Below are 119,090 nucleotides of genomic sequence, written 5' to 3' on the forward strand. Positions count from 1 at the left end.
TTGGCCCTACTTCGAAGAAATTTAGACCATACAGACGAGTAACATCCGTCAAAGTAGCGCGCACAGCTTTCTTCTCGAAATATTATGGTCCGAGGCAGGGTGCTGAGTTGTACAAATGACAAAGTAGCGTGCGCCGCTACTTTGACATTACTATACAGTTTCCAACTTGGATGCATTATGCAATCAAACCACAACACATGTTCGAGAATACAAGTGAAACATCGAGAATAGTGTTCCAAATAAATTGAGATTACTGATCAGATTAAGATTAAAATATCCGACTCAATAAACGATTTGCCTTTAGAATTTAAGTTAAATAGGGTAAACAGGTCCAAGGTCGAAGAACTTCATTCAAAGAACTTAATTCAGTATTCAAAATGTCAATTATAAAATAAAATCATCAAATTATGTATCAGTACATTATAATTATTACATTAATGTCGGTAAAGATGATTTCGCTATCACTTTTATAAAAATTTGCTAAAATGTTAGCAAAAAACACCAGGTGCTTAAATGGCATAGGAATCTTGACCTTCCTGAAATCATCCTCTCAGTCTCTTCCAAAAAATTAAAAACAGCATTCGGTGGTGATCAAGATACAAACCTGGATAAAAACAAAATGAGCCAATAGTTAGTTCAAAAATGAACTAATAATCAATGTCTTTATATTACACAAAGTATAAATTACAATATGCAGTAGATAACAGTAGGTAACCGACGGCGCCGGCAAACATCACTCCAAATACATCACACGGAGCTTGGCTATCACATTATCGGCAGATCTAAGATATTAGGACGACTAAATAACGACAAATATCATGTGATCAGTCGTCGTTGTCGGTGGTGACAGGAGTTCCACAAGGAGCTAGGTTCCGTGCTAGTCGTTCCGGACGGGAGGTCGAGAACCCCACTGAAAACTCGGACTGATAATTGTCTGATAAACAGTTCTGATCGTAATCTGACACACTGAGGAAAATGAAATTTAGATACGTTAGTTATTCATAAAATTAAATGGGGACCAACATAATAATTATATCGATTTTGAGAACAATAGAAAATGTGGAGATAAAATATCAAATATGATAATTAGTACGAATAAATGTTACCTGTTGATATGATCGTCCCAGATGACGTTGTTGTTAACGTGGTACTGGTAACTGACGGGGACACGTGACCGGGCTGAAGTAGCACGTGATCGCGCGGAGTGCGCGTGAGATCTGGCAGAAGGTGCACGTGAAGGTGCGCGCGAGGAGGCCCCGGGACCAGAGGAGTAGCCCCCGCTAGCTATTGAGGGTGGAGGTCCGTCTGCGATGCTGACATCTGTAGTGCTCTGCACTGGAGCAATACCGAACCTTTCGTATGGGTTTTGTCTGAAAAGATGCTCGTCAAAACTGTGTTACAACTTACACTTACAGAACACATCATCATATTATGGTCAAAATATATATTCACTACAGTTGCTGAGCTGCAAGCTGGTAATGAAAGGTTACAGTCCAGCTAATTGTCGAATGTTATTTTGTGGCCTCGTACTATTAGCAATAACACAAACACAACTGTTTGTGTTAGTAATTACTCGCTGAGTAAATAACAAACCACCTCTGATTATGATTAATAATTCAACGGAAGATTGGAATATTCAGTATTCGCCCTCTCGTGACCGCATACTTAATCACTCAATCTCCCCTGTTTACTAACGTGTTAATAGGTTTAAGACTGGACCCTATAGAACTGTTAGTGATAGTCTCATAGTGATCTAGAGACTTGTTGTTCCTCCGTTGCCAGGCACCATCCGAACTACACACTGTTGTCTCCAGTTCCGAGTAGGTGTTTGTAGTGACACATACGTTCGTCTCCACCTGTACAGGAGGAGTTTTAGACATTTAGAGACGAGGAAATGAGAGAGCAAATTATCATTAGGTTCCGTTCTAAAATCAGAAAACTGTTCTTGTTCTTCAGAATGAAGACACGATATGAACAGGAAAGTTGAAAGGGAAATACTTACTGTTTTGTTGCTGGACTGAGTGAGCTGCTTGTACGTAGATCTGACTCGAGGTAGAATGTTGAACTTGTAGAGAAGCCCAACTCCCACCACAGTCATGAAGAGGGCCGCGAATATTATTATCAGAGTGGGGGCTATGTGGTTCTGAAACAGCGACGAGAACTTTAAAACAAGTACAGTCAGTCGGATAAATTTAACGGCACACTCATAACAATGTCTGTCAATCAAAATTTCCCCGAAGTTGTACGAATTAAGCCACAAATGTGGCTACACACTTTCAACATGGTTCACACGCGGAGCCCCCAGTTTGACAGACCTGATTCCCATCAGTTCGGGGATCTACCATAGTGTAGGTACAGTTCCACTCGTCTGACCGGTCAGAACAGTCCGGGGTCCGGTCGCACCACCGGTTAGTGGCCCTGCACTGGCCATTCTTACACTGTTTCTGTCCCTTTTTACATGCTGAAGTGGGATTATTTTCGGAATTTTTTTTTCTGAATCTTGTAGTTGAACTCTATCACAATTAGTAAAGTACAATAAAAATAGTGCATTACTAATTGTGAGATAGTTAAACTACAAGATTGAGGAAAAAAATAAACCTAAAAATAATGCTTATAAATCAAGAGGCTTGCATATAATGAACATATTGACACGGGTGCAGAGTTGAGTCTGTACGGAACCTAGTAGTTATGCCAGTTATGAAATTTGAAGTGAGTAAAAACTGCTATAAAAATCGTAGCGTATATCGATTAATGGATACAAATTCGAGTAAGTTACCTTGGCAGTTAGCCTCGTCCCTTCCATCCTGTTTACAGTGAATAAAACCATCACACACATCAGTGACACTAATACAGCGGTCTCCACAGTCGAACTGTAATACGGGATCACATGCTGCGCATTCCTGAAATAGTTGAAATTTAAATTGAGTTTTATAACTGGACAGTTGCACTTTGGAAGTTTATAATTTCCAGGTCACAGTAAATTTTCCACCGAAGCCATTCCTGCATGATTTTTTAATGTACTCGATCGTAAACGAGGCGATAATTAATAATGATAATTAGTGTTTGTTTTGACTGTCAAGGTTGTAAAATTGGAACCTTGAACTCTTGTAGCTGTGAGTACTTTACCTTTGTTAAATTTAATCAAAGTTAGTATGTATCTTGCATTATCTTCGTTAAACCACTTTACTGTATTCTTTAACTTTATTACATTCCACTTTTTTCATGTTTTGCGAGGAGTTAATTTTAATTCTGTTTAGTCAATAAAATTTAACGAAATTAACTCTAGCAGTCATAAACATCAAACATGGCACTTATTGATCCTGCAATGGACGACGACTCTATGACAGAACCTCAAACCGTAGAAAAACCTTTTAAATGTAACCTCTGTGACTATCGAGGCAGGCAGAAACTTTATCTTCAGTCACACATGCGCACTCACACTGGAGAAAGACCCTATAAATGTGAAAAGTGTGATTACTCGGCGACCACTAACGGTAACCTGACAGTTCACATGCGCACTCACACTGGCGAGCGGCCCTTTATCTGTAGTTTGTGTGATTACTCAGCAAAAACTAACAGCTGCATTGCAGTTCACATGCGCACCCACACTGGGGAGAAACCTTATCAGTGTAAAAAGTGTGATTATTCAACATCCAGACAGGGAAGGTTGAAAATTCATGATCGTACTCACACCGGAGAGAAACCTTTCGAGTGTAAAAAGTGTGATTTTTCAGCTACCAACAGATCAGCGCTGAAATCACACGAACGTACTCACACTATGGAAAAGCCGTTTGTATGTACTCAGTGTGATTATAAAGCCAGGCAGAGCGGTGCTCTTAAATCACACATGCGCACTCACACTGGCGAGCGACCCTATAAATGTGAAAAGTGTGATTACTCAGCAGCCGTTAGATGCAGCTTGAAAATTCACATGCGCTCACACACCGCAGAGACACCATACAAGTGTGATCGGTGTGATTATCAGTGTAAGCATAAATGTTCTCTTGTGACACACATCCGTACTCACACTGGCGAGAGACCCTTTCAGTGTGATAAGTGTGACTTTTCGTGTTGTCAGAGAGGAGGTCTGACAATCCACAAGCGCACTCACACATTGGACAGACCATACAAATGTGAAGAGTGTGATTACCAGGCAGCACAGAAAGGCTCTCTGGCTACTCATATGCGTACTCACACTGGCGAGAGACCTTACCAGTGCGAAATATGTAACCACTCATTTACCACTAAAGGCAACCTGAAGGTTCATTTGCGCCGACACAACGCAGAAAGACCGTACAAATGTGATCGGTGTGAGTATAAAGCGAAACAGAAAGGGAATCTTAACAGTCACATGCTTACTCACACAGGAGAGAAACCATTTCGGTGTAAAACTGAAAAGTGTGATTATTCAGCAGCTACTGCATCAGCGATAAAATCACACGAACGCACTCACTCCGGAGAGAAACCGTTCACATGTACTTTGTGCGATTATAAGGCTAAGCAAAGTAGTGCCCTTCGATCACACATGAGTACTCACACCAGTGAACGACCTTATAAGTGTGATATCTGTGACCTTTCAACTAAATCTAAGAATTCTCTAAAAGAACATCGTAAAATACACACGGGGGAGAGGCCGTACCCTTGTGATCAATGTAGCTTCTCTGCAAGAGGTAGGTGGAAGTTAATGGTTCATAAACGCACGCACACTAAAGAAAAACCTTTCAAGTGTGATGAGTGTGATTACAGAGGGAGTACTCTAAGTAGAGTAAAGTCACACCAACTCACACATACCAGTCTGCGACCCTACAAGTGTGATAAGTGTGGGTATCAGACCAAGCTAAAATGCTATCTGAATGAGCATATGTTTATTCACTCTGGGAAAAGACCTCACCACTGTGATAAATGTTCCTACAGTGCCATTACTAAAAGCAGATTGAAGATGCATGCACGGTCTCACAGCGGGGTCCGTCCCCACAAGTGTAATCAGTGCGATTACCGATCCAAAACTAGATCTGATATGATAATCCACAAGCGATCTCATAGCGGGGAGAAGCCGTATACTTGTGACACGTGTAACTACGCAGCATCAACCAATGGGAGCTTGACACGTCACAAACGTACACACACCGGAGAGAGACCTTACCCATGTTCTCAGTGTAACTACAGAGGGATTGATACGGGGGCGTTGCGAATTCATATGGCCCATACACATTCGGACGAGAGGCCGTTTGGATGCGAACATTGTGATTACAGAGCCAAAGTGAAGAAGAAGTTAAACCATCACGTTAGAAGAGTTCACATAAGATCACGTGATACAAATTTTTCTCGTGGTAAGTTCGAAGCGTGTTTTTTAGTCTACCTATAGTTTGATTTATATTAGAGTCAAAAGTCTTCAGCTATCTTTCTTTCTTTTTTAATCAAGAATTTACAGTAAGGATTGCAAGTTTCACAAACACTATTCAAAAATATCCTTCCATTCTCCCTCGCTCTATAATACACTAACTATTATTTGACGGAATATACCCAGCAGGAGGAGCGAAGACAGAGAAGAACAAGTAAAACGTAAGATAAAGTAGAGATAAAGATACTCTGGTAGTTTGCTTCTGAACTGCATCTCACAGATTACTTTTTAAGTTAGCGTTTGAAAACTTGGGATTGAACTGTAGGTCACTTCAGTTCAACATACATTTAAATTGTTTTAATTGGATTCGCCTCTTCTGATAAATTCTGATACTTTTGGGCCCCCCACTTTTTAATTATACCTTAATTTTAACCCGTATGTTTAATTTTATCTATAATTGTTTCCATTGACAGTTTCACTTTGACTTAGTTTGCAGTTTGCATGATATCAACATAATAATTGACAAAAACAAAAGAGTTTAAAGAAAAATACAACTAATAATGAGACACCCCAAGAAACACACAACAAAAGTAAATTTGTTAGAATTATAAATATGTTATAAATATGTTATAAATATGTCATAAATATGTCATAAATATGTTATAAATATGTTATAAATATGTTATAAATATGTTATAAATGTGTTATAAATATGTTATAAATATGTTATAAATATGTTATAAATATGTTATAATTATAAACCTGTTCGTCCTCTCCCTCGGCACAGTCAGGATGTCTATCACAGAGCCAAGTTTTACTGATACAAGTACCGTCATTACACTTCCACTCTAACTGATTGCACTTAGCAGCCTGAAGGGGGAGGTGTTACAGAGGTGTTACAGAGGTGTTACAGAGGTGTTATAGAGGTGTTACAGAGGTGTTAAATAGAGGTGTTATAGAGGTGTTACAGATGTGTTACAGATGTGTTACAGAGGTGTTACAGAGGTGTTACAGAGGTGTTACAAAGGTGTTACAGAGGTGTTATAGAGGTGTTACAGAGGTGTTATAGAGGTGTTATAGAGGTGTTACAGAGGTGTTACATATGTGTTACAGATGTGTTACAGAGGTGTTACAGAGGGAAGTGTAGGTATTTCAGTACAAAACACGGCAGAAGTAAGAAAGTAGGAGTCAGGGTTTCAACAATGATAAAACTTATTCGATACTAATGATGGCACCAATAAATCCTGCTACTTCTTTTATTGGTGATGTAACGAGTGACATAAGTGTCAACAATTGCAGAATAAAAATAGACTTTCCTGGATAATAAACTCAATGCCAGGAAAATCATCATCACTTATTAAAACAAGGTACACGTTTCCCTCAGGACGTTTTAACACGTAGTTAGTTTGTTACTCACCACTCTGGGACACGTTTTAACACGTAGTTAGTTTGTTACTCACCACTCTGGGACACGTTTTAACACGTAGTTAGTTTGTTACTCACCACTCTGGGACACGTTTTAACACGTAGTTAGTTTGTTACACACCACTCTGGGGCACGTTTTAACACGTAGTTAGTTTGTTACTCACCACTCTGGGACACTTCTTCTCGTCGTCCCCCAACTCACACTCCCTGTACCCGTTACACTTCATCCTAGCTGGGAGACACACTCCTGTTCCTTTACACTTGTACCTGTTGTCAGGGGAGATCAGGGCGTGGTAATTATTATATTATGTGTGAGAGTAATAGCTGGAGCAGTAGAGAAGAGAACATAACTGAAGACAGAATTTTAAAGGCTGATAAGCATTCAACAAAACAATCGGATGATGTCGATTAACCAAGTAGTTTTAACAAAAATTAGGTATCACAACGTGATACCTAATATTACGGGGCGCTATTATGGATTAGATTTGGACCTATCCGCGTAGTTTCATAAACGTAACTTCAAGTAAAGTAGGTTATAAGTAAGTTAAAGTAACTAACGTACCCATTACAATCATTAGAGGAGCTGCAAACACTCTCATCCTCCATATCAAGACAGTCGAGTCTGCCATCACAGAGTGAGGTACTGTCAATACACTTCACTCCGCAAGAGAACTGGGAACTGGAGCACCAGCCGCAGTCAGCCTGGTTAGAAAACAGTCGTCAAATATTGTGATAAGATAGCGGCTATAAGTATAGGTAGGTAAATTAGGTAATTTTAGAGGACACACCAGCAAAATCTCTAAAAAATGTGTTTCTAGATCAAAACGCGCAATCAAAAGAAGCTATATGGGCGAAACGTCGGCAATAACTTGTGTTACTCAGAGAAGATTAAAGCCAATCTCAATTGTACTTCAAATGGATAAACCCTCTGATAAGGGCAAAGTTTGTCATACGTTGTAGTACAAAGACCCAGGAAAAATGTAATTAGTTATATTGGATATGTTTTCCAATACTTTCAATTGCCCTATTATATACGATAATAAAACACTTTTTAATTTTAGCAACATAAGTGATAAGAATTTGACGTAAAATATTAGTCTAGGACAAGATAAAAATCCGATCGATGATATTTTGACGAAAGGAGTTAGTTAGCTTTAGTTAGTGAATATATTCAAATTGCAAATCGAAGTACGTAACAACATAACAATTTCATTGACTGATTTTACTCGTCTAAATTTCTTCGAAGTAGCGCGCGCCGCTTTCTTCTCGAATATGGCAAGTGCTACGAAGTAGCGCGCGCCGAGCCAGACCATTAATAATGGTCAACAATTTTATGAAAGGAGGAGAGTTGAAACCTATGTTTAAAACTGAAAAATTGAAGCTTGTCATACGTTGTTTGCTCTAACCAGAGCCCTCTCGCTTGCAGTAGCGCGCGACCGCCGAAGCGCGTCACAAGCGCGTCACGCAGTACGCGTATACACATGGCTATGTGAAATACGTTGTATGACCCGCCGCGCACGAGTGCGCGGCTCCCCTAGCCTGTATCGTAAAAACGATACCATAGTGAAACAACCGTGGGGGTCACGACGTGATACTGAATACAAGGTTATAGGTAATAGTTAATTGACGATGACAATTCTTCGCAGCTCGGCGAGGCGCACCCAGTAGCGCATCGCGATCGCAATACAAAGGTACAAATAGTTGTATCACGTTGTGACCCCCACGGTTGTTTCACTATGGTGGAGTTTCTACGATACAGGAAGAGCCGCGTACTCGTGCGCAGCGGGTCATAAACGTATGACAAATAAATTAACGGGTGATACTCGTAAAATATTTGTTCCAATTATTAGGACCGTCGACGAGTCCAAATCGGCCGGCACGCGTCCTGGTAGGTTTTAAACTTGACCATTGTTAATGATCTGGCCCGGCGCGCGCTACTTCGTAGCACTTGCCATCGGGCCAACATTTCGAGAAGAAAGCGGCGCGCGCTACTTCGAAAAAATTTAGACGAGCTAGTAACATCCGTCAAGCTGTAAACATACAACAAATAAGTAGCAAATATATTCACATAGCCATGATGCATGAGCCTACGCGCGCGGCGGTCGCACGCTACTGCATTACAGCAAGCGAAAGGGCTTTGGTTAGAGCATGCAAGGTTATATAAATAGATCGCAAACAAAAATGCAAAATATTCAATTTTGGTGATTGACCTACTGATATAACTTTGATTGACGATGTCAATCCGTCGAGATCGTTGCTCTGCGAAGCGAAGCAAGAATGCGGCGCGTCGAAGTCCTCCAAATATAACTTGATTCACGAGGTCAATCTTTCCCAGCTCGGCGAGGCCCAGTGGTGCCAAGTGCATTTTGCCGATCTAAGTTGTATCACGTGGTGACCCCCACTGTCGCTTCACCCCTGTAGAGTTTCAACGATACAGGGGGAGCCGCGCACTCGTGCGCGGCGGGTCATACAACGTATGACCAATGACAAGATCTACGGTTGCGAGAAAAATTATTTGATCATGTTTACTTTTAAATGTTGGGGAATCCCGATTTCCGGGATTTAAAAATGAGATCGGGAATGACTTTACTACTAGGGTCCCCAGGTAAGCCTCGGGCAGATAATATTTCGAGAAGAAAGTTGTAGGTTTACAACCTACCAGTGACCAGTACGCGCGCCGAGTTGGACTCGTCGACGGTCCTGGAACAGATATTTTACGAGTATCACGTACCCGTTAAGAAGAAAGCGGCGCGCTCTTGGCCCTACTTCGAAGAAATTTATACCATACAGACGAGTAACATCCGTCAAAGTAGCGCGCACAGCTTTCTTCTCGAAATATTATGGTCCGAGGCAGGGTGCTGAGTTTTACAAATGACAAAGTAGCGTGCGCCGCTACTTTGACATTACTATACAGTTTCCAACTTGGATGCAACTTATGCAATGCAATCAAACCACAACACATGTTCGAGAATACAAGTGAAACATCGAGAATAGTGTTCCAAATAAATTGAGATTACTGATCAGATTAAGATTAAAATATCCGACTCAATAAACGATTTGCCTTTAGAATTTAAGTTAAATAGGGTAAACAGGTCCAAGGTCGAAGAACTTCATTCAAAGAACTTAATTCAGTATTCAAAATGTCAATTATAAAATAAAATCATCAAATTATGTATCAGTACATTATAATTATTACATTAATGTCGGTAAAGATGATTTCGCTATCACTTTTATAAAAATTTGCTAAAATGTTAGCAAAAAACACCAGGTACTTAAATGGCATAGGAATCTTGACCTTCCTGAAATCATCCTCTCAGTCTCTTCCAAAAAATTAAAAACAGCATTCGGTGGTGATCAAGATACAAACCTGGATAAAAACAAAATGAGCCAATAGTTAGTTCAAAAATGAACTAATAATCAATGTCTTTATATTACACAAAGTATAAATTACAATATGCAGTAGATAACAGTAGGTAACCGACGGTGCCGGCAAACATCACTCCAAATACATCACACGGAGCTTGGCTATCACATTATCAGCAGATCTAAGATATTAGTGATTAGGACGACTAAATGACGACAAATATCATGTGATCAGTCGTCGTTGTCGGTGGTGACAGGAGTTCCACAAGGAGCTAGGTTCCGTGCTAGTCGCTCCGGACGGGAGGTTGAGAACCCCACTGAAAACTCGGACTGATAATTGTCTGATAAACAGTTCTGATCGTAATCTGACACACTGAGGAAAATGAAATTTAGATACGTTAGTTATTCATAAAATTAAATGGGGACCAACATAATAATTATATCGATTTTGAGAACAATAGAAAATGTGGAGATAAAATATCAAATATGATAATTAGTACGAATAAATGTTACCTGTTGATATGATCGTCCCAGATGACGTTGTTGTTAACGTGGTACTGGTAACTGACGGGGACACGTGACCGGGCTGAAGTAGCACGTGATCGCGCGGAGTGCGCGTGAGATCTGGCAGAAGGTGCACGTGAAGGTGCGCGCGAGGAGGCCCCGGGACCAGAGGAGTAGCCCCCGCTAGCTATTGAGGGTGGAGGTCCGTCTGCGATGCTGACATCTGTAGTGCTCTGCACTGGAGCAATACCGAACCTTTCGTATGGGTTTTGTCTGAAAAGATGCTCGTCAAAACTGTGTTACAACTTACACTTACAGAACACATCATCATATTATGGTCAAAATATATATTCACTACAGTTGCTGAGCTGCAAGCTGGTAATGAAAGGTTACAGTCCAGCTAATTGTCGAATGTTATTTTGTGGCCTCGTACTATTAGCAATAACACAAACACAACTGTTTGTGTTAGTAATTACTCGCTGAGTAAATAACTAACCACCTCTGATTATGATTAATAATTCAACGGAAGATTGGAAGATTGGGTATTGTGCCCCTATTCGCCTTCTCGTGACTGCATACTTAATCACTCAATCTTCCCTGTTTACTAACGTGTTAATAGGTTTAAGACTGGACCCTATAGAACTGTTAGTGATAGTCTCATAGTGATCTAGAGACTTGTTGTTCCTCCGTTGCCAGGCACCATCAGAACTACACACTGTTGTCTCCAGTTCCGAGTAGGTGTTTGTAGTGACACATACGTTCGTCTCCACCTGTACAGGAGGAGTTTTAGACATATAGAGAGGAGGAAATGAGAGAGCAAATTATCATTAGGTTCCGTTCTAAAATCAGAAAACTGTTCTTGTTCTTCAGAATGAAGACACGATATGAAAAGGAAAGTTGAAAGGGAAATACTTACTGTTTTGTTGCTGGACTGAGTGAGCTGCTTGTACGTAGATCTGACTCGAGGTAGAATGTTGAACTTGTAGAGAAGCCCAACTCCCACCACAGTCATGAAGAGGGCCGCGAATATTATTATCAGAGTGGGGGCTATGTGGTTCTGAAACAGCGACGAGAACTTTAAAACAAGTACAGTCAGTCGGATAAATTTAACGGCACACTCATAACAATGTCTGTCAATCAAAATTTCCCCGAAGTTGTACGAATTAAGCCACAAATGTGGCTACACACTTTCAACATGGTTCACACGCGGAGCCTCCAGTTTGACAGACCTGATTCCCATCAGTTCGGGGATCTACCATAGTGTAGGTACAGTTCCACTCGTCTGACCGGTCAGAACAGTCCGGGGTCCGGTCGCACCACCGGTTAGTGGCCCTGCACTGGCCATTCTTACACTGCTTCTGTCCCTTTTTACATGCTGAAGTGGGATTATTTTCGGAATTTTTTTTTCTGAATCTTGTAGTTGAACTCTATCACAATTAGTAATGTACAATAAAAATAGTGCATTACTAATTTTGAGAGAGTTCAACTACAAGATTGAGGAAAAAAATAAACCTAAAAATAATGCTTATTATGCCAGTTATGAAATTTGAAGTGAGTAAAAAATGCTATAAAAATCGTAGCGTATATCGATTAATGTAATGGATACAAATTCGAGTAAGTTACCTTGGCAGTTAGCCTCGTCCCTTCCATCCTGTTTACAGTGAATAAAACCATCACACACATCAGTCACACTGATACAGCGGTCTCCACAGTCGAACTGTAGTACGGGATCACATGCTGCGCATTCCTGGAATAGTTGAAATTTATATTGAGTTTTATAACTGGACAGTTGCACTTTGGAAGTTTATAATTTCCAGGTCACAGTAAATTTTCCACCGAAGCCATTCCTGCATGATTTTTTAATGTACTCGATCGTAAACGAGGCGATAATTAATAATGATAATTAGTGTTTGTTTTGACTGTCAAGGTTGCAAAATTGGAACCATGAACTCTTGTAGCTGTGGGTACATTACCTTTGTTAAATTTAATCAAAGTTAGTATGTATCTTGCATTATCTTCGTTAAACCACTTTACTGTATTCTTTTACTTTATTACAATCACTATTTTCATGTTTTGCAAGGCGTTAATTTTAATTCTGTTTCGTCAATAAAATTTAACGAAATTAACTCTAGCAGTCATAAACATCAAACGACTATGTAACATGGCACTTATTGATCCTGCAATGGACGACGACTCTATGACAGAACCTCAAACCGTAGAAAAACCTTTTAAATGTAACCTCTGTGACTATCGAGGCAGGCAGAAATTTTATCTTCAGTCACACATGCGCACTCACACTGGAGAAAGACCCTATAAATGTGAAAAGTGTGATTACTCGGCGACCACTAACGGTAACCTGACAGTTCACATGCGCACTCACACTGGGGAGCGGCCCTTTATCTGTAGTTTGTGTGATTACTCAGCCAAAACAAACAGCTGTATTGCAGTTCACATGCGCACCCACACTGGGGAGAAACCTTATCAGTGTAAAAAGTGTGATTATTCAACAGCCAGACAAGGAAGGTTGAAAATTCACGATCGTACTCACACCGGAGAGAAACCTTTCGAGTGTAAAAAGTGTGATTTTTCAGCTACCAACAGATCAGCGCTGAAATCACACGAACGTACTCACACTATGGAAAAGCCGTTTGTATGTACTCAGTGTGATTATAAAGCCAGGCAGAGCGGTGCTCTTAAATCACACATGCGCACTCACACTGGCGAGCGACCCTATAAATGTGAAAAGTGTGATTACTCAGCAGCCGTTAGATGCAGCTTGAAAATTCACATGCGCTCACACACCGCAGAGACACCATACAAGTGTGATCGGTGTGATTATCAGTGTAAGCATAAATGTTCTCTTGTGACACACATCCGTACTCACACTGGCGAGAGACCCTTTCAGTGTGATAAGTGTGACTTTTCGTGTTGTCAGAGAGGAGGTCTGACAATCCACAAGCGCACTCACACATTGGACAGACCATACAAATGTGAAGAGTGTGATTACCAGGCAGCACAGAAAGGGTCTCTGGCTACTCATATTGCGTACTCCACTGGCGAGGAGACTTACCGTGCGAAATATTGTAACCACTCATTACCACTAAAGGACCTGAAGGTTCATTTGCGCCGACACACGCAGAAAGACCGTACAATGTGATCGGTGTGAGTATAAGCGAGAAACAGAACGGGAATCTAACAGACATGCTTACTCCACAGGAGAGAAACCATTTTCGGTGTTAAAAAACTGAAAAGTGTGATTATTCAGCAGCTACTGCATCAGCGATAAAATCACACGAAGCCACTCACTCCGGAGAGGAAACCGTTCAAGTACTATTGTGCGATTATACGGCTCTAAGCAAGTAGTGCCTTGATTCACACATGAGTAATCACACCAGTGAACGAACTTATGTGGGATTTATCTGTGACTTGTCAACTAAATCTAAGAATTAACTAAAAGAACATCGTAACTAACACACGGGGTGAGGGCCGTACCCTTGAGATCAATGTAGCTTCTCTGCAAGAGGTAGGTGGAAGGTTCATGGTTCATAACGCACGCACACTAAAGAAAAAACCTTTCAAGTGTGATGAGTGTGATTACAGAGGGAGTACTCTAAGTAGAGTAAAGTACACAACTCACACATACCATCTTGCGGACCCTACAAGTGTGATAAGTGTGGGTATCCGACCAAGCTAAAATGCTATCTGAATGAGCATATGTTTATTCCACTCTGGGAAAAGGACCCACCACTGTGATAAAGTTCCTGACAGTGCCTTACTAAAAGCAGATTGAAGATGAAGCACGGTCTCACAGCGGGGGTCCGTCCACAAGTGTAATCAGTGGATTACCGATTCCAAAAACTAGATCTGATATGCTAATCACAGAGATTCTCATCGCGGGGAGCAGCGGTATACTTGTGACACGTTGTAACTCGCAAGCATCAACCAATGGGAGCTTGACACGTCACAAACGTACACAACACCGGAGAGAGACCTTTAACCTCAAGTTCTCAGTGTAACTACCAGAGGGAGTGATACGGGGGCAGTTAGCGAATTCATATGCCCATAACACATTCGGACGAGAGGCCGTTTGGATCGCGAACATTGTGATGTACAGCGCCAAAGTGAGAGAAGTTAAACATCATCAGTCGAGAGTTTACATCAGATCACGTGATACAAATTTTTCTCGTGGTAAGTTCGAAGCGTGTTTTTAGTTTCTTACTATAGTTTGATTTTATATTAGTAGTCAAAAGTTTCAGCTATCTTTCTTTCTTTTTTAATCAAGAATTTACAGTAAGGATTGCAAGTTTCACAAACACTATTCAAAAATATCCTTCCATTCTCCCCGCTCTATATACACTAACTATTATTTGACGGAATATACCAGCAGGAGGAGCGAAGACAGAGAAGAACAGTAAAACGTAAGGATAAAGTAGAGATAAAGATATCTGGTAGTTTGCTTTCGAATGCATTCTCAAAGATTACTTTTAAGTTAGCGTTTGAAAACTTGGGATTGAACTGTAGGTCACTTCAGTCAACATACATTTAAATTGTTTTAATTGGATTCGCTCTTCTGTAAAATCTGAATTTTGGGCCCCTCCCACTTTTTACTTATACCTTTATTTTAACCCGTATGTTTAATTTTATCTATAATTGTTTCATTGACAGTTTCCCTTTGACTTAGTTTGGCAGTTTGCATGATATTCAACATAATAATTGCCAAAACAAAAGAGTTTAAAGAAAAAATAAACTAATAATGAGACACCCCAAGAAACCACACAACAAAAGTAAATTTGTTTAGATTATAAAATTGTTATAAATAAGTTATAATATGTCATAAATATGTCATAAATATGTTAAAAATTACTGTTATAACTTGTTATAAAAATATGTTATAAATGTGTTATTAAATGTGTTATAAATATGTTATAAAATATGTTATAAAATATGTTATAATTATAAACCTGTTCGTCCTCTCCTCGGCACAAGCGGCTGTCTATCACAGAGCCAAGTTTTACTGATACAAGTACCGTCATTACACTTCCACTCTAACAGATTGCATTAGCAAGGCCTGAAGGGGAGGTGTTACAGAGGTGTACAGAGGTGTTACAGAGGTGTTATAGAGGTGTTACAGAGGTGTAACTAAGAAGGTGTTATAGAGGTGTTACAGAGTGTGACAGATGTGTTACAGAGGTGTTACAGGGTGTTACAGAGGTGTTACAAAGTGTTACAGAGGTGTTATAGAGGTGTTACAGAGGTGTTATAGAGGTGATATAGAGGTGTTAAGAGGTGTTACAATGTGTTACAGATGTGTTACGAGGTGTTACAGATGGGAAGTGTAGTATGTCAGTTACAAAACACGGGCAGAAGTAAGAAAAGTAGGAGTCAGGCAAGGTTTTCAACATGATAAAACTTATTCGATTTTCTACTGATGGCACCATAAATCCTTCTACTTCTTTTATTGGTGATGTAACGAGTGACATAACTGTCAAACAATTGCAGAATAAAAATAGACTTTCCTGGGATAATAAACTCAATGCCAGGAAAATCATCAATCACTTATAAATAAGTTCACGTTTCCCTCAGGACTTTTAACACTTAGTTAGTTTGTTACTCACCCACTCTGGGACACGTTTTCACACCGTAGTTAGTTTGTTACTCACCACTCTGGGAAACGGTTTTAACACGTAGTTAGTTTGATACCTCACCACTTCTGGTGGGACACGTTTTAACACGTTAGCTCTTTTTGTTAAACACCACTTGGGGCAGTTTTAACACGTAGTTGTTTGTATCACCACTCTGGGACACTTCTTTCGTCGTCCCCCAACTCACACTCCTGTACCGTTACTTCAGCCTAGCTGGGAGACACACTCCTGTTCTGTACACTTGTACCTGTTGTTCAGGGGAGATCAGGGCTGGTAATATTTATATTACTGTGAGAGTAATAGCTGGAGCAGTAGAGAAGAGACTTAACTGAAGACAAGAATTTAAAGGCTGATAAGCCTTCACAAACAATCGGATGATGTCGATTAAACCAAGTAGTATTAAACAAAAATTAGGTATCTCAACGTGATACCTAATATTCGGGGGCGCTATTATGGATTAGATTCGCGACCTTCCGCGTAGTATCATAAACGTAACTTCAAGTAAAGCTAGGTTATAATGTAGTTAAAGTAACTAAACGTACCCATTTACAAATCATTAGAGGAGCTGCAACACTCTCAGCCTCCTATCAAGACAGTTCGGTTGCCATCACAGAGTGAGGTACTGTCAATACCACTCACTCCGAAGAGAACTGGGAACTGGAGCACCAGGCCGCAGTCAGCCTGGTTAGAAAAACAGTCGTCAAATATTGTGATAGATAGCGGCTATAAGTATAGGTAGGTAAATAAAATTAGGTAATTTTAGCGGACACGCCAGCAAAATCTCTAAAAATATGTGTTTCTAGATCCAAAACGCGCTATCGAAAGAAGCTATAATAGGCGAAACGTCAGCAATAACTTGTGTTATCAGAGACGATTTTAAAGCTCAATCTCAATTGTACCTTCAAATGGATAACCCTTGATAAGGGCAAGTTTGTCATACGTTGTAGTACATAAGACCCAAGTAAAATGTAAATAGTTATATTGGAATGTTTTCCATACTTTCAATTTGCCCTATATATCTATCGATATAAAAACTTTTTAAATTTTAGCAACATAAGTGATAGAATTGACGTAAAATAATAGTCTAGGACAGATAAAACTCCGATCGATGATATTTTGACGAAAGGGAGTAAGTTAGCTTTAGTTAGTGAATGATTATTCAAATTGCAAATCGAAAAGTACGTAACAACATACAATTTCATTGACTGATTTTACTCGTCTAAAATTTCTTCGAAGTAGCGCGCGCGCTTCTTCTCGAATATGGCAAGTGCTACGAAGTAGCGCGCGCCCAGCCAGACCATTAATAATTGTCAACAATTTATGAAAGGAGGAGAGTTGAAACTTATGTTTAAAACTGAAAAAAATGAAGCTTGACATACGTTGTAGGACCGCCGGCGCACGAGTGTGCGGCTCCCCTAGCCTGTATCGTTAAAACGATACCATAGTGAACCGACCGTGTGGGTCAGGACGTTTGATATGAATACATGGTTGTAGGTAAATATTAATTGACGATGTCAATTCTTCGCAGCCGACGAGGCGCACCAGTAGCGCATCGCGATCGCAAATACCAAAGGCCGTATGGGAATAGTTTGTATCACGTTGGACCCCCACGGTTGTTTCACTATGGTGGGTTTCTACGATTAAGGAGGAGCGCGTACTTGTGCGCCAGCGGGTCATAAACGTATGACAAATAAATTAACGGGTGATACTCGTAAAAATATTTGTTCCAATTATAGGACCGTCGACGGTCCAAATCGGCGGCACGCGTCTGGTAGGTTTTAAACTTGACCATTGTTAATGATCTGGCCCGGGCGCGGCGGCTACTTCGTTAGCACTTGCCATCGGGCCAACATTTCGACGAAGAAAGCGGCGTCGCTACTTCGGAAAAAAATTTAGACGGTAAGTAAATCCGTCAGCTGTAAACATACAACAATAAGTAGCCAAATATATTCCACATAGCCATGGAAGCATGAGGCCTACGCGCGCGGCGGGGGACGCAGCTACTGCAGTACAGTCAAGCGAAAGGGCTTTGGTTAGAGAGCATGCAAGATTATATAAACAATAAATAGATCAAACAAAAATGCAAAATATTCAATTTTGGTGATTGACCTACTGATATAACTTTGATTGACGATGTCAATCCGTCGAGATCGTTGCTCTGCGAAGCGAAGCAAGAATGCGGCGCGTTGAAGTCCTCCAAATATAACTTGATTCACGATGTCAATCTTTCCCAGCTCGGCGAGGCCCAGTGGTGCCAAGTGCATTTTGCCGATCTAAGTTGTATCACGTGGTGACCCCACTGTCGCTTCACCCCTGTAGAGTTTCAACGATACAGGCGGGTCATACAACGTATGACTTAATTGACGATGTCAATTCATGGCAGCTCGGCGCGGCACAGTAGCGCATCTCGCCGATCTAGCCAGGAATTGATGAATTCCAGCAAGATACGCGCCAAAAGACGCGCAGTTGCGGAGTGATGTCAACGATTACTTTACACACTAATATCATTATAATTTGGCGTGACCGGGAAGAAAAACACGTGTAATAGTAGAAATTACTAAGCAAGAAGTATACTTTTACAGGATTGACTTCGTGTAAACTTTCAAGACGCTAATCACATTCGACTAAAAGAATGTGTTAAAGATTCATGATATTTTTGAAATAGACCATTGATAACTGTTTTTTAATCACAAAGTTAGTGCAATTTCAAGTGGAAAAAGGTGGTAGACATATCACAAAATGTATATGTATGTTAACTTTCATATTCTAATAACTTGATTACATACTTTAAAGAGAACAAACAGTACATGATGGAGTCATTCGTAAATTATTGACAAATAGATTTACGAGAAATACACAAATCGCTCACCATGTTTCTAGCTTTGAATTAACCCGGCGACCCTAGGCTTTGTGTTCTCAAACAAAGTCGTTATATTAATATGAGACTTCAGTTAATTTTAATAATATTCAATTAATACGTGTATGAAAACCTAAAACGGGGTCCCAGGTAATACGACTCAATCAATTAGATATTTCAAAGATTTCGATACAAGAGATACATCTCTTACTAGCTATGTATTTTCGTATAATACAGAATGACATTAACTGCGGAGCACCGTACTAAGTTTCACAACAAGGTCTATACTAAACATGCGAAGATGATTTATCTTCGCATATATATACTAACACATAACATACTTTAACACGTACTCTAAGTTGTCCTTAGTGACTATTTAAAATCCAAACCCAAACTAGAGTGTAGAGCGTATGTTGAAAACCCTAATCCGTACGAGAAATTAGACCAACATCCTTATTTGGTCATACCACCTGGCTATTATAAAGAGGTTCATAAAACCAAAATATATCCAAATAAATGTTGATCAATTAGGCTTAATAATAATATAATTGACGTTCATAAGGCTCAATAACAACCAAACAATTTTTCAAGTTCCAACTTGAATTGCTCCAAGAGTTTGTTGTCCTATTCTTGCTACAAAGAGACTTCTTCGCTCTAGAGGTAGGTCTTCATCAAACAAGGATAGTGGGACAAGCTCTCCAGTCAGGTACCATGTGTGCCTGTTGAGGACTATCGTGGTGATGGCTGATACTCTGTCCACACTCTTGTACTTCTGAAGACTCTGTAAGAAACGGATGTCGTCGGAGGCTGCAGATTCAAGGAAAGAAGCGCTGAACCAAGCTCTCAAGTAAACGAAGACAACAAAGTGAAAACATTTCTCTTCTTCGTCCAGTGAAATGGTATCTATCATAATGTAGAAGCTGGAGCTGAACACCGTCCACCATGCCATCTACATTGTAGATGGCATGGTGGACGGTGGTCAGCTCCAGGTCTTTGTATCTGGAAGACGTATCCTTTCTTCATATCTATGCTTTCTCCATGGATTAGTTAAGCAAGCTCTAGGAATTCCTTGTAATTTCCTGGGCTGGTTGTTGAGTTGGTGGATGTGATTAATAAAGGATAGAAGGTCTCCTACTATATATACACGTCGTTCCTGTAGCAAGTAAGGATATCGGTAAGGACGATGTTCTGCAGATCGAAATCTTCCCAGGAGGTCTTCTTGATCTTCAAAAGGGTTATTTCGAGTGATGTTGTGTCACCGAACAGTTGCTTGTAGGGAGATCCTCTTACAAGCTCCGCCTCCAGGACCTGATGTCTGCAGGCCATCCAGAGGATCTGTCGATGAGGAATTGCTGAAGAATAGTACATGCTTTTTTGTGAACTCCAATATTGGATGATGTCGTATCAAATCCAACGGCTATTATTTTATCTGCTAGGCTCTGGTCGTCGAGCATCTTCTCCACTTTGTCTGCTTCGTCCTAGTCCCTCGTCTTACAGATTGCGAGTATCTTGTTCTCTTCATCTTGTACTAAGGCCACAGCCAGTCTGTTCACTTTCCTAAATCCTTCGAGGTCTGCTAGGAGTTTTCCGTCGAAATTTATCTGTCTGACATTGGACGTAAAGTCTTTTTTGATCTTTGCTGCTTGCTTTGATTGGACTGAGGCTCTGTGACGACGTGCAGTGGACTCTGTGAGAGATAACAGCCTCATATTATATCCCCGTGTCGTCACCGAGCAGTGAAATGCAGTGTCTCCTCGAACCGTCACTGAGGGAAAGAAAATAAGGTACTACGTATGAAAATGAGAGAAAATTCTATCAGTATCATGAGATTACCAAGGATATGACAGTAAATTATTCACAAATCTGATTTATTTTTAATTAACGATGAACAGCAAGAAGGCTTTTAGTTTTAATAACCAGGGTTTTAGCCAGGCAGGATAGTAATATAGTGAATACCTGATTTTGAGAGATACAATTACAGCCAAGACTGATGGCAAAACGAAAGAACTCCGCAAATTTCTGACCAAAAATATATCGTCTCCTGAAAATTAAGTGTGCGTTTAGAATTTAATTTTATATAAAACCCATTCATTAAGGCTTCTAGCATAGCCGTTCTGTTTAGCGTAAAAATCGATTGGGATTTTAATAGCTAAGTCTAATAATATCCCAGTTACGTGGGATGAATTGCATGGATAAAAATTGTCCTATTTACTCTTATTACAATCTAGCGATTGTAAAAGTGTGTGGCTATATAAATATTGATATTGATTGATCCATGTCACGTGTCATTTGCACATAATATGATCTCTTAAAACTATTAATACTACCGTCTGCACTTGACAATTCACGTGACGTGCCTAAAAAATACCAAAGTCCCCCCCCCCCCCCCCCCCCCGGTTTTAGACTAATTTAACCAACTCGTAACTTAAAGAACAGTGCACGCCAGTTAAGTAAACGATATCCCTCACCCTCTTTCTGTGTCTGTTGCGACGAGGAAGAGCAGTGGGTTTTGAAATGGTTAACGTTTTTACCGTAGAAGCTTGCTAAAAAATCGCTGGATAGAATGCTATCATGTCATAAACAGTTTGCAGTTAGTGATCAGCTATAATAATTAATAGTATGGTTCATTTTACAAGTCAAGTAAGTGGGTCCGGAACTATTTGGTGGCAAACTCTACGGTGGCGTCGTACAAAAACAGTCACTGATCATTAAACTTATCGGCTGGTTAAGTATAAAGTGTAACATATTTTACCAGCGCCTATCAGCACGCCAGTGATAACAGCCGGAATTAATAGAAGCGCGGACAGACTTACAAAAAATGCCGACGGAAGTGTATTTTATATCAAACTTGTATATAATTCTGTCCGTGACTGCAGAGATCAGAGAACGTGATCTGAGCCGCGCGCACGTGCTAGTAGTATTAAATATTTAAACTTAACGGTAATTACATTGGAGTGTGTAATGTTAAATGTGTGTAGGGAGTTGGCTCAGCTCCGAGGTGAGTGTACAGATTACAGATCTGAGTGACATACTAACTACCTTACAAGACATATTTATGGCGGCCTAATTTGCGACGACCGAAATTTTGGCGGTCCGAAAATATGGCGAAATTGAACAAAAACCGTCAAATTTCGGACGTCACAGAAAATAAGGGTATTTTTCATCATTTTTTGTGACAGTAAGCAGTAAGGAAATTTCTGAATTTCGGTAAAATCATGTTCAAACTTAGTCTGTATTAAGACTGTAAGACTTTCATGTTAGCACATACATGTATTTTAATGCAAATTTAAACTATTGCTTGACATTCAATTCGTCATTGGTGTGGTGATAATTTGTATAATAAGATGCCAGAATTTATTTATTTATTTTACTTGATATTACTTTTTAGAAACAAAATAAAGCAGTGAAGGCACAGTCATTGAAATAAGCTAAAAGATAATGCGACGGATTCTATTACGACGACCGAAATTTTGGCGGTCCGAAAATATGGCGAAATTTTCGGAAAACCGCCACATTTCGTACGTTATAAATATGTCTTGTAAGGTATTCAATTTTAACTGTCATTTTCAAAGAATGTTCCATGGTTCCTCGAATTCACATGGTTTATGGGCCCAGTACTGAGCTTTCACAGTTCGTGTGGTAAGAATGTGGTAAAAAGTGGTAAAAAGTGGTGTTGCCTTGAGATCTAAGATGAGAAGTACGGACTCGTTTCGGGGGAAAAGTACGTACTTGTACGCAACTTTAAAAAGTCCGACTCATACGACGTACGGTTCAGATAGAATTTTTTGTTTTTGAATTACGCATATATTAGTTCAAAGCAGAACAAAAAGCACTGCCGTGAAGAAAATGACAAGTTATGCGGGATAATATTACACTGCCTACAAGAAAACTAAAGCTCGTAGCTATCACATCATGTGATTTTGCTCTGATCCAGGCTAACTTCACTGTTGTGACATTTTATCTCTGTAGTATTTCGATCATGTGATAATCTGCACATGATCGAAATACTACGTAAGAATGTAAGTCGCTGTCGGCCAGATCCTATTTACTATCATAATTGCATAGAAACCTGCTACACAACATGAAGGCTTTGATTTGCTTCTAATTTAAGAGCTATAATGTGTATGAGAAAAATCAACAAATTACTATGATAACAAATTTACGTGTTTACCTGAGTTATCTATATCGTTCGATATATCTCTGTTGTACTTCTTTACGCACGACTTGGTCACTGAAATTACTCTCGTCACCACAAGTCAGTTCAATCAGAATCACTTCTCTCTACAATGTCAGGTCTCTCGGATGTGTTGTAGATGTGTTGTAGAACTGGGCAGGTATCGTGTCTTCGTCCCAGATCAGCATCCAGTCTTTCGCCCTCTCGAACGGCATCTCCTTCCTCAACTTCAGCTTATCATAGCTCCCATCCTCCAACTTGAACCGTAACGATTATTTGTCGAAGGGCGTGGAAAATGCGGAATTGTACGTCTTGAGTTGGTCTAGCAAGGCTCCAGCTATGACACGCAGAACGTTGTCATGCCCCCAGTTGTATCTCTTGGAGTTTCTTGCTACACTACAGACACTAGACAGCCAGGATCTGGTTGATGTTACACGTCTTCCAAAAGTTTCCTGTGCTCGAATAGTTTCACAGCTTCATATATTAGCAGGGGTATTAGCCACATCCTTTTGTCGAGTTTAGATGGAATTTAAGGAGAGCTGGGCTCATCTTGTAGTTGTAGATGAGGTTGTTCCAATAAAGTCTAATTGCGTTGTGTCTCCCATGTCAAGAACCTGCCCTGTACTACCTTGTTCACCGAGGAGGACTCATGTTTACATCTGAGTCCTCCTCGGTCTTTAGTTATTACTCCAAACAGCTCCTGGAAGTAGAGATCTCGCTCCCTAGCAGTCAGCTCCGTCGTATACGACCATTTTGAGCTGTTATTGTAGGCTTGTTATATAAGGCTTCTATACATTTAGTGTTATCACTGTTCTTTAAGGCGTGTCCCTTTGATACCTGAAGAGACTTGTATTAAACTAAATTGATAATTCATTGCGATTATAATCATGATAGAAACTTTGATGAACCTATTAATTATATTATAGTATTATAATTATTATATAGTGCAATAAGAGTTTCTACCTTTTTAACCCTTCACTAAGCTAAAATGTATTAATTTAATCTGAAAATCACTTAAAATCTTACCTAAAAATTGCAGTCTAGCCTGATTGCGACATCATTAGAAGAGAGAAATAATTGAAATCCAATTCAGCAACAGACAAGAAACCATACTTCCTGCAAATTTGGTAGTTATTTTTTATTTGAAAATTCAATTAATCATTATATATATAAATCAAGCGTTACATTTCAGCCATGCAAAATTACAATGACATATTTTGATATACTAAATGATAAATGGTACTGCAATATAAGTTGCTTAATGTTTGGCCGGATGACAACTTACGAGAAAAATAAACTTGATTAAATATAATAATTAATTCGGCTGAACCAACACATAGCAAGAGCCACATTAACGTTGGGGCCGTCGTAAAAGTCATGTCAACCTAGGAAATTGTTTCAGAGTATTTCTCTGATTCTGTCGTGTTGATCATCATTTCACAATGCCTCAGCCGTACTAAAACACAACCTACGATTTGAAAGGGCTCCCGTATGTTTGTTTTATGTGGGCAACATCGTAGAATACACACGCTATACACTATGGTTTCAGAGCGGATACTAATCTCATGCTGCAGTGTTAATAAGCATGAAAGTACAAAAGGTAACAAAATCTTATCGACTACACAAATTCAGGTTATTAAATGATAAAACAACTTCTTATCTACTTCAGCCATAATGTCATAACTGATCACATATTATCTCACCACCTCCCTATATTTACAATATTTGACTGGGAAATTAGCAAGACCAAAAATATTCACAAGCACACTCAATATTATGACTATTATAAATCAAATACTGATAAATTTGCTGAAGTCTTGGGTAACAAACTAGACAAGAGGAAGTGTGTCAAACAGTATATATTCATTCAATTAAATCAAGTGATGCAATACAAACTAGACAATGAACCAATTATAGATTTTACTAACTTTCATGATATCTTTAAAAACAGCATTGACGAAACCTGCAAACTAGCTGTACCCAAAACCACTAAGCGCACTATCCAGAACAACCCCTAGATTACTGGCGGGATTATAGCCTCAGTAAACCACTGCCATGGACTGTATGATGACTGGGCGAAAGTCAGGAAAGTTAAGTGTAAACAAGGCGAAACTGACACAAAAGGGGGCACATGCCTGTGTTCTATCTGCTGTAATAAAAGATACCGTTATGATGACTACATAATATAGAAATGAGGGACCACATGCAAAACTGGTATATCTGAACATATACCAATTTTGCGCAGGTAGCTCATAGTCTTCAGGGTGAAAAGGTGCATCTTTGGAATTTTTTTTGAACAATTTTGAAGAAATTTTTGAAAAAAAGTGAAATTTTATTTTTCCAAAACTGGTATATGTTACAATATACCATTTTAGCTTTTAACAATCATGAAAACAAAATGGTATATCTGCAGATAGACCACCTTCAAGAAACTTATCTTCAATAAAACCGGTATATCTATACACATTTTATAGACTTTAGCCAGCCCAAATAGTATATCTTCAGATATACCATTCTCAGTTAAATTATTTTATTGTTTATAGTATAGAAAAAATGGTATATCGTGAGATATACCAGTTTTAGTACAATTCTAGTTTTAAAAATGGTATATAGACAGATATACCATTTTTTAGAAGTGTTTTTTACACATGATATAGAATCTTTAAATCAGCAAAAATGCATTTATCTCAAAACTATCAAAAACAGATATACCGGTTTTGCATGTGGTCCCTCAAATATAGAAAGGCTCTAAAAAAGGTTCGTAAAAAGGCTGTATCTGAATATTATTCTGACAAGTTTCTTGAAACTCAGGGAAACTCCAAGAAAACCTGGGAACTGATAAATAAAATTCGTGGCAAACAGAAACGTGATATCAGACCTATATTTACCATAGACAATGAAAATATAACTGATCGCAGAGTTATAGCTAATGAATTCAATATAAGTATTTTGTATCCCTAGCATCTAACCTTAATGCAGCCTACACAGAACTAGGAGAGATACAAATAAATCAGCTTCAAAGTTTCTGTGACTTCTTACCTAAATCGTATACAGCTAATATATATCTACATGACTGCTCACCTGAGGAGGCTAATATAATGTAACTTGCCCAAGCGATAATCATGTTATTGTATGACTCCTACATTTAGGCTGTGATTAAGAGGTAAATAGGGGTGTGATAACCTAAGACTAGGAGGGTACAAAATTACGGCCACGGTCCTTTTAAGTTTCGATTGTTTAATATTTAGCTGAAAATACGACACCGATAATAGGTAAATACCGATTAAACGATTGGTATTAGTCAATATACTCACCATGTATAATTAATCTCAGCAATAATGGATACTAATCCGAACAGCCGGCCTGGTAACATAGTAATGTATCTCTTGACATATATTAATGATATTGAAATACGATATTTTGGGGAAATATGTTATGATCGGCCTATGCTGCTCAGAAGTAGAACCTAAATAGTCGAACAAGCCTATTAAACCAATTTCAACATTCAACAACCATGCTACTTCATAAATCAATGATTGAAAATTGAAATATCAAAATTGGACAGTGATCTTGACTTACCCTTATTATAAGGGCCTTATACAATATATATATATATATGTACACATATTAAATCAGTTTCTGTATAAAAGCATTTAAACCGGCGTTGACAGTTTTGAAGTTACTGTAAAAGAGGACATTAGTTTCTAGTAACTGAACTAACTTACACAAACTCAAACAAGTCAGTCGAGTTTCTGTATTTGCTTAATAAGCTGGTAATCGTACCGTTCCCAATGTAAATGAAAAGATTCCTGACCTTCAATTTGCTGAGTAATAGATCATACGGAATTAATGAATTAAATGGTTTCGGCCCAAGAATGCTTAATTACTACAAAACACAACAGGTTCTTAGTTCTAAAACGACAACTGTTCCATGTTCTATCAAAATTGAGAAGAAACGTAACTAAAGCTCAAAAGATAGATTCTTGATATCTCTTCCGTTACGAAAATCAGCTGGTTCATAAGATTAATGAAGAAGATTCGCATACACGATTTAAAATAAAAGTAGGAACGTAGCCGAAAGACAAACTGAACAAATGAGGATTTCGACTTGAAACGAGCTATATATAGCAGTATAACGTAGCGCTCGACTCCAAATAGAATTCAAATAAAAATGCGCTCCGGTAGTTTCAACTCCCAGCAGCTGGGAGTTGGAAACCTGGAATTCACGTTACTGTCGCTGTGAGAAGCCTTATTGAGTGCGCGGCGCGGCACAGTAACGCATCGCGCTACAACGTATGACCAATGACAAGATCTACGGTTGCGAGAAAAATTATTTGATCATGTTTACTTTTAAATGTTGGGGAATCCCGATTTCCAGGATTTATTTCGGTCGGGATTCCCGGGATTTAAAAATGAGATCGGGAATGACTTCACTACTAGGGTCCCCAGGTAAGCCTCGGGCAGATAATATTTCGAGAAGAAAGTTGTAGGTTTACAACCTACCAGTACGCGCGCCGAGTTGGACTCGTCGACGGTCCTGGAACAGATATTTTACGAGTATCACGTACCCGTTAAGAAGAAAGCGGCGCGCTCTTGGCCCTACTTCGAAGAAATTTAGACCATACAGACGAGTAACATCCGTCAAAGTAGCGCGCACAGCTTTCTTCTCGAAATATTATGGTCCGAGGCAGGGTGCTGAGTTGTACAAATGACAAAGTAGCGTGCGCCGCTACTTTGACATTACTATACAGTTTCCAACTTGGATGCATTATGCAATCAAACCACAACTCATGTTCGAGAATACAAGTGAAACATCGAGAATAGTGTTCCAAATAAATTGAGATTACTGATCAGATTAAGATTAAAATATCCGACTCAATAAACGATTTGCCTTTAGAATTTAAGTTAAATAGGGTAAACAGGTCCAAGGTCGAAGAACTTCATTCAAAGAACTTAATTCAGTATTCAAAATGTCAATTATAAAATAAAATCATCAAATTATGTATCAGTACATTATAATTATTACATTAATGTCGGTAAAGATGATTTCGCTATCACTTTTATAAAAATTTGCTAAAATGTTAGCAAAAAACACCAGGTACTTAAATGGCATAGGAATCTTGACCTTCCTGAAATCATCCTCTCAGTCTCTTCCAAAAAATTAAAAACAGCATTCGGTGGTGATCAAGATACAAACCTGGATAAAAACAAAATGAGCCAATAGTTAGTTCAAAAATGAACTAATAATCAATGTCTTTATATTACACAAAGTATAAATTACAATATGCAGTAGATAACAGTAGGTAACCGACGGCGCCGGCAAACATCACTCCAAATACATCACACGGAGCTTGGCTATCACATTATCAGCAGATCTAAGATATTAGTGATTAGGACGACTAAATGACGACAAATATCATGTGATCAGTCGTCGTTGTCGGTGGTGACAGGAGTTCCACAAGGAGCTAGGTTCCGTGCTAGTCGCTCCGGACGGGAGGTTGAGAACCCCACTGAAAACTCGGACTGATAATTGTCTGATAAACAGTTCTGATCGTAATCTGACACACTGAGGAAAATGAAATTTAGATACGTTAGTTATTCATAAAATTAAATGGGGACCAACATAATAATTATATCGATTTTGAGAACAATAGAAAATGTGGAGATAAAATATCAAATATGATAATTAGTACGAATAAATGTTACCTGTTGATATGATCGTCCCAGATGACGTTGTTGTTAACGTGGTACTGGTAACTGACGGGGACACGTGACCGGGCTGAAGTAGCACGTGATCGCGCGGAGTGCGCGTGAGATCTGGCAGAAGGTGCACGTGAAGGTGCGCGCGAGGAGGCCCCGGGACCAGAGGAGTAGCCCCCGCTAGCTATTGAGGGTGGAGGTCCGTCTGCGATGCTGACATCTGTAGTGCTCTGCACTGGAGCAATACCGAACCTTTCGTATGGGTTTTGTCTGAAAAGATGCTCGTCAAAACTGTGTTACAACTTTGAACTTACACTTACAGAACACATCATCAAGGTCAAAATATATATTCATTACAGTTGCTGAGCTGCAAGCTGGTAATAAAAGGTTAGTCCAGCTGGTTGTCGAATGTTATTTTGTGGCCTCGTACTATTAGCAATAACACAAACACAACTGTTTGTGTTAGTATTTACTCGCTGAGTTAATAACTAACCACCTCTGATTATGATTAATAATTCAACGGAAGATTGGAATATTCAGTATTCGCCCTCTCGTGACCGCATACTTAATCACTCAATCTCCCCTGTTTACTAACGTGTTAATAGGTTTAAGACTGGACCCTATAGAACTGTTAGTGATAGTCTCATAGTGATCTAGAGACTTGTTGTTCCTCCGTTGCCAGGCACCATCCGAACTACATACTGTTGTCTCCAGTTCCGAGTAGGTGTTTGTAGTGACACATACGTTCGTCTCCACCTGTACAGGAGGAGTTTTAGACATTTAGAGACGAGGAAATGAGAGAGCAAATTATCATTAGGTTCCGTTCTAAAATACTTACTGTTTTGTTGCTGGACTGAGTGAGCTGCTTGTAGGTAGATCTGACTCGAGGTAGAATGTTGAACTTGTAGAGAAGCCCAACTCCCACCACAGTCATGAAGAGGGCAGCGAATATTATTATCAGAGTGGGGGCTATGTGGTTCTGAAACAGCGAGGAGAACTTTAAAATAAGTAAGTCAGTCGGATAAATTTAACGGCACACTCATAACAATGTCTGTCAATCAAAATTTGCCCGAAGTTGTACGATTTAAGCCCCAAATGTGGCTACACGCTTTCAACATGGTTCACACGCGGAGCCCCCAGTTTGACAGACCTGATTCCCATCAGTTCGGGGATCTACCATAGTGTAGGTACAGTTCCACTCGTCTGACCGGTCGGAACAGTCCGGGGTCCGGTCGCACCACCGGTTAGTGGCCCTGCACTGGCCATTCTTACACTGTTTCTGTCCCTTTTTACATGCTGAAGTGGGATTATTTTCGGAATTTTTTTTTCTGAATCTTGTAGTTGAACTCTATCACAATTAGTAATGTACAATAAAAATAGTGCATTACTAATTTTGAGAGAGTTCAACTACAAGATTGAGGAAAAAAATAAACCTAAAAATAATGCTTATTATGCCAGTTATGAAATTTGAAGTGAGTAAAAAATGCTATAAAAATCGTAGCGTATATCGATTAATATAATGGATACAAATTCTAGTAAGTTACCTTGGCAGTTAGCCTCGTCCCTTCCATCCTGTTTACAGTGAATAAAACCATCACACACATCAGTGACACTGATACAGCGGTCTCCGCAGTCGAACTGTAGTACGGGATCACATGCTGCGCATTCCTGGAATAGTTGAAATTTATATTGAGTTTTATAACTGGACAGTTGCACTTTGGAAGTTTATAATTTCCAGGTCACAGTAAATTTTCCACCGAAGCCATTCCTGCATGATTTTTTAATGTACTCGATCGTAAACGAGGCGATAATTAATAATGATAATTAGTGTTTGTTTTGACTGTCAAGGTTGCAAAATTGGAACCATGAACTCTTGTAGCTGTGGGTACATTACCTTTGTTAAATTTAATCAAAGTTAGTATGTATCTTGCATTATCGTCGTTAAACCACTTTACTGTATTCTTTTACTTTATTACAATCACTATTTTCATGTTTTGCAAGGCGTTAATTTTAATTCTGTTTCGTCAATAAAATTTAACGAAATTAACTCTAGCAGTCATAAACATCAAACGACTATGTAACATGGCACTTATTGATCCTGCAATGGACGACGACTCTATGACAGAACCTCAAACCGTAGAAAAACCTTTTAAATGTAACCTCTGTGACTATCGAGGCAGGCAGAAATTTTATCTTCAGTCACACATGCGCACTCACACTGGAGAAAGACCCTATAAATGTGAAAAGTGTGATTACTCGGCGACCACTAACGGTAACCTGACAGTTCACATGCGCACCCACACTGGGGAGCGGCCCTTTATCTGTAGTTTGTGTGATTACTCAGCCAAAACAAAGAGCTGCATTGCAGTTCACATGCGCACCCACACTGGGGAGAAACCTTATCAGTGTAAAAAGTGTGATTATTCAACAGCCAGACAAGGAAGGTTGAAAATTCACGATCGTACTCACACCGGAGAGAAACCTTTCGAGTGTAAAAAGTGTGATTTTTCAGCTACCAACAGATCAGCGCTGAAATCACACGAACGTACTCACACTATGGAAAAGCCGTTTGTATGTACTCAGTGTGATTATAAAGCCAGGCAGAGCGGTGCTCTTAAATCACACATGCGCACTCACACTGGCGAGCGACCCTATAAATGTGAAAAGTGTGATTACTCAGCAGCCGTTAGATGCAGCTTGAAAATTCACATGCGCTCACACACCGCAGAGACACCATACAAGTGTGATCGGTGTGATTATCAGTGTAAGCATAAATGTTCTCTTGTGACACACATCCGCACTCACACTGGCGAGAGACCCTTTCAGTGTGATAAGTGTGACTTTTCGTGTTGTCAGAGAGGAGGTCTGACAATCCACAAGCGCACTCACACATTGGACAGACCATACAAATGTGAAGAGTGTGATTACCAGGCAGCACAGAAAGGCTCTCTGGCTACTCATATGCGTACTCACACTGGCGAGAGACCTTACCAGTGCGAAATATGTAACCACTCATTTACCACTAAAGGCAACCTGAAGGTTCATTTGCGCCGACACAACGCAGAAAGACCGTACAAATGTGATCGGTGTGAGTATAAAGCGAAACAGAAAGGGAATCTTAACAGTCACATGCTTACTCACACAGGAGAGAAACCATTTCGGTGTAAAACTGAAAAGTGTGATTATTCAGCAGCTACTGCATCAGCGATAAAATCACACGAACGCACTCACTCCGGAGAGAAACCTTTCACATGTACTTTGTGCGATTATAAGGCTAAGCAAAGTAGTGCCCTTCGATCACACATGAGTACTCACACCAGTGAACGACCTTATAAGTGTGATATCTGTGACCTTTCAACTAAATCTAAGAATTCTCTAAAAGAACACCGTAAAATACACACGGGGGAGAGGCCGTACCCTTGTGATCAATGTAGCTTCTCTGCAAGAGGTAGGTGGAAGTTAATGGTTCATAAACGCACGCACACTAAAGAAAAACCTTTCAAGTGTGATGAGTGTGATTACAGAGGGAGTACTCTAAGTAGAGTAAAGTCACACCAACTCACACATACCAGTCTGCGACCCTACAAGTGTGATAAATGTGGATATCAGACCAAGCTAAAATGCTATCTGAATGAGCATATGTTTATTCACTCTGGGAAAAGACCTCACCACTGTGATAAATGTTCCTACAGTGCCATTACTAAAAGCAGATTGAAGATGCATGCACGGTCTCACAGCGAGGTCCGTCCCCACAAGTGTAATCAGTGCGATTACCGATCCAAAACTAGATCTGATATGATAATCCACAAGCGATCTCATAGCGGGGAGAAGCCGTATACTTGTGACACGTGTAACTACGCAGCATCAACCAATGGGAGCTTGACACGTCACAAACGTACTCACACTGGAGAGAGACCTTACCCATGTTCTCAGTGTAACTACAGAGGGATTGATACGGGGGCGTTACGAATTCATGTGGCCCATACACATTCGGACGAGAGGCCGTTTGGATGCGAACATTGTGATTACAGAGCCAAGGTGAAGAAGAAGTTAAACCATCACGTTAGAAGAGTTCACATAAGATCACGTGATACAAATTTTTCTCGTGGTAAGTTCGAAGCGTGTTTTTTAGTCTACCAATAGTTTGATTTATCTTAGAGTAAAAAGTCTTCAGCTATCTTTCTTTCTTTTTTAATCAAGAATTTACAGTAAGGATTGCAAGTTTCACAAACACTATTCAAAAATCTCCTTCCATTCTCCCTCGCTCTATAATACACTAACTATTGTTTGACGGAACATACCCAGCAGGAGGAGAGAAGACAGAGAAGAACAAGTAAAACGAAAGATAAAGTAGAGATAAAGATACTCTGGTAGTTTGCTTCTGAACTGCATCTCACAGATTACTTTTTAATTTAGCGTTTGAAAACTTGGGATTGAACTGTAGGGCACTTCAGTTCAACATACATTTAAATTGTTTTAATTGGATTCGCCTCTTCTGATAAATTCTGATACTTTTGGGCCCCCCACTTTTTAATTATACCTTAATTTTAACCCGTATGTTTAATTTTATCTATAATTGTTTCCATTGACAGTTTCACTTTGACTTAGTTTGCAGTTTGCATGATATCAACATAATAATTGACAAAAACAAAAGAGTTTAAAGAAAAATACAACTAATAATGAGACACCCCAAGAAACACGCAACAAAAGTAAATTTGTTAGAATTATAAATATGTTATAAATATGTTATAAATATATTATAAATATGTCATAAATATGTCATAAATATGTCATAAATATGTTATAAATATGTTATAAATATGTTATAAATATGTTATAAATGTGTTATAAATATGTTATAAATATGTTATAAATATGTTATAATTATAAACCTGTTCGTCTTCTCCCTCGGCACAGTCAGGATGTCTATCACAGAGCCAAGTTTTACTGATACAAGTACCGTCATTACACTTCCACTCTAACTGATTGCACTTAGCAGCCTGAAGGGGGAGGTGTTACAGAGGTGTTACAGAGGTGTCACAGAGGTGTTACAGAGGTGTTACAGAGGTGTTACAGAGGGAGGTGTAGGTATTTCAGTACAAAACACGGCAGAAGTAAGAAAGTAGGAGTCAGGGTTTCAACAATGATATAACTTATTCGATACTAATGATGGCACCAATAAATCCTGCTACTTCTTTTATTGGTGATGTAACGAGTGACATAAGTGTCAACAATTGCAGAACAAAAAATAAACTTTCCTGGATAATAAACTCAATGCCAGGAAAATCATCACCACTTATTAAAACAAGGTACACGTTTCCCTCAGGACGTTTTAACACGTAGTTAGTTTGTTACTCACCACTCTGGGACACGTTTTAACACTAACAGTAGTTAGTTTGTTACTCACCACTCTGGGACACGTTTTAACACGTAGTTAGTTTGTTACTCACCACTCTGGGACACTTCTTCTCGTCGTCCCCCAACTCACACTCCCTGTACCCGTTACACTTCATCCTAGCTGGGAGACACACTCCTGTTCCTTTACACTTGTACCTGTTGTCAGGGGAGATCAGCAGGGACGTAGCCAGGATTTTTCTTTGAGGGGGGCTGTCGGCGAGCGAAGCGAGCCGACGCATCCAATCAAGCTGCGCAGCGAGCGAAGCGAGCAAGCTGTGGCAGGGGTCTGGGGGCGCAGCCCCCAGCGGGGTCCAGGGGCGGAGCCCCTTGGCGGGGGCTAGGGGGGCGCAGCCCCCGGAAATTTTTTGCGAAACAGGGTGTTTTAGACGACATTTGGCATTAAAGAAATTTGTAGGACAGCAATAAACTGGGATTGAAAAGAATCAAGTACTCACGTAAATTTGGTAACTTCACAACAGCAATCTGCATTCTCCAATCAGAATTTACGACTTACTCAGGCCTCATCGTCTTAAGATTTTTACATTTCCTACGGTCTAGGGGACACTATTGACTATAATTATAGAAGTCTTCTAGAATGTTTGCTTGGATTTAATGACATATATTTACTAATCCACAGTTCAAATCTTTGACTGACTGCAGTCATAAACACAGCCCAGTTACCAGGCGACCATGGGGACTAGGGGGCTTATCTTTTTTCTGGGGTTCGATTTTTTCCGGGGGGGGGGGGGGCTGCCGCCCCCCTAGCCCCCCCCCCCTGGCTACGTGCCTGGAGATCAGGACGTGGTGGTTATTATAATATATGTGTGAGAGTAATAGCTGGAGCAGTAGAAAAGAGAACATAACTGAAGGCAGAGTTTTAAATGCTGATAAGCATTCAACAAAACAATCGGATGATGTCGAATAACCAAGTAGTTTTCTGTTTAAAAACAAAAATTAGGTATCACAACGTGAAATAAAATATATTACGGGGCGCTATTATGGATTAGATTTAAACCTCTCCGCGTAGTTTCATAAACGTTACTTCAAGTAAAGTACGTTATAAGTAAGTTAAAGTAACTAACGTACCCATTACAATCATTAGAAGAGCTGCAAACACTCTCGTCCTCCATATCAAGACAGTCGAGTCTGCCATCACAGAGTGAGGTACTGTCAATACACTTCACTCCGCAAGAGAACTGGGAACTGGAGCACCAGCCGCAGTCAGCCTGGTTAGAAAACAGTCGTCAAATATTGTGATAAGATTGCGGCTATGACTATAGATAGCGGTTTTGCTTTATAATAACTGAAAAGGGCCACTTCATTGCTGAGAGCGTCGAGCAGTCGATAATATATATCAATAACGGAGACGAAGATACCCAACATTTTGGTGTAAATTTAATTAAAATATTCAGACAAGTAAAACTTCCAACCTCATCACTTTGATCAATACACTCAGCGTGGGAGGAACAGACAAATTCACGTGATATACACTCCCCTGAACCACACTGGTACTCGCTCTCCTCGTCACACTTCACACCCAATCTGGGGGACGGGGATTTAGAGTTACTATATTGCTGCCGTAGTGAAGACGTGGCTATCTTCACATTTGTAAGATGATTTGAGAATAAAAGAAGGGCATAAAATCATAATAAATTCCTAAGTATACATAAGTAAAACATGTCTTTGGCCTTAAAAGTAAAACTCATTAAATAAAGCTCAGCATACTTGGTGCAAGTGCTGTTATTTGGGTGTAGGGAGTGCTGTGCAGGGCAATCGCACTTTACACCTGACTCTTCTTTGAAGCAGAAGTGAGTGCAGCCACCATTGTTTATTTGACACTCCGAGTACCCTGGGATTTAGTGGGAATTAGTGGGAATTAGTGGGAATTAGTGGGAATTAGTGGGAATTAGTGGGAATTAGTGGGAATTAGTGGGATTTAGTGGGAATTAGTGGGGATCAAACAGAGACCATGGGTCAGGTATCCTGGTAATGCTGGAAATTGTGGTGCAACAAAAATAACAAAATACCGCATGTGAAATGATATTAATTTATTTAAAAGATTAATTAAATATCCGATGATTTGCAACAAACCTGCATCATGAGGAGAGAAAGCGACGAAACAGGAAGTGTTTCCCACATCTATTACAGTCTCAAACGGCATATCAATCCCGAACATTTGTCTCTCCGCCCCCTCCTGCTCCCGAAGCAGGAACAAAGTCTCCTCCACCCATACCAGAGTGGAGGTGGCGAAGTAGAGGTCCCTCGTTTCAACTTCCTAGTAGGAGAAATATTCTCACAAAAAGTTTTTATTTGTGTGCGCAATGTGTGAGAGGCCGTATACTACCGCCATAAATACAAAATATCTATTAGATAAGTTTGGTAAAAGTGTTGAATAAAAAATGTTGGATAAATAAAAATGCGGGGGGGGGGGGGGGGGGGGGGGGGGGGGCACCTGTTGTAGAAGGTAAGGATACTCGTACAGTTTGTCAGCTATGTTCCAGTATATTGTACTGTTTTCACGAGCTATATCCATGCTGTCTGGACACTGGGTAGTGTTTAGTATCTGTAAGTAGGGGAGAGGATTACTTGTGGAGTAGTGGGAGTCAATCCTGCTTTATATTTAGAAACGTGTTAGGTTCGATCTTCTGACTTAGTGTCACAAATCATTTGATATCCACTTCTGACTTAGTGTCACAAATCATTTGATATCCACTTCTGGCGGAGGCTAGGGTTCATACACTATCGGTCTAAGAAGGTTTGTAGTGTATAGATTTACATTTTTCGCTTCTTCGTAAAGTTGACAAACGATAATATTAAGAGGTAATGCTACAAGATCTGAATATATAAGAATCTGATATAAGAATGTTGAAAACCACTAGCCTGAGTAACGTTAGCACCAGACATGGCAGACTGGTAAAGTGTTCCAACATCGTCACTACATTCCATCCAGAATATCTTACTGAAACAATATTGTCACAGTTTCTAATTTGAATAGCTGGTGAATGATTCATGATGTGAGCCGGTCTTACAGGGAACTTGAACTAACAGCCAACCAAATCAAACGTTCATTTTAAACATTGCTACAGTGTATATACCCTGTATATACAAATATCCTGGACATAATATGAAATCTATAAAATATCAAGTAGGCCACTAATTTCCTAATAGAAGCTCAGGATAAACTGCAATGTAAAGTGGAAGTGTAACAAATAGTAATCGTCAAAACGAACCGGTGTGACGTCACTACGCGTGATGTGACGTCACTACACGTGGTGTGACGTCACTGCGCGTGGTGTGACGTCACTACACGTGGTGTGACGTCACTACACGTGGTGTGACGTCACTACACGTGGTGTGACGTCACTACAAAACAAACCTCTTCGGAGGATCCAGCAGAAGAAAGACGGGCGGGTAACTCGTACGAGCAACTAATCTGTTGTACTGTCCGTTGAGGGTAACACATTTCAGGGACAAAGAGTCACTTTCTGTCCAGTAGATATTCCCCCCTAACCAGTCTACTTGAATGTCAGTAGCTTGGTATGTGCCTTTGTATACTGTCTTGTAGCCTGTACCGTTAACGTGTACCATCTGAAATTACCGATATAGCAAAACATTTACATTACATTTTATATTTATGCATGTGCCCCACGGGGTTGAATTTCTTATCACCATTGATATATATATTTTTTTGAGTAAACATTGGCTGGTACCACGGGCCAGTCCCCGACATGTAATCAATCATGTTAGAAATCAGAATTTACACTAACTATATTAGCGCTACAGCCAACTATTTGTACTGTTCGAAGCTTGTTTATTGACTATTATTTATAATAAATAAGCTATTTTACAACCCATTAATACTCATTCATTCAGAAGAAGAAAATAAAGACAATATAGATATAATAAGATTTAACATCAATTTATGTAAGATGTGTCGGAAATTAATACGATAACCATGCATAGGAAATGTATAAGTAAGATAGAGGAAAGCAGATTAAGAAAGGGGTTATTGTTCTAGGCTAAAATCTCCCGTAGTCCTTGAATGATGCTACATTTTTCGCAGGTCATATTAAAAACAAAGTTATTTATCCCGGATATAAAAACAAGATAAGATTTACAGTGGCTCTAGAAAGTGCTTCGTCTCTATTGGAGTCATACACCTCTCTACCAATGTAGATCACGGTTGCAGCTTCGCATCCGATAAATTTCTTAAAGTCCCCATATTCCACTCCAAGTTTCTTTAGTTTAGGAACAAGTTCATTGTCGATACTTTTCCTACTTTTGTTGTTGATAACAAAAATATTATCTTTCTTTTCGGTCTCTTTCTTTTCGGTCTCTTTCTCTTCGGTCTTTAGTATCGATTTTATTTTATCGGTTACTTGAGAAAGGTCGGCGTTGGATTCCAAATTGATCACCTCAACGATACCTCCAGTAACGTTGTGATCAACTGTAAGTGGTACGACCCGTTGTGGGTTGTAACCTACTTCTCCAGACGAGGATGCTCCTGGATTCGCCAATATATAATTGCAGATGCTGGGACAGGAGCGGAGGTTTCCATTTAGCTGTAATATTTTAAAATCCTCAAATACTTCTTTCCAGAGTTTATCATAATCCGTATTGTCTAGAGTAGTGAAGATTACATTAGTCATTGAATGGTCGTCGCAGATCAGACGTTGACGTTTATCAGATAAGTGTTCGTTAAATAGTAGGAACTCATCAATTAAGATAAGGTCAACAGTGCCTAAAGACTGAACATATCCGACCAGACAGCATATATTCGATTGTTTATATCCTGCTAAATTAACGACGCTGACTCTTCCTTTGGTAAGTTTCTCATCTTCGAAGGACGCTTCGAGTCGTTTGTGAAGGAGGGACATGTTACCTTCTTTATAAAATTCATCTTTTCTGTCATAGATAACGTATGCTACTCTTCTTGCATCTTTCTCTACACTCTGCTCTTTATTCTCTCTACAGAAGAGTTTGGCTGCTTCGTACAACATCAATGTTTTACCTGAGCCATAACAGCCTGAAATGACCAATTTTAGGGTTGTCTGGCATGGTCCTGCAGCAAACTCTTTAGCATTTTCAGAAAGTGTATCCTGAATGAGGTCTATGATTTCGCTCTGTTGTTTGGTCCAAATGACGATGTTCTTCTTTTTTGTCTGCTGATAAATCCCCGGAGTGGTTATACTACCTCCTGTCAAGTTTTTGTGAAGGTGAAAGGGTGTGTCTCCAAAGCGAAGTAGCGTGTTTAGCGTTACTGCAAATTTTTCTATGTCATCTGGGGACACAGTGGCTAGGGTCAGACTTTTGAGGAAGAACTTCCAGGTTTTTTCAAAATTTTCCCCAAAGTTAACTCCGAGGACATACGAATTACCGTAAGGTACGAGATGATCCTTATTGGGTTTCTCAGTCACGGATGTCAAGATAACTGGAGTGATGGGAGTTTTAACTCCAAGGAATTTTTTGATCAAACACATAAACTTCATCCGCTCCTGCTGTCTGTCAAGTTCTGTTTTCAGACTGTCTCCTTTGAAGTTTGCATGTTCCCTTTTTTTGGTTTCGACTAAGAACACTCCGTGCATGGCATCGAACACAACCAAATCGTACTCATTGTTCATCAAGTTCGCCTTTTTCAGCTTGTTATACTTTAAAAAATCCTTCTTCATGTTGTGAAATATGGTTATCTTATTTCCTGAAAAAAGAGAAGAACTTCCTAAACTCTCAAATTTTGTCTGAACCAGTAACTCGTGCTCAAAGCCTGCGGTTTGAACAGGGTTTTTCGTCTTTTCTTTGGGATGACGTTCAGTTGGTCTAGCCTCAGTTTTGTAAAATTTAACTGGATGATCTATCATTGGTCGGATGTATTTTGGGATAAACTCTACGACATTTTTATTTTTGTGATATTGTGACCTGAAGAACTGCTGCAGTATTCCCTTCGATATTCCTTCTTTTAGTGTAACGTACTTTTGGTCGGAGGGTGATGGATTAGGGTGACGGATTCCCAAACTTTCCAAAATCTCTGAGAACTTTGAGAACTCCTCGTCTGTAAATGTCATGTCTGACTATGGTAAGACAGATTATTAAATATCTTATAATAACTATAATTATCACTGAGCTATTGCAACTAGAGAGCGCCGAGCGGTCGATAACAGTCAGCAGTAAGAGAAGTAACAAACATAAGGTAATAAGTAATTAATAAGTTAAGTAATAAGTAATTAATAAATAAGGTAATAAGGTAATAAGTATCATAGCAATAGCCAATTATAGTGCTATATAAATAGCTACGCTTACACCATCACGTCACACGAAAATGCACGGCTTGGGGGGATATAAAGCAAGCAGCTTCAATTAACCAAAACAACATGTACATTGTACACATGATATTAGCAATATTCAGAACGATCGTGATTAAAATCACCATAAGGAAGGCCAAAGAAAAGTTTCACAAACACCCAAATTGAAACAAGAGACACAAAATTACATACAAGATCGTAATAAGAAGGGTAATTATATTAAGAGGAAACGATGTAACAGAGTCGATATATTTTAATGTTGCCATGGCAAGTCCCCATACATCGTGGTCCGGTAATTTCAATGCGTCCTAATACACACTTGTGACCAGCTCACAGAAAATAATGAAATTACATTTTGCTCCAACACAGCGGTAGTATTCAGTTTATACAGCAGCGGAGTACAATGTGATCATCATAATATTCTAAGTAAGTAAGGCCATGTGATATAGACAGGACAAACTTATCAAGAAATATAGAACTAACCTTCGGGGTTTAAATAGGATGGTTGCGGTGATAAAAGGTTTTTATGTCTTATATTGTGGTTTTTAGTAATTTTGTATTTAAATATCCTAATTAATTTGCTTCTGTGATTTCTCTCATGGCTTAGTTTTTCAAAAAGATTCGCTCAAACATTCTTTGAAGCTGATTAACTGACATACTTACACTTAAAACATTAGACTTATAATGTAGATAAACTACGAAGATTTCCTCAAAATTGAGGTGTTTACTGCCTAGATCCAGTATCCAAGTGATCCAACATATCACATTATATCATACCATTCTTAGCATAATTCAATCTTCATACATTTTAAAGCAATAAAACTTGTTTATATCTAATTTAAACAGGTTTAATAAATCCCAAGAAACCCTAAATAGAGTGTTGACAAACCTCAATAGAGCTCCTGACGTTGTCAAGCCAGTATATACTCTGCAGCTCGTAGTGAACAGCTATCTTCACTGCGTTACTCAACCTCTGGTGTGACAACCTGGCCAGTAAGATCACTGTTAAATAACCATGGTGATCTCTGTTAACTAAGTAACCATGGTGATTAGTGAGTTCTGTTAACTAAGTAGCCATGGTGATTAGTGAGCTCTGTTAACTAAGTAACCATGGTGATTAGTGATTTCTGTTAACTAAGTAGCTATGGTGATTAGTGAGCTCTGTTAACTAAGTAACCATGGTGATTAGTGAGCTCTGTTAACTAAGTTACCATGGTGATTTAATGAGATATAATTAATTCTGTTACCATGTGCAGTGTTAACTTACTTATTATACTAATTTAAAGGAAGAATTAAATCGAACTCCTCTAAATTAAAATACTTGCTTTTAAATGTTCATACACTTTCAGAATTCAGATAAAATGTAAACAGTTAGGAAACAGTAACTGATTTAAGAAGTAATGATTTATATTATGGCAAGGCTAAGAAATAAATATAAAATGTATAATGTATTGACTTGGTAGGTGGGGAGGCGACTGCGAGTAGGTAAGGGTTCAGGTCCACACCTAACATACGCTGGGGCGACTCCCTGCACGTCCTTCCATCTGGGTTGTGAGAGGTAAGTTTTAACAACCACGACAAAAACTTCAATATGAGATGCCTTACTTCATTAGAAACATTATAGTAAGTACATGACTTACCCTCTGTGGCACACTTTATAGCACACCAAAAACTCAATTGTGATTTCAGAACCTGGTATAAAAACACGTACCGATATCAAGGTAAGTCCTGAGGGGGCACAAGCAGACACGTGATGTATCAGAGCTGGGTACACACACGTGGGAACAGTTCCCGTTGTTATGACTACAAGAGCTGATGTTTCCTTGCTTTCCTGGCGGGCAAGTAGGGTAGAATATGTAAAATATATCCTGTGACGATACATAAAACCCATAAACAAATACCATATTAACTAAGAGAAAAGACTGAGCATAATATCAAACCAATGGCGGGATAAAATACCATTGTCCCCCCCCCCCCCTGCACCACTAAAAACCCCTTGCAGCACAACTTACCAGAGTGAGAAAGCAGAACTTACCAGAGTGAGAAAGCACAACTTACCAGAGTGAGAAAGCAGAACTTACCAGAGTGAGAAAGCACAACTTACCTGAGTGAGAAAGCAGAACTTACCAGAGTGAGAAAGCACAATTAACCAGAGTAAGAAAGCACAACTTACCAGAGTGAGAAAGCACAACTAACCAGAGTGAGAAAGCACAACTTACCAGGGGGGGGGGGGGGGGGCAATGGCATAAAATGGCATAAAATGGCATAAAATGGAGACTTTTTCTATGGAGAAAATGGAAAAACCCAAGAGTAATTCTCCATTTTCTCCATTTTATGCCATGAATTTTGTCTTCGAAATTTCATCTTTAACACCATTTAACACCTAAATTGGACATCCTAACATGTTTATTCACGCTTACTAGGGGCGTAACAAGCTTATGAAAGCTCATAGTAGTGAACCTCTGCTTTGCACTACTAAAAACCCCTTGCAGCACATCTTACCAGAGCGAGAAAGTACAACTTACCAGAGTGAGAAAGCACAGCTTACCAGAGTGAGAAAGCACAACTTAGCAGAGTGAAAAAGCACAACTTACCAGCGCGAGAAAGCACACCTTACCAGAGTGAGAAAGCGCAACTTACCAGAGTGAGAAAGCACACTTACCAGAGTGAAAAAACACAACTTACCAGAGTGAGAAAGCACAACTTACCAGAGTGAGAAAGCCCAACTTACCAGAGTGAGAAAGCACAACTTACCAGAGTGAGAAAGCACAACTTACCAGAGTAAGAAAGCACAACTTAGCAGAGTGAAAAAGAACAACTTAGCAGAGTGAAAAAGAACAACTTAGCAGAGTGAAAAAGAACAACTTACCAGAGTGAGAAAGCACAACTTACCAGAGTGAGAAAGCACACTTACCAGAGTGAAAAAACACAACTTACCAGAGTGAGAAAGCACAACTTACCAGAGTGAGAAAGCACAACTTAGCAGAGTGAGAAAGCACAACTTACCAGAGTGAGAAAGCACAACTTACCAGAGTGAGAAAGCACAACTTACCAGAGTGAGAAAGCACCATGTCGGTTACATTTACAGTGCTGCTCTCCACAACCATCGTGTCAAAAGCGTTGGTTCCCTCGGCTACACACACGGCAGACATGTGTAGATCTGCCCAGTATGTAGACCCATACCTGGGCATATTGTTCTCAGATGTTTAAATAAGTGATAAAGTAAAACCCCCTTTCCCGCGGAGTTTGTGGCAAAGGAAACAGAAATCAGGACATGGTAAATCGGGCTATTAGTTTTACTGCCCATTGTTTGAGATTCCACGCTAAAAGATAGCAAAGATCCTGATATTCTAATTTGAATGTATCCTCAATATCATAATGTTATGTTCACGTAACTCATAACGATGCAAATAACTAAATAAACCAATAATATTTTCTAACCAGATTGCTAGAGCAAGAGGGTATCTGATGCGAGGAGAACCAAAAGTGTATTTGATGTCAGTACCGTCGAGACTGGACGAGACAACTAGTTTGTCTCGAGCGTCCACCCAAACTACTCGGTCATTCTGCGGCAAAGTGAGGTTATTCGTGAGTTTTGTATTATTTTTTATTAGGTATATTTTTTCTAAAAAAGGACTAATAGCTATAGTGTATACTAGGGATTGGATCGGAAATGTTTGATGGAAAGTCCTCAAAATGAACGAAAAACAACCGACGAAAAGAACAATACCTGATAGTCAATAGTGATATCAGTGGGCCAGTTGGATAGCCTGGTGACGAGGGTTGTAACGTTGCTACCGTCCATTCCTGCAGACCTAATCACAGCGGAGTGAGCTTCCCATCCTATCCAAAACATCTTCCTGGTGAAACATAACATCATACATCCCTCCTTATTAAATCATACTTATTTTACGATACAGAATTTACTCTAACTAAAGAAACGATTTCCTTTTTACTTACTTCTTAAAAGCGGTAATAACATAGGGTATAATTATGATATTATAAAAGATTCCCCCCTTCGATGCGAAGCAATAATGCTAGATTGCGCGGCGCGTCGAAGCGTCGAAGTCCTCCAACCCCTGACCAATGATGAACTCACCCGGAGACAGGATACACCACGAGGGAGGTAGGATTAACAGCATGTTTCACCAGCACCTTCTTCAGATCACCGTCTAGAGATACCATGTTTATAGAGTCCCGACCTTCATCAGACCAGTACACTGTCTCTGATATCCAGTCTACTGATACGTCCTGTGGGGGTGGAGTAATCACTTTATAATTACTTAATAGGAAGTTAATCATCAGTTCTTTTAAAATCAGTCAATAATCTGTTAATAATGTGGTTCGTTTTTAGAAAAATGTACAATATAAACGCACAAGGAACCTAATATGAACTAGAAACGGATATACGATAAGATTTAAATAAGTGAAACGAGTCCAATCGATATGATTGAGAGGATTGGTTCTAACCGTGGGTTTGACAAGTCCGTCAAATACAATAGGAGTGCCACCTGCGATGCCATTTTCTGGTATTTTAACTCCTTTAAGGTGTGTCTTTAAGATTGTTTTGTTTTTTGCGTCAATCCATACCAGACATTCCTAAAATGGGATTAGATGGAAATATTGGTTTATTGTATCGTGCAAATTAATTAAAAAATCAGTAACTGTATTTCCAAATAAACTGCAGTTTAATATACACTTAAATATTATGATCTACAAAAAGGACAACTTAATCTGATTTGAGCCTATAATCAAACACATGCCATACATATGTCTCATTTCGAACTTCAAGTACCCAATCAAAAACTGAGCACCAAATAACAAGCAAATAAATTATCTAATAAAGAAAAAGAAACTTACCTTGTCCTCAAAGTAGTCGAGAGCCACGATACTGGACCCAGGTTGGTGTACGATATTCTCCCTCCCGGCACTCCCCGACACAGGGAAGGTATGGATGCGCTGGATGTACTCTCCCAGGCTAAGGTAAAGTAGAGGGGGCTCCTGACACGTCACCTCGTCAGCGGAGAGGATGAAACCGTCAGCACATCCACATCTGGGCGAGGTATCATTAAATAACCGAAACAACATATTGTATAATGACGTTATAGTTCCCACTAATATGTGGGGTTGTGGGTGGGGTGACGGCCGACAGGGTGTATGGGAATTGCCAACTATTTAAAAAAATTTTTTGTGAAGCTGCAGATATGGGGATGCAGGTTTGAGTTTTGACGTGCAAGTTACAGAAGATGGGTTATCAAGCGCACGTCGAAATTTAACCTTTTGGTTACAAATAATTTCCCTTCATCGTTATCGGTTATAAGATAAGGGTTAAGCATGCCAAGACACGGTTCGGTAAATCACTCTCAGTGCCAATACTCCTACATCCTGATGGGCTCCCAGCAAAAGGAACTGATTGGCTCCATGCGACGCACTAACTGCGTTCTTGTTGGCTCCATACTACTAAATTGCTAGTGCTGCTTCGTTTCGATTGGTCAGAACGATCACGTGTCCTTATGCTGATCTACCATTGGTCTGTTTGATCTTATCTCACTGCTGATAAAGATAACGACTAACATCTTGATCTTTTCTAGCACACGATCGCGGTTCTACTTTAATACCATGAAGATGATCTTATTTCCAAATTCGAGCTGTAAGTATAGTCAATGTCAGTATGTATCAATGCGTGATTAGATGTGACAACACTGATTTGAAAAGTATCCAAAATAACCTCATATTATTTAGACAATTAGTTGTATAAACAACCGAATTTAAACAATTGCCAAGCGACGATTTTGTTTACATAGACGATAGTACAACTAAGCGACTTATCACCTACAATCAATTAAACTCATTTACTGAACAATCCATTTTTGTTTGCTTGTCCTGTTGTGAGAAGAAAATGGCGTACAAGATCTTACTCGCATTGCTCACCCTCCAGGTGTTTACCCTCGCGGCTACTCAGCAGCTAAGCAGCAAGAAGATCTCCGGCAATGTGAAGGATGATATTCTGAATCCCGATGTTAGTGTTTCGGAAGCGTATAAAATGTACATGGAGGCGTACACTGATCCAGAGGATAAGCTGATGTTAGCGTCGACTGACCCGAACTCTCATAAGAGACAGAGGTATGCATTTTCAAAAGGGAATTCGCAAAGTTTTAAACTTATATTTTCCACATAAATTAAAAGGGCCTTCACTCTATAGCCAGTTTTGCGAATATCGGATCCGCTTTCAACAAAATAGTACCAGTGGCCCTAAACAAGGAATATATATCAGGAAACTGCAGCAGCAAGTGTTTTCACGGAACCTTAACAAATGTAAATCTCACAACGAGAAGTTTAAGAAAGGAGAGACTTCCTACCAGTGTACAGTAAACTCCTTCATTGTTATGGACACCTCCACAAGGAAACAATATTTGGGATTGAGTCAGAACATGAGTCTGCTAGAGAACGGGAGGAACAGCCGACCAGCTGCTTTGCAGTCTTCTGGGTCACTGCAGGCTCTACCAAATACATTCGACTGGAACAAGAAAGGGTACGTACATTGAAATTTCTTCCTTATATATGTCTTATTGCGTGATTAGTAATTGCGGCTATCCCTTATGCTTGCCGAAGTCTCTTAAACCCAAAGTAGGGTTAGTAATAGCTGATAGTTCTTATATCTTCCAGGTACGTAACACCAGTTAAGAACCAGGGAGGATGTGGAAGTTGTTGGAGTTACGGTGCTATTGGACCGATAGAGTACGCCTACAAGGCAGCTACAGGAAAACTTCTCTCATTTTCTGAACAAGAACTCCTCGACTGTACCTATGAGCATCTTGGAAGTGATGAGGACGGCTGTGAAGGTTCCTGGTATACCTCAGCCTGGGACTTTGTTATAGAAAAGAACCATCTCCCATCTGAAGCTAACTACCCTTACAAGGAAAAGGATGGGAAGTGTGTCCATAATTCTCATTCTAATGATATTGCTGGAAAAATTCAAGTTACAGGTTACACCCAGTCCGCTAAGACAGAAACTGCAGTTTTGACTGATCTGGTGAACAAGATGCCGCTAGCTGTTGCCTTCACGGTTGAGGATAATTTCTACAGTGTTGGAGAGGGTATATACGACGGATGTAAGAAACCTACTCACCCTAATCATGCTGTCATTTTGACAGGATATGGTACAAACTTCTTCGAGATTAAAAACAGTTGGGGTGCAGATTGGGGAATGAACGGGTTCGCTAGATTCGAAAGAGGAAGAGATATTTGTGGGCTTCTGTCGTATGCTTACTACATCGAGTACAAAGACTTGGACGAAAACGATGGAGGTAAAGATGAAAGTGAAGATGACGAAAAAGATAATGAAGGCGAGGAAAACGAAGAGGAGAAGGACGAGGAGGAAAATGAGGAGGAAGAGAACAATGAGGACGAAGAAGAAGAAGCAACCGAGGAGAATAAGGAGGTGAAAGAATGTAGAGAACCCAACGACAAACTAGGTTTGAACTACCGAGGTACCATGAGAACGACAACCTCAGGAAAATCCTGCCAAAACTGGGAGTCCCAGAGCCCCAACGAACACACCCGAACTCTAGAAAACTACCCAGGGACCGGGATAAAGAACAACAACTACTGCCGGAACCCAGACCACGAAGGAGCAGGTCCGTGGTGCTATAATTCCGAGTCTACAGAGCCTAGGTGGGAATACTGTGATGTTCCGGTTTGTGGAGAAGATGAAGAGGAGGAAAGTGGAACTGAGGGTGGAACTGAGTGGGCAACAGAGTGGGCAACAGAAGATGAAGAGGATTGTCTACCAGAAGACGATCCAACAGGATTATACTACAGGGGTTCTATCAGCAAGACTGAATCAGGTCGGGAATGTAAAAGCTGGAATGATAACAAGGGAGTTGACAAGAATTACTGCCGACGACCAGATGGGAACTCTGCGATTAAGAAACCTTGGTGCTACACCAGAAAAGGGAGAAACCCACGATGGGAGTACTGCGATATTCCTAACTGTGAGAAGAAAGAAGAAGACAGTTCTTGTACTGATGATCATGAGTATTGTGCTAATTGGGCATATCTTGATTTTTGTTCCGAACCGGGTTATAAAGAGTTCATGACCTCTACATGCAGAAAGTCGTGTGAAGTGTGCGGAGGAGACGAAGAAGAGCTCAACTGCATGGACTATCAGGAAGACTGCCCTGCTTGGGCTCAAAAAGGTTTCTGTAATTCTGGTAGCCTCCACAGTGACTACATGGAGATGTACTGTGAGAAGAGTTGTGGAATGTGCGGCGAAGGAGGCACTGAATATAAAACAGAATCATACACCGAGTGGTGGGAGAGGAAGTCAGACAAAACCACTGAAACTGAAGCACCCTCGACCAATTATTCGGATAAGAACACTGATAAAACAACTGAAACTACAGCATCCTCGACTGAAGCACCCGCAACAGAAGAGACCAAGGAGAAGACAGAAGCTCCAGAAGAAGAAGAAGAAGAAGAAGATAGAGATAATGAAGAGTGTGGAGGTGGATTAACAAGATGTTCCGATGGTGTTTGTAGACAAAGACACATGTGCTAAAACAGAGATTGAGTACATAATGATATATCAAACACTGATCAATAAATTACACATCCAAATTTAATGCAGAAGCTTTTTATGACCAGTAGTGTTATTTTTATCCCTGTCATTGTATTTGTTACAATATTACTTGAAAATGTGAACAATGAATTGTTTAAAAACTAATTTAAGTCGTTTCCATTGCATTGAACAAGGTCAAATTTAAACAGGATTAGCAACTCGGGTTTATACAAGTTGGTGCACTTCGAAATACCTTCATTTAAAACTTTCTAATAAGGCATGATCATGGGATGAATGAGCATTGAACACCTTGGCCACTCTACAATTTACAACATTCCCCTGCCACGATGATTACCTTTGACATAATCTTCAACCCACGAACGAAAAAAATTCGCTGATCCTAACTACAGTAATTGAACGACTTGCTCTTCAGCAAATAATTGACCGGTTGGATTTTATCGTGTTGCTATTTCAAACACAATATCGAAATTAATTTTTTTAAGTGTTTCAACTGCACCCAAAACCAAATCAATTAAGCCCAATCAAGCTCCTGCGTTAAAAATAAAACCGTGTAAAATAAATGTGAGCGAAAAAGCTTAAGTGGCTTAAATCTAACTTGTCATAAGCAATATCACTAGCTGCACAACACCGGATTTTCGTGTCTTAGATAAAAAATATGTGCCAATCACTACAAATCTGAAAGCGTGGCTTATTACCAGGGCCTCCGAGAGGGCCGAAATCCGGTGAAACTCTCGGGCCCCAAATCTTCAGGGACCTTACTTTGTTTATTTTAGCAAATTTCCCTCCTGTTTGAACTTCCGACAAGTATTCATTCCTTCTCAGACTATTCTAACTAGCAGGAACCCGTATAACCCTAAAAAAACTAAAATAATTATTACTTATTTAATTCGCGTTTTTGACACCACTTGGGGGTCCAAATTTTGGGCTCTAAAATTCCTATTCCTTGGCCAATTTTTTATTTTTTCATGCTTATTTGGAGGCCATTAAAACATTTGACTCAGTCAAAAAAGTTTCAGTTGTATATCTTTTATGGTTTTTGCGGAAAGTCGCATTAAAGTAGATGCCGCGGTGTCAGTAAAATGGTACGGATAAACACAATATATATATCGTCTCGCTTTATATATAGTAAGATTAAGCCTGAAGAGTAAAGCCAGCCTATTGTTGCTATCTAATGTACGAGGGGTTCAATTAAGGATGTAACCCGACTTACCCGATGGGCCTGATTGTATCTTAAAATCATATCTACTTGTCTTTTCGTTTCAGACGATATCAAATATGGATACGTATGTCAAACACGCACAAATTTCAAAACTTTGCATTTCACGTTTGGTATCTCATTTGGGCCCTGTTAAATCAACGTTGAATCAGTTTCATAATCTTGCAGTACCCCACCGATCAATTGGAACAAGGGATGGTTATAACTGGTCGTTTAAGAATTTTAAATAAATCCAAAATTTGGATATTAGAATTGATACTTATCATGCTTATCGATACTTATCATGCTTATTGATACTTAAATACTATGAAGTCGACATCTGTTATTCGAATTTAGTATTATTTCTCGGCTTTAATATCAGTGATCATATTAGATCATCCTTTGTTTAAGAATTAAATATTCAACCAAAACTGAGAAGTTTGTTGTAACTTGTACGTGCACTGATATTTTCTATTTATAAATATTGAAATATATTATGTTTAACAGCATATCGTAATTTGTAAATTAAATATTGGAATGTTTCCAAAATCACACTAATTAATGATTAAATAAACAAACAATCAATTAGCAACTACCAGGCGATAATGTTGTTTAAATACACGATTAATGTAACTAAACTGCTTTTCCACTTCAATAAATCGATCTCATTTACCAAACGATCATTTTAGTTAGTTGTCCACTTGCGAGGAGAACACATGGCTTACAAAATCGCATTTCTGGCCTTCCAGCTGTTCACTCTCACAACAACCCAGAAGCTGAGCAGGAAGAAGATCTCTGGCAATGTGAAGGATGATATCCTGAACTCTGATATCAGTGTTTCCCAAGCATTTGAAATGTACATGGAGGCGTACACTGATCCAGAGGTCAAGCTGATGTTAACATCTACTGGTCCTAACTCTCATAAGAGACAGAGGTAGGAAATATCACCAAATTTGAGCTTGCGTTAGAAGTTGTTTCCGTGCAGGAGAGAGTTTTTATTCACCAATACCGAATCGTCAGTTCTGAGTTCTGTACTGGAGATGCTAACCATAAACCACTCTCAGAAATGTGTTTTCAAGGAACCTTAACAAATGCAAATCTCACAACGAGAAGTTTAAGAAAGGAGAGACTTCCTACCAGTGTACAGTAAATTCCTTCATTGTTATGGACACCTTCACAAGGAAACAATATTTGGGATTGAGTCAGAACATGAGTCTGCTAGAGAACGGAAAGTATACCAGACCAGCTGCTCTGCAGTCTTCTGGGCCACTGCAGGCTCTACCAAATACCTTCGACTGGAACAAGAAAGGGTACGTACATTGAAATTCCTTTCATTTTTTGTACAAAACCTATTCCTTTTATTTTTCTCATTATGGTTTATTCTGCAACTCTTTCGGTTGTCTTATACCAAGTAACCATAGTTCGCTCACAATTTGATGATAACTGACGTTCACATATTGTCAGCATGTTGTTGACATTTTTGTCCTAGAAAAGGCTCGGGGCCCTTATTGAACCACTAATCCCTTAGGTACGTTACACCAGTTAAGAACCAGGGAGGATGTGGAAGTTGTTGGAGTTACGGTGCTATTGGACCGATAGAGTACGCCTACAAGGCAGCTACAGGAAAACTTCTCTCGTTTTCCGAACAAGAACTCCTCGACTGTACCTATGAGCATCTTGGAAGTGATGAGGACGGCTGTGAAGGTTCCTGGTATACCTCAGCATGGGACTTTGTCATAGAAAAGAATCATCTTCCATCGGAAGCTAACTACCCTTACAAGGAAAAGGATGGGAAGTGTTTCCATAATTCTCATTCTAACGATATTGCTGGAAAAATTCAAGTTACAGGTTACACCCAGTCCGCTAAGACAGAAACTGCAGTTTTGACTGATCTGGTGAACAAGATGCCGCTAGCTGTTGCCTTCACGGTTGAGGATAATTTCTACAGTGTTGGAGAAGGTATCTACGACGGATGTAAGGATCCTACTTATCCTAATCATGCTGTCATCTTGACAGGATATGGTTCGAACTTCTTCGAGATTAAAAACAGTTGGGGTGCAGATTGGGGAATGAACGGGTTCGCCAGATTCGAAAGAGGGAGGGATATTTGTGGAATTCTCTCATATGCCTACTACATCGAGTATAACGATTTGTACGAAAACGATGGTGGAAACGGAGGTGACGATCAAGAGGACGAAGGAGAAAACGAAGATGAAGAGGAAGAGCAAGCAGAGGTTAAAGAATGTAAAGAACTCAGCGATGAATTAGGTTTGAACTACCGAGGCACTAAGAGCACAACTGTGTCAGGTCTGCCCTGCCAAAACTGGGAGTCCCAGAGCCCTAACTATCACTCCCGAACCCCAGAAAATTACCCAGATACCGGTTTAGAGAGCAACAACTATTGCCGGAATCCAGACCACGAAGGAGCAGGTCCGTGGTGCTACAATTCCCAGTCCACAGAGCCTAGGTGGGAATACTGCGATGTTCCGGTTTGTGGAGAAGAGGAAGAGGAGGAAAGTGGAACTGAGGGTGGAACTGATTTGACAAGTACAACAGAAATGCCAACAGAAAGTGACGATGATTGTCTACCAGATGATGATCTCATAGGAGTAAATTACAGAGGTTTTATCAGTATGAGTGAGTCTGGTTTAAAGTGCCAAAGCTGGAACAGGCAGCGTCCAAACAAGCACTCCTTCAAACCCAGGAGGCACCAAGACAAAGGACTGGAGGAGAACTATTGTCGGAATCCAGATGAGGAGTCGGAGAGACCTTGGTGCTACAATAGTCACGGTGTGAACCCACGATGGGAGTACTGCACTATTCCTAAATGTGAAAAGAAGGGGCAGGATAGTTCTTGTACTGATGATCATGAGTATTGTACTAACTGGGCATACGAAAATTATTGTTCCAACTCCGAATACGAGGAGTTTATGGTGTCCACCTGCAGAAAATCCTGTAAAGTGTGCAGAGAAGGAGGGGAAGCAGAGGAAGCAGAAGAGGCAACAGAGAAAACCTGTGTTGACGAAGAGGGTGACTGTCCAACATGGGCTGAGAGTGGATACTGTCAAGCTAGCAGTATTTACAGTGACTACATGGAGTTGAACTGTGAGAAGAGCTGTGCAAAGTGCGGAGAAGAAGAAGGAGGAGATAATGAGAAGTGTGGTGGAGGATTGACTCGGTGTTCTGACGGATCTTGTAAACATATTCATATGTGTTGAATAAACTCAGTGATGACAATGTTCCATCGTTCTGATGAAAGTTAATCGATACATCACGCCCAATAAGACTCATATTATACATAAACTAGATAACCAGATTTCGAACTTTTATGATATAATGCAGCATTATTTTTGTACTCATCTGTTAATTTCCTAAAATATATGATTTGTTTTTGGATTATTAAACAAGTTTGTTTTTATTGAACAATAATTTAAATTAATATAAGTTATTGTAAGTTGATCACCATAAAGTGGAACTGTCCATCAAACAGTGCGGACAGCTACATAACTAGTGGAAAAGGTGGGTACTGCTGTTTCTATGGCCTGTTCGGACTTTCATTCTTGGCCTAGGTCATATGGGACAAGCGACCACTGCAAAACAGAAAGACCACTGCTCGAGAAGGCGAAGGTTATCAGGCTTCAGCGTTGCTCGGTCCAAATGGAATGGAAATCAGAGCACAACGAGGATTCCTTTCGTTCTGCTTCATTTCTGCGGCAGAAAGAAGAGAGATTGATCCGGTTAGGTATAATCATAGCTTTCCCACAAAATCAACCACGGGGTATAGCAAGCGCTAAAAAGAAAGATATAGTTCAAAAACTTTGTAGACTTATGAGCCCCCGCAGTATAGTATTTTGGGTTGATCTTCCCAGCTCTGTCCATGTATTTGATTAATATTTATTAATGTGTATTTTCATTTACCATTTACCATTTATTTATGTACAGGATTATTTACAATTATGTTATATTCTTATACGCTTGTTTTTCTTTGCCTTGCGTTACGATATCAATTATCATTAACTAGAAACCCGCTAGTCGAAAGCTTTGTTCGAGGAAATTTAAAAAATCAGTTATGTTTTAATTTTTATTCATCATCTACGTAGCTCTGTTATACTGTAGAAATTATGGATTTTGTCGTCAAGTTTTAAATATAAATAGATATATTCTCGATAGTATTGCCTGAATAAATAGTATCTGGATAGAAGATTTGTAAGATTTGTTAGGATACAATACTTGAGTAGGATCAATGTGCCTCGTAACGTGTAAAGCTGTAGGTACTTCGCACGACAATAGCTGGATAACGCAACATTGTTCACACACGTTTCGTGTACCTTCTTAGCTTATCAATTTCAGTGAATGGGATATTGACTTTGAGTAGGGAATGTTAGGACATGATTGGATCTTGTGATGTAAAGTAAGAATAGCTAATCGCATGTAATACTCAACAAGCTAGTATGTTTTTACTACAAGCTTACAGGAAAAATGTTTCATCCTTTTATTTTGTGCTCGATACTCGGCCTGGGTCAGCTGCCTTATAAGCTTATAGAGCGAAACATATCTATTCATTTCTATAGCTCATCTTATATACCTCATATTCACACTGTTATCAATCTACTTTTTTGTTCGTATTGATTCGTGATAAAAGAGACAGTTTCAATATTCCGTATTATTACAACCTGTTCCTGACCATGATACATTTTTCTTGTACGATTTTAAAGCTTTTTTCGAGTATGAGTGTTGTGCCTTATAACATGGTAAACACTAAGTTATCTGCTTACCTAGCTCATAGGCTTCCTCAAACCTGTACATCCGCTAGCTGAACGCTTTATTCAAGGAAATTTAAAATCAGTTATGTTATAGTTTCTTGTTATCATCTATCTATCTACGATCTAGCTCCGTAATACTGTAATATAAATTGTATGGATTTTTATTTGCCGATAACGATAAAGGTTTTATTTAAGTATTCCCTAATCGATACTTTTACTGCATCAAAAAACATCAATCACAACCAAAGTAATGGATAGTCATAGGCCTCATAGTGTAAATTGTAATTTGAGCTAGTTATGACGTATCATAGAGCATGACAACGCGCGTTGCTTATCTGTTCTTGCTCGCGCACGTGCAATCTCTTGATGTTGCTAAGCAACAACGCTGTTTACCTTGACTAAAATAACGCAATTATTCTAACGTTTATTTTACCTCACTTCCGACGTTAATTATAGAAAATCTAAAGCCTTAATAAAAATTCTAAGAATGCTATAGCCTATTTCTATCCTTTTTTTACAACTCTGCTAAAAATGGCGAGGTTTCAACTCGATTTGCGAGCTGAAATTTGTCACGCCAGAGGGTCATTTTTAGGTCAATTTTCAGTGTTTTTTCTACTATGTCCTGGTTGCCGGGGGGAATTCTTCAAGTTTAAAATATGATATAGATAATTCACAAAACCTTGGCCTTTATGAAGAAAGCCTCATCTGAGTTCTTAATTTAATTTCTAAAGAAAGAAACTTATTTATCAAGTTATTATTATCCCGTACTATCACCAATCGACTCTTCGTCAAAACAAGCGTCAAAATGCTGGTAGGATTCCGATTCGAAAACAAAATTTTATAAGGAATTGCAATACAACGTTTCATTTCCGCTCGTTGTCACTATTTTTTAATCCGCTGAGGAGAAGGGAGTGTTTTGGTGTTCTTAAACCATCACCAATCAATTTGTCGTAAACTTTTAGGTCAGAATGATCACAGATAAAGTTCCCACTAATGTTGGTGCACTCAAGCACTTTTCTCAGATAACGAAATTTTTAAATTTTAAATTTCAGCGTGTCCCAATATTACAACCAGTGTTTCATCACAACAGTTTAAGGCTAATTTTTCGTCTTATTTAAGTTATTTTCGATGGCCAATAGTGGGTGCAGTTTAAATTTGACAGCAGCTAGCCCAGAGCAATTACAGAATTGAAATCTTTTAAGTCAATTTGCACAAAATGAACCTTGTGTTACTTAAGCACTTTTGTCAGAAAACGGCAGAGGTGATTATGTTGTTTAAATATACGATTAATGTAACTAAACTGATTTTCCACTTCAATAAATCGATCTCATTTACCAAACGATAATTTTAGTTGGTTGTCCACTTGCGAAGAGAACACATGGCTTACAAGATCGTATTTCTCGCCTTCCAGCTGTTCACTCTCACAACAACCCAGAACCTGAGCAGCAAGGAGATCTCTGGCAATGTGAAGGATGATATCCTGAACTCTGATATCTGCGTTTCCCAAGCATTTGAAATGTACATGGAGGCGTACACTGATCCAGAGGACAAGCTGGTGTTAGCATCTACTGGAGCTGGTCCTAACTCTCATAAGAGGTAGGAAATATCACCAAATCTGAGCGTTTGAAGTTGTTTCCGTGCAGGAGAGAGTTTTTATTCACCAATACCAAACGTTATCGTCAGTCCTGAGGTCTGTACTGGAGATGCTAACCATGAACCACTCTCAGAAATGTATTTTCACGGAACCTTAACAAATGCAAATCTCACAACGAGAAGTTTAAGAAAGGAGAGACATCCTACCAGTGTACAATTAACTCCTTCATTGTTATGGACACCTCCACAAGGAAACAATATTTGGGATTGAGTCGGAACATGAGTCTGCTAGAGAGCGGCAAGTATACCAGACCAGCTGCTCTGCAGTCTTCTGGGTCACTGCAGGCTCTACCAAATACCTTCGACTGGAACAAAAAAGGGTACGACTGACGACACAACCTCCTTTCATTTTTTGTACACAACCTATTCCTTTTATTTTTCTCATTATGGTTTATACTGCGACTCTTTCGGTTGTCTTATACCAAGTAACCATAGTTCGCTCACAATTTGATGATAACTGACGTTCACATTTTAGCATGTTGTTAGCATTTTTTTAATCAAACCACCAATCCCTTAGGTACGTTACACCAGTTAAGAACCAGGGAGGCTGTGGAAGCTGTTGGAGTTACGGTGCTATTGGACCGATAGAGTACGCCTACAAGGCAGCTACAGGAAAACTTCTCTCCTTTTCCGAACAAGAACTCCTCGACTGTACCTATGAGCATCTTGGAAGTGATGAGGACGGCTGTGAAGGTTCCTGGTATACCTCAGCTTGGGACTTTGTTATAGAAAAGAACCATCTCCCATCTGAAGCTAACTACCCTTACAAAGAGAGGATGGGGACGTGTTCCTATGGTTCTCATTCTAACGATATTGCTGGAAAAATTCAAGTTACAGGTTACACCCAGTCCGCTAAGACAGAAACTGCAGTTTTGACTGATCTGGTGAACAAGATGCCGCTAGCTGTTGCCTTCACGGTTGAGGATAATTTCTACAGTGTTGGAGAGGGTATCTACGACGGATGTAAGGATCCTACTTATCCTAATCATGCTGTCATCTTGACAGGATATGGTTCGAACTTCTTCGAGATTAAAAACAGTTGGGGTGCAGATTGGGGAATGAACGGGTTCGCTAGATTCGAAAGAGGAAGGGATATTTGTGGAATTCTCTCATATGCCTACTACATCGAGTATAACGATTTGTACGTAAATGATGGCGGAAACGGAGGTGACGATCAAGAGGACGAAGGAGAAAACGAAGATGAAGAGGAAGAGCAAGCAGAGGTTAAAGAATGCAAAGAACTCAGCGATGAATTAGGTTTGAACTATCGAGGCACTAAGAGTACAACTATGTCAGGTCTGCCCTGCCAAAACTGGGAGTCCCAGAGCCCCAACTATCACTCCCGAACCCCAGAAAACTACCCAGATACCGGTTTAGAGAGCAACAACTATTGCCGGAATCCAGACCACGAAGGAGCAGGTCCGTGGTGCTACAATTCCCAGTCCACAGAGCCTAGGTGGGAATACTGCGATGTTCCGGTTTGTGGAGAAGACGAAGAGGAGGAAAGTGGAACTGAGGGTGGAACTGATTTGACAAGTACAACAGAAATGCCAACAGAAAGTGACGATGATTGTTTACCAGATGATGATCCCACAGGAGTAAACTACAGAGGTTTTATCAGTATGACTGAGTCTGGTTTAAAGTGCCAAAGCTGGAACAGGCAGCGTCCAAACAAGCACTCCTTTAAACCCAGGAGGCACCGAGACAAAGGACTCGACGAGAACTATTGTCGGAATCCAGATGAGGAGTCGGAGAGACCTTGGTGCTACAATAGTCACGGGGTGAACCCACGATGGGAGTACTGCACTATTCCTAAATGTGAAAAGAAGGGACAGGATAGTTCTTGTACTGATGATCATGAGTATTGTGCTAACTGGGCATACGAAAATTATTGTTCCAACTCCGAATACGAGGAGTTTATGGTGTCCACCTGCAGAAAATCCTGTAAAGTGTGCAGAGAAGGAGAGGAAGCAGAGGAAGCAGAAGAGGCAACAGAGAAAACCTGTGTTGACGAAGAGGGTGACTGTCCAACCTGGGCTGAGAGTGGATACTGTCAAGCTAGCAGCATTTACAGTGACTACATGGAGTTGAACTGTGAGAAGAGCTGTGAAAAGTGCGGAGAAGAAGAAGGAGGAGATAATGAGGAGTGTGGTGGAGGATTGACTCGGTGTTCTGACGGATCTTGTAAACATGTTCATATGTGTTGAATAAACTCAGTGATGACAATGTTCCATCGTTCTGATGAAAGTTAATCGATACATCACACCCAATGGGATTCAGATTATACATTTATGTATAATCTGAGTTTATAAACTAAATAACCAGATTTCGAGCTTTTATGATATAATGCAGCATTATTTTTGTACTCATCTGTTAATTTCCTAAAATATATGTTTTGTTTTTGGATTATTAAACAAGTTTGTTTTTATTGAACAATAATTTAAATTAATATAAGTTATTGTAAGTTGATCAAACCTGTGATGAGTGCCAGGAAGAGAGAAGCAAAAGTGCTGACACCCCCCATTATCAGCAGCACAGTGGCCCCCCACCAGCTCCCTACTGCTAGCCACACTCTTCAGTCCCGTTAGTTCTGAAGTTATCGTCTCCGAGCTCTGCGCTCTCAGGTTCACCTACAAATAGTGAGATATTATGAGATATGTAAGATATGTGAAATATGTGAAATATGTGAAATATTGTGAGATATAAGAGATATTGTGAGATATGCCTTAAATATGAATCCTTATCTTAGTATTTAAAGCGGAGTTTAATTTTTCCTGCTTTGTGATTTTGCAATTTGCGTATTAAACACTACCCTTATCATGATTTGCGGCGTGGTAGCAATTGTGGCAGTGCTGCTTAAATCATAACTGGTGTTCACAAGCTGGTCAGCCCAATTTAACAATTACTAAAACAGCTGGCTAGATTTAATTGTTAGGAGCTTCCTTTAAAAACTGTACAGTAAACCTTATTCACGATGCTGGTCAGGTTTTTTGCCATTGTAAGCATTAAATTGAATTTCCTCCTACCGGTAAACTGAATTTTTTGAAGCCATGTTCATCGGACCATGCCCATATTTGGAAATATTTGTCGCAAAACCGCAAAATTCCAGGGAAAGTAGTGAAATCGGTCACATGGCAGTTATTCAATTAAACAACAATATAAATGGCCGCAGTGGAGCTCTTCCAGTATACCATTTAGTTTACAGTTGAAGTTTAGGAGTTTATCAGCAGCCCAAAACACTTTACCATGGATGAGGACGAAGCCCCCGCCGTAGTCATCGACAATGGATCTGGAATGAACAAAGCCGGTTTTGCCGGAGATGATGCTCCCCGAGCTGTCTTCCCCTCAGTCGTCGGACGACCCAGACATCAAGGTGTCATGGTCGGTATGGGAAACAAGGACTCTTACGTCGGAGATGAAGCCCAGAGCAAGAGAGGTATCCTCACCCTGAAGTACCCCATCGAGCACGGAATCGTCACCAACTGGGATGATATGGAGAAGATCTGGCATCATACCTTCTACAACGAGCTGAGAGTTGCCCCCGAAGAACACCCCGCTCTTCTGACTGAGGCTCCCCTCAACCCCAAGGCCAACAGAGAGAAAATGACCCAGATCATGTTCGAGACCTTCAACTCTCCCGCTTTCTACGTTGCCATCCAGGCTGTTCTGGCTCTGTATGCCTCTGGCCGAACCACCGGTATCGTCATGGATTCTGGAGATGGTGTTACCCACGCCGTACCCATCTATGAGGGTAAGTTCTAAGCCTTCAATTCATCAGTTATCTAAAATTACAATCATAAATGATATAGATTCCTTTCTTAATTTGATAATATATTCGTTGCCATCAATTTAAAAATGTTTAATCGAATTCTTTCTCCAGGATATGCACTCCCCCATGCCATCATGCGTATGGACTTGGCTGGACGAGATTTGACTGAGTACCTCATGAAGGTGCTGACCGAGAGAGGTTATTCCTTCACCACCACCGCCGAGAGGGAAATCGTCAGGGATGTCAAGGTTTGCACTCAATTATATAACCATCTTTCTTGCAAACAATTTTGAAAACATCAGTGGCCAATAATTCCTCACAATAATGCAATGAAGATACCTGTGACCACCATCTAACGTGATGATTTTGCAGGAGAAGCTCTGCTACGTTGCCCTCGACTTCGACCAGGAAATGGCCACCGCCGCCAGCTCCAGCTCCCTCGAGAAGTCCTACGAACTCCCCGACGGACAGGTCATCACTGTTGGAAACGAGAGATTCAGGGCCCCAGAGGCTCTCTTCCAGCCTGCCTTCCTCGGAATGGAAATCCATGGAATCCACGAGAACTGCTTCAACTCCATCATGAAGTGTGATATTGACATCAGGAAGGATCTGTACGCTAACTGTGTCCTCTCCGGAGGTACCACCATGTACCCCGGTATCGCTGACAGGATGCAGAAGGAGATCACCGCCCTGGCTCCTCCCACCATGAAGGTCAAGGTCATTGCTCCTCCAGAGAGGAAATACTCCGTCTGGATTGGAGGATCCATCCTTGCTTCCCTCTCCACATTCCAAGCCGTGAGTTCACTCACTATTATATCTTTCACTATTTTTCCCAATTTCCAATCGATCTATTGCGAAATGTTTGGAAGGAGACGAAACCAATTTACGAGATTGAACTTGATCAATTTCACGATAATTTAACTACGTTTTCTAACGCACATTTCCTCCTTAGATGTGGATCACAAAGGAAGAGTATGACGAGGCTGGTCCTTCTATCGTCCACAGGAAGTGCTTCTAAACAAGCCGCCCTCCTGCCCGACCCGCCGCCTGACTAGCCACCCGACCCGCCGCCTGACTAGCCGCCCGAGTAACACACAGCAGCTATATAATTGGAAATAAAGGACTTTGTTTCGCACACTTAGCGATCGGAAGTTTTGTTATGTTGCAGATGATGCTGTAGGTTATGTATCTTATTTACTCTGTCGAATGAGATACAGAATTACTGAGTTTTACTGTCTACCCTTACTAATCGTAAAATATAAGTCAAATTGTACAAATGTGACATTTTCTTGAGGGAAAGTTTCAAATATGTATCAACAATTATTGTAGTCATCGTAAGCATAATTCATAACTATAATTTAACATGACCATATCACTTGAATAATTCAGTGATAATCAATCGACTAATTAAACTCAAAGTCACAGTATAGTAGAATAGTAGTAGTATAGAAGTAGTGCGACGTGATAAACATTTTTAACGACATTTTCTAGTACATGTTGTTAATTTGAAGACATCTCTTAACACTATTGCATCGACTTAACATTATTGTATTGATTTTGTGAGAAAACCGTCAGGCACCTCTCATTTTATAACCTAGCTTAGCAATTTTAGTTTTTACCAGATTCAAACACTAAAATTTCTAACCTTGGTCACAGTCCTCTTAAACTCGCTGAGGATGAAGACATCCTGTCCAGAGACTGCTATACTGATAGGGATAAACTCGGAGCGTTGTTTGAAGACAGTTGTTTGTTCTCCTCCGGCTAGTGGCAGGCTGATTATCTTACCCTCACTTGATTCTAGTATATACACCTGCCAAATTGGATTATTTATTCGAAGATTGTGAAAGAGAAAATAAATTGGGGCATAAGTACAGAAAATCATAAATTATGTTTGAATTTGCACAGTTTAACGATAAGAGCTAAGTTTTTAGCAAAACGAGGTATCCTGATATTCGATTAACTTAACTAACGAAGTTAAATGAAATCAAATAAAGTAGAAATAAATTTAAGGACTTCAGAAAAAAGTAATTAATATAACGTACAGATTCCCCAGAAAGAGCGATACAGCTGATGACCAGCAGATTGGCAGAGAGGATAACTTTAGGGTTACTCCCGTCCAACTCTCTTCTTGTGATCTTGTTCGTGACCGACACGTACACCATGTAACCCGTAGCTGCTGATACTTCCTGTCAAGGATATAAATAATATGTACACCATGTAACCCGTAGCTGCTGATACTTCCTGTCAAGGATATAAATATTATGTACTTCACAGCTTAGCTTACAGAAGAACAAACAGCTTCACAACTTCTCTTTGAAGTTCAAATCTTGATGACGATTTGGCCGTTTTTTGTCTTATTAGTGCTTCAGCTGGAATTTCTATAATTTTACGTGGACTTGTTAAAAAAGTACACTAAACTGTCTGTAGAATACAAACTTCTAGAACAGTCTATGTTATTATGATCACAGCGTATAAATTACTCAATATACACTGTATGTAGTCTGATCATTAATCCTGCTAAAATTAGCATAATTAACACATTTCCTGCAGCAAAAGACAGTAAAAATAAAAATTAAAGTAAAGTAAAACAAGTAACTAACGAGCTGGTTAGTGTCCTCCTCCACGTCCCTGTTAACAAGTGTAGTCTTATAACAGAGCTCTACAGTACATGTGACTTTAGCAGCCACCACCAGACTAGCTTTGGAGACCAGCCAGTAGAGCAGCCCGTCTTCAATGTTTAGAGCCAAACTGTCCACTGGTCGCTGAGGATCTGAAATTGATATTATTGCGATCAGTAATTTTGGAAGTATCCAGATAAGGATCTTTGTTAATGAGTAGTTTCAGAGAAAACTAAAAAACAGAGAAAAAAAGAAAAGAAAAATGTTTCAGCGGGTTAGTTTCTGTACAGTAAGTTCAATCCTCCCCATTAAACATTAAAGTTCACAAATTTGACTGACCATAGTATACAATCTCAGGAGAAGACGAGTGTCCCATCTTCATTTTCATGATCCGCGATTCATCAGGAATATATGCACTGAAATAAGGAGAGTTGTAATTACCAGTATTACCCTATTATCAATTAGTGAGCAGGCATTGCATTATACGCTTTAAATCTTCAAAATTTAAAATCAACAGAATACAATTAGTTGATGCTGTTAGACACTACGATTACTCATAACATTACCAAAGTAAAATAACTCTAACCCCATGAAGGTAGATTCAATCCAGAAAACAGTTTCAGCTGAAGAATCCAACACTACGTCCCTCATAGACCACTGCTTAGCTGTGTTACTCCAGCTCACGCTACCATCTGATTCTCTCTCCTCGGTGTTAATGTGGAGTCTGTGTAAAACTGTGGGGTCTGATGTATCCAACAGGGAAAGGGTCTCTATTTGTGCTAATACCAGATACTTCTCCGGAACTGGACAAGAAAGGTGGTTTATAGAAATTAAATATTATTACTAGTCGAAGTTTCACAGATTATATACAGATATGTATAATGTATATTGTATATGAGAAGGAACACCTTTGCAGTGCTGTTCAGTGATTTGGCTTTCACGATATTTTAGCTTTAGATATAGGGAGTCGTGTAATTTATATACATAGCTACAGAACATATTACCTGCTCGGCAAGAACCATTTTCCCTTTTTCCAAACTCGCAACCACAAAGCATATCTGTTAAAGGTAATATTTCAGAGAAGACCATACAGAGATCACAACTCTGACACTGGGGTAGATCGGAGGGAGGAAGAAGACTGTTCTGGTACATGCTCAGGTAAATAAGTGAAGTGGAGGGGGCGAGGGCGGGGGACTTGAGGGCTTGTTGTACTGTCGTATTAGAACTTGTAGAAACTGCCATGGTAACATCGTTCGACCATATGATCTGAAATTAAATTGTTTTGGTCAAATTAGGTGATTAATCCCTTGAATCTAAGCTAATTATTCGAACTTGAATGTCATTGTCTTTGACAACATCAAATTTAGGGATATAAAGATGAATATTTATCTATCCCTCACGTCTTTAACGGAACACAAAGTCGGGCCAGACACCGATAGAATGTTCCAGTGTTCTACGTCCTTCGTTAATGAATTGGTGCCAGTTTTCAGATCATGAGCGATCAGAATTCTGCTGTTGTATATGTACAGTACCTGGGAAAATCGTCATCTTTATAAAATTTCACTATAAGTTATGTTCAATCACCCGGGAAACTTAATATTAATAAAATATGATAACCGGAGTAAATAACTGCATCATCTCAAGAAAATCACTTAAAAAGGCTGGTACAATAACTACTCTGTTCACTCACTTGATCATTTACACAAAGTCCGTACGCCCATACGTCAATATATGATGATGTCACTATTCTATTTTCTCCAGTTTTGACGTCATATCCCATTATGCTACCATTGGACAGGCTGTAGAGAAGAGTCCTGCAGGGAGGAGTTGACATAAATCATATTATGTAGAGTCTATATAGAAAGCTTAATTTGATGTAACAAGCACACAATTGGAAGATGCAATTACACTTTCATAAAATACGGCGGTTCGCACAAGACAAAAACAAAGAACACCAGATCAAAGACCACCGACATGTGGCGCGCACTGACGCGCAAAAGTGCGCGTTTCAGAACGCGTTATAAACTCTCCGCGCCTTACAAAATGTAATGATTCGGGCAATTTTGTCGCACTACAACAAGGATTTCTCATTCTCAAACGAGTATACCGCCAGTATTATGCAAGCGAAGCTCACCCATTTAATGGATCAAAGAAAAGGGCTCTAGCGCTGCTATCGTCTATTCTCTTTAAAACTTTCTGTTTGCCGGTCGTTAGAGACACCGCTGAAAGTCTGCCACTTGGATCTACGTGATGTTCCCCCATTTCCAAAATGTATAGTGTTGGGTAGTATACTGATAGACCCGACACTGACAGCAAATCTGATAGAATATCCAATATTAAAACAAAAATCATTTTTCTTTTAACTGCACGTATTTTTTCATGTTCAAAAATAATAAATCAAATCAATCTACAGATAGATACTCAAAATCATAGTTCACAGGGAATGCCTCGTTACTGTTACGCAAATTGACTACCCTGGCCAAGGTCCCCTGGACTGTTTTAAAGAAGAATTAATTCAACTGTTATTAATAATCCCGAAGAATTGGAATATAGAACCATAACACATATCGGCCATTACTAAACACGAAAAATAAAACAACGCCAAACAACTTACTGGTAGCAATTTGGTTTGTTTCTTTTGATAAAACATTGTACTGATAAACAGTGTGTATACTGTATTTGTACTGTACCACCTTCTGCTCCTAAGATAAATATCATTACAAGTCCGAAGTGGAAGTAATAGGTCACGTGTTAATTGGTGGTATAAGTAAGAACAAGAAATTTGTTTACCTCCAGCTGCATGTTTATAGATTTATATAGCGAGGTATAGACTAATTAATTCCTGGAATATTTCTGAAAATTCTATACCAATAGATAAGGGTACAGAACACTAACCTTCACGTAGAATAGATAAGGGAACAGAACACTAACCTTCACGTAGAATAGATAAGGGAAAAGAATGCTAACCTTCACGTAGAATAGATAAGGGAACAGAACACTAACCCTCACGTAGAATAGATAAGGGAACAGAACACTACCCCTCACGTAGAATAGATAAGGGAACAGAACACTAACCTTCACATAGAATAAATAAGGGTACAGAACACTAACCTTCACGTAGAGTAGATAAGGGTACAGAACACTAACCTTCACATAGAATAGATAAGGGTACAGAACACTAACCTTCACGTAGAATAGATAGGGGTACAGAACAACAACCTTCACGTAGAATAGATAAGGGTATAGAACACTAACCTTCACGTAGAATAGATAAGGGTACAGAACACTAACCTTCACGTAGAATAGATAAGGGTACAGAACACTAACCCTCACGTAGAATAGATAAGGGAACAGAACACTAACCTTCACGTAGAATAGATAAGGGAACAGAACACTAACCTTCACGTAGAATAGATAAGGGAACAGAACACTAACCTTCACGTAGAATAGATAAGGGTATAAAACACTAACCTTCACGTAGAATAGATAAGGGTACAGAACACTAACCTTCACGTAGAATAGATAAGGGAACAGAACACTACCCCTCACGTAGAATAGATAAGGGAACAGAACACTAACCTTCACGTAGAATAGATAAGGGTACAGAACACTAACCTTCACGTAGAATAGATAAGGGTACAGAACACTAACCTTCACGTAGAATAGATAAGGGTACAGAACACTAACCTTCACGTAGAATAGATAAGGGAACAGAACACTAACCTTCACGTAGAATAGATAAGGGAACAGAACACTAACCTTCACGTAGAATAGATGAGGGAACAGAACACTAACCTTCACGTAGAATAGATAAGGGTACAGAACACTAACCTTCACATAGAATAGATAAGGGTACAGAACACTAACCTTCACGTAGAATAGATAAGGGTATAGAACACTAACCTTCGCGTAGAATAGATAAGGGTACAGAACACTAACCTTCACGTAGAATAGATAAGGGTACAGAACACTAACCTTCACGTAGAATAGATAAGGGTACTGGAATGTAGAACTGGAAGTGTTAACATTCTCAGCCACGAGCTGCACTGTACCAGCCGTGTAGACTTGAAGTGTGGAGTTGTCATTGATCACAAAGTTGTAACTTGTCGTTTGTACACCTGCCAAATTGAGATTTATATTTTGATGGAATGTTTGATGGAATGACTTTATGCTCTTAAAATTATCTTATCTGTAAAAGTTCAATCGTGTATCTAGTAATCAAATATACTGATATTATATATGCAGGTTAACTATTGATTAAGTCCGAACCCTGGCTATATTATAGCATGCTGCATGTAAGGCCGCATCCCATTTGTCGATGAAAAGCTCTAACGGTTTAAGCGAGTGTAACCCAGACACTAGTTACAACGACTGGTTACTAAAGTACAAAGACTTGCACTGGTTACTTACATGTTAGAAGAAGTACAAGACACCACAAAAGCATGAGATGGATTCTACTGGTTTTTCAAAGCTGCAACTGAAACGGTTGTTATCTTAGTGTATAAACTAGTGTATAAAAGCTAGTGTTTCATACTGTACACAAAATACATTTAATTAAAGCATAACTTTACCGCAAACCCCGATTTACTGCAGCACGGTAAATCGGGGTTTGTGGTAAATCTGGGTTTCATCATTTTGTAAACAATTTTTGGTATTTCAGGAATTTCAGGTATTTTACCGTTACAATGTCCGCAAAAATAAAATATGGCATGTTTAATTAAAACAAAAGTAGTTTTAGTTAAGACTAGAGGTGGAATCAATTACAGACGGAGTAACTGAATGTTTTGACGCCTTTTGAAAGTCGCTGAAGTATAGTCGCCACTTCAATGAAACGAAACTGACCCCATTCTAAATAGTGCTAGAGATTGAAAGGTTAATTTTTAAACAAATCTAATAATTGTGGTTTTAACTGTACTAACTCTACGACAATCACTGATGGATGTGTACAAATTATAGAAATGTGCCACTTTTGGACAATGTTTGAGTATTTCCTGCTGATAACGAATTGAGGTTAACTACACGTTAACTACCATTATCATGCAAACTATGAGATGAGAACGTTTCAAATGTCTTATTACGATTTTTATTTGAAACTCACAAATATCATATGTACAATGTTAGAGCAATTATGATAAAATAGATCGAAAATTTAGATTCAATATTTTATCAATAAAAATACAGTATGGCTTAGTGAACATACAGGAAACAGACCCACTACATGTAATAGACTAGATGGTTAAGTTTTGTTCTGTATAGAATGTCTCAGTTAGTGAGCAGTTTCAATTCCTGACTATTTATCTGCACAACCCTTTTTGTTACCTAGTATAACGATTTGACGAGTATAGCATGTTTATTAATTTATCAAACATTTTTTGAATGATTATTTAATTGTAAATATACAAATAATTATAAAATAATTTTAATCACATTGACCTTTAAATAGTCAAATACTTGTCTCCTCGAGGAATTTGCACAACTAGAGTTTTAAAATATGGGCTTTAGTTATGCTTCAGAGTTGTACGACACATTATAAACTCTCCGGCTACCAGGACAGATGTTTTTATAGTTAGTAAAATCTGTACATACCTATTCTTATTTACTTATTAACTGCTTATTTCAGGTCTTTGAGAAAACTAATATACGATTTATATCCAGTATATCTCTTGTAATTAACCATGCAGGTCTAAATTCCTCAATAAATATGTGTCTATATCTTCATTATAATCAAAACATTAGAATTAATTGCAAATAACTAAATAACGCATGATCAGTAATGTAAATTTAGCTGAAATGAAATAATCTCACAAACCTCTAGTCAAAGACTCGTTGACAAATTTGCTTCTGTCACAATTTCATCTTCAGATTGTTAGAACGTTTGCATAACTATTCTGGCTAAATTGATTCCATTTAACATATAAGCTTGATCAGAGATCTAGATAGAGTCCTTCAGGCTTTTGAAAAAACTTATAGGGAAATATTTCAAAATAAGAAGATATTTTATGATATATGTCTACATCAAAATGCCATAATACTGTGCTTGATCGGGGGGAAATCAGGTGCCGAGTACTGTACGTGACGTTGGGGGTCATTTTTTTTTCTACCAAAACACAGTTAGTACTTTTGTACTAAGTGGTGGGTCTGCTGCTCATTCCCCAGAAAAACAGTTAGTACATGGTACTAAATAGTGGGTATAATTTGCCCATTTCCCCAAAACAGTAAGTACATGGTACTAAATAGTGGGTCTTAAATGTAGAGTGTAGACTGGAGTAGACTTAAGATTATTGTACATTGTATAAACTGTTTTTAATCAAGCATAGATATCTCAACTGACAACTGTTAGTTTTATTGCTTAAAGTTTACATTCAATATCGAATCCTTTTTAAGCTAAAAAGTCATGTTTAAAGCAATTTCTGGGTGGGTATCTTATTTTATATATTTTAGACACAGTTAGTACCGTGATTTCTCAATAGTTAGTGCCGCAAAAGCCGGCAAAAGGGTCGTGTGTCTTGATTATTATCCGAAAAACAGTTAAAGGGGGTGGGTGGGTCTTTTGAAAAATTCCAAAATTAACCAATCCTGGTCCTGGTCACAGCCATTTCAAAATTCTTATCCCCGTCGTTTGCTGTTCCACATTCAAAAACTGTACAGCGGTAAGCACATGGTCACGGTCCTGGTCATAAATTTGACTGATCCCGGCCAATTTGAAATTTTATAAAAAATCCTGGTCCTGGTCAAAATTAACCAATCCCGGTCCCGGTTCTGGCCATTTAAAAATTCTTATCCCGGTCATTTGATGTTCCACATTCAAAAACTGTACAGCGGTAAGAACATGGCTTCATGCCCTATCTTAAAATGATCATCTTGACCACAACCCCCTACAAAAAAGAAGACCCTTGAGACACCCTGTATATCCCACCAGCCACTGTAATATCTGTTTAATTAAGATAGAACAGATGAGACAGCTCTAAGCTTAGTGAATAATTGTTAGATAAAACTCAGTATTGCATGACGAGCAAACTTTTACTCAATCTTAACTTCAAAGTTAAATCACAGACAAACTTGTATAGTCCGTGGGACAAATGTGTACCTGTAAAAAAATTTTTAAATTTAAAAAACAGTATCAAGCGATAGAAATTGAGCATAGTGAAATTGAAACAGCAAGCTGCATGCTTTCGACTGCCATGTTGCAGAAACGAACAGAATTACACATTATAAAATGTAAATTGGGACCCTCACATTGATTAGAAAACATGAGATTATCAGTAAAAATAAAATTTAAGAACAAAACAACAATAACATACAAGCGGAAGGCTTTTTAACATTAAAATTGGAACACTGAATAACTTTTAAGTCATTCTTACGAGAACACGACAGTTTTTACTTTAGCGCTCGATTTTCATAGCAATGTATAAATCGGAAAAAATATACGCGGCACGCTAAAAATTTTAATTCCATTTAGAAATAAATATTTAAAAACAATAATACTAAATTTGATTCACGATGTCGATCCTTCGCAGCTCGGTGAGGCACAGTGGTGCATCTCGCCGATCTGCGAGAAGAATTATTTGATGCGCGGCGCGACCCAGTAGTGCATCGCGCTACAAATACTAAATATAATTTTAAAAATGTGTTTTTTTATAATGATTAGTTAAAATAAAGTTATATATAGTCAAAAATTTGCCCATGAACGGTTGATTAAAGTAAAAATTATAAAAATAGACAAAAAATGCAAAACAAATACATGTGTTTTTTCACGTCCATATATTTATTATACTAATTAATATTATATTAATATGAAAAGAGAGCATCCATAATTACTTGATTGACGGTGTCAACCCATCGAGATCGTTGCTCTGCGAAGCAAAGAAACGATCGACGATGGGTTCGATGCAAAGCAAGAATGCTAGTTTGCGTGGCGCGTCGAAGCGGTAAAGTCCTCCAAATAATCACAATCAGCGTGGCCAGAATAATTATAAATTGAATTTAGTTCATTTATTTTAAAATTTGTTGTTTACTCGATCTAAGGCCAAGTTTTACATGCAGCGCAATGCACTATTCAACTGCAAGGCGGCGCCGCGCATCAATTTTCGTTAAATTGGTGCGATGTTATTAATAATGAGAAAATAATGAACCGTAGAATTATAGCTAACGAATTTAATAATTACTTTGTATCTCTTGCCCCTAAGTTGAATGAATCGTACAGTACAACCGGTCAAATTAGACTAAGTCCAATTCAATGCTTTACGGACTACTTACCAAGGCCAAATACCTCAAGTATATTTCTCAGCGATTGTACACCAGAAGAAATAGAGAAAATCATTAGCGAACTCAAGAATGGAAAAGCTAGTGACATCCCTATTCACGTCATCAAACGAACGTCTAAGATTATAAGCCCACTACTGTCAGTATTATTTAATGAACACATGAGAAATGGAACTTTTCCAGACCGACTGAAAATTGGTAAAATTAGCCCTATATACAAAAAAGACGGTACAGAATATCTCGAAAACTATAGGCCAGTATCTACCCTAGCTGTGTTCGGAAAGTTATTTGAGAAAGTAATCTACTCCCGTTTGTACAGTTTTCTTGTGTCGCAGAACGTTTTGTTTGAGAACCAGTTTGGTTTTAGGAAGAGTCACTCAACTAACCACGCCCTTAATTACTCAGTTGACTATGTAAACTCCCATATAAAGGAAAAGCAACATGTATTAGGTATCTTTATCGACTTATCAAAGGCATTTGACACTATCAGTCACGATAAACTTCTCATAAAACTTGACAAATATGGTATAAGAGGTAACGCAAACGAGCTTATTGGAAGTTACCTATCTAACAGACAGCAGTACGTTTCAGTTTTAGGTGAGGAATCTGATAAACTCCCTGTTATTTGTGGAGTACCACAAGGTAGTGTTTTAGGACCGCTACTGTTTATAATTTACATAAACGATATCTATAACTCATCAGACCTAGGAAAATTTATACTTTTCGCTGATGACACCAATATATTTGTAGTCGACAAATCTGTCCAGAATCTCTACCAAAAAGCTAATACTATAATGAATTCTGTTTACAATTATATGAAATGCAATCTTCTCCACATTAACATCAAGAAATGCTGTTACATTCACTTTACACCAGGAAAGAAGGATGTAACTAGTAGTAGTAGTAATAGTAATGATCTTATTTTAACGTTGAATAACACAGTCATTAAACGTGTTGATGAAACTAAATTCCTCGGCGTTATTATAGATAAAAACCTTAACTGGAAACCTCATACTGCATATCTTAGTTCTAAATTAAAGTGTGAAGTCGGTAAACTCTGCCGTATGAGAAGATTTATACCTAAAGAGCTGTATAATGACCTCTACCACACCCTCTTCGAATCTCATCTAGGATATGGGATCTCAGTGTGGGGAGGCATATCGAACAATAGGCTTGAACCAATATTTAAAATTCAAAAAAAGTGCACTCGTATTCTATTTGGTGATCAAGAGGCATACAGTAATAAGTTCAAAACATGTGCTAGAACCCGCCCAATTGGATCCCAAAAACTTGGAGCCGACTTCTATAAACGAGAATCAAGTAAACCCCTTCTCAGCAGAAACAAAATACTCTGCGTGCATAATTTGTATAAGTACCACTGTCTACTTGAAATGTTTAAAATAATCAAACTTCACACTCCAATACCGATGTACAATTTATTTCAAAAGTCACCCCGACGTGATAACTACTTTATTAACCCCGCTGCAACCAATTTGTTTGTATATAAAACCTCGAATATGTGGAATAAATTCCTTAAACCTTCTAGTAAGATTGACTTCTCGTCCCCAATTGCACTTGTTAAAGGTCGCATTAAAACTATGCTACTCAATGCTCAAAAAGCTGGAAACACTGATGAATGGTCAGAACTCAACTTTGATGGAAATGACATGTGCCTATAATAAGAACACACAAACTAGTCCATATAGATTTCATACTACACACACAAAATAACACACACAATACACACCACAGTCAAACATAGAAACTATATATTCATGCATATAACACAGAACACTGATCAGCTCATCCACTTTACACTAGTGTCTGGACTTGTCTGGAGTGTACGTCTGGAACGTGGGACGGACTCACAAATATATTGTGTAAACGTAGCGCGCGAAACTTAAATACTGTATAACTCTATCATTTCATTACCCAGCGTGATTTACCGCGCCAGAATAATAAAATGACGCCACGCTATATCCGTAAACCTACAGTCACTTATATCTTATATTTTATATTTTGTATCTCTTACTGTTGGAACCCTGTTCTTGGGTTAATTAAATAACAAATAATACTCAATTATTATAAATACAAATTAGATGAATAAAGAGGTTATACAAATAAATGGTGTTTCAAATGTAACCTTGTTACTCTATGTACTCACCCTCAAATAGTGAATGAGTGATTAAATGGTGATTGGTGTGACTCAGTTACTCACACTGCTCTAACTAATACACAATCAATACTAAACTAAATAATGTCTTTTTACTATTAGATTAAACAACTATTAAATTAAAACTACTACTCTGATGATGATGTTCTTCTTACTATATGAGGGACTTCTGAATGATGAGGACTTCAACAAAACTGGAACTGATAAGTTCTATAAAACAAAAACCCTGGGGGAAAACTACCGTGAGTAAAGTGAAAGGTAATCCACGTGAAACTATAAATGAAAGTGAAAGAGGAAGCGGGAACTCCTAGACTAAACTACTAAACTATAACTATAAACTACTTACCACTCTTTCCACGTCACAGAACACAGATAGTATCTGTCGACTGGAATCTGTGGGATCACTAAAACAACGTCACTCCTCTCCCTTCTGCTACGCTAGAGTCTGGAGTCGACAACGTCACTCCTCTCCCTTCTGCTACGCTAGAGTCTGGAGTCAACTAAACACTGGACACTCCTCTCTCTTCTGTTACTTCAACTAGAGTCTGGAGTCGAGCCTTGTCTGCCTTCTGGAGTCCCTTTACCCCAACACTGTATATACAATCACTGGAACTAAACCTTTGCTAAAGTGAGATACAGGGTTAGTAATATGAAGTACAAAAACAAGCTACAAATAGAATTAAGATTCTAACATTCCCCCTACTTTAAAAAAGAAAAAGTACTTACTAATAATTTAACTCATGACTTTTACAATCTTAAAGTCATAACTCCCTATACTTTCTTTGTTTAAAAAAATACTATCCGACTATCCGAGTTAAAATTAGGAAATAAACTCTAGCAAAAACCGTAGAGTTAAGAATATTCTAATCCCCACACGCAACACAAAAACGTGTCGTGCGCGCTAAACGAAAAAGATACTTTCTATGAGTTTGAGCTACAAATGCGCGGCTCAAACAAAGGCAAATCTAATACGTGTCATGTCCACTGTCATAAAAGCAGATAACTAAAAAAAGCAGTTAACGATTATTCCATATTCGGCGAGTCACGTGGTACAAGTGGATTAAATCTCTGTTAACGCGGGAAAAACATCCGCTGTAAAACAGGCTAGTGGCTAAAATGACTGCCTTCCACGCTGAGCGTGAGATCTGAGAGATATAATACTTGTACAAAACGTCCGATAGAATTAATACAGTCTAACTATTAGCTAATTAACTATCAAAGTTCTTAATACGAAAATCTCTTTTCTATGAACGGAATTGAAGCATCGTTCTAGGACTGACAGGTGCACAAAAAATACCCGTCCAACACTGTAATCAAGTGTGATCTTTAGAGATTTCTGTATCGAGTTATCTTAATGACAGAAAAACTGCGTACTAAAACTAAATATTAGGAGCTATTCAAGCTTTAAACACAACCTCTAGAGAGTCAATAATGAGTCACTAACAAATCATTGACACACACCACTGTACTAAACAGTTCTAAAACGTAAAATACATAAATTCTGTCGTTTAAAAACAGGTTCAAACTGAGTCCCTAAAGGCTCGGGATCAGTGAAGAACATGTAATAGCATGTTGATCGAAACGACAGCATTCTTATAAAACCAAAAACTCACGCTGAGCAAGCTGCTCCTAGCACATCCCAACAGGAAATACCAAACATCCCCTGTTAACACTTCCTACAGAAGATGCAAGTTAATAAAGTAATATCAGGTAAACACTTTCATGTCTTTTAGAAGAAAGGATCGTCTTTCTGAAAAGTAAGTTTGAAACTGAAATGTTAGACTTTTAGAAGTAGGAATCTGAAATATTCTGTTAGCGGTAATTTTATTACACATGTCACGTACAAAATGTACTTTAAATTGTATCTATTAATCCTTATTATCTCTACACCATGTAATAGAAAATTTAGCAAATCAACTGACAAATGTGACCGTGCGCTACAACACAAAGAAAAGGAGCGCTAAAGCTGGTACACACGTCTAAATTCGCTAACTAATCTATCTTTCTCCCAAAATTGTTGAAAATTTAGCAAATACAACCAAAGTTCAGTTACCAGACTAAGAGAAAAGAAAAGAAAGGATAGACTGGTTCCTAAAAATGGGATTCACTAACTTTTCATCAAACATTCCCAACTTACTACATTCTCAGTAAAAAATATGAACTAACGACAAAAAATTGTCAAAATATCCTTCCCAAAACTTCTGTTCGAGAAACTTCTCTAGAACATAAAAACACAAAATTAATATACGTGTAAAGAGTTACAAATGTTTAAAAGATTGTTAAAAGATTGTTAAATACAAACACCTCGTGCATGTTAAAAGTCTCTGAAAGGTTAAAAATGTAAAAATGACTCGTTACAAAGTTGGTAATTCTAACAATACTAATATATACACACACATTTTAAGTTAAAAGTTTATTACAAATGACGTTAAAAAGTTATTGTTTAACCAAATTGACATTTCAAACAACAAATAATCCGAGCAAAAATATTCAATTTCTTTCTACAGCATAAAGTCCAAAACAGTTATACTCTCTCTGACATATTCACAGTATCCTTGATCTATGACTTAAGCGAGCTTGCTGAAAACTGCACCTCTCTTCGTGAGACATCCTGAACAATCTTTAACCTCTGCACTTGTACAGAGTTATCCAACTCAACTGATACGGGTTCACCGTTTGACTCGTCCAGTCGTACATTGTAAAGATTTTTGTTCTTCCCTGTAGGTTTCCCGGCTCTACCCATCACCAAGGCATTATTCCAATCATCACTCTCCGAGGATCTGAACCTGATAATGTCATTCTTCTTTACACCCACGCCTGTTCTGGTTTGACACACACTTTCCCAATCCGACTGATTTACTGACAGATCTGACAGATTCACACTCCCTGAAACTGAACTTACAGTTCCATGGTCATCTGGCTCAATTTCTGTCTCAATTTCTGGCTCACTTTCTGGCTCACTGTCTTGATCCACATTACCTGAAACTGAGCTCACAACTCCATGGTCCTCTAGCTCACTTGCTAGATCACTGTCTTGATTCACGTTCCCTGAAACTGAACTCACAGTTCCATGATCCTCTGGCTCTCCTTCTAGATCACTTTCTGACTCCCTGTAGATTGCACAATCTCAAGGTCACCTCCACTGAATGTTTCTAACTCCTCCTCTTGATCACTTTCATCGTCACTTAGTGACCATGGCGATGTAATCTTCTCCTCTAAAACAGGACGGACCTTAATTTCTGTTGCATGATTAGTTCTTCCAGAATCTGTTTGGCTGATAGAACTTTCACATCGTCCTATGGGTATCATCATGTGTCCTGACTTAGTGATCATTAGATTCTCTTCTCCTCCGAAAGCATAAACTTTGTCAGTTTCAGTATCGATCTTCATCTTCATCTTTTTCATGGACTCTCTAGACAGTAACAAAGGAATATCATTTTCCACAATAAACACGTTTAAAGTTACTTTCTGACCACATATTGTTACTGGGAGTGCTTTTTGTATCCTGGCTGTAACTGCATCTCCATCCCCGAAACAAAAATTCTTCTCACAAGGAGTCACTTTGACCTCTTCATGTTCAGCTGATGTCAGAGATTCCTCGAAGGCTGTCAGCCATTTCTTCCCACACACTGTGGAACTAGCACCTGTATCTAAAAGTGCTCTATTTGTCGATTCTCCCATCAGACACTTGTCTTCGTCTTTTAGTTTAAAGTCAGACTCAAAGAATGTAAGCTTCTTCTCTCCAAATGTGTTGTACTTACAGTCTCTCATCAAATGGTCTGTTTCCTTACAAATATGACAACGTAAGGGTCCTGATTGTTGGGCTTGTGCTCCTTGTCTGGATCTAAATGGAGTTTGTTGATACACGTTTCCTGAACTCTGTCCTTGAAACGCAGGTCTTTGTCCGAAGGGTCTTTGTCCGAAAGGTCTCTTAGATGGATATAAATCCCTGTGCTGGTGGTATCTTTGTTGATAAAAAACTTTCTGAGGGTCTTCCTCCTGGTTGCTCTGGTCATCACCAAAATGTTCTGAATTGTTGATGTCGTACTGTTGAAAATAAGTATTTACAGGCTCTTCTTTAATCTTTGGTTTTCCGATGGAATATGTTTCACCGCTTGCGCCGCTTGCGCTTGATGAAGAAGAAGATGTATTAGTATAATCTTCTCCGTATGCTCTCTTAAGCTGGGATTCCATATTCTCGTAGCTTAACTTAGAGACCGTTGCCCTGATTAACGTCTTTTGATGGTCCGAGAGATTAGCAGTCACTTATATCTTATATTTTATATTTTGTATCTCTTACTACGTAACGCGAAATTAAGTTGTATCACACTCCCGGTTTTGGACCCCAATGTTAACCTTGCAGCAACTGTGTCAGCCCAATATACTCTAGAAGTATGATCACACTTATTTTAATGAACAAAAGACCCATAATTAATATAATCAGATACTCGTCAACAGCAGCAGTTTCCGTCCGTGTGATGTGTTGTCCTTCTCCTTTCTGTGTCCCCGTCGTTTTGTTTTGTGCAATGTATTGTAGTAGTGTTTTAATATTTAAATCGAACGTAATTCAATAGTTAATAATAACAAACACAAATACAAATACTATTTCATATTTTAAATAATTGATTAATATCGATTTATACGAACCAAACATTAATTATTCTTTAATAACCTTTTATATACAATATATGTGTTAAACGATCCAGGGCATATCTAAAATTCGATAATGAACTTCATATATTATTATTGCCGCGTGCTGATAAATATTTTGGGAATCAATCCACCCAATCGTGGCGATAACATATTTTTTGTGCTTGGCCGGTTTTAGGTTTGAGTTTGTGCTCCAAAAGTGGTAAATCGGGTGCTAGTAAAGCTCTTGCAGGCAACTGGCTCCTTTTGCCAACTGCTTTTGGTTTAAGCGCTGACTCACATTTGGAACTGGCACTGGTATAATTGTAATATCCTACGAAGTCAGCATGCTATATTATTTTGCAAAACTCGTTTTATAATATCTTGACAATATTTAAAGTTTATGGTTTTAGGTTTAGGCGCGGCGCACCGCTTATATGTTATAGCTCATTTAGCTTCTGTTTTCAGCGATGTGTTGCTACACACTGTATAGCATGTGGGTCAAGCGCGGTGCCGCGCCTAAGCAGCAAAAGAATTATTTATTTTAAAATTTATTTTTGTATCTCAAAAAATGATGTAAAGTTTTTAATATGACGTAGAATTAAAGCTATTTCCGTACAGCCTAAGTGCTAAGCATGCTCGTTAGGAAAAACTATGAACAATGAACATAACATGCTAGCTTTCTTTATTTCTTTATTTTTGTAAGTCGCGTCGGCTGACATCTTGGGTTGTACTGGATGTAACAAGTTTATTATCGGATGTCTACTTATATTTATTATGATATCATTATTCATTGTAATGGCAATAAAATTTAAATTTTTTTTTTTTTTTTTTACTTATTTAATTAAGCTTAAACCGTGCCAAGCTGTGAAGGTACTTTGACATCGTCAATAAAATTCACTAGGTGTGTGTGTTTTATACAACGTATTTTAATATTACCCTTATTAATTTGATTTCTGTAGGCCCGGCTGTAACATGGCCTCAGGCCTGGAATGTTACTTTTCGCTCAGGTCGAGAAAAGGTTCGGTAAAAAGAACAATAGCAAGTAGATAAGGGGGGGACAGAGGGCCCAAGTTGCGATATAAACCAGACAATATTGAAGATTTAGATTTAAATATTGAGCCCTTTGGCTAGAGAATACTTTCTTGAATATTTTCGATAGTTTTTAATATTGGTAATGTTAATGAATTGTAATTGATTGATATGTAATATTTAGGCCCGTGGCCGGTTTTCAAAAAAGTAGACAATGTTATCAGTCAGAAACAATGCAGTGGTACATCCAAAAATATTTCCAAAATGCAACGTTGCACAACTGCGGGTCAGTCTATTATATTGTTATTGTTATTATATTAACAATTTTTTTTTTATTATAATAACAATGGACCATGTGGATATATTTGATAATGTCGAATGTTTGAGCAGAAGGCATGTTATGGCCTGGGTATTAAGGACTGCTTATATTTTTATTTACTTGTTTTCACTTCGGCACATTTAGGCAGTTGCTCTTGTGACCAAAGTTTTAGATCCTGGGTTCGAATTTTTTAATTTTTTATTAATCTTAAGAGTTAGCTCAAGATTTCTTTGGATCTATGCAAAATTAATATACCCTCGGTTGACTCAGCCGAATGATCAAGAAACCGTGGCTGAGGGTTAAATTTGGAGGGGCCCTACCAAAAGATCAAGCATCCTGGTCTCACAGGGTCTGTGTTACCCTTGGCCTTGTGCCACTCATTGGGACACAGGTAATCAAAATCATACTTAAAGGGATGCTGTGCAGTGGTATATGCAGAGAGGCTCACCAGCGTGAAAAACTTCAACATCAAGTTGCCTTTTTAGATGAATAACAACCAATTGTGGATAGTCCTTAATTAAATTTGAGAAATATTCTTAAATAAGTATTACGAATGATTGCTTTTTTTGACGATATTTTGTAGACATGTGTGATGATGTGATGTCATAAATTTTACTTAACTTTACTTTACTTTATTTCACTTTAAATGTAACTCGAATTTGAGTGTACTGTTAACTATATTAATTGATGATTTATATATATATTCCAAAGTTCATCCAAATCTGCAGTGAATGTGTGAATAATGATGACCTCAAGCTAAGAAGGAAGATCTGTATTTCTACAGGGCCCACCCACGCCTAGCTGGGAAGTCTAGTCCCTACATTAGACGGCCAATGCTCTATCCATTGGTATGTACGCGGCCTTACCCAGGCCTGTAATAAATGGGGAGTCCCTCTTAGGACGACCAGTGCTAGACACTGTTTACTACTGACTAGATGGAAACCTACTTTACTCTTTGGATTGGTAGAACCTGTCTGGTTACATGAACATTGGAGCTAGTTTTATATTAACTCATGTATGATATTATTGTCGACTTAGACTGCTTGGATGTATCACATCTCAACCATTGTTGGGTGTGTTACTTTGTTTTTGGGCTTCACTTTTAAGCTTTATTGATTTTATCTATAAAATTGCATCTCCATTGATATTTATGTAACTCGAAAAACTTTTTCTACTAAAAACGTTTTCGATCGGGAATCGTCTTTAAATTACTTTGGGGAATATTTTGACTTGATATAACGACGTCGTCGTAATGACACAAGTGACTGATCAACCACTTTATTTGATAGTGTTTTTAAAAATAAAGTATTTATATTTTTAACTTGGGGTGTAAATATTTTAAGGGTTTTTATTTTTTAAATTTCAGATCTTTCATTCTATTTGTTACTAAAATGCTCATTGTAGCCTATAATATTTAGATTTTCATCATCATCAATATTCTGTATTAAACCTGTCATTGTTTAAGTTCTGAAAATGGAGATGGCACAACCAATGATGTTCCTATTACTGTTACAATAACTGCACTTGGATCTTAGCATCAACAAACCCTAATTTAAGCTTGATAGTATGATCCCAACCTTGTGTACATTGGCTGAGAACACCCTTATCAGAGACCTTTTATTTTCATCAAATGTCAGCCCTCTCCTCTACCACTGCATCCCATCAACAGATCATCTTAACTTTGAAACTCAATTCATATACGATGACAAAGTTTTCAATGTTGATGAAACCATCTGCATACCTTATTCTATATCTCAAAAGGTAAGTCTATATTTTGGTCTAGTTACATTATAGAACATTATCATAATATGACTAATTGTGCAAATGTATTATATTATACAGGTGCAAAATTTGTGGCACTTCAATATTGTAGTTTTTGAATTAGACTTTATTATCAGTTGTTTTTTTTCAAAAATATACTGGGTTTCAGTGATTAAATAACATTTTCATTCATCAGTATTTTGTTGCAGGTCATAAGCATTCTCTGCCAGTTTTGTCCCAAATGGTCTCCAGAATGGGCTTTTCTCCTTCTTGTTAACAGTGAAATTACTGAGCTATCCCTCTGCAATCTTACAGACATCCCATTAGTGCAGCTATCTTCTCTATTGTACAAGATTTTTGCAAGGTCCTTTTTGTCTTGATTATTTGTGAACAACCGAAAGATTATTTATCCCAATTGTACATCATGACAAACAATTTAACTTGGCATTAAAAAGACCTAAACGAACAATAATAACCTGAACAGTTGTTGATTACATTATTGATTGTCAGCTATTTTGTTCTCAGTATGGAAAATGGTTTGATAGCGTATTTTAAAAACCTACATTAATTATGTTTTTAATAATTATCATAGTACTAATTTCAATTCAGGTGCCAGAAAATAACAAAATTGAACTTTGAAATGGTTGAGATGACACCTGGATTCTTCTTCCAGTGCATACTTCCTCGAGCTGAACAATACACATCTGTGTCCCTATCTGCTTGCAAGACTGTTAAAAATGACAATGTCACGGTAATTAAGCCTGCAGTTTGTATTTCAATAAGCGCATTTATTGCTCCAAGTTCAACTTTTATAATAGTACATCACTCATTCTATCTAATATTGTGATAGTTAATTATCGTAAATGACACCACCTTCAGATGTTGTTGAAAAACTGTCCTAATCTTGTGGATCTCAACCTGTCTTTGTGTACGATATCTGATGAGGCATTCTCTAACGTTCACCTTCCAAGAATTCAGTGTTGTGATTGTGGTAACAGAAGACCCAAACTTCTCAAATTGTCAGGTCGTTATTTCAATCGTTTAAGTAACAACTATTTGAATTTAACATTGACCATGTCAGTCTTATTAGCAGATATATCATGTTAAATGAATGCTTGCTTGAAATCTTAAAACTGTTTAGTTCTGTCTTGACTATGAATATATTAGATTATTGTTACGTAACATAATCTTGCTCTAATCAGTTTTAAATATTGCTGGATGCGTTAAGTTAACTACAAAAACAATCAGACGAGTGGTTGAACTTTGTGGACCTTCATTACGTTGCCTCTATTTAAATCAGTGCACTAATATCTACACGACTGCACTTTGGTACTTGTGTGGATTATTTAAAGGTAGGCTTATAACAATTATTCTTCAAAATTGTGTGCTTTTAAAATATCTAAAATAGTGTGTTTACTAAAGATGTTTATCTTTTATTTTTAATCAGCTGTTTAAGTAAGGATGTACATTTCAGGAAAAGAAGAATTCTTTCGAAATAATTTTGTGTTGGAAACGCCATTATCTTGTTGCTGTGATAGAGATATGCATGGAAAGAGCATTGGTTCTTGTAAGGAATCCAGTTCTGGAACGGATCATGATAAGGAAATTACAGACGAAAGCCTAGAAGCTTCTGTTGAAGTAATTTTAAGAGACACTACGTTACTAGATTCAGTTGCAAAACTATCAGTGGAGGAATCAACGGTGTCTGATGAATTGCCCTTGTCTTTGACTGTTGAAGTTCTTGATAACTTACCAGAGGGTCCTTGTTCATCATCAGACAACCAAATTCCAGACTCAATCATAATTCAAGTTTCTGAGGACTGTGCGACTACAAATCCAGAAAATACCAATTCTGTTGAGTACACAGAAGAACAACACACCAGAGAGCAGCAATCTGAAAACATTGAGGAAATATTTCGTAGTACTCTTAAGATGGTCGAAGAGCAATGCGAGTTTTTAGAAGCGTTTCTGCGTCACACCACCGACGAGGGTGTTGTCACTGAACAGCCTTCATCTTCAAATAATGGGTCAGAGTTTGTGGTTGAAACCTTAGATGGTTTGGCCAGTTCTTCCCAGCATTCATATCAAGAGTACACAGATAGCTTATTCATGCATTTGGACTCTATCAATAAAGATGCAGAGGCTTCAAGAGCAAGCCTCATTAAGATAATTGAGCAAAGTTATGATGATGTGGATGTTACTCGACATGTTTCGTATCAAGTTGCTGCTAAATCAGTTATTGTCTCTGCGAGACAGATACTTTTGATTCTTGATCAGATTGTAAGTTTGGGACGTGCTCAGGATCAAGTTCTGAATAGTAACTTATGCCTGAAGGATACCCATGAATCAGTTGGAGAATTGTTGGTTATGATCCCCCATTTCAGAGACAGGTTAGTTCACTATGTGTACATTATAAGTCAAGTTCAACGAGAAATTAAACGGAATGAACTTCTAAGACTGAGACTGCTTCATTCTCTGGAACTGGAAGCGATCCAAAGGGAGGAACTAACAAAGATAAGAAATCTAAACGAGCAGTTGTCTTCATTACAGGAGCAACACGAGGCCGTCTTCGGACGAATGAATCGTATTATTACTGGTCTCCGTCAGGAAGACGAGGGTGTTCATCAGGACCCAATTAATCATCACATTGAAAATATCAATGGGAATGTAATTGAAGACCCTCAAAATGATTCGTCTGGAGATGAAATAACGGATGATGAAGTGTACGATGAAAACAGCCCGGAACTGGTGAGTCTACTGAAATCAGAAGCTAAACTCTTGCTCCAGCACGCTAAGTACTCTCACTGTCCTAGTTGCTGTCCTAACGCTTATAACCCTCAACTCGAACTGCTGGACATCACTGATATCAACTATCAGTCGGAAGAGCTGGCCATACTGACCTTGAAGGGGTTTCTCACTGTCAACAAGGGACTTAAATCACTCAACTTGTCCTGGAGTTGTATTGATAACTCAATGGTGAGTTGATCTGCGAGCATGGCAGTGCACTGCAAAAGCATTGAATCTAACTTTGCAATATTTTGTATTAACTGTTCAAATACTGATGATACGTAGAAACGTATTCTAATGTTGTAGAAGTTTCTATATGTTATATATAACAACAAATTGTTATAATATATATAACAATTTGTTGTTCAATGTGATGACTGATGTATTCACCTCAACCCGTCCCCAGATGGAGTTTGTAGCAGCATCGTGTCCCGAACTAACGTGTCTGAATGTCCAGCAGTGTACTCAACTCTCTACTCCATTTCTCGAACACTTCAGTAACCACCAACTCATGTCAGTTGCTCCTAATTCTTGGCGTTATTGCAGTTTATGTGCTGAGTCTACATTGTACAATAATGCGTAAACCGTGATTATTTTCACTGTATAGTTGACAAGCAGAAATTGTTCTAAATAACAATTAAAAGAACGAAACTTTTTAAGCTTGTGCTATCGAACACTGCCAATGTATGATTTTTATGTTTATTCAAATACACTGCATCTAGGTAATGTAGCTACGCACGGTTAAGGCACGGTTAAGGCACGGTTAAGGCACAAACTGCCCATAAGCAACCATTATGGTCACTTAAGGCACGGTTGGGGAAATATAACCTATAAACATACAAGTGGTTAACTAAAGCACATGATCTGAATGTGACGATCTGTAAATTTTACAGTGCGATTCCCGCTATGAATAAATATTCTAAAGCAACAGCCCTGCTTCGTGTGACCGTCCTATATTTGTAATCCTTATTTCGATTAACGATCTCTTCAGGTAACCAGGCGGGAACCAGGCTCTTCAAATTAAGTTAACATCTCCTAAGCAAGAATCCCGATATTCATGCTAAATAATAATGTACTCACTAGACTCACTACTCACTATTTTCTTCGAGTTCACATCTTCGAGTTCACATCTGCACACCTGTTTTGGCCTGAAAAGGGTTGTCATGCGTTCAAAGTTATCTTTTAAAGCACTCCTTACACTGTTCGACTCTCTCATCAAGCCCATTTTATTATATGGTGCTCCAATATGGACACCCACTAGTACGATCAACAAATCTCTCTGCAAAACGATTAACTCGACAGAAGCAACCGCTACTAACTTACTTAAAAAAATCAGCGCCTCTCTGCAAGAAAGAGTGCATATTTCATTCCTAAAATGGGCACTGGGAGTCCATCGTAAAGCATCAAATGTAGGTGTATGGGGAGAAACAGGGAGAATTCCTCTGATTTATCAATCAATTCGCTTAACATTAAATTACTTTAAAAGGCTAAATACAAAATCAAAGTCGAATTCGTTTGTTACTGCAGCCGTAAAAGAACAAAAATCACTAAACTTACCTTGGTATCGATACATAAAACCACTCCTTGAACTAGATGAAATTTACAAACTAGATCACGTAACCGCGCACCGAATTCTCAATACAAATGCAGCCAACAAAGCCAAGCCCAACCCTGTAAGTGATCACAAATTTTTAAAAGACTCCCTCAAAAATCAGTCAAATTTCAGTCAATGTATCAAACCACTATGCAGCAAAAAGTATAGAATTCCTAACATCATCGAAGCTCTAACCAATCAATTCAAAAAATGTTGGGAATATCAGAAATCTACTTCTTCTAAACTCTCATTCTATCACTCAATCAAACACACCTTTAAACGAGAGCCCTACTTACACTTATGCAAAGGCTTCTCTCGTCGTTATAGCACCACAAAACTTAGAATCAGCGCCCATGATCTCCATATTGAAAAAGGCAGATACTCCAACACACCCCGTGAGCAAAGACTATGTGCGTGGTGCCAATCAAGTATGGGCGTTGAGACAATCGAAGACGAGTCACATGTTCTTTACATATGTGACTTGTATTCAAAACAGAGGTCGAAATTAGTCAAAAATCTCTCTCAAATGCCACTCATTGACATAAGCACTGAAATCACCGACTCAAGCAATATCAATGAAACAAATCTCAAAGTCCATCTTATGGAAATTTTGTCTCCTAACTCAACTGTAATTCCTCAAAATCACCAGAGCCTCCATATTCACTGCCACCGTTCACTTAATATTCAACCAAACACCCCACAGTATATTCAATTTCAAGAAAGGCGCTCCTATGCTGTCAATTGTGTGTGCACTTATTTCCTTCGCTGCTCCGAAGAGCGAAATAGCTTCACCGAAGATATGCGTCAACGGAATTCAAATGCACGAAACTTAAACAATTTTACTATCAATTTGGTGAGAACCTCGCGAATTAGTCGTAATTAAGATTTAAGGATAACCCAGGCCCTGACTTCAAGGAAAGATGAATGTTTTCATTAATCTCTGTACAATTATGACGGTCCATGATAATGGATCTATAATTTAATTTTAATCCTGTGTAATCCTGTGTAATCCCTGTTTATTTGAGCGAGGTGATCTGCACAACCTACTTCGCAGTCATGTACCAGTAGCTCAGATCACATCACCCAACCTTGCTGGCTTGGTGCGTGCTGACACCACGGCCACCCGCACACCGATCAATACATGCGAACTTTTTATCTCGTTGATCAGCTGACATGGATCATATCCCGAAATAAACAAGCTCTGTCACTCTATTACAGTTGTATATAAACGCAGCTTTATTCAACACAATCATCCCATCTTTTCATTCAACATACTCTTAAAAATACTACTACTTTACTCATCATGGTAACTCGAAGAGGAACTCGATACTCTGCTGCCCCCACACCTAAATGCCTTCACTGTGGCGCTAGTGGCCACATTGCCACCATATGCCCTAGGACTACCTACACTTCTGCCCCTCCTTCCCTGACCTGTAACCACTGTATCCGAACTTGCAGAAGTGGATGGAGCGACGAGCCAGAGGGTCATCAGATGATCGTTATAATCGATCCCTGTCAGACACACGCTACTCCTGTAGTCAGACCGACAAGATCAAATCCTGCACCTACAACTTCTCGTACCACCGCTGTTCGTCCTAGCAGCGTCCTAGCACTACAGTACTGCCTCGATGTTGAACTTCTACGACCTCACCAATTCTGTGAAGATTGTCAGACCTACATGGAGCTGAAGTCCTGTTCCCCTGCCATGTTTCGAGATGGATTCTATTGGTCCTGTGCTGGAGCTGTGCACACCCTCTCCATCAGAGCTGCAAGTATTATCTCTAATCGGAGTATCTCCTTATCCTCTTTTCTACATCTATTGTGGTTATTCTGCAACGGTACAAGTGTGGCAGACGCTGCTAGGATCCTGTCGATGAATGAGAAAACTGTGCGATCCCTCTACTAGTCCCTCCGCAACGACGCTTCAGTAAGACGGTGTTACAACCAAGATATACCTCGACTTATAAGCATTATATTTGGCTGAAATGTGGATTTATACGATAATATTTAATGTGGTTATGTAAATTGTAATCATCGATAACCACTATTATGCAATTTACTATCAGTTCGATATAATTTACTTCGTTTTTGAATCTCAATAATTGTGCATTAATTTATATCGTTACCAATTTCAAATACTGACACAGCCTAACCCGCAACGCAGTGATTTCAATTGTAGGTGGTAACTGCAGTTTCAGTTAAATAGATAAATTTGAGAAAAAATTAATTAATGATTCAACTTTTTTATTGAGATCGTCCCTCCAAGCAGACATCTCATTTTAAGGATCGTAACTTGATACAGAGATCCATTTGAGAGACTGTAACCTGAAGTGAAAATCTCACAAGTCAGAAATTATATCTCGGGGTTACCCTGTTTTAAATTTAGCTGTACTCTAACCGTGCTTTAACCGTGTCTTAGTTAACCACTTGTATGTTTATAGGTTATATTTCCCCAACCGTGTGTTAACTGTGGCTTAAGCGACCATAATGGTTGCTTATGGGTAGTTTGTGCCTTAATTGACTGTGCCTTTACCGTGCCTTAACCGACAACCGTGCGTAGCTACATTACCGAATTGCCCAAATACATTTATAAGTACTCAATAACAATACACGACTTAATCCGATATAAGTACGATAATGGATATTTTCAGCTCGCTGGACACCCTGGGTGTGTCTTGGTTACATGACTCTGACATACTCTCTCTTCTGAATCCAGCTGGGTTCAAGTTCAACCTCTCCTACCTTAACCTTGCTGAGTCCAACATTACTGATATCAGCCTCTTTCACCTTGCTAGATCAACTCAGGTAACCCACTAACCCGGTATAGTATGATCCATTGCAATTGGTTCGTTCCATAAGTACGACGTACTGCGTACGTACTTCTGGTTATTGGTCATTTACGATTTGTCTACTCGAAAATGGAAGTTGAAATTAATTACGAGGAGTGATAGTTTGTGATTTCATATTAATCAGTCAGTAAATTCCGAGGAATCACCTAGTTAACCCTAGAGTTGATAAATATTTGTAATTCAATCTCTCATCTCCATCATCTGCCTCTTTCAATATTGAGAAGATTTGAAAATTTGTAATATTCGCAGAACAGCCAGTAATTAATCAGAATCAGAACTCAAAACTACTCAAAACCAATTTTGTGACGAATAGATAAGGAGCATCACCTACTATATATACCCCTTAAGCTACATAAAACCGGACCAATCCAATCTTAATGCCAAATTAAATTTTGTCGCGAAACTCTGACCCTCACATTTCTGAACTTTAACCTTGAGTCTGGAAGCGCTAATTGCATATTTCAGTTGAAGAGTCTCAATCTAAGTTGGTGTGATGAGGTGACCGATGTGGGATTGTCCCGAGTGATAACCAGTAATTCCTCTTCGTTGCAGACACTCATGAGTAAGTTTTAGTCATTTATTAGTTAAACTAGTTTAATTGTTTTTTGTATCACGCTTGTCAGTTGTCTTGTCCCATAATCATGTTGTTATGTTAGATTTTGTTTGATTGTTGCCGAATTTTTAAGATTGAAAGTTTGAACTTTGAAACTTAAGCGTTATTAATTTTTGCAGTAAGACAGTGTGGAATTGGTGTTGGCACCTTGAAGGCTATCGCAAAATGTTCTAACCTGGTCCAACTTGACATTTCAACTAACGTGGAGATATCAGGTAGTAAATATAGGTGATAAATTAGATATATATCCAAGCATTTTGTTATTTTATCACTGATGTCGTGAAATACAGTACATTGAATATAATACAGTACATCGATTTAATTCGAATATACAGTACATTGAATAATGAATATACATTGAATATACCATTATTATATGTATGAAATCTACCATTTAGTCTCACTTTTATTATCCTACTTTTTTTGAACATCCCAACATATAAATGTAAACCCTCTCCTTTTCAGATGAGGTATGGACTCCACTAGCAGTAGGATTACCTCGCCTCCAAGAACTGGATGCCAGCTGGGTCTTTGGAATGAGAGACACTAAGCTAGCCCTGCTCTTTCATCACTGTCACGAGTTAAGGAAGCTCACTATTGACGGCCACAAGCAGATTACTACAGACCTGTTTAGGAAGATGGTTGTTACAATGGAGGTATGATAATATAATTATCGATGAATGTGATTTGTGGGAAGACTAGCATGATATTCATCTTTATTGATAAGACTTTTTAAGCCTATAATGTATGACAAGTTAAGGTTTGTGCTAATGTATAATAACCACTATTACTTCTCCTACAGAATGGGAGAAGAGTACGAAGTGCTCAGTACGCTCCTCGCTTACAGTGAGTTGTATCACAGTAGATCAATTTAAAATACATCTGCATACCAAAATACTTTCTTCAAGATATCAGCTTCCTAAAATAGTACAACTTGATGAAATGCCATATATTAAGTATATTAACATATTACTACAAGTTAACTAATATTATTAAAAATAACACATCACGTGGCTAACAAACCCGTGGCAGGTACATAAGTCTGCAGTATTGTAATGATATAGAGGATGAAGAGTTGTGGGAGATTGTACAACTGTGTCAGGGCAGTTTGACTGTCAAGAACTACTATGGTGATGATATCGAGTACAGTTTGCCTGATGACTGATCATCTGATCCCGAAGATATTTGAATTTGCGATTCCTCCTTCACGTGAATACTCATCATTTTTGGTGTCGTGGAATTTCATGAATTTTTGAATTCCTTTAGATTTTAACAACATTTTGGCTACATTCATAACATTATGTATGTACAGACACTTCTTTTTTAGATATCGTTTAATTTGTAGAATAGTGCATATTTTCAATTGATTTTGATTGGATAATTTGAATGTAGTTTGGTTTATTATGAAGGTTTGTGATACTTGTTATGTACATAAAATTATTTATATATTTTCAACATTCATAAAGGCGTAATTTTGTGAAATAAAATAAAAACAATATAGTCTGCAATATTTAATAAAAATGCTTTCTAGTGTTCTCTTGATTTATCAATTGTTCAGTTATTCTTGAGAAAGTTTTATTCTGATGGTTTAATACTATAATATATTAAATTACATATACATGACATCAAATTATAAGTAACTTCTACCCACAGTTAGCTTGATGCAATGAGACCTAAACCTTGATGAGAGGCTAACCTCTCCCTCTTCCACCGACCTCTCCCTCTTCCACCGACCTGACTCACACATGCTTTATTTTGTGTTTCAAGCTGCTCTGTTATTGTTGTTTCCCATTATTCATTGCTCTGGAAATGAACTAGACTTGGCCAGTTTCTCCACCGTACTTCCAGAACTTCCAACAATTCCAGGGAATGTATCGGGGTATTCAACTGAGGTTAAAAACACTTCAGAAACTTTGGTAACCAAGTCTAGCAATTCAGAAAACGGAGCGAAAATCTTCAACACTCACAAACCAGCGACAATCTTCAACACTCACAAACCAGTCACAAAGACCCGCAGAGTAACGGAATATCCGAGAAATGATGAAGATAGGATTGATCGTACTATTTATGTTAACAACATTGATGAGGCCTTTATTATTCTGAAGCGAGAAATTGAGGTTTATGTTGGAAAAAATGAACTAAATTACTCCTTGATAGTTCTCGAAGAAAGGTTTGAATTCAGGCACCTGATATCCATTTCTGAGCTTAACAAAATGTCCAACCTGCACCACGGCACGATTGGACTGAAGTTTAATCAGAAGTTGTTGTTGCACAACAAGTTTCTCCATCAATTTGAACTTTGGTGGGTACTTAGATCTTGCTCGCATCTTCCTTCAATTTACATCAACAAATGTAGAGTACTTCCTATCGAATCAGACGATATTCTCATCAACATAGCAACAGCAGAGGCGCCCAGAACATTACTTCTCCGAATAAACAACACCACAAAATTCACAAAAATAACAGGAATCTCTCCAAATGATGTGGGTTGTTATTGCAAGGAACACAGCTCGGTTGTAGAGTGCAGCCACTGTCTCGGATCTGCCTCACTAGAATACCTGCTCTTAACCATCAAGTCTTCCTCCACCCTCCAACTCTTCTCAACCTCCTCCACTCCTCCCATCTCAATAAAATTCAAACTTTTAGACATATCTAGAATAATATCCATCAACTGTCTCTCCTCCTCCAAAGATTACATCAGTATCGATCTGAACCACGAGAAAACATCGCTTCTTCTTGAGTTCACACCGCGTGGTATCTCCAACAAAACTGACATCACCCTCCTAAGTTGTTCCACTCCAGACGGGAGGAGTACTAAGAAACTGTGTCAACTCACTGAGAGGAACCTGTCTCTACCTATCCGACCCATGACCAAACTTCTCCCACACGAAAATATCATCATGAATATAAAAACTCCTCGGAGTGCTAGCTACGTTGTAACGTATTATTGGTCGGTTTCTGATAACCGACCTGAAAAAGTCACCCAGGTTATAGAGACGTCAGATAGACGGTACATGGGAAGTGCTTGTTTCAACAGCAGTTTAGTGGGGTGTGAAAGGAAGCACGTGATCGGGAACACGTGGGAGGGAGCACGTGGGAGGGATCACGTGATCGAGGACACGTGGGAGGGAGCACGTGGGCGAGATCATGTGGTCGGGAACACATCTTATAATCGAGATCTTGATAAGAGAGGTTGGTTTTAGTTGTTTGCTTGATACTTTGATAATTTGTTATTTTTTTCAGTTTTGTGAAAATGTCAAATCATGTTTAGACTACTTATACTTTGGATATGAAATAATGTAACAAATACAGGGTGATTAAAAATAATATTGGGATTTTGAGAATTGATTAGAAAAATTATGAAGAAGCAAATTGTATGTCGTTGCCCATGTAGCCATTTCACTTTTTTATCAGCGTGGATTATGGCTGACTTAAAAACTAATCCTAAAATCTTTACATATTGCAGGTGTAGAGGTAGAGCAAATGGTAGTGGTATGTAACTCCACCGACACCCCTATAGTCCTGTGTACCCCTCGTTTGATAGACGGTCCCTCACACATTGGTCACGTGCCGGAACCACGTGCCCAGAACTCTCCGCTCCTACTGGCTCTAATGTATTGTGCTGTGGCGATTCTTTTTGTTTTGCTGGGATGTTTCGGTTACAAAATGAGGAGACTTCATCTGGTATGTTAATGTAGAGATTTGATGGTAGCTGCATTTATTTATCTTGTGTTATTTCAAATTTAGGTCTGGCTGAGTACATATTTCAAATTGAGTCGAAAAATCGTATAATGGAAACTTTAAGAAATGCATATCATTTCACACCAAATACTGAAATGCTAAAACTGGTAACTATCCCAGGATCGACAGTGTGAGTACCACACTTACGCGCAGCCGGATTGTGTGCAACTACCAAGTCTGGACTACACTGGCATTGAAATACGTCACACAGACCACACATATCACTAGTTGTGTTACTGTTGAAAGTTTAATGGATTAATAACAATATTAATAACCAGGAGAATCCTTTAACGGATTAACGAGTCTTAACTTTAATTTTCAATTATAATATTTCACTTTCAGCCATAATGTTTTAGTCTTAAATTTTCAACCATAATTTTCAGCTATCATTTTTCAGCCGTAATTAATTTGATTTATTACAAATTTATGATATTTTCATATACTGTAATTATTATTTTCAAATCATAATTTTTTAGTTATAATTATTAATCATAATTTAATAATTTAAACACTTTTATATTATTTCGTGATTTTTATAACTTTGATAACTTTGATATTTGTTTTTATTTAATTGCTATAGCTAACAGTTAATTTATGATTAATTATTGAATATTTTATTTTATTGTTAATTTATACGTTTTATACGTTATTCTTGTTGCAACCAGAATCTGAAAATTAAACCTGACTTTAAAACTCAAGTTAACCTGTGCCACACATAAATTATACGAAGAGAGCACCCTGAATTAGTCCCCTTAAAATATAACATTTAGATTATAGTTACTGCACATTATTTCGGGTCGTCTGCAGATTTGTTAATTATTGAATGAACAGATTATATTGTTGTAAACTTGATCAGTTGATTTATTAATTCCTTCATTCCGTTGTGTTAATTTTTCCAATACTTCAGTTTGTCAAGTCACGACTTATTTTTCCACGAGAATAGCAAACAGATTAATAGAAACTATTTCAACAAAGTAATAAGTTGTTGCCGATTCTTACACAGCGTCATCAATTTCTAATTCACAGCGTCGTGAGCTTCTAATTCACCTGCTTACAAATGCACAGGAAGATGATTTAAACAATTGGTGTATTTTCAGGATGGAGCATTTTTGACTAAATCTGAAACCTGAATTTGCAACTACCAGGTGACTATTAGAATAATCCATTATGACCTCTACTGTGAAGCTAGAATCTATCAAATACGAGGATTGTGCACACATCTCAACTTGCACCTGCCATTTCAAAAATAAAAAAGAACCTCTAGTTGGTGACTTATGTGTTAATGACGCGTCCAATGGGGCTGAAATCAAGCAGGAAGAAAATGTAGATCATATAAAAGAGGAGCAGGAAATTGTCTATATTAGTATAGATTCTGACTCACCACCATTTAACTCACCATCATCAGACACTCAAGTAAAGAATCAGAATCCATTAGTTCGTTTTCCCATCATATCTGAACATTCACACAACTCTGTAGATGTCCAAATGGAAGTTGAAGTTTCAACGTCTAAACAGATAACCAATAAAAAACCGCTTGGTCAGAAATGGGATAATCTCACCTGCACCATTTGTTCGCGTAACTTCACTAATCTTGGTCTTAGAAAGCACTACAAATTTGAACATGGAGTCATTTTCGGTGTCGAGGAATTTCATGAATTTTTGAATTCCTCAGACACTGAACTAAAGAATCGGAATCCATTAGTTCGTTTTCCCATTATATCTGAACATTCACACCACTTGCACTCTGTAGATGTCCAAATGGGAGTTGAAGTTTCAACGTCTAAACAGATAACCAATAAAAAACCGCTTGGTCAGAAATGGGATAATCTCACCTGCACCATTTGTTCGCGTAACTTCACTAATCTTGGTCTTAGAAAGCACTACAAATTTGAACATGGAGTCATTTTCGGTGTCGAGGAATTTCATGAATGTTTGAATTCCTTTAGATCTTAAGAATATTTTGGCTACATTCATAACATTATGTATGTACAGACACTTCTTTTTTAGATATGGTTTAGTTTGTAAGTAGAATAGTGCATGTTTTCAATTGATTTTGATTGGATAATTTGAATGTAGTTTGGTTTATTATGAAGGTTTGTGATACTTGTTATGTACATAAAATTATATAATATATATTTTCAATATTCATAAAGGCGTAATTTTGTGAACTTAATAAAAACAATATAGTCTGCAATATTTTATAAATATGCTTTAGTGTTTTCTTGATTAATAAATTGTTCAGTTATTCTTTCAGAGTACGTTTTATATTGATGGTTTATAATATATTTTATAACGTATGCATGACATAAAATTATAAGTAACTTCATATTCTTCCCACAGTTAGCTTGACTATTAGAATAATCCATAATGACTTCTACTGTGAAGTTAGAACCTATCAAATACGAGGATTGTACCCACAACTCAACTAGCACCTGCCATTTCAAAAATAAAAAAGAACCTCTAGTTGGTGACTTATGTATTTATGACGCGTCCAATGGGGCTAAAATCAAGCAGGAAGAAAATGTAGATCATATAAAAGAGGAGCAGGAAATTGTCTATATAAGTATAGATTCTGACTCACCACCATCTGACTCACCACCATGTAACTCACCATCATCTGACACTCAAGTAAAGAATCAGAATCCATCAGTTCGTTTTCCCATCATATCTGAACATTCACACAACTCTGTAGATGTCCAAATGGAAGTTGAAGTTTCAACGTCTAAACAGATAAACAATATTGTTGACTATGACGATGATTTGTTACTCTTGATATTGACCCCTGAACAAATCCACGCTCCACTCATTTCACCCTTCATAGAAAATAGCAATGGTTCTAACCACCTACGATCGCCACAACCCTTACAAAAACATGACGTTGTATGCTCAAATACTAGTAATATATTAGATGGTAAGAATAGGAAAATAAGACGTCCTAACAGGAGGGGACCTTGTCCTAAAATACTACCATCTCCTTTATATGACACTGATAGAGAAAACTGTCCACCATTTGATGACCCTTCCGTTTTCAAGCACCATAATCAAAATCAGGTGGTATGTACCGGAGCTCAGGATGAAAATCCAACTAGCAGTTCTAATAACACATCCTCTGATGTAACCGATGGTCTAGCTTTGAACAACAGAACTTACAGCTACTTACCTATCTCAAAGGAAACAATGGATTTGTACCGAGAATCTATTGGTCGTTCTAGATCTGAAAGCGGTGAACAATTTTGTTCGAATGATAGTCAGACGGTTGATGAGGGATGTTCTGTTAAAGATAATGATGACGAAATCTGTAAAAAAGTGGCTAATATTCTGCAGAAGAAACGTAAAATAGCACCAAATCTGAACTCAAAAGAGGTTCGTGATGAAACGAGCAGTCTGACTACAGCACCGAAACTTAAAATAGTACAAAATCTGAACTCCAAAGAGGCTAATGATGAAACAAGCAGTCCGACTATATCACCGAAACCTTTTCCATGTTCTAAATGCAGTCGTCGTTGCGTATCACAGAAGGAGTTAGACCAGCATACGGTGCTACACCGCATCTCAAATGTTAGGAAAACTCTTCCTCCTTCCAAGAAAAAAACAAGCAATCTGACTACAGCACCGAAACCTTTTCCATGTTCTAAATGCAGTCGTCGTTGCGTATCACAGAAGGAGTTAGACCAGCATACGGTGCTGCACCGCATCTCAAATGTTAGGAAAACTCTTCCTCCTTCCAAGAAAAAAACAAGCAATCTGACTACAGCACCGGAACGCAAAATAGAACCAGAACTAAACTCAGACGATGAACGTGATGAAACAAGCAGTCCGACTACAGCACTAAAACTGAACTACGAAAAAGAATATTGTGGTAAAAAACCGCTTGGTCTGAAATGGGAAAATCTCACCTGCACCATTTGTTCACGTAACTTCACTAATCTTGGTCTTAGAACGCACTACAAATTTGAACATGGAGTCCAGTTTCCTTTTCCATGTTCTAAATGCAGTCTTCGTTGTGTATCACAGAAGGAGTTGGACCAGCATACCACACTGCGCCACACTTCAAATGCTAGGAAAACTCTACCTTCTTCCAAGACCAAAGTCCAATCTGCTTCCAAGAACAAAGTCCAATCCTCTTCCAAGAACAAAGTCCAATTAATGTCAAAACAAGTAAAAGCAAGAATTGCTATAAGGAATGTGAAAACTCCATCTGTAAAATGTATTGAATGTGGAGCAAGGCATACTTCAATTGTTGATCTGGACAAGCATATGGAGGACCAACATCCACTGATACCATAATTCTTTTTATGTAATATTGTTTTTCATCATGATAATTGATAACCAGTAACCACAGTATATCTTTTTCTTCTTCAATATTTTAATGAACATTAAGTCGTAAATAGTAATAAAATTTTGATAATTCATGGTCACCGTGCTAGATTTATCAACATTATAATAATATCGAGATTTGACCGACACTAATAATTCATTGTCTGGCAGAATGTCAAAGTTGTTTGCATGGTTGGCAGTTGTATCTGCAGCAACTGCACTGTGGATTTCTGCTGTTTACGGACCTTATGACCCCACGTTCAAGCGCCAGTTCATCTATCCAGTAAGTGACTTTACCTGTAGTTTTTTAATGTTTTAAGATCGGTTAAAATTGTGTTAATTTACCGTCAAATGAGTACAATAAGTGCCGTGGTTTAAGGTTAAGTCGATGTGGGTCAATGCTAAGTTGGACCCTAATTTTAATAACTTAACCATTTCAGTTTCCGTTCGTGGCAGTAATGCTGGTTGCAGTGAGTATCTTTAAATTTGGTTACCAGCCATTTTGGCTGATGTTTCTATGACAAAGCCGGGCACAGCGCGCAATTCTCGTCTTTGTAGGGCGCGATGCAAACCTCCTAATTACTTGAGTTTTTGCTGGCACGTACTGACGCAAAGTGCAATTTACTGGCTCGAAATAACAAAATTTGATAAACAGTAACATTCAAGTAATAACTGAATCGCTTCATTGAGACCAACGGATCGAATTTATTACAAGTAAGACTGCGACAAATGTCACCACTCTTACTTTTCAGTTTGTGTCTCTGGTGACGATACTTGTTCGTGTTTCTAGACTCATCACCAGGATCGACGCTTCAGAGGAACTTCAGAAGGTAGCCGGATATTCTGTCGATTTGGAATCTGCATTTCCGTTATACTCTCTTGTCTTCGGTATTTTAAATATGTGACACTGTTAACTGGATGCCCTTTTCCTTTATATTTTTGACATCGCATTGTATCAGCATTTTTTTCAGGATATCCAGGAAGCAAAAGAGGAATTACAGAAACTTGGTATTGGCGTGAAAGCAGAGTAATTTCTTCATATCAGAAAATGTTATTATTGTTATGCGTCGATTTCTAAGATTAAGTTTTAAAGTTTGTTTTAACCCTAAATTTACTTTTATTTGTTTGACTTGAATTATTTTGCTTTAATGATTTTCGTTTTCATTTTGAGGGTCCATCACTGAGATTTACCATAATTGCCGTCATAGTAGTCATGTTAAATTTGAATTGATCGGTTCTATCAACAATTTCGTCCATTTAAATTAGTCTATTATATCAATGAAAACACAATAAATGGTAAACAAGCGAAATTTCACAAAGACGCTACCATATAATCAACGTAATTTAAACAACAATTCGTTCTAAAATTTTCTAAAATAACGACAATCTCCACTTTATCTAGCATGGTGTGGACTACAGAATCATAACGCCAACTAAGAGGTCTCTGTCATGTTTACCCTGCAAACCTTGCTCTCTCAACTGTTGTAGAACTGGTCGGGGTGAGTGGATTTATAATATTTACTTTTGAGCAGCCTGTAAATAGTCGAATAAAAGTTTTATTTGACTATCACTATTTTAAGAAGGAGATGGTGCTCTTCACGCTCTATTAATAACATCACAAGTCAATAATCCATAATTTACATCAGGTACTGCTCAGATAGAACCGATGAACAAGGTCCTGGTGTGGAGGTGTACCCACTGTACCTACGATAATGAGCCTGCAGTTAAGGTAAATACAGGTTGTTGTTTGTGGGGCGGGGATGGGATTAAGTTTGTTAATACCGGGCGGGTCCGATAAATTTCTAGAAGTCATTAACACAGATGAGAAATGTGGGAACGTAGCCCCTTCCAACATGGTAAAGCTCATTTTTAGCCTACTCTTCAGGCTGTAGAAAAACCTTATTTAAACTCGGGGTATTCAGTAAAGCGTGATCGTTCTTAATGTTTGGCAACAAGGAACTTTTTGATACAATAATCAACGAAAAAAGCCTCGTTTTTATTTCTTCCTATCTTTGGTATCCTAAAATCAGGTAACCAATGTCTCCACACCCTCACAGTGTAATCCTCCCATAAAGGGGACGGCAGGGACAGCTCAATTCCATTTTTAAGAGTGACCGATTGGACTTTGTACAAGCGCATATCTTCCGCTGAGAAGAACTCGTGATAGTGTTTTCCCGTATTACGGTAGTCTGATGATTCTGTGGAGAGTTTCCAGGATGTTATGCTGATATGGCCTCTATTACGAGCAGCTGAACATGACAACATTCTTTTCAGTCGGTTTAAACCTAGAATACGTAACATAAGAGGTAAATTAACCAGTACTCCAAGGAGGGGATGTAGTGCGGGTCCGGCGTTTGTATTCTCAATCAGCCGGAGTACCGAAATGTTTCTTGTAATCAGGAAGCCACACTCTCCGACACGGTTACATTCCGGTAGAACCGTCCGCGAGGAAGAGAATGATGATCTCATAGGAAATCTTTTCAACGGTGAAATATGCGAAACAGGAACCTGAAGAAAATTAAAGTATGATGAGAGGATATCGTTTTCTCGTATTATCTCTAAAATCTTGATAACGTAGTCTTTATTCCGTCCGTCAGACTGTTCCAATACTGATATAATCATGTTGATGTATTGCACTGATACCAACTTCTTTTCTTTATCTTGTGTTGAATCCCTCAGCTGTTTAAAGAATGTATCAACTTCTGTAGTCCGACTTTGTTCATCATCGGGGCTGATAACAATCAACAACAAGTCAACTACCATCATCATATCAAATTTATTGGGACAATGTTCGTTTACGAAATCAATTAGCTGGTACAAGTAGTTTGGGTATTGCATGACGTAATCTCCTGAATAAGAAATAATCACATCCTGATCAGGGCTGGCTTCGTTGTTTGAAGATCCTGCCGATTTCTTGAGAACTAATCTCAGGTCTTCTTTCGTTATTTCTGGTAAATTTGCTATTTTTTCGAAAATTTGACCGTATGGTCGTTGTTGTTTTTGAAGCCCGTGTTTCTGATCAAAGTTAATGTTCTCAAACAAGTAACGCAAATTTTTTGTCATTGCTCTTTGGGTTTCGAGATCTCGGTCTATGATATCAATGAAAATTTTATTGTTAGCTCCAGCTAGCTTCAGAAGGTAATCTAGCTGGACAGTGTTCAAATCACTGATGTTTTCTACGTACCGTAGTATAAAACAACTGTTATCCACCACAGCGAGCTTATTAACCAACAAGTTAATGGGTCTCTTTATGTCCCATTTTCTGGCGATGAAACAACTTTCTTCGAACAAAAACAACTGCAAGGAATATTCTGGAGACGGATTAATTTCTTCAATCTTGATGTAAAGCCAATTTCGGCAGTAGTCAACAAGCCAGCCAACTTTGAACACAACAGCAAGCTTGTGTAATTCTCTGAACATAGCATCCTCGATGTTGTCAAGTGATTCATCACCCAGAGCTGTCAAGAAGAGCAGAACAGCTTCCGGCTGAAAATCCTCTATTTCCAGCTCCGATAGACCCAGATTATTAATGAGCTGACTGAAGACACTGCTTTGTGATGTGAGAGTGTTTACACAGACAGTTCGGGGATCTTGATTTCGTATCTTGATCAACACTGAATTTTCAGAGCTGCTTTCACTCATTTTGTTGAGGCATGACCCATTTCATTTAGTTATTGAAATGGTCATTCTCCATATTTAGACATGCGGATACGACGTGATGCCTGAATCAATTGTGTTATACATTTATATATTAAATTAAGTTCAGGTTTTATGTGATAAGCGAATAACCTATCATGATTTTCTATCGAAAAAATTGTTCTAGATGTAAACCAGTTAATACTGGATTCCTAAATTAAAAACCGCATACCTTATCGGACGTTATTTGACCGGACATTGCGTGAACGGACATAATTTTAACGGACATTAAAATCAACGCTTGAAGGCATTCATTTAATCTTACTATATATATATATATGTGTTTATCCGTACCATTTTACTGACGCAACGGCATCAACTTTAACGCGACTTTCCGCAAAAACCGTGAAAGATGTACAACTGAAACTTTTTTGACTGTGTCAAATGCTTTAATGGCCTCCAAATCAGCATGAAATTTTAGAGCCCAAAATTTGGACCCCAAGTGATGTCAAAAACGGTAAATAGGTAATAATTATTTTAGTCTCTTGAGTCTTGACACCATTTAGGGTTATACGGGTTCCTGCTAGTAATGATAAATGGAGAGCGATTAAATGAAATGCAAAATAACGGTACTGGTCGGAGAAAATTTGATGAAACTTTTGTTTTGAGAGTAAATGCAGCAAGTCTAAGAATTATACATGCCAAAATATTATCAAGATGCATAAGCTAAATATTGTGGGGTAATTTTAAAATGATGCGAAGGAATTTAGTATGATATGTGTGTATATAGATGTATATGATCATTATGTCATAATTATTATGCTGATTAGCTCGGAGTCTATGATGAAACGGAAATTTAATTGCTGCAAGCATTTGAGGAGTCGTCGATTAAGACGGTAGATATAGTGAAATTTTAATTTGTGAACGGTTTTTAGCGGTATAACAAAATACAGGTTTTAGTTAACATTAGAGAACTGTGGAAACAATAAAGTAGAGGAACATATGTGCATAATATTCGAAGCTCTTCGATAATTCATCTGCCTCAAATCACGGTCTTTATTTGAACGGACGTTAAATGAACGATAAGGCCTCCAGCGTCCAATTAATTTCCGGTCAAATGAGGTACATACTTGAAATAGGAGAAAGTAATAAGGTAAAGTAAACATCGAAATTCGAAATGGAGCAAAGAATTGTTCCCGACTAGATATACCCCGAGAGAAGACGAGGTCAAATAATATCGAGTTACACAATACACGATCTAGCTCTGTTAAATGCCAACAATCGCCTCTGTGCAGCTGTGTTTCCTTCACTTTCATTACTCCTCATAATAAATAAAATGACGTCATCAAGCCAATATCCACAACAAACATTGGATTTTGAATCAGCGGATATTTTAAACGAAGTAAAACATGAGAAATGGTTAATGACTTCGTAACGTAAGGTATAAACATATGGTCTTTGAATTTGTGTATACATAATGTATTCTGTCACCACCTCGAAATTTACAATTTACATTCCTAGCATGACACGAGTCATTAAAAAAAGTTGTTAGAGTTATTATATAACAATATGACTAATCATGTAAGTCCAGAATCGCAAGATTATGACTGATTTAATTCACTTACAATGCCACCATATTTTCGATCAAAACCAATACGTATGCCCAATTTTGACTTTTACAAACATTAAAAGATTAAACAGTTACAAATACTAATAAATGCCACAATAAAACACAAATTCTTGTAACTTTGTAATTTTTGTTTCGATCAGAGTCATTGGTACACTTCTTACACGCTTTGTCGACTGACGTCTTCTTATCTTGACCCAATTTGTCGTCTTCTTTCTGCACGTTATTTGATGCCACCAAAATACTTCCCACTGGTGGAAGTTATACTTACCGCTAATGTGTGATGTTGATGAGATCATGACAGCCCAAACAAGCCTAGCTACTGCAGCTTAACTAACCACCAACTCTATGCTTTCTCGTGCTGTAAAACTCTCTGAAATTGATTTGGCGACTTTGTGCAATATCAGGGTACATTGCACTGGCAGTATATTTTAGGACTTGTTTTGATCATCAACAACATTGATTTTCTTTAATTATAACCATGGTGTTACCAGGGTTACCATGGTGTTACCAGAGTTACCAGGGTTACCAGAGTTACCAGGGTTACCAGAGTTACAATTGCATGGTGATGATAGATCTTTACAATCCTAATTTCAGGTATGTGCGGCATGTTCGCGGACTCGTGAGGCAGGTTGCACCAGGGTTACCAGAGTTACCAGGGTTACCAGAGTTACAATTGCTAATTTCAGGTATGTGCGGCATGTTCGCGGACTCGTGAGGCAGGTTGCACTGGTTCGGGGACAGCAGATGCACTGAAAAAACAGCAGAAACGTATTAGGTACCGCAACGCGGAACCAACCTCTGGCTGTGCCACCAGAAGAATGGACTTCAAGAGGTTTTCTAAATTTTTCTGCATGATCTTGGTTTAAAGTTTAGCTCTCTAAATAAGTATGCTTATTTGTCAGTGTATTTGCACTAGCGGTTATCCTGCCAACCAACCTCTCCCAGGTCAGACTCAGAGACATCCCTCTCTTCAGCAGGGAGCAGCAGTCTAGGTAGTCAGACCTCCCTGTCCTGCTCTTCCTCCTGGATCTGTGCCAAGTGTTTCATTGAGAACCCTCTCCAACACAGGGTACTACTTTCTCTTGTCATGGCCTTTTTTGATACTAAACTAACTTGCTTACTATTTAAGGTCATGTTTCGTTTTTGAATTCAATGCAGTTAGAATGTGTTAAATTTAGTGGCTATCAAGATTTCCAGTCTTTCAGTTAATTCTCCAGCCCCTTTTAGTTCTGGATTAAATATACATTACCCGATACCCTTGAACAGGCGTGTATTTCTTGTAGTACGGAGCGTAAACACATCTCCCATTTCCCCCACAACCTTCTCAACAACAGAGACTTTAAACACTTACACAAGGTTCGTCGTTTCATTATTACTAAATATGCTAGTTAAAGATCAAATTTGCAAAATTAACTTGTATTTACCGATGAATTCAAATTATGTTCAATAATTATGAATTATGAAATCATAATTATGTTGTTGAAATCTAGGAAGATGTGTAAATTTGTTGGGAGTGGTGAGTTGAATAACCGCTTAGTTGTACCTCTATTTACTTGTGATCCACCAGGAGGAGTACATAGGTAAGAAGAGTTGTCAACTGAAACCTCTACCACCCCTCTTAACTAACTCTCCCTCTATCTGGGTTTGTGGGGACTGCGCGCAACAGAACAGTGTCGTCCTAGCTCACTGTATCGGCTGTTCTGCTCCCCCTGCTTCTAAAACTCCTACCCAGGTCAGTCAGTCAGTCAGTCGACAGTCAGTCAGTCAGTTAGTCAGTTAGTCGGTCGGTCTAAAGACTACGGGTGGAGGATAAATTTAAAACTTCCGACAGCATTTTTACTTGTTCTCATTGTGCAGATTCCGGGAAGCATTCTCTTTACGCTCTCATCATATTGTAGAATGAGATATCGTTCATTTAAAATTGGGTAATTAATAATTATAGGCCTGTCAAGGATTGCAACCCAATTAAGGGATTTTGACTTCCAGTACCTCAATTTGGTCTCATACAATCATCAATTAACTGACGTATTGGTATCTCCATCCAATCTGTCAAATTTGTGTTCAGAAATTTTCATATTTGAAAATGGGACGATTTCTGCTGTGAGCTTCCTCCGACCGAAATCAAACCTCCAGCACCTCAGTCGTGCCATATGGCATCTATAGTTGACTGACTAATTGGTTGCGGGGGAAAAATTCAGTCAAAACTGTGAAATCTCGGTCCTGGAAATTTCATCTTCAAAAAGTGAAAATAGGACAGAGAATGGGACAATATGATTCTTCAATTTTCCTCCGGATTTTGACTTCCAGTACCTCAATTTGGTTTCATAACATCATCAATTAACTGATTAATTGGTCTCTGGGCAAAATCTCCATCCAATCTGTCAAATTTGTTTTTTTTTTAAATTTCATATTTGAAAATGGGACAGAAATTGGAAAATATGAATTTTCGTTTTATTAAGCTTTCTGCTGTGAGTTTCCTCCGACCAAAATCAAACGTCCAGCACCTCAATCGTGTCATATGCCATCTATAGTTGACTTACTAATTGGTTGCGGCCTGCGGGTGAAAAAATCAGTCAAAACTGTAACATTTCGGTCCTGGAAATTTCATCTTCAAACACTGAAAATGGGACAGAGATTGGGAGAATATGATTTTGCAATTTTATTTGGGATTTTGACTCCAAATACCTCAATTTGGTTTCGTTCAATCATCAATTAACTGACTAATTGGTTTCTGGGCAAAGATTTCATTCAATCTGTCAAATTTGTGTTCAGAAAATTTCATATTTTAAAATGGGACCGACTTTTGAAAATACAACTTTTCGTTTTGTTAAGTTTTCTGCTGTGGGCTTCCTCCGACCGAAATCAAACTTCCAGCACTGCAATCGTGTCATATAGTATTCTCAAAAAACATATTAAAAATATATTGTATAAAATAAGAGAGAAATTAACAAAAGAGGCGCCAGTACCAAGATAAACCCTTTCCGTAATTCAGAGAATTTTCAAGGCCGACACTGTCGCACTACAGTGCGTTACCTGGACTGTAGTGCGACACGAACTAAAGTGCGACAAAACACTTTACACATTCAATAAAAATTTGACTTTCCGTTTTTAAGTTTTAATGACAAGAGTGTAGTCGTGTATGGGGTTTAATATAAAATCAAAGATTACAATCACAATATTCAATTCAAAATCATTGTTCCAACACACTTCACATAATCCATTCTGTCATAATCATCGTAGCTATCAATCACAGCGTTCAAGCGACGGTCGTAATCGGTCCACTTCTTCAGTCGGCGAGGAGGTGGTTGTCTGAGCATCTTCTGGTTGCCGTTGATCTTCCATTGGGTTAGATCCTGCTCCTTCTTCAGGACGTCGATAAATCTCCAGATAGTAGGGTTGGTGCAGCCCATCAAGGACAGGGACAAAAGGAAATCGCGGCATGTACGGAATCGCGATTTTCCCCATTATTTGCGACACATTTTATGTATAGTTTAATATACCGCGAAATGTAATTCGCGGTATCGCGTTTTTTGGCCAAAATCGCCGCGAAATCCTTTTGTCCCTGATCAAGGATCGAAAACCGTTGTGCCAACCCTCAGCAATGTTGGAACTTCTGGGAAGTCCGGCCATGAAAGCATCCCGTTGATTCCAGATCCAGTGGGTGTAGAGGGGGGAGGAGATTTGTGTTCCGACCCAGGTACGTTCGTAGTAGTCAGCAAAGGAATCCATCTCCGAGGCTGTTCGATGCTTTGGTAGAATCATCGTGACCTTATTTATATGGCCCAAGCATATGAACTTGTTATCCCAATCGGAGATATATCTTCATACGATGCGTGTAATAGGAATGAGGATCATATGCTGCTTACGAGTTACCCAGTGGATCACACACTGCATACGTGGCTGACCCGAAGGAATTATGATCAGTAGATCACTTCGAAACACGTGATGTGAACCGACGAATCGTATTCGCAAGATCACTTCGAAATAAGTGACGTGAACCGACCCGACGAATCACTTAATGGTCCATAAGAAGGATAGGATGTGACCTGAACTTGGAAATAAGTCAGGATATTTTGTCGCACTAGAGTACGCTACCTGGATCGTAGTGCGACACGTACTGTACTGCGACAGAGTGTGTTTTTGTCGGACTTCGCACTAGAGTACGTGTCGCACTAGAGTACGTGTCGCACTACAGTACGATTACCATTCAGGTCATGGGTAAATCTATAGTTGACTGACTAATTGGTTGCGGGTGAAAAATTCAGTAAAAACTGTGAAATCTCGGTCCTGGAAATTTCATCTTCAAAAAGTGAAAATGGGACAAGAAAATGGGACAGTATGATTTTTCCATTTTGTCGGGAATTTTGACTTCCAGTACCTCAATTTTGACTTCCAGTACCTCAATTTGGTTTCATATCATCATCAATTAACTGACTAATTGGTCTCTGGGCAAAATCTCCATATTATTAATCAACTATTATATACAGCAAACACAAGATAATAGGAAATAAATCATAAAATCGAGTGGCCGAGTAGTCTCGACTCACCCATAGCTTCTCCATAAACGTCTATCATGAGCTTTGTACACTAAATCGTTGAAATTACTTAAACTAAATCTTTTATTTACAATCACAATAATATTCTTCGTCATAATGTCTTTTAATAATAAATCAAATAAATTTGAACGAGGTCTGCCCCTCCTTCCTTTATAGTCAAAACATCCTAAACATGCAAATCTAAAAGATAAGAAAGCGGGAGTGTCATCACCGCTTCTGAGAACGTGCCCAAGCATCTTCCATCGTGCTTTCTTGATCCTTTCAGTAAGGGGACTGACATTACATCTCTTATATAAGTTCTCGTTACTGATAACCGTAGGCCAATAGGTGTTGATTATCTGTCTCTGAAGATGCTTCCTTTGAAGAACATCGACAGATGCCATTACGGTTTCAGGAGCAGCCCAGCTGCTACAGTTATACAACAACACTGAAGTGACAAGAGCTTCGTACAACTTCAGCTTTCTACTCTCACTGATCTGAACAGAGCTATTCAACCAGACTTTCTTGTAGGTGTAGAAGGCAACATTGGCTTTGTTGCGTCTGTTGACAATATCTCTTTCTGAACAGAGCTTTGATCCTAATAGCACTGACTCTCGCCACTCTTCATTTCCTCTGATTTTATTGCCATGGGCATCTAAAGCATCTGTCTCTGCCAAATACACTCTTGTAAACACCGTCTTTGATTCGTTAACAAAGAGACTCCAGTCCTTTAGTATGTCACTGGCAATCTCCAGTATCTTCACCAGACTCTGACCATCTTCACTCAGAAGCTCAGCATCGTCAGCATAGGCAGACTCTAACGGGAGGCCTCTATCAGAGACTGGGGGGTTCGGTCTAGGAATTGTGACACTGATCACGGCTCTGATGTGATTCAGGGCACCGGCAAGGGTCAATGTAAACACTTTACCTGCCAGACTGTCTCCCTGGTAAGCTCCAATATTAATCACGAATTCACCAGACTCAGCTCTGTTGACTGTCACTTTGAGCTTTGTATTTGAGAGGAGGTACTGAACCAGGCGAATGTCGTCTCTAGAGCATCCTGCATCAATGAGGGGGTTGATGATGGTCTGTCTGCGGATGGTATTAAACGCAGCGGTCATGTCAATGTTGATTTTACTATACTCAAACTGGCGCCTGGTAACCACTGATGTCAACATTCTCTGAGACCAAACCAGGTCAGCACAACTGCGACCCTGCTTGTATGCCGCCTGCCAAGGTCCAGTGTACATATCAACGTGGTAATTGATTCTGTTTAGGGCTACGAGGGATAGGACTTTTCTAGTTCCATTTAGCAATGTGAGGGGCCGGATAGACTTTACCGGACCTCGGGGTTTTCCTGGCTTCTGAAGGGGTGTCAGGATACCTTCTCCAATAGCTGGGATGTATGTGTTGGTCTCAAAGGAGAGATTGTAGATCCTAGCCAACTCACAGTGGAGGGGATATCCAGCAGCTTTCATTAGCTCATTAGGTATACCGTCAGGGCCACACGCTCTACCGGATTTCAGCTTCATAACAGCACGGCCGACTTCTTCAGGTGTTATGGGACAGAGGAGGCTTCCAGGAGGGTCTATGAATGCTGGGAGTTGGGGTTCATCTTTGTCATTGAACTCATTATTAAAGTATTCTTTAATAGCTTCTGCTTTTAATGAGTCAGAACCTAAGGTGTTGCCGTCTGCATCGTGGACAGTCACTCCATCTTTCTTCATCCTGCACTGGGCCAAAGTTCTATTCGCTTCAAACATGCTTCTGCAGCTGTCGGTGTTGTTGATGACATCTACTAGGGCGTTGGCAGTGGCCTCGTTGATAGATTTCAACCTCTTTTTGATGGTACGTTTGAGATGGTTGATTCTTTTTCTGAGGTCACTCCTGTCACTTATCCCTGTGAGGCTACATTCTTGCTGAAGGGACTTTCTCTCTGCTGAAAGTTTAACGACAGTTGGATCGTCGCTGTACTGATGAGGTTTCCCCGGGGGCACTTTACCAACCACCTGGACGGCACATTTACTCAATATACCAAAAATATCAGAATTTTCAGAAATAGCATTATTAGTTAAAACTCTACAATCAATATTACTTTTAAAAGAATCAAAAAATTTAGACTTAATATCAGAATCATTAAGGCGATTGACATCAAACCTTATTTTGTCAGACCTGGGCCGCTTATGTACAATGTATTCACAACCAAGTTTAAAACGTGCAACCACAGGTTTATGGTCAGATTTCACTAAATCACCGCAAAAAGAGCGGGAGTCTGTTAAACAGACTTTAAAGTTAGTACGACATAAAATATGATCAATTTGTTTAAAATAGTTCACAGTGTCTTTTGAACCCTTGGGTCTGCCCTTGGGAACACATCTAGCCTTCCAGGTGGTAATATACTTCGCTCTGTGTTGGAACGCAGTATTGCACGCAAACAGACCATTATCAACAATAAAGTCCAGTAGAAACTCACCGTTCCTGTTTCTCAGACCATTAACGAACTGACCAATATGATTATTAAAGCCAGCATCATACTCTTTCCTACTGCATCTCCCAAGTCGGGCGTTAAAATCTCCAGCAACAAACAAATCGTATCGAGCTGGGATATTGATAGCAGTTTTCAGATCATTGAAATATGATTGTAACAATGGGGAGTTACCTGTGACCTTACTGATGTCATCATCGACAATCTTCTTGGTTGGTCCGTACACGTTAACGATCCTGATCATACGATGAGATCCGTTGGGTTCTGTGAGTCTTATATCAATGAAAGCCACTCTGTTACTAAGTGATCTCCATGCAACAATAGAAGGTACAAGGACTGGGCAGATTAGAAAACCGAGACCATAATGATACCAATTGTCTGATTGGGCTAGTGTTACAAGTTTGTGACCGTTAATAATTGTTTCCTCGAAGTCTCGGCATTTTGTCTCTTGGAGACACACTACATCAAAATGATAACGTTTAGCGTCACTTACTAAATGTTCTCTCCTAAGAATGTTACCTTTAATACCATTGAGGTTCCAACTTGAAATGTTCAGAGTCGAAGACATCGGCATAAGGAGAAGTAAGGTGAGCAAAGGTAGACTTCTAGCGAGCACGTCTGTTACAACTGCCATTCTGCTAGTGGGGGGCGTCACTCCATTCCATCCTGACATCTCCATATAATCTGTCAAATTTGTGTTAAGAAATTTTCATATTTGAAAATGGGACAGAAATTAGAAAATATGAATTTTCGTTTTGTTAAGCTTTCTGCTGTGAGCTTCCTCCGACCGATATCAAACTTCCAGCACCTCAATTGTGTCATATGGCATCTTTAGTTGACTGACTAATTGGTTGCGGGTGAAAAATTCAGTCAAAATCGTGAAATTTCGGTCCTGGAAATTTCATCTTCGAAAACTGAAAATAGGACATAGATTGGGAGAATATGATTTTTTCCCCGATTTTGACCATACCATAATTTCTTAACATTGTGTTATTGTCTTAACATAAATTTTTTAATGGTAAAACGTTACTGTCTATAACACTACTCGGTACAGTACATTATCAGACATGACGTTATAAAACTTTATCACCTGTAACCTGAGAAAATTTCTAGATGAGTTCCGTAATTTTCTGACGTTTTGTTTTATGCTCCGGTGCGATAAGCACGCTTTGTTGTTGACTAGCTTTTTGTTCACAGTGCATTTTTTATTCTGTAATTTTGATTTGCTTTGGTTTTGACCAGTTTTTTGTTTTGTTTCGTTTCGTATTAAATATCGCTGATTGCAGACTTTATTAGCGTATCGCAGTGTATATATTATGTTCTGTCGAAATTAAAATCCTGACAAAACCTCTCTCATTTAAGCAATGAACCTACACACCATTTTAAAGCTGTCATTCCTCCTGCCAATCGTCTACTCCGCAAACGTTTTAGTGATAGGTGGAGTACGAGGATCTCATCTCTTTGTCCCAATCGAGGTAGCGAACAAAATGGTCGGATTCGGACATAATGTAACGGTGGTAACCCCATTTAAAGAGCAGAGAGTTACTTTACAGGAGGGGACATTCCAACTGATCACAATTGAGGATTACGATGGAGATGATAGACAAGGGGAAAAGTTGATGGAAACTTGGCTAAGTTGGTTTGCTCCCGTCCTGCATCATCCATCTGTTGACATGTTTGCCAACATGCACGACAACACTGAGCTAATGAAATATTTTGTCGACCACTGGAACTCGTATCTCTTGGCGTACTTTAATGGAACAGAATTTGCGCAACTGCTCGAAAAGAGCAAGTTTGATTTGATAGTGATGGAAGACTCGATGTCACTTATACCAATGGTACCCCTTATTGACCTCGACATCCCTATTACCTTACAAGACATTTTTGTGGCGGACCAATTTGCGACGACCGAAATTTTGGCGGTCCGAAAATATGGCGAAATTGAACAAAAACCGTCACATTTCGGACGTCACAGAAAATAAGGGTATTTTTCATCATTTTGTTTTCTGACACAAAGGAAATTCAAACTTTTCTAAAAATCGGTAAAATCATGTTGAAACCAAAATGAAACTTATAAATCGATTTCTTCATCTTCCTCTAAGGGGTCCGGCTCGACTCTTTCAGTTTCACTTATTGAGTTTGGTATTAAATTGTTTATCTTGACTTAGTCTCTTATAAGACGTTTATGTTAGCACATAAATGTAATTTATTGTAAATTTAAAACGTATTACTTGACATTAAATTCATCATGGAATATTGTGTTTATTTGTCCCACCATCATATCACTAACTTTTCAAGAACAAAATGAATCGATGAAGCCACAATTATTGGGATAAGCTAAAAATAATGCGACGGATTCTATTACGACGACCGAAATTTTGGCGGTCCGAAAATATGGCGAAATTTCGGGAAAACCGTCGCATTTCGTACGTTATAAAAATGTCTTGTAAGGTATCGGATTGTATTGTGGAATCGATATGAAAGTATCTCGAGACAGGCTTGGGTTACCTAGTCTGATGAACAGCGAGCCGAGCAATTTCAACGATCTCGCGGATGATGATTCTGCACAGACTTTTTTCGAGCGATGGCAGACTTTGAAAAGAATAATGCGGTATTTACGCAATGTTCTGCCGTTTGTTGACGGCGCTGTCGGGAAAGAAGCGGCTAGAACTAATCGTCCGTAACTGACTTCTTCATGTCAGTTTACGATGTTGCATTCGTGTTGGATCATCCGGTGTTCTCGTTCCCCTTCCTTTCCCCACCCAACGTTTTCTATCTCGGACCATTCCATCTAAAAGACCGCTCTCTCAATCCTCTCTCAGACACATTCCAAGAATTCCTGTCCAGCTGTCCCCACAAACACACCGTGTTCCTCTCCTTTGGTTCATACCTACATAACATTACTCTGTTCTCCGGTACACCCACCATCCTGGAAACTCTAAGCAAGATGGACGTGTGCGTCATCCTGAAAAGCGAAGTTGATGTTGTCTCCAAGTACCACCTCTCCACTGAAAAGTTTCTACAGCGAGCCTGGCTACCACAGAAAGACCTGCTGGGAACTGGTAAAGTGGACTTCTTTATCTCCCACTGCGGTAATAACGGTAGATTGGAAAGTATCTACAACAATGTCCCTCTGTTGTGTGTCCCGCTGTTCGCGGAGCAGTATTATAATGCCAGAATGGTTAAAAGAAACAGCTTCGGAGTTCTTTTAACTTGGGAGAATCTAAACGAAAACACATTTAGAGAAGGCATTGTGGAGATGATAAGGGGGAAACCTGTTTATGCGGCCAACATGAAACAAGCCGTGGAGATAGCACGTGATGATCCTGGCGCTGGAACTGATACTCTCAAGTTTTATTCTGATTTGCTTATTAGAAACGGAAAAGCCGATTTTCTTGTTAATCGTATCATTTCGAAACAGTCTTCGAATGACATATACAATATTGATATCTTCCTTGTGGTATTATCAGCTTTTGTATGTATAATTGTCGCAATTTGTGCTTGTGTTTACAAACTGTGTAAATGTTTACGCAAGAAGATGTTTAAAACCAAAACTGATTGAACCAAAATTCTTTTGTGTTGTTTTTTTTTTTGAAGTATTGTTTTACAGCTGTTGTTAATAACTAATTAGTTACGTTAAATTTGCTGGTCAAAAAGTTGATAGATAAAAAAGTTGTATGTACTTATTACGATTTGTTTATTCATCGATGAAACTGTTAAGTACGTAATACGTATTATGTAATATGACTTTTAACGAAAGTATGAAGACCTTGATTTCCTTGTCGCTCAAACGTGATATAGTCTACTAAAAACATGTGCATTATTTAGTACATAATTTTGTACATAATTTAGTACATAATTTAGTACATAGTCTAGTACATTATTTAGTACATTATTTAATACATTATTTAATACATTATTTAGTACATTATTTAGTACATTATTTAGTACATTATTTAGGACATTATTTAGGACATTATTTAGGACATTATTTAGTACATTAATCATATGCTCCCCCTCAGAGAGAAGCAGGTACCAGGTCATATTCACGGAAGAATAAAAACAGATTACCAAACCAACCCTCACCCCAACCCTCACCCTTATCTCAGAATTCTTATCAGGTATTATAAAATAATCCGCCACCTCAAGTTAAATTGATAAAGTTTTTATATGACAGAGTAAATTGACGGATACATTCTTTTTAATGTTAGTACATACTGTGCTAATTATTGTAGTTGCAACTGACTAGAAAGGCTTTAGCAAACAAAGCATTAACATTCTATTTTAGATCTACTCTTACATATTCTGTAATTCAGGCAACAAATTCCAAACCAAAACCGGAAAAGGCCGAAAAGAAACCCGAACTAAACGGCTGCGAGAAGAAGAACATGGTATCTGAAGTTTACAACCATAACAATGTTCCTAATGAAGATGCCACCTCAGATTCGTACCAAGAGATAATCAAGTATTTTAGGTACGGTTATGAGTCATTGACTGGTCACGTGTTTGTGTCACAGGATGATGATCCACAACATATACATATAGATTTATAATCTATGCCGATGGTCAATAATCATGGTTTTGACTGCATTTTGTTCGTTGAAATTTTACGTAAAGCTGGAAAATAACATGGAAATAATAACTCCCTCAGAAAATTGAGAACCAACTTCGTTGACGACAGTTTTAGACCGTGTAACAAGTCAGTATTCGGAGAGGAGGTCACAACATCACGTGACCTGAGTGACCCTAGTAACGGTAGTCATGGTAACGCGGTCACGTGGTTGAGACCCCACGAGATTGATGCGGGTTACCCTGGGATCAAATGGACCGTTTTTAGAACGCCCCTTCCTACTGATATTGTGCAGGGTATGTTTAGAAATATATACCATTACTGTTTATTGTTTTCCATGAAATTGGTGTCAAATAAAACGGAACTGGTACCCAGCAGTTTTTTGTAAAAATGAGGTAAAATAGAAATAAAGTAAAAATAGAAATGAAAATAATCTAAAATAATGATTTAATAACAATTTAATAATAATTTAATGATGCTGCCCCGGTAGGCTCGCTGGGGGACTGTTGGCTGTTGAGCTCACTCTCTGTTCTAGCAGACAGACCTAGCCTGATTGAACAAATATTTCTCAACAAATCTGTGTCTCTTGAAGGTACGACTGTTCTTGCAATCGCCAAGGATCTGTAATCTGTATTATGCATATCTTTATTTGGAATGATAATTTCTTATAACTTGTGAATTATATGACTTATGTGTTGTCGTTCAGAACAGGCAAAAAATAACCACTGGTAAGGTCCTCTCTAGCGTTCCATAGCTACATTTCATATAGATTGTTATCAAAATTAGAATCTGTAGGATTCACTCAATACTTGAAACATGTTCCTTTGTATCTGAATACAGACATCTGAATATCTCAGGGGTGTATGAAGTCCGCCTCTGTAAAGATGGACAGTGGACGAATGTGATAGTTGACGATTACTTCCCCTGCCTTCCCAGTAAGAAGCTCATGTTCGCACAGAGTGACCGGAAGCAGCTGTAAGCATGATTTCAATGCTTTATTGTGCATATCCACATCCACAAAGTTATAAATTTCCTCGCAGATCAGTGTTTCCCCTAGTGAGCTGCTTTTCCAGGTAATCCTCTCGAATAAACTCTCAAATTGTTACAGGTGGGTTCCGATAATAGAGAAGGCAGTTGCAAAGCTATTCGGTGGGTACCACAACCTGAAAGCTGGTCATTGCAGTGAGGGACTACAGTTACTGACCGGAGCCCCAATTGAGTGTCTCAAGATGTCCGACTATGAGGAAGATCTTGAACTTTTCTGGGGTAAGTCTAGCTTTTATTGGATCTTGAGTCATTATTACTTAGTACAGGACTCATAGATGCAAATAACAATTCCAAAAATCGAATTCCGAAGTTAAACTGCATAAAACTATATCAACATCGACTTTAACAATGTATCAAACATGGATTAATAATGTGGTAATAAGGTATTGCATACGATCCTTATTTTGTACCGTACTAATTAGAAAATTGCATCAGAATATAGAGTATTAAATTTGCTAAAACCACGGTCAAGAGCGCATTATATGAACTAACAAACATAGTTTTATTAGCGAGCACTCGCAGCAGGATCAGAACTTTGACAAAATTTAATATCGCTTTTAAAATTCAACATACCGGTGGACCCAAATTGGACTGCTGGGTGGCGCAGGGCCACATACTACTATACATTAAAGCAAAATGCAAACACTACGAAATCAATTTTTAGGAGTTATTAAAATCAAGCAATTATGTATTAATTGACCAGTTCTTAGAATATACATGCGGAAGTCACTTATGGTTTTCGTCCCGTCCTAAACCCCCATTTTCCTTCCAACAGGTATGTTGCTGAGTTACAAAGAGGCCGGTTACCCAATGGGAGTTTGTTGTATGGGGGAGGAGGAACAGGCTGCTAGCCTAGGTTTTTAATTATATTGAACATTTATTTTACTTGACAGTTTCTCCGCTGATTGAAGACCTCCATACTTTTTCCTCGTTTTATTTTTTAACATGATTCAGTCTTATTAATATTTTGTCGCTGATTGGTCTTAAATCAATCTGTTGTTAGTTTAATGAGATGAAAATATTCTCATTTCCTTCTGTCAAGGTTTGACAACTCGTCACGCGTATTCCCTGCTAAATCTCCACGGGATAGAACACCTGAGATTGGTGCAGCTGAGGAACCCTTGGGCTAAGGATACCTGGACTGGCCCGTACAACAACAAGTGCACTAATTGGACTCAGGAACTCCGGACAGAACTTATGGTTAGTATTAATTATTGTTATTATTTTCAAATTTAGGTCCATACTTGTCAGCTTATCAATTTTTAGTCTCTTCTTGTAAATTTAGAGTCATCTCCGAACATCACACATGATTAATTACCTTAATTACCAATCCAATCTTGTTCAGGTATTTGAAGATTCAAGTGAAGCAGTGTTCTGGATGGAGCTGACAGATTTTGTCCGGTACTTCACGACACTTGACGTGTGTCACCTCCACCAGGGCTGGCAGGAGTGGAGGAGTACCGGGACTCTTTCTATCACCTCTCCGGTCGTGACCTACATCTCCGTCTGCGAGACATCCTGTCTTGATATATCTCTGATCCAGACCTCCCGGCGGGGCTCCAGCTTAACGAGTCTAGTAGACCTGAGTGTGGTAGTGTTGAGATGTGGCGAGGACAACACGCCCCAGTCTGTGGTGGAGTACTCCGGGAGAAGTCTCCTCAGTAACGTCACCTGCTCCACCCTCGTCTCACCTGGCACCTACATGGTCCTCCCCCTCTCCTTTCTCTCCCCAGAGTTGGACACTAAGTACACGCTGGTGTGCCTGGCTGATAAGAACTGGTGTGTGTGGCAGGGGCCGGGGTCCGCTGACTTGGTGGCTGATGTGCTCTACAAAGTGACCCTCTCAAAGGGTGAGCACCGGGACGCTCTCCAGGGATGTTCAGTCTACCAGCTGAACAAGAAGGTAGCAGGTTTGGTGATGGCGGTTGAGAACCGCAACCCACACCGCTACTTCCATATCTCGTGTGACAATCACAACACGAGCAACGTGGTCAGCACACGTGGTCAGATCACCACGTCCGACTGGATACCTCCTCTCTCCCGCATGATCATCATGATCCTCACCCAGCTGGACGAAACGTGCGGGTTCAAGATACAAAGCTCCTACAAGTTTAGTTTACTTCAGGAGGGACCGGTGGATGAGGCAGAACATGCGCCTCCGCTTGAAGGCACACTGCACAAAGTTTACCCGCTATGATGAAGGTATTGAATCTATGGAATAGTACTTCTACTTGTACTTGAAAAGGTCTCCTCCTAGTCGTTGGAGTGGCCTGCACCACATAGTAACTCCTTTCTCCGGTGTATTAGACCTCTCCAGTGAACCCTGTCTGTAGCTTGTTGTTCTGCATCTTCTATCGTGATGTTATCGACACCTGTGAAGATTGCTGCATCCTCCCGGACACATGACAACCAGTTTTTCCTAGGTCTACCTCTCGACCTTTTACCATGCTTTGGGATCCAGTGCAGAAGATAGTTTGGTATTCTTTCTTCTGGCATCCTCACCACATGGCCAAACCATCGGAGTCTAGCTGCTCGTACGAAAGTATCAGCAGGGGCGATGTTAGCCCGCTTAAGTACATCAGCATTAGATACATGATAAAACCATTTTATTTTCAGGATTCTCCTCAGACATCTATGATGGAACACCTCAAATCTTTTCATCTGCGTCTGTGTGGTATTCCATACCTCACTTCCATAAAGCAGTATAGTGAGAACAGCCGCTTTGTAAATCCTGATTTTAGTTGGAGTCTTGATGTTGCGACTGTACCATATACTGCTGAGCTGATAGAATGCCCCAGAGGCCTTTTGAATTCGAGCTGACAGTTCTTTGGAATAGTACATAGCGATAATACTTATTATATTAGTGGTAGTCAGAACAATACAAATTAACGATCTTTAGATTGAGTCCTTAAGAAAATTTCTCTCATACTAAATATTGTTTCAACTTTCTACCATTGATATTTTCTATTTATAGTCACTTTCCAGTTCCACGGCAAAGTGGTCACCAATCGGTTAGAATCTGACAACCACTTGTTGCATCGTTAAATTGAATTAGATGGAAATGGAATGAGCTGTCGATTGTAAGACTTTTATTTAAAATTTAATTGAACTGTGAATTGTAGTCTTAAATTCTTGTGAAATTTAAATAGTTATAGTTGTATAAACCAGTTTAATATGTTAATTGTATGTACATCATTTATCTAGGATATTTGTATACAGTTTCTTCTCATAATTTTTTATGTCGAGCGGAACTTGAATTTAAATTAGGTCGGATGTACTGAGTGTTTTGTATATAATTATATTATATATTATAGACGAACCAGTTGATATTCTTTCTATGCAGAAATTATGAATAATTTACCATAAATTTATTATAATGTTGAGTTAGCTATTTATCGAATGTCATTATATTTTCATCATTGATGGACGGTCATGTATTACTATTATAATTGTTTTATTTTGTTTGTCAAAACTGACTGAACAACATGAGTGTTTTCAGTGAGCAGGATCAGCCAGAGTTACTTTTAAATAATTAAAAATAGCGCGTTCCATCCAGATGAATTATCTGGTACAGGGTGACTGAAACTTGTCATACGTTGTATGACCCGCCGCGCACGAAGTGCGCGGCTCCCCCTGTATCGTCAGGACGATAGTGTATCGACCGTAAGGGTCGCAACGTAATACAAACTGAAACCTGTTCACTAGGCCTAGCCTCTAGCTATTATTATTAAATCTTTTTTGAAAGTATCATATTCGAAAATGGGACAAAAAAAGGGAAAAAAGAATTTCCGGTTTGTAAATCTTTCTGAAGTATGTTTCCTCCGCGAGCGTG

The 119,090-nt window shown here is 38.7% G+C and overlaps 10 protein-coding genes across 12 annotated transcripts; 8 read left to right on the top strand and 2 right to left on the bottom strand.

The window, feature by feature from the left end:
• Positions 1 to 228: 228 nt before the first annotated feature.
• On the bottom strand, positions 229 to 8,079 carry LOC134820173 (low-density lipoprotein receptor-related protein 6-like). Its single transcript, XM_063830394.1, has 10 exons — positions 7,993 to 8,079; positions 7,329 to 7,468; positions 6,931 to 7,033; positions 6,104 to 6,211; positions 2,777 to 2,900; positions 2,316 to 2,461; positions 2,003 to 2,143; positions 1,696 to 1,856; positions 1,107 to 1,370; positions 229 to 966 (listed from the first exon to the last, which is right to left on the bottom strand). Exons 1-10 carry the CDS (start codon positions 8,077 to 8,079, stop codon positions 825 to 827), a joined length of 1,416 nt encoding a protein of 471 aa, XP_063686464.1. The 3' UTR covers positions 229 to 824.
• Positions 8,080 to 9,757: 1,678 nt separating this feature from the next.
• Positions 9,758 to 69,231, bottom strand: LOC134819489 (low-density lipoprotein receptor-related protein 5-like). 2 transcript variants are annotated; one of them, XM_063829443.1, is made up of 38 exons: positions 69,088 to 69,231; positions 67,689 to 67,755; positions 67,254 to 67,396; positions 65,893 to 65,980; positions 65,413 to 65,596; positions 64,969 to 65,092; positions 64,679 to 64,810; positions 64,283 to 64,544; positions 63,865 to 64,081; positions 63,618 to 63,694; positions 63,261 to 63,430; positions 62,703 to 62,846; positions 62,306 to 62,470; positions 59,367 to 59,521; positions 45,560 to 45,752; positions 45,170 to 45,298; positions 44,799 to 44,950; positions 44,430 to 44,559; positions 44,141 to 44,265; positions 43,752 to 43,882; positions 42,411 to 42,530; positions 42,156 to 42,243; positions 41,589 to 41,685; positions 37,780 to 37,991; positions 37,284 to 37,362; positions 36,856 to 36,966; positions 36,495 to 36,678; positions 36,129 to 36,252; positions 35,834 to 35,945; positions 35,490 to 35,629; positions 34,457 to 34,559; positions 33,899 to 34,006; positions 12,257 to 12,380; positions 11,863 to 12,008; positions 11,550 to 11,690; positions 11,243 to 11,403; positions 10,643 to 10,906; positions 9,758 to 10,502 (listed from the first exon to the last, which is right to left on the bottom strand). In XM_063829443.1, exons 2-38 carry the CDS (start codon positions 67,720 to 67,722, stop codon positions 10,361 to 10,363), a joined length of 5,211 nt encoding a protein of 1,736 aa, XP_063685513.1. In that variant the 5' UTR covers positions 67,723 to 67,755; positions 69,088 to 69,231; the 3' UTR covers positions 9,758 to 10,360. The 2 variants fall into 2 exon arrangements, with proteins under 2 accessions (XP_063685513.1, XP_063685515.1); XM_063829445.1 differs by lacking the exons at positions 9,758 to 10,502; positions 10,643 to 10,906; positions 11,243 to 11,403; ... (1 more) ...; positions 11,863 to 12,008; positions 12,257 to 12,380 and adding exons at positions 28,128 to 28,872; positions 29,013 to 29,276; positions 29,602 to 29,762; ... (1 more) ...; positions 30,157 to 30,302; positions 30,551 to 30,674 and having other exon boundaries at positions 69,088 to 69,175.
• On the top strand, positions 31,089 to 33,380 carry LOC134819809 (zinc finger protein 513-like). Its single transcript, XM_063829957.1, has 3 exons — positions 31,089 to 31,577; positions 32,940 to 33,068; positions 33,315 to 33,380. The coding sequence occupies exons 1-3, from the start codon at positions 31,089 to 31,091 to the stop codon at positions 33,378 to 33,380; spliced, it is 684 nt and encodes a 227-aa protein (XP_063686027.1).
• LOC134820082 (uncharacterized) lies at positions 46,550 to 49,422 on the top strand. Its single transcript, XM_063830303.1, has 3 exons — positions 46,550 to 46,822; positions 46,974 to 47,231; positions 47,366 to 49,422. The coding sequence occupies exons 1-3, from the start codon at positions 46,599 to 46,601 to the stop codon at positions 49,257 to 49,259; spliced, it is 2,376 nt and encodes a 791-aa protein (XP_063686373.1). The 5' UTR covers positions 46,550 to 46,598; the 3' UTR covers positions 49,260 to 49,422.
• Positions 51,158 to 55,155, top strand: LOC134820046 (uncharacterized). Its single transcript, XM_063830231.1, has 3 exons — positions 51,158 to 51,409; positions 51,540 to 51,785; positions 52,004 to 55,155. The coding sequence occupies exons 1-3, from the start codon at positions 51,192 to 51,194 to the stop codon at positions 53,691 to 53,693; spliced, it is 2,154 nt and encodes a 717-aa protein (XP_063686301.1). The 5' UTR covers positions 51,158 to 51,191; the 3' UTR covers positions 53,694 to 55,155.
• On the top strand, positions 56,617 to 59,302 carry LOC134819810 (uncharacterized). Its single transcript, XM_063829958.1, has 3 exons — positions 56,617 to 56,834; positions 56,966 to 57,211; positions 57,409 to 59,302. The coding sequence occupies exons 1-3, from the start codon at positions 56,617 to 56,619 to the stop codon at positions 59,096 to 59,098; spliced, it is 2,154 nt and encodes a 717-aa protein (XP_063686028.1). The 3' UTR covers positions 59,099 to 59,302.
• Positions 60,110 to 61,686, top strand: LOC134819490 (actin-15B-like). Its single transcript, XM_063829446.1, has 4 exons — positions 60,110 to 60,642; positions 60,772 to 60,908; positions 61,033 to 61,455; positions 61,613 to 61,686. Exons 1-4 carry the CDS (start codon positions 60,138 to 60,140, stop codon positions 61,676 to 61,678), a joined length of 1,131 nt encoding a protein of 376 aa, XP_063685516.1. The 5' UTR covers positions 60,110 to 60,137; the 3' UTR covers positions 61,679 to 61,686.
• An 11,921-nt stretch (positions 69,232 to 81,152) lies between the features above and the next one.
• On the top strand, positions 81,153 to 90,842 carry LOC134819330 (uncharacterized). The gene is made up of 13 exons (XM_063829234.1): positions 81,153 to 81,454; positions 81,664 to 81,818; positions 82,064 to 82,205; positions 82,334 to 82,478; positions 82,657 to 82,806; positions 82,929 to 84,430; positions 84,648 to 84,754; positions 88,487 to 88,640; positions 89,150 to 89,246; positions 89,417 to 89,512; positions 89,763 to 89,953; positions 90,100 to 90,143; positions 90,330 to 90,842. Exons 1-13 carry the CDS (start codon positions 81,260 to 81,262, stop codon positions 90,460 to 90,462), a joined length of 3,111 nt encoding a protein of 1,036 aa, XP_063685304.1. The 5' UTR covers positions 81,153 to 81,259; the 3' UTR covers positions 90,463 to 90,842.
• A 112-nt stretch (positions 90,843 to 90,954) lies between these two features.
• Positions 90,955 to 93,996, top strand: LOC134819734 (uncharacterized). The gene is made up of 3 exons (XM_063829837.1): positions 90,955 to 92,489; positions 92,764 to 92,981; positions 93,159 to 93,996. The coding sequence occupies exons 1-3, from the start codon at positions 91,043 to 91,045 to the stop codon at positions 93,264 to 93,266; spliced, it is 1,773 nt and encodes a 590-aa protein (XP_063685907.1). The 5' UTR covers positions 90,955 to 91,042; the 3' UTR covers positions 93,267 to 93,996.
• A 4,752-nt stretch (positions 93,997 to 98,748) lies between these two features.
• LOC134819243 (calpain-15-like) lies at positions 98,749 to 118,695 on the top strand. Of its 2 annotated transcripts, none has more exons than XM_063829063.1 (16): positions 98,749 to 98,854; positions 99,002 to 99,084; positions 103,308 to 103,453; positions 103,567 to 103,690; positions 103,888 to 103,977; positions 104,189 to 104,353; positions 113,664 to 113,762; positions 113,958 to 114,115; positions 114,293 to 114,507; positions 114,702 to 114,803; positions 115,069 to 115,186; positions 115,320 to 115,477; positions 116,034 to 116,114; positions 116,301 to 116,458; positions 116,604 to 117,460; positions 118,244 to 118,695. In XM_063829063.1, the coding sequence occupies exons 2-15, from the start codon at positions 99,022 to 99,024 to the stop codon at positions 117,453 to 117,455; spliced, it is 2,529 nt and encodes an 842-aa protein (XP_063685133.1). In that variant the 5' UTR covers positions 98,749 to 98,854; positions 99,002 to 99,021; the 3' UTR covers positions 117,456 to 117,460; positions 118,244 to 118,695. The 2 variants fall into 2 exon arrangements, with proteins under 2 accessions (XP_063685133.1, XP_063685134.1); XM_063829064.1 differs by lacking the exon at positions 118,244 to 118,695 and adding an exon at positions 118,075 to 118,117 and having other exon boundaries at positions 98,762 to 98,854.
• Positions 118,696 to 119,090: the final 395 nt, after the last annotated feature.

Source organism: Bolinopsis microptera, chromosome 8, assembly GCF_026151205.1.
Source record: "Bolinopsis microptera isolate Bmic1 chromosome 8, MBARI_Bmic_1.0, whole genome shotgun sequence".
In the NCBI taxonomy this organism is placed as follows: Eukaryota; Metazoa; Ctenophora; class Tentaculata; order Lobata; family Bolinopsidae; genus Bolinopsis; species Bolinopsis microptera.

Excerpts from the sequence above, each read along its gene's own strand:
- LOC134820173 (XM_063830394.1), bottom strand. The coding sequence starts at position 8,079 with ATGGTCTGGCTCGGCGCGCGCTACTTCGTAGCACTTGCCATATTCGAG. Across the intron at positions 7,469-7,992 it reads CTTCGAAGAAATTTAGACGA|GCTGACTGCGGCTGGTGCTC; the intron begins GTAAAATCAGTC and ends TTTTCTAACCAG. Across the intron at positions 2,144-2,315 it reads CCCGAACTGATGGGAATCAG|AACCACATAGCCCCCACTCT; the intron begins GTCTGTCAAACT and ends TCGCTGTTTCAG.
- LOC134819809 (XM_063829957.1), top strand. The coding sequence starts at position 31,089 with ATGGCACTTATTGATCCTGCAATGGACGACGACTCTATGACAGAACCT. Across the intron at positions 31,578-32,939 it reads ACACTATGGAAAAGCCGTTT|TGTAACTACAGAGGGATTGA; the intron begins GTATGTACTCAG and ends CCATGTTCTCAG. Across the intron at positions 33,069-33,314 it reads AGAAGAAGTTAAACCATCAC|GAGGAGAGAAGACAGAGAAG; the intron begins GTTAGAAGAGTT and ends CATACCCAGCAG.
- LOC134820082 (XM_063830303.1), top strand. The coding sequence starts at position 46,599 with ATGGCGTACAAGATCTTACTCGCATTGCTCACCCTCCAGGTGTTTACC. Across the intron at positions 46,823-46,973 it reads AACTCTCATAAGAGACAGAG|GAAACTGCAGCAGCAAGTGT; the intron begins GTATGCATTTTC and ends AATATATATCAG. Across the intron at positions 47,232-47,365 it reads TTCGACTGGAACAAGAAAGG|GTACGTAACACCAGTTAAGA; the intron begins GTACGTACATTG and ends TATATCTTCCAG.
- LOC134820046 (XM_063830231.1), top strand. The coding sequence starts at position 51,192 with ATGGCTTACAAAATCGCATTTCTGGCCTTCCAGCTGTTCACTCTCACA. Across the intron at positions 51,410-51,539 it reads AACTCTCATAAGAGACAGAG|AAATGTGTTTTCAAGGAACC; the intron begins GTAGGAAATATC and ends AACCACTCTCAG. Across the intron at positions 51,786-52,003 it reads TTCGACTGGAACAAGAAAGG|GTACGTTACACCAGTTAAGA; the intron begins GTACGTACATTG and ends CTAATCCCTTAG.
- LOC134819810 (XM_063829958.1), top strand. The coding sequence starts at position 56,617 with ATGGCTTACAAGATCGTATTTCTCGCCTTCCAGCTGTTCACTCTCACA. Across the intron at positions 56,835-56,965 it reads GGTCCTAACTCTCATAAGAG|AAATGTATTTTCACGGAACC; the intron begins GTAGGAAATATC and ends AACCACTCTCAG. Across the intron at positions 57,212-57,408 it reads TTCGACTGGAACAAAAAAGG|GTACGTTACACCAGTTAAGA; the intron begins GTACGACTGACG and ends CCAATCCCTTAG.
- LOC134819490 (XM_063829446.1), top strand. The coding sequence starts at position 60,138 with ATGGATGAGGACGAAGCCCCCGCCGTAGTCATCGACAATGGATCTGGA. Across the intron at positions 60,643-60,771 it reads CGCCGTACCCATCTATGAGG|GATATGCACTCCCCCATGCC; the intron begins GTAAGTTCTAAG and ends TTCTTTCTCCAG. Across the intron at positions 60,909-61,032 it reads AAATCGTCAGGGATGTCAAG|GAGAAGCTCTGCTACGTTGC; the intron begins GTTTGCACTCAA and ends ATGATTTTGCAG.
- LOC134819489 (XM_063829443.1), bottom strand. The coding sequence starts at position 67,722 with ATGCTTTTGTGGTGTCTTGTACTTCTTCTAACAT. Across the intron at positions 63,431-63,617 it reads TCCTGAGATTGTATACTATG|ATCCTCAGCGACCAGTGGAC; the intron begins GTCAGTCAAATT and ends TATCAATTTCAG. Across the intron at positions 44,951-45,169 it reads ACGGACTTGTCAAACCCACG|GACGTATCAGTAGACTGGAT; the intron begins GTTAGAACCAAT and ends CCACCCCCACAG.
- LOC134819330 (XM_063829234.1), top strand. The coding sequence starts at position 81,260 with ATGATCCCAACCTTGTGTACATTGGCTGAGAACACCCTTATCAGAGAC. Across the intron at positions 82,479-82,656 it reads CAAACTTCTCAAATTGTCAG|TTTTAAATATTGCTGGATGC; the intron begins GTCGTTATTTCA and ends TGCTCTAATCAG. Across the intron at positions 84,755-88,486 it reads TTCAGTAACCACCAACTCAT|CTCGCTGGACACCCTGGGTG; the intron begins GTCAGTTGCTCC and ends GGATATTTTCAG.
- LOC134819734 (XM_063829837.1), top strand. The coding sequence starts at position 91,043 with ATGCTTTATTTTGTGTTTCAAGCTGCTCTGTTATTGTTGTTTCCCATT. Across the intron at positions 92,490-92,763 it reads TCGAGATCTTGATAAGAGAG|GTGTAGAGGTAGAGCAAATG; the intron begins GTTGGTTTTAGT and ends TACATATTGCAG. Across the intron at positions 92,982-93,158 it reads AAATGAGGAGACTTCATCTG|GATCGACAGTGTGAGTACCA; the intron begins GTATGTTAATGT and ends TAACTATCCCAG.
- LOC134819243 (XM_063829063.1), top strand. The coding sequence starts at position 99,022 with ATGAACAAGGTCCTGGTGTGGAGGTGTACCCACTGTACCTACGATAAT. Across the intron at positions 103,454-103,566 it reads AGAAGAATGGACTTCAAGAG|GTCAGACTCAGAGACATCCC; the intron begins GTTTTCTAAATT and ends AACCTCTCCCAG. Across the intron at positions 115,478-116,033 it reads AGATCTTGAACTTTTCTGGG|GTATGTTGCTGAGTTACAAA; the intron begins GTAAGTCTAGCT and ends TCCTTCCAACAG.